Consider the following 138,083-nt stretch of genomic DNA (forward strand, 5'->3'; position numbering starts at 1 on the left):
ATATCGTACCATTCACAAATATATATTACCAACAGGACTTGTGATCCTGCATTTCAACTCAAGGCATTTGTTTCAATGGTAAACTTGCCCGAGAGCACTGCTCGGAGCGTAGATGAAGAGTTCCACTTTGAGAGAGTCGTATTAGCATTTCACTTGATTTCTATTTGGCTAAGACCATCTCTAATGGTGGGCTAAAACCTAAAATTTCCCTTCCCCCCCCCCCTAAAAATCCACTCCAAACCATGACCTAAAATTAACCAAAAACCTAAAACCCAAATGGAGGGCAAATACTGGGCCCCACCAACTGAGACTGAAACCGGGGCTGTGAGGCCCGCTGCCCAATCCCTACTCGTTTACCCGCTGTACGCGCTAGGTTCTTTCAGATTTTTGTACCAACCCACATGGGGTTGTTCACCCTGTGTCAGACCATCAAGTAGTCGTTGGGCTACTTTTCTTCATCCAACGACTCCATTTAAATGGGCCGTTGGCTAATCCAACGGTCCAGGTTCAAATTATATTTTTTTAGTTTTATATTTATATATTTATTAAATCCAACAGCTTAGATCAAATATAATCAAATCTAACGGCAAAAAAAAAAAGATCTAACGGTCCAAATTTAAATCCAACGGCTAAAATTATTTAAAAAATTATTTAACTTAAAATTCAACCAAAAACTCTATCAATGCCTATGTATTTGTTCAAACATCCACACAATACTCACTTTTCTCCTACAATGCTTCCAATTTTTCTTTCTACCATTTCTTCTCATTTCCAAATTTTTCAAGATGGCAAAAGAGCATGTTAGAGGTCGTAATTGGACCTTTGATGAAGATATTGCTTTATGTTTGGCATGGATTTCTGTTAGCAAAGATGGTGTCGTCGGCACAAATCAAAATAGAAAGGTTTTGTGGGGTAAAATCATTGATAAGTTCCATGAAAACTCCAACGCCGGTCGAAGGGAAGTTGGTGGTGTTTATGATCGGTGGAAGATTATCAACAAAGCATGCACTTTGTGGAATGAAAGCTTGGAAAGAGCCACAGTTGACATGCCTAGTGGAATGGACACCTAAAAAATTGTGAGTTTCTTTGTTGATATTTTAGTTGTCATGTACATAATAGTATTTTGCAACTAATTAGTTTTATGCATTTGTTGCATAGGGTGACAAAGCAATGGCAATTTACAAGACAAGAACTACACCAAAAAATCAAGCTTTTAAGTTGCATCATGCTTGGAACATCCTCAAGGATTGTCCGAGGTGGGGAACCGATGCGAACCAACAATGTGGAAGATTATTTCATCGTGATGCCCCACCCCCAAATGATGTCAATGAAGGTGTGAATTTTGCCGACAATGAAGGTGTCGAACAAATGACTCCAACATCTTCTTTTGCAAGGCCCCCAAGTAGAGATAAGCAAAAGGATGCAAAGAGAAAATGGAAGTCCCAAGATCCAATGCATGCACAATTTGCTAGCGAAATGGTAAGAATGAACGAAAACCATATCTCTCGGCAAGAAGAATCGGCCCAAATGCGTTTGGCCATGAATGAACAAGGGTATAGGGAGCAAGAAAGGTTCGAAATTAATTTGATGATGAAGGACCTCGACAAATACACTCCAGAGAGGAAGAAATACTTACGTGGTAAGCAAAAGGACATTTTACAAAGGAATGCCACAAGGAGTATATTTCAAGATGATGATTCATCTTAAGACCATCACCCAAGTCCATCACCAAGTCAAGATGGTGGATATCATTATTAAGTTTATGAGTTTTCGATTGTATTGAGTTTATGTGGTTTATTAATTGTCTTTTATTCTTTTTTTTTATTTTTTTATTTTTTTTTTATTTTTAAGTTTATGTGGTTTATTAATTGTCATTTGTATTAAGTTTATCTGGTTTTTTAAATGTCGTTTGTATTAAGTTTATGTGGTTTATCATGATTTTCATGTATTGATTTAGTGATTTTTCAAAATTTATCGGAATTTAAATATTTTTAGGTTAAAATGTTCATATAATTAATTTAGGATAGTCTGCATAATTTTTTTTTTCTAAAAGTTAATTTAAAAAAAAATTAGCCTTAATTCATTCTTTGATAATCTCGGGCTAAAATTTTAAGACAGAAAGGTTGGAGCAGAAAAGCTGTTTCTGAGCTAAAACCTAATTTTCTGGGCTAAATATTTTTAGGTTTTAGGTCACCATTGGAGATGGTCTAATATATACATTTTTTTAATTAGCTTTGATGGTTTTATTCATGCTCATCGTATTATGGTAATGCTGCTGCAGGGTTTGTAATCCAATAAAAAGAAACCTTACATTTTCAAGCCTATACCACCAATGGATATGTCGCCTTATGCTTCAAGCTTCAAACCAGCAGGTCTCTTGGATCACTCTGAGAGGTAGAACGACCACACTTTCTATTGACAGTATGGGGACAGTACAATATGGAAGGGAATGTTGCTATGGGGACAGTACAGTATGGAAGGGAATGTTGCACGTGAAAAAGGAATGTTGTATATTCCTTGACAGCTAGACACCACATGGTTTGCTGCTTATTTTTCTCTAGTTGCTGCATCATGGACAGCAAGCACAACAACCTGTATTGCAGTTGTTTATTGCATGCGTTTGTGTGCATGCGTGTATGTAAAATATGTATAAAACATGCTGCCATTGCAGCAGTTTATTTATGAAAAATAACAAGAAGTTGAAACCAAAACGTCAAGATGGTATCAGAGCATGAACCATAGGGTCCTGCCTCTGTTGTTTATCCTTCTAGCTTGTTCTTCTTCCTCTGTTCATCATTTGTTGTGATGGCAGAAGATATCTCATTTAGTTCTGAGGCTACAAGTTCCTCAACTCCACCAGCCAACATGATACACGGGGAGAGCAACCCACGACTGTGTTCCGTGTTGTTGAATGAGTTCAACTACTTGCCATGGTCACGAGCTATATCTCTTGCTCTAAGAGGAAGATCGAAACTAGGGTACGTAAATGGAACCATCAAGCCTCCAGGTTCTTCCTCAGCTACCTTTGATGCATGGCACTCAAATGACCAGCTTGTTATGTCCTGGATACTTAACTCGATGGAGCCCAAGTTGTCCGAGATCTTCAGCTACTCAGATTCTTCACACATCTTATGGGAATCGATCAAGGAAATGTACGGCAGTCAACACAATGCTGCCCGTGTGTTTGAACTGAAGAAAAGCCTCGCTGGACTTAAGCAAGGTAATCAAACGTTCATTCAGCATCTTGGAAGCATGAAATCTATGTGGAATGAACTTGATCTATACCGTCCACACACCACTGAATCCGCTGCACTCTTGAAAAGGGCTGATGAAGATAAAGTGTTCCAACTATTGGCAAGCTTGGGAGTTGAGTATGAAGACCTGCGTAGCCACTTACTAATGACTCCTGAGCTACCATCGTTCGTCAACGTGTGTCATGCAGTCCAAAGAGAGGAAACTCGAAGGAAAGTAATGCATGTTGAGCCCCGTTCTAGCCCAGAAGCTAGGGCTTTCACCAGTAACCACAACTTCACTAGTGAAAGGTTTTTTAATGGAAAGAAAGCTGACTGGAAATGCACATACTGCAACACCAAGGGGCACGTACGGGAAAAATGCTGGATTTTACACCCTGAGTTAAAACCTAAGTTTAACAAGGAAGGAAAAATGATCAAGGATGGGAAAGGGTTTGCGCCTAAAGCCTTCCAATCTTTGAGCTATCCATCTAAAGAGATGTCAAACTTCACCTTAAGCCCTATCTCCCTGATCAATGAGTTTGCCGCCTTTCTCCAAAAAAAGAGTGATATCGCTGAGGGTAACAATGTCACCACGGAAAATTCCACAGAAATGCTTGGAAAATTTGCTGGTTTTTTGGCAAATTCAAACACCATTACATCCGGCAATATCCCAGGTATCATTTGTGCACTTTCCACGGCTCTCAATCTCACACACGATTTTTGGATTGTAGACTCAGGTGCCACTGACCATATAACCAACAACCAAGCTTGTCTACATGAGTTTCAAAAATTACTTAATCCTACTCATGTGTCTGTAGCGAATGAGAAAGGGGAACCAGTCCTAGGAAAAGGAAAAATTAAATTGATGGGGAGTGATGTAGAGTCTACGGCACTATATGTACCCTCATTTCCATTTCAGCTTCTGTCCATAGGAAACATCACACATACTTTGAACTGTCTTGCTATTTTTTCTCCTCACACAGTTGTGTTTCAGGATCGAGTCACTCAGAAGAAGATTGGTGAGGGTTTTTTCTTAAATGGTCTGTACTACATCTCAAAGGAGTTCAATCAAATTAAGGAACCCATTGCCACCCTAAGCCATGTCCAGAAGCATCAACTTTGGCACCAACGCCTAGCTCATCCCTCCGAACCAGTAATGTCTAAATTATTTCCAAATTATTGTACCAACACACATGAGTGTGAGATTTGTCAAATGTCAAAAGCCACTAGGCTACCTTTTGTACCCTCTAAATCTAGAACCAGTAAACTCTTTGAAGTTGTACACTCAGATATTTGGGGACCTTCCCGTGTTGAGTCATTTGATGGGTACAAGTATTTTGTTACATTCATAGATGACTACTCTAGGGTTACCTGGTTATATCTCTTAAAGTCTAAAAGTGAATTTTTTACAGCTTTTCAAGACTTTCATAAGCTAATAACCAACCAATTCTCCTCAAAAATATATACCTTACGGTCAGATAATGGCACCGAGTATACCTCCAATAATCTGTCAAACTACTTGAGCAGTCATGGTATCTTGCATCAAACTAGTTGTGTGGGTACACCACAACAAAATGGTGTTGCCGAACGCAAGAATAGGGATTTATTGGAGAAAACTAGGTCTCTTATGTTTCAGATGCAAGTTCCCAAGAGATTCTGGTCCCAAGCACTCCTCATTGCAGCCTATATCATTAACAGACTTCCCACTCGTGTCCTGAATTCCAAATCACCTTTTGAAGTTATGAAGGGAAGAACTACTGATTTAACTCATTTCAGGATTTTTGGATGCACTTGTTATGTTCACATTCAAGCAAATCATCGTGATAAACTCGAACCTCGAGCTATCAAGTGTGTGTTTATGGGGTACTCGAGTTCTCAAAAAGGATACAAATGTTATAACCCACACACTGGGAAGCTGGTTGTCTCTAGGGATGTACGGTTTGATGAACTCGTTCCTTTCTTCAACAATCACTCCCCGAATAGTTCTCAGGGGGAGAGTCTAATGGATATTTTTCCACTACCAACTCTTGCTGAAATCCATACAGACACCCCCCCCATACCACCCTATAAGTGACTCCCCAGTTGATGAGATGGTCAGTGAAGATATACCTCGTGGCCCAGCACCAGTTGTTGTCACACAACCAATTGTAGCAGCACCAAAAAGGAACCCAACTCGCGATCGCAATCCTCCTCTACGACTACAAGAGTATATCACTTACAGTGCAAAGCATCCCATTTCTGAAGCTCTTACTTATCACAAACTGTCAGCATCTCATGCATCCTTCCTAAGTCAGGTGACAAATAATGTTGAGCCTAAAAACTTTCAAGAAGCAGTATGTATGCCCGTGTGGAGAGAAGCCATGCATAATGAGCTCAAAGCACTGAACGAAAATCAAACCTGGAGTGTGGTAGACCTTCCCAAAGGGAAGAAAGCCGTAGGGAGTAGATGGATTTACAAGATCAAATTCAATTCCAATGGTACCATTGAAAGACACAAGGCACGATTGGTTGCACGGGGGTTCACTCAAACCTACGGTATTGATTACAAGGAGACTTTTGCTCCCGTCGCCAAAATGAACACAGTAAGGGTGTTGTTATCAGTAGCAGTCAACCACGACTGGCCCTTGTTTCAAATGGATGTTAAAAACGCATTTCTTCACGGTGAGCTTCAAGAAGAGGTGTACATGAAGCTACCTCCAGGACACCCTCAAGAACAAGAAACTACCAAAGTCTGCAAGCTTCATAAAGCTATATATGGACTTAAACAGTCTCCTCGAGCTTGGTATGCCAAACTGAGCTCCGTTCTTGAAGTGGCAGGGTTCAAAAGGAGTCATGCTGACTCCTCTCTCTTTGTTCGAAGTAGTGTCCAAGGGAAGCTCATAGTTCTTATATATGTTGACGACCTTATCATCACGGGGGACAACATGGATGAACTCGAGGCTCTTAAAAGGTCGCTTCACCAACAGTTTGCCATTAAAGACTTGGGAACCTTGAAATATTTTCTGGGAATTGAAATGGCTACCTCTTCCAAGGGTTTATTTTTGAATCAAATGAGGTATGTTCTTGACCTTCTTAAAGAAGCACATATGGTTAACTGCAAACCTGCTCGCACCCCACTTGCTAGCAAACTTCAATTGGATGCTCCAGGTAAACCCCTATCAAATCCTAATGTGTATCAACGCATGGTTGGGAAACTCATTTACCTCACTATCACAAGGCCTGATATTGCTTACTCCGTTAGCCTTATCAGTCAGTTTATGCATTCTCCTACATTGGTTCATTGGGAAATTGTCAAGAGAATACTCCGATATCTCAAAGGTTCGATCGGCAGAGGCATACTCATGCAGAAAAATGAGTCTAATAACATTCTGGCCTATACCGATGCTGATTGGGCTGGTAATTCTCTTGATCGAAAATCCACCACAGGTTTTTGTACCTTTGTAGGTGGAAACCTTGTCACCTGGAAAAGTAAAAAACAAACAGTGGTTGCACGGTCCAGTGCTGAAGCTGAATATCGGGCCATGGCAGCAACAGCTTCTGAACTCATCTAGTTGAAGAGTCTCCTTCTTGATCTTGGCTTCACCAGCAAGGAACCCATGTCCTTATTCTGTGACAACCAGGCTGCAATGCATATTGCATCCAATCCTGTCTTCCATGAACGGACTAAACACATTGAAGTTGACTGCCATTTCATCCGCACTCAAGTTCAATCCAAAGTCATCGAAACTGTGTACACTAGAAGTCATGATCAACTTGCGGACCTTTTCACGAAAGCTCTCGATTTTACACAGTTTCAACGGTTATTGTTCAAGCTTGGATCAATCAACCCCCTTGATCCAGCTTGAGGGGGAGTATTGACAGTATGGGGACAGTACAATATGGAAGGGAATATTGCTATGGGGACAGTACAGTATGGAAGGGAATGTTGCACGTGAAAAAGGAATGTTGTATATTCCTTGACAGCTAGACACCACATGGTTTGCTGCTTATTTTTCTCTAGTTGCTGCATCATGGACAGCAAGCACAACAACCTGTATTGCAGTTGTTTATTGCATGCGTTTGTGTGCATGCGTGTATGTAAAATATGTATAAAACATGCTGCCATTGCAGCAGTTTATTTATGAAAAATAACAAGAAGTTGAAACCAAAACGTCAAGACTTTCTAGGGTTCACTAGAGTTAAAATGGTTGCTAACTCAAATCAGTCTTCATTCATGGTAGTAATCAGTAAAGATATCCAGATTCTTACAACATCTAATGCTGGTGCTCGTTTTCAGAAAGAAAGGCTTCCTGAGAAGTACATAGCCGTTGTATCAGGTGTCCCTTCGGCTTTTCACCCAGGAACTTGTAGTACTCGCAGTTGGAAGGAAAAGTCCGCCAATTTTTGCCTTGTATTGGGATATGAAATCGCAACTTTCTCTTCAGGTTGGTACTTACTAGCATATGCTCGCTTAATTAACCACCGTCAGTTGGGAGAAGGCATCACTGTAATGATTAACGCCACATTTATGCCAATTTGAGCTCTTCCAAATTGCTGGTCTTGTACTAGTCATCCAGTCTGTTTATCGTGTGAGCACTATTGAAATTTACTCAACACCTGCACCTGTTAATATGTCGACTTTGTTCGGGGCATGCATCTTAATTCTTCAGCCCTGAGCATCCTCCCTATTCTGGATTCAGAAACGGAAGACTGACGGAGCCAAACATTTACTAGCCATTTCCTACTTATTGCACATATATTACCAACAGGACTCGTGAACCTCCATATCAACAGCTCAAGGCGTTTGTTTCAATGGTGAACTTGCAGTCTTTTAGTGCAGATAGAAAAATGATTAAGAAAAGATGGTATTCATATATACTTTGTTTAATCACATCTGACATCGTTTGATCGGATACAGATTGTACCTTTCATGATGGAATTCGGATGCATCATTTGATCAGATGTGTACTGTAATTTTCATCTGGTGTTGGAGCAACTGCACAAGTTTAAGAAATGGATTGAGTCCTCCTGTAGCTATCATTTCCTCCATTGCTGCTTTCATCAGACCCATATCCTTTAAAATTCATTACACATAAGCTCCTCAAGATGATTATTACCAAAATATAAAAGAGAAGTTAAACCAAGCCATAAATATGTCTACGAATTTCGTATCAGTCCCATTACTCTGCTTTTTCAACAGATATCATACATCACTAGCCAATGCATGAACGAATGGCTACCTGAACTGCACTCAGCAGCAGAACAACTCCCTCCAATGTAGCATTCAAGACAAGGAAGCACCGAAACTTGTCAAAACTGAAAAGATGCAAAACAATTTCAACACGGTCTTTCTATAAATGCCAACAAAGCGGGATCTACTTTATCTTTAGACAATAAATTAACAACCAACTCCATAGTTGATGCATCTGCAGAAAAACCTCTCTCCACCATTTCTTGAATAAGCCTCACCGCTATTGATGTCTCATTGATATTGATAAACCCTCGGATAATTGTGTTGTACGTGCAACTATCTGGACAACAACCTTTCTCTTCCATTTCTCTAAGCAAGTTTTCTGCTTCACTTGCTAGTCCCCGGTTACAAAATCCACTAATCATTATGGCATATGTCCTGACATTAGGTTGAATTCCCTTTGATGATAAACTACGAAAGAGATCCCATGCATGTTCAACTTTTTCAGCTTTGCATAATCCTTCAATAAGAATATTGTAAGTTATAATAACAAAGTCCAACTTCTTTCCCTCCATCTCTTCCAACAATTCAACTGCCTTGGGAAATTGTTGGTTTGCACACATGCCATGCAATAAATAGAATAAGTTTGAATGTCTGGAAGTTGGCCACAAGCTTGCATTTGAGAGAACAAGTTCAGTGCATCTTGTGTTCTCCCCATCTTGCAAAACCCATCGATAAGAGTGCTATAAGTAACCGTATTTGGAACAACTCCCTTATGAGACATTTCCAGAAAAATCATCTGAGCATCATCTATCCTTTTACACTTACAATAGCCATTTATCAATATGCTATAAGTACGAGCATTAACCATGCCTTTGCTAAGCATTATTTCAAAGACCTTTTTCGCCTCGTCCATTTCACCTCGCAAACAGTAGCCATCTATAAGCGAATTGTACATAATTGTATCGGGTGCAATATCCCCTTGCGTCATCATTTCAACCATGCTCCTTGCTTCCTGGACCATCCCCTCTTTGCAGAATGTATCAACCAAGACATTGAAGGTGTGCACATTTGGAAAGATATGTTTCTCCACCATTTCATTCAACAATCTTGTAGCTTCTTTCCGCCTCCCTACTTTGCAAACTCCGTGAATCAAAGAGTTATAGGTAATGACGTTGGGAGCAATGCCCTTACTCATCATTTCTAAAAAGAGGTTCAGTGCATCAACAACTAGAGCATCTTTGCAAAGACTGTCGATGATCGTGTTGTAGACAATTACGTTAGGCATGCAAGCATTTTCTTCCATCTTCTTAAGCAATTGGATTGCTGCACTATTGTTACCTTTCATGCAAAGACCCTTAACTAATGTGCCGAAAGAAACCACATTCGGCTTGCAATTACCACTCTCCAACATTTTATTGAAAAGTGCTGCAGCCTAAGTAAGCCGTTGATTAGAGTGGTGTAGGTCATGACATCTGGCTCAAAACCTAATTTGAATAAGTTGCCCAAGAATGACAAACTAAACTCCACTTGTTGAGATGACAAAAGCAAATAATGATAATGACTAGAGTATAAACATCTGGACGAAATCCAGACACACCATTTGGTTATTCAAGGAGATGACTGCCGAATAATGTTTGAACTTGGCAAGTTGAGTCAAGATTTGGTTGACAGGGACAACGGAAGGCAGAGGACGCCAAGTAATTGAGAGCATCCTCAACATTACAGATTTTCACAAGCTGGTTTTTTGTTGAGTGTTCCTAGATTCGGTCAATTTAGAAGCTCGAGAGTGAAACAAAGCCAAGTAATTGTTGAAGAGAACAACAACAGGAGAAGATTGAAGAAGGCAAGGCAGCATACTTCTGGTGCTGCTGCTTCCATAACTAACCTTCAAAGAAGAAGCAGCAGCAATCGTTGCCCGCATCATCTTCAGCATCTCTAAGTCAGCGAGTTGAGAGTTGCTCACAAATCAAAGAGTTGTTTTAAGACTGTTTGTGAGAGTTGAAGAGCATGAATTTCATGTTTTTTTCTAGTTCTAGATTAACGCAAATTATAAATAAAAACACAAATCAACGAAAAAAAAAATGATTCTTTTTTGTTGGGACAATATAAGCATGAAGAAGAACACCCCGACAATTATATATACAAATAAGCCCCGTATTTTATATGACACGTCTTGATTTCAATTATTGACGTTGGTAAATCACATGATTATGGTCAGGAGAGGCTGAAATATTTCCGTAAATTTTTTTGGCCTCCGAAAGGATGGAATGTTGTGACAAAGCCACCAGTACTACATTAAAATTGAATAATAATTTTTTTTTTTTTTAAACAAACGATATTATCTACACCAAGAGAGAGGGAGGGAGTGGGCAAAACCTCACAATGGGTTAGCCATATTAATGTGGTTCAAATATAAGACATCTCACTTACAAGTGATGAGGAATATCACTAAGCTGTTGTATTAAGTGGAAATTGAAGTCGTTATTAGATGCAAAAGTGAGAAGTACTGAGCATGAAAGTTTTGCATGCTTAAAGCCGTGAAACGAGTCAGCAATGAAGAGCACAAGTATTTAACAATTGTCCATGTCCGAATTGTGTGAGTTACATACACTAGCATTTGTCTACACACTTTATGTGTATGAACACATTTTTTTAGAAAATGAGAAGGAGAGAGGGAGAGAGGGAGAGAGAGAGAACGTGGGGGAAGTGGAAGGTTTTTGTTTTTTATTTTTTTTTAAATAAAGATTGGAGGTATTTTAACATCATATGTAGATGAGGCTTTGAAAAAAAAAAAGTAAAATTTGGTTGTGTGAAATTACATTTATGCTCCATATTTCTTATTCATATTCTGTTTTAATTAGAGAGTTAAACTGATAATTTCATAGGGTTTTGGTTGACAATGAGTGTTTTATTAATTAGTAGAGATTTCTTATTCATGTTCTGTTTTAATTAGAAGGTTAAACTGGTAATTTCATAGGATTTTGGTTGAAAATGAGTGTTTTATTAATTAGTAAAGATATAGCCCTAAGTTAGGTGTCAAATTTACAAACTAATTAGGTAATTGTGCACCAAAAATCTGAAGGCAAACTGAAAGTTACAACAAAACGATAAAATAATAAGGCGTCAAGTTAAGCAAGATAGTACAACACATGAACAATTAAGATTACCATTGAGAAAACCGAACGTGTATGATTAAGATAATGGTTGACAAACTCAAATTGTTCCTTCAAACATGCATAGAATTGTCTTTAGCCTTTCAAAATACATCACAATAGCATACTATTGCTCAAATTTCTAACCCTAATGAAAAGTAAAATTAATAAACAAAGGAAATTACAGCTTCCAAGAAAAAAAATAAAAGCCAATGTGCAACGGTTGAGGAAAGAAATGCAAAACCTGAAGGGGCAAACAGAAATATTTGGTATTTCACACTCTCTCTCATTTTTTTCTCTTTCTTCTTCCTCTTCCAGCAGACTTTCTTATAATTGTATGTAACAATTTCTCAAAGTCTTACAATTGTAGGGTTTTGCACAAATGAATTGGATCCCATCCTAGGATCCCCGCATCTTAGTTGTTCATCGTATATCGTGCGGTCAGAAATTATTTGATTTTTTTATTTAAAATTAAACACAAATAATATCTAACGAAAACTAACCGTACGATGTACGATGAACGGTTAAGATGTGGAGTTCCCTCGGATCCTCACAAAGTGGATCTGAAGAGGATCCCTTTCCTTGCACAAAAAGAAAGAGGAGATGCTGACGTTTGGTGAGATATGTTAGAATCATGTGGGTGAAAGATATGTTAGAATCACCTGGGTGAAACTTCAAAAAACAAAATTGATATTCTTACCACATATTTGTATTATCTCTCTAACAGAGATATGATCCACATGTGATGATGGCCCCACCGCTATTAGAGAAATGATTCAAATGTGTAAATAGGTGATAAGTGTAGCATTACCTTTTAAAAAAAACAGCAAAATTTGATTTGTGTGAAATTACATTGCGGCCCATATCTTTTATTTCTATTCAGTTTTGATTAGTAGGTTAGACTGTTAATTTTATAAAATTTTAGTTGACAATCAAAGTTCTATTGATATGCAGTTTAACTAATTGGACATAAAAGCCCTTCAAAAAAAAATTAAATCTTGAAATTGAAAAATGTTGTATAACCACTTAGCACTACTATTTAACGACATTTCTCTTTCCTTATAGGTGAGAAATCTATGATTCGATTCTCATCAACAGTGTATTTGAACCGTATTATTACTAGCCCATTGTGAGGCTTAACTCACTCCCCACCCGTTAAGTCTACATAATTCATACTAGTCCAGATACTATGCTTCAGAAACAGATTTCATAATCTTAATTGATAAATTCAATTAATAACACATATACTTCACTAAGGCAATGCATGAACGAAAGACTACCTGAACTGGACTCCACAGTGGAACAAATCCCTCCTCCAATGTAGCATTCAAGGGAAGGATGCACTGAAACTTGTCAAAACTAAAAAAATGCAAATCAATTTCATCATGGTCTTTCTATAAATGCCAACAAAGTGGCATCTACTCTATCTTTAGACAATAAATTAACGATCAACTCCGTAATTGATGCATCTGCAGAAAAACCCCTCTCCACCATTTCTTGAATAAGCCTCACTCCCGTTGATGTCTCGTTGTTATTGATAAACCCTCAGATAATTGTGTTGTACGTCCAACCATCTTGAGAACAGCCTTTCTCTTCCATTTTTCTAAGCAAGTTTTCCGCTTCACATATTAGCCCTCTATTACAAAATCCACTAATCATTGTATTATACATCCTGGCATTAGGTTGAATTCCTTTTGATGATAAGCGACAAAAGAAATCCCACGCATATTCAACTTTTTCAGCTATGGACAAACCATCAATAAGAATATTGTAAGTTACAATATTAAAATCCGACTTCTTTCCCTCCATCTCTTCCAACAATTCAATTGCCTTGGGAAATTGTTGGTTTGCACACATGCCATGCAATAAAATAGAATAAGTTTGAATGTCTGCAAGTTGGCCACAAGCTTGCATTTGAGAGAACAAGTTCTGTGCGTCTTGTGTTCTCCCCATCTTGCAAAACCCATCCATAAGAGTGTTATAAGTAACCGTATCTGGAACAACTCCCTCATGAGACATTTCCACAAAAAGCATTCGGGCATCGTCTATCCTTTTACTTTTACAGTAGCCGTTTATCATTATGTTATAACAACAAGTATCAACCATGCAGCCTTTGCTAAGCATTACTTCAAAAACCTTTTTCGCCTCACCCATTTCTCCTCGCAAACAGTAACCATCCATAAGCAAATTGTATGTAACTGTATTCGGTTTGATATCTCTTTGAATCATCATTTCAACCAGGCTCCTTGCTTCCTGGACCATACCCTCTTTACAATATGTATCAACCAAAACACTGAAGGTGCACACGTTTGGAAAGATTTGTTTACTCACCATTTCATTAAACAATCTTTTAGCTTCTTTCCAATTCTCTACTTTGCAAAATCCATGAACCAAAGAGGTATAGGGAATGACGTTGGGAGCAATACCCTTACTCGTCATTTCTGAGAACTAGAGTATCCTTGCAAAGACTGTCGATGATCGTGCTATAGACAACTAGAGTATCCTTGCAAAGACTGTCGATGATCGTGCTATAGACAACTATGTCAGGCTTGCAAGCTCCTTCTTCCATCTTCTTAAGCAATTGGATAGCTGCAGTGTTGTTACCTTTCAAGCAAAGGCCCTTTACTAGTGTGCCGAAAGTAACCACATCAGGCTTGCAATTACCTCTCTCCATCATTTTGTTGAAAAGTGCTGCTGCCTCAGCCTCTCTATCCTCAAGAAGAAAGCCGTTGATTAGAGAGTTGAAGATTGCGGGATCTGGTTCAAAACCCAATTTGAAGTTTTCCCAAGACAGATAAACTGAAACTTATTTGGTGTAAATGACGAAAGCAATTAATGACAATAGCTAGAGTAAATGCATCAGGACGAATTCCGGTCGCAACCATCCGGTTAATAACGAGTGATTTCCCTATTTTTGGTGAAAACCGACTCATTCACTGTGCTCGAAGGCTTCATAAAAAATAATTGGACGTAAAAGCAGAAAAATATAACTCTTGAAACAGAAGAAGGTTGTGTAATGTAAGAGTAAAATATTAAAATTGAAAGGATTTTTTTAATTTCAAAAATTAAAAACAAACAAGCTGTTATTGCATTCAAACAAGATTAGTTTGTCGCAATAGTGTAAATAATATCGTTTGTTCAAAAAAAAAAAAAACACGACTAGTTGTTCACTTTGCGCAAGGTTGGAATTTGGAACTAGCCTTCGACTCTTCCGTATAATTTTTTATCTGAAACCGGTAGTCTTGAAAACAAAATTTGAGGATTCACACAAATAGGTGAATATTTCCCGTGTTTGTTAGACACAGGAAACATAAGTCTAATGAGATTAAATCAGACTCGCTCCGACTAACCCCTTAGCTAGAACTCCTTAGCGAGAACTCCCAAATTTGACAGGATTACTAAGGCCATCTCTACATAATAAGGGCCAGAGGGCTCGTTTTAGCCCTATAACCCTCCAAGAAATTAATATTTTAATGAATAGTGCCAAGCCATATTTTTTACCATCTCCAACCGAGGGACCAGAGGGCCATAGACAAAACATAGCCCTGTGGCAAAAAACCATCTCCAACCGAGGGGGCTAAAGGGTCATAGGGCAAAACATAATTTATTATTTTAATTTAAAAATTACAACAACTTAAATTTAAAGTCTAAAATCATCATCATCATCCGCCATTGTAGGATGATAGTCGGAGGTAAACAACTATTGTAGGGTCATAATTTCCCTCTTTTTCCTATTAAAATAGGCCTTACTCATTGGAATGCAATCCAAAGTGTTCCTTTGCATATTCATATCATCCATCTCTTATTGTATTTGTTTGGCCCATTCTTTATGCCTACAGTTCCTTTCTTCCACGACAATGGCATTTTGGTCCGCCATTAATCGCAAAAAGGCTTCCATTTCCCATTGAAAGGCGATATCATCATTTGCCTTACCCTTTTCCTTCAATTTTTGGGCCTTGTTTCGTCCCATAGCCCTAGGTATGGAACCTTCACCGGAGATGGATTTTCTACCCTTGTTTCTTAAATGGTAGAAGATCCATCTTCATCCCCATCTACAGCTGAGGATGCAGTTCCGAACACTAGCGTAGGACCTACACTATGTTGAGGTGGATCTTCAAATAACACCCATCCTTTACAAATTTCCCAACAACCGTGATGCTAAAAGGGTTTCGAGTTGTCCTCCATATACAATTCCTCCGCTTCGCGTACCTAGAAAATATAATTACAAAAATTAAAGGAAATTAATTTATGAAATTAAATGTAATATAATTAAATATTTAAAATAAATTGTGAAAACACTTACTTCGTTGCAGTAATTGGCGCCGCTTTCATGTCTACTTGCGACCATTAACAGTGCTTGATGCCATTTATTCAAACTTGGATGAATATGTTTCTTCCATCTTGAAGAACAACTCTAGTTGTTTCGGGTATTTGGTGGAGTGGTGCCTTCGTAGAACTCAATAGTTTTTTTTTTTTACACACGAGTCAAAACACCTTCACTTGTTTGAGAAGTCCCCCTCACACTATCTTCTGAGACCCATCTATAAGCCCTGCAAAGAGCTTCATCTTCTTTTCGGGTCCAAGCCCTACCTTTCATTGCAGATGTGGCCATTTGAAAATTATTGAAACAATTTGAAGGAAAGATTATTGGAAAAGGTAAGAAAATAGAATGTGAAGAATTGAAATAGAATGAAGTGACATCATATGGAATGATTAAAATTACGTGAGAAATTGTGTAGGAGTGGCTTAGGTACTTATAGGGAAAAAATGGGATGTTTTTTTTAAAAAAAAATTGGCCAAAAAAAAAAAAATCAAATCCAACAATAATTGACGTCAACTAGCCCTTGGTTTAAAAAATTTGGCCCGACCTGGGGTTGGCTAGTTGGCTAGGTTGGGCCAACCGGTTGGCCCTTTTCTCCTTTTTTGGGCTGGTGAGACCCACGAGCCCTTTGGCCTAACCCTAGGTTGGAAACGATTTTCGTGTCATTTCGGTCTATTTTCAACCTCTGGACCTCTGGCCGGCCCTTTTCTCCTTTTTTGGGTTGGTGGGACCCACAAGCCCTTTGGCCTAGCCCTCAGTTGGAAACGATTTTCGTGTCATTTCGGTTTATTTTCAACCCTCTAGACCTCTGGCCGGATCAGTTGGAGATGGCCTAAGACCATCTTCAAGAGAGAGGTGTGCCCTCCCCCGTAGAACCCAGGTTCCAATCATCGGCTATGTTGTTTAGATTAACATAGTGTTCATGAATTCTACTTTCCAATCATTTCCTCCATTGCTTCTCCTTAACAGAAATTATCACAAAAAAATAACTGAAAAGCTAAACCAAGCCATAAATATGTCTACGAATTTCATATCAGTCCATATACTCTGCTTCTCCAACAGATTTCATCATACCATAAAAGTTGCTCTATCATTCCATAAATTATTAACACTTATCATTCGTCAAAACTGAAAAAATGCAAAACAATTTCATCATGGTCTTTCTATAAATGCCAACAAAGCGAGATCTACTTTATCTTTACACAATAAATTAACAATCGATTCCACAGTTGATGCATCTGTAGAAAAACCCCTCTCCACCATTTCTTCAAAAGCTTCACTGCCGTTGATGTCTCGTTGTTATTGATAAACCCTCAGATAATTGTGTTGTACGTGCAACCATCTAGAGAACAACCTCTCTCTTCCATTTCTTTAAGCAAGTTTTCTGCTTCACTTGCTAGTCCCCCATTACAAAATCCACTGATCATTATAGTATATGTCCTGACATTAGGTTGAATTCCTTTTGATGATAAACTAAGAAAGAGATCCCATGCATATTCAACCTTTTCAGCTTTGCACAATCCTTCAATAAGAGTAGTGCAAGTTACAATATCAACATCCAACTTCTTTCCCTCCATCTCTTCCAACAATCCAACTGCCTTGGGAAATTGTTGGTTTGCACACATGCCATGCAATAAAATAGAATAAGTTTGAATGTCTGGAAGTTGGCCACAAGCTTGCATTTGAGAGAACAAGTTCTGTGCATCTTGTGTTCTCCCCATCTTGCAAAACCCATCAATAAGAGTGCTATAAGTAACCGTATCAGGAACTCCCTTATGAGACATTTCCACAAAAAGCATTCGGGCATCATCTATCCTTTTACGCTTACAATAGCCGTTTATCAATATGTTATAACCATGCAATCCTTGCTAAGCATTAGATCAAAGATCTTTTTCACCTCGTCCATTTCTCCTCGCAAACAGTAACCATCCATAAGCGAGTTGTAAGTAACTGTATTAGGTTTGATACCTCTTTGAATCATCATCTCAACCACGCTCCTTGCTTCTTGGACCATCCCCTCTTTGTATAATGTATCAGCCAAGACACTGAATGTGTGCACATTTGGAAAGATATGTTTACGCACCATTTCATTCAACAATCTCGTAGCTTCTTTCCACTTCCCTATTTTACAGACTCCATGAATCAATTTGTTATAGGTAACAATAGTTGGGGAAATACTCTTACTAATCATTTCTGAGAAGATGTGCAGTGCACGACAACTAGAGTATCTTTGCAAAGACTGTTGATAATCGTGTTATAGATAACAACGTTAGGCTTGCAAGCTCCTCCTTCCATCTTCTTAAGCAATTGGATAGCGGCAATGTTGTTACCTTTCATGCAAAGGGCCTTTACTAAGGTGCCGAAAGTAACAACACTTGGCTTGCAATTACCTCTTTCCATCATTTTGTTGAAAAGTGCTGCTGCCTCGGCCTCTCTATTCTTAAGAAGAAAGCCGTTGATTAGAGTGTTGTGGGTTGTGACATTTGTCTCAAAACCTAATTTGAAGAAGTTACCCAAGACTGACAAACTAAACTCCATTTGGTTGAGATGACAAAAGCAATTAATGATAATGGTTAGAGTATAAATATCTGGACGAATTCCGGACACAACCATTTGGTTATTCAAGGAGATGACTGTTGAGTAATGTTTCAACTTGGCAAGTTGACCCAACACTGGAGTGAAAGGGATAATGGAAGGCAGAGGACGCCTTTGAAGCATTTGGTCGAACACATTGAGAGCATCCTCAACATTAGTGATTTTCACACGCTGGTGTTGTTGGGTGTTTCTTGATTACGTCGATTTAGAAGCTCGAGAGTGAAACAAACCCAAGTAATTGTTGAAGAAAACAACGACAGAATAAGATTGAACAAGACAAGGCAGCATACCTCCGAATCTGAGTCCGAGTCTGCTGCTGCCATAACCAACTTTCAAAGAAGAAGAAGAAGCAGCAGCTGTTGTTTCCCGCATCATCTTCAGTGAGTCAGCGAGTCCGTGCGTAAATCCTCTTTCGAAAAACGTTTGCTGAGGATGATTTGTGGAGGAAAGAATCTGCTTCAACCTGTTAGCGCGATTTTGTTTTTCTTCTTAGTTTGAAAACAAGAAGGGTAAAGCTCTCAACCTTCAATATCCCTATTTGACGGACAAAATTAAAGACAACTCCCTAATAAAATACGGTCAAAATAGTAATATCCTACCATTCACAAATTTATATTACCAACAGGACTTGTGAAATTTCCGGAGAGCACTGTTTGGAGCGTACATGGAGAGTTTCACTTTGAAAGAGTCTCATTAGCGTTTCACTTGATTTCTATCTGGCTAATCTATACATTTTTAAAATTAGCTTTGATGGTTTTGTTCATGCTAATGGTATTATCGTAATGCTGCCGCAGGGTTTGTAATTCGAGGTCATAATAGTAATCCAATAAAAAGGGAGCCTTACATTTCCAAGCCTATACCACCAATGGATATGTCAACTTATGCATCGAGCTTCAAACCAGCAGGCCTCTTGGATCTCTAGAGCCTTACATTTACTTGCAATTGCCTTCTTATTGCACACACATTACCCACAGGACTCGTTAAACTCCATATCAACAACTCAAGGCATTTATTTCAATGGTGAACTTGCAATATTTTAGTGCAGATAGAAAAATGATTAAGAAAAGATGGAATTCGTATATTCTTTGTTTAGTCACATCTGACATTGTTTGATCGGATACAGATTGTACCTTTCATGATGGAATTCGGATGCATCATCATATGTGTATTGTATCTGGTGTTGGAGCAAAGTTTAAGAAATGGATTGAGTCCTCCTCCTGTAGCTATCATTTCCTCCATTGCTTCTTTCATCAGACCCATATCCTTTAAAATTAATTATACATAATCTCCTCAAGATAATTATTACCAAAAAATAAAAGAGAAGTTAAACCAAGCCATAAATATGTCTACGAATTTCATATCAGTCCCAGTACTCTGCTTTTCAACAGATTTCATAATCTTAAAAGAAAAGTATCATAAGAGTTGCTCGATCACTTGATAGATTCAATTAATAACACATATCATATATCACTAGCCAATGCACGAATGAATGGCTACCTGAACTGCACTCAGCAGCAGAACAACTCCCTCCAATGTAGCATTCAAGAGAAGGAAGCACCGAAACTTGTCAAAACTGAAAAGATGCCAAAACAATCTCATCCTGGTCTTTCTATAAATGCCAACAAAGCAGGATCTACTTTATCTTTACACAATAAAATAACGACCAACTCCGTAGTTGATGCATCTGTAGAAAAACCTCTGAAGTAATTCATAATCCTATAGTATATTTGAGAACAAGGCAGCGCTTGCAACCACTGAAATGTGATTTCCAATCTTACCTGGGTATCCCATATACTTTATAAATGTTTTAAGTTAAATAATATTTACATGCAAGAAAGAAAACGGCAAAGCCCATGTATGCACGTCAACAAATAACAATCGAAAAGTCTAAGCCCCATTACTCGGCTTTTTCAACAGATTTCATAATCTTAAAAGAAGAGTATCATAAAAGTTGCTCTATCACTTGATATATTCAATTAATAACACATATCATACATCACTAGCCAATGCACGAATGAATGGCTACCTGAACTGCACTCAGCAGCAGAACAACTCTCTCCAATGTAAGCATTCAAGAGAAGGAAAACTTGTCAAAACTGAAAAGATGCAAAACAATTTCATCACGGTCTTTCTATAAATGCCAACAAAGCGGGATCTACTTTATCTTTAGACAATAAGTTAACGACCAACTCCGTAGTTGATGCATCTGCAGAAAAACCCCTCTCCACCATTTCTTGAATAAGCCTCACCGCTGTTGATGTCTCGTTGTTATTGATAAACCCTCGGATAATTGTGTTGTACGTGAAACCATCTGGACAACAACCTTTCTCTTCCATTTCTCTAAGCAAGTTTTCTGCTTCACTTGCTAGTCCCCGGTTGCAAAATCCACTAATCATTATGGTATATGTCCTGACATTAGGTTGAATTCCCTTTGATGATAAACTACAAAAGAGATCCCATGCATATTCAAATTTTTCAGCTTTGCACAATCCTTCAATAAGAATATTGTAAGTTACAATATCAAAATCCAACTTCTTTCCCTCCATCTCTTCCAACAATTCAACTGCCTTGGGAAATTGTTGGTTTTTACAAAGGCCGTCCAGTAAAATATTATACGTTTGAACATTTGGAAGTTGGCCACAAGCTTGCATTTGAGAGAACAAGTTACGTGCATCTTGTGTTCTCCCCATCTTGCAAATCCCATCAATAAGAGTGTTATAAGTAACCGTATCCGGAACAACTCCCTTACGAGACATTTCCAGAAAAAGCATCTGGGCCTCATCTATCCTTTTATGCTTACAATAGCCGTTGATCAATATGTTATAACTACGAGCATTAACCATGCAACCTTTGCTAAGCATCACTTCAAAAACCATTTTTGCCTCGTCCATTTCTCCTCGCATACAGCAACCATCTAGAAGCGAATTGTACGTAATTGTATTGGGTGCTATATCCCTTTGCGTCATCATTTCGACCACGCTCCTTGCTTCCAGGACCATCCCCTCTTTACAAAATGTATCAACCAAAACACTGAAGGTGCACACATCTGGAAAGATATGTTTACTCACCATTTCATTCAACAATCTAGTAGCTTCTTTCCAGTTTCCTAATTTGCAAACTCCATGAACCAAAGAGGTATAGGAATGACATTTGGGGCAATACCCTTACTCATCATTTCTGAGAAGAGCTTCAGTCCATCTTGTGTTCTCCCCATCTTGCAAATCCCATCAATAAGAGTGCTATAAGTAACCGTATCTGGAACAACTCCCTTACGAGACATTTCCAGAAAAAGCATCTGGGCCTCATCTATCCTTTTATGCTTACAATAGCCGTTGATCAATATGTTATAACTACGAGCATTAACCATGCAACCTTTGCTAAGCATCACTTCAAAAACCATTTTTGCCTCGTCCATTTCTCCTCGCAAACAGCAACCATCTAGAAGCGAATTGTACGTAATTGTATTGGGTGCTATATCCCTTTGCGTCATCATTTCGACCACGCTCCTTGCTTCCTGGACCATCCCCTCTTTACAAAATGTATCAACCAAGACATTAAAGGTGTACACATTCGGAAAGATATGTTTACTCACCATTTCATTCAACAATCTTGTAGTTTCTTTCCAATCCTGTAATTTGCAAACTCCATGAATCAAAGAGTTATAGGTCAAGACATCTGGGGCAATACCCTTACTCATCATTTCATTCAACAATCTTGTAGCTTCTTTCCAGTTTCCTAATTTGCAAACTCCATGAACCAAAGAGGTATAGGTAATGACATCTGGGGCAATACCCTTACTCATCATTTCATTCAACAATCTTGTAGCTTCTTTCCAGTTTCCTAATTTGCAAACTCCATGAACCAAAGAGGTATAGGTAATGACATCTGGGGCAATACCCTTACTCATCATTTCTGAGAAGAGCTTCAATGCATCAACAACTTGAGTATCCTTGGAAAGACTGTCGATGATCGTGCTATAGACAACTAAGTCAGGCTTGCAACCTCTTTCTTCCATCTTCTTAAGAATCTGGATTGCTGCAGTGTTGTTACCTTTCGCGCAAAGGCCCTTTACTAGGGTACCGAAAGTAACCACATTCGGTTTACAGTTACTACTCTCCAACATTTTATTGAAAAGTGCTGCAGCCTCGGCCTCTCTATTCTTAAGAAGAAAGCCGTTGATTAGAGTGGTGTAGGTCGTGACATCTGGCTCAAAACCTAATTTGAAGAAGTTACCCAAGACTGACAAACTAAAGTCCACTTGGTTGAGATGACAAAAGCAATTAATGATAATGGCTAGAGTATAAACATCTGGACGAATTCTGGACACAACCATTTGGTTATTCATGGAGATGACTGCCGAATAATATTTCATCCTGGCAAGTTGAGTCAAGATTTGGTTGAAAGGGACAACGGGAGGCAGAGGACCCTTTGAAGCATTTCGTCGAACACATTGAAAGCATCCTCAACATTACTGATTTTCACAAGCTGGTGTTGTTGAGTGTTTCTTGATTCGGTCGATTTAGAAGCTCGAGAGTGAAACAAAGCCAAGTAATTGTTGAAGAAAACAACAACAGGAGAAGATTGAAGAGGGCAAGGCAGCATACCTCTGGTGTTGCTGCTTCCATAACCAACCTTCAAAGAAGAAGAAGCAGCAATCGTTGCCCGCATCATCTTCAGCATCTCTAATTGTTGTAAGACCTTGTGAGATTTTAAGGGCATGAATTTCACGTTTTTTTTCTAGTTCTTAGATTAACGCAAATTGAAAATAAATACACAAACCAACGAAAAGAATGATTCTTTTTTGTCATGATTTTAGGTTTGGTCAGAATTAAATTTCTTTGAGTCTATATATAAAACGAACCAGGTGAATAGGATATTTTAAAAAGTGAATAAACGGTTCGGTCTGGTTTTGAGGTTCTACCAAGATGAAAACTGAAATGGATATCAACTGTTCGGTCCGATTTTTGAACGTTAGTTGATTTTTTTTTTTGTCAACATTGTTTTTTCCGGTTTATTATGCCGTTGTTCGATTCAGTTCCATGATTTTTATGTCCTCCCCTACAATTATATATAGAAATAAGGGCATGTATTTCATATTACACTTCTTGTAGGTCAGGAGAGGCTGAAATACCTCTGTTAGTCTTTCTGACCTCCGAAATGATGGAATGTCATGACAAAGCCACCAATTGGTCAGTTTTTTTTTTTTTTTTTTTTTTGGTAACATACAATACTGCATTAAAATTAAATAATTTTTTTTTAACAAAGGATATTATCTACACCAAAAGAGGGAGACAAAGTGGGCAAAACCTCACAATGGGTTAGCCATGTTAATGTGGTTCAAATCTAAGACATTATTATTTACAAGTGAATAGGAATGTTACTAAAATGTAGTATTAAGTGGCAATTGAAAACATTATTTGATGCAAAAGTGAGAAGTACTGAGCATGAAAGTTTTGCATGCTTAAAGCCGTGAAACAAGTCAACAATGAAGAGCACCACCTTCGTTATTCATACGTCACTAGGCAATGCATGAACGAATGGCTACCTGAACTGGACTCGACAGTGAAACAACTCCCTCCTCCAATGTAGCATTCAAGGGAAGGATGCACTGAAACTTGTCAAAACTAAAAAGATGCAAATCAATTTCATCATGGTCTTTCTCTAAATGCCAACAAAGTGGTATCTACTCTATCTTTTGACAGTAAATTTCATCATGGTCTTTCCCTAATTGCCTCTCATGAACTTACTCATGCAAGCTCATGAGTAGCACCAGTAGTAGCACTAGAAGCAAACAATATAAATTGGCAGCGGCGGCAAATAATGGAGGAGGAGCAGACGGCACAGCTGCGCGAAATCTTCCGATCGTTTGACGGCAACAAAAACAGCAGCTTGACCGAATCGGAGTTGTAAAATAATTGACTAAGAGATCAATGAAGAGTGTAAAATAATTGCAATACGGTGATTTAGCAAGTTAATGGAGTTTTCTCTCCCGTTAGGGTGAGAGTTTCTCTCCGCACTAGAAGAAAAATGTTCATCTACCACGGTGATTGCCCGTGATAGATTGCAATCCACCACAAACATTGTGCCCGTTAGTAATTTGGAAGTGATAAAAAGTCTCAATTTCTACCACGAGCTATGCCCGCTGTCAAATGTAATGTAACCACAAACAATGCCTATTGTAGATTGGAATTTACCACAGGTACTACTGCTGTTGTGGATTAGTTATTTATCATGAGTAATGCCCGTTATAAAAAAAATAAAAAATAAAAAATTCCAAAAAAAAGAAAAAAAAAATATATATATATATAAACCCACAAAATTGGAAATTTACTATAAATACATTTTTTTTAAATAATCACATATTAAAAAAGAATTACAAACTGTACAAAGCTAACAACACCATCATCGATTTTCAATTTTTTTTAATCTCTTAAACATACCCATTCAAATATACCAATTGTTATATGTAAAATATACCAATTTCTTTTAATGTAAAACATACCCATTTTTTTTATGTAAAATCTATTCACTTTTCTTTTAATCTATTTTTTAAAACATATATGGGTACATTTTTCTCATTGATTTGAAAATGTATTCACGTCAAGTTATTCAAAGAAATTTATAGAATTCATTATTATTATTTTTCATGATTTTGAAGAATGTACCCATGTTTTCAATTTGAAGAATTTACCAAATGTTTTATGGTACAGTAACTTTTGGTTAATATTGATGAATGTACTATATATATGTACACAATGTGTTTTACAATATGTGTGTACATACTTTTTATGGCAAAACATGTTTTTCTACATCACCGGCATTGCCTCATCATCCTATCATGAGACGTTTCGTGCTTTTTACTTTTAGTTTCTTGTTACGTTTTTGGACAATGATAAAAAAAGCTTTGCATGGCCACGTTGTGAATGTAACATAATCCCTACAAATATTGACTGTTCCAATTAAACAAAAATTAAAAATAAATCGTCGCCTGAGAGGTTCGAACTCTCGCGGGGGATCCCCATGCACTTAGCAAGCACACGCCTTAACCACTCGGCCAAAGCGACTATTGATGACGTAGGAGGCTACTAATCTTTTTTAATTAATTATTTAATTAATCAAAGTCCTTGTTTCTAAATGAGAATCCTCAATATCTTGAGGATCCTTCAATCACATTCGTTCATCGTACATCGTGCATATATTTTTCTTCAGGTACGGTTTATATTCAACTTTAAATTAAAAAAAATACAATGATTTATGATCATACGATATACGATGAACATACGTAATTGGAGGGTCTCGGAGATCCTCACAAAGAGAATTCGGAGAGGATCCTCGTCCCTAATTTTCTCTCGTGAACTTAGTCATGCAAGCTCATGAGTAGCACCTAGCACTAGAAGCAAACAATATAAATCGATGGTGGCGACGAATAATGGAGGAGGAGCAGACGACACAGCTGCGCGAGATCTTCCGATCATTTGACGGCAACTTGACTGAGCCAGAGTTGTTAAATAATTGACCAAGAGATCAATGAAGAGTGTAAAATAGTTGCAATAAGGTGATTTAGCAAGTTAATGGAGTTTTCTCTCCCGTTAGCGCGAGAGTTTCTCTCCGCACTGGAAGAAAAATGCTCATCTACCACAATGAATGCTCATGATAGATTACAATCCACCACAAACATTGTCCCCATTAGTAATTTGGATGTGATAAAAAGTCTCAATTTCTACCACGAGCTATGCTCGTTGTCAAATATAATATAACGACAAACAGTGCCCGTTGTAGGTTGAAATTTACCACGGGTACAATTGCCGTTGTGAATTACTTATTTACCACAAGTAATGCCCGTTATTAAAAAAACATGGATAAGGCAAATACATTTTCTGAGAAGCCATGAACACGAGTCGCACCATTCGTAGCCACCATCTGCGTCTCCATTCATTAAGCACCCATAACCTGAACGTATAAGAAAACAACTTGAAATCAGGATTGCCATTTATTTACATCTAAGTAATTGGATGCAATTACATATAGACCGGGCGAGAGATAGCGAGACCTTCATACAAACTGTTCTTTATTACACTGGAGCTTTTCCCTTAACATCTCAATCAGAACAAGACATACTCATACACATACCTAAGAAGCAAAGTGGATCATCCCACTGATTTTTTTATCATAATGGACATATTTCAAATCTATGGGTTACCAAGATTTATTCAAGCTTAGGTTATTTAATGAAATTGAGGGAAACATCTTCAATTTACTAACCATATGATGGCCCCTGAACTACAACAGTATTAGAACAAATACAATACAAAATTAAAATACAAGAGCAAAGTTCCAAAATTTGAGTGAGAATATAGAGAATCAAATTCAAAACACTAACCCTAAAATCCGTCCAAATATTTGCATACCAATTTCTAAGCCATAAAGTGAGAAAGGCTAGCCGCCGCCGCCGCGGGGGGGGGGGGGTGTGGGTGCGGGGCGCTTGCTATGGATATTAATCATATTAACCACGAGTATCACGCGTGGTGGCTTAGTATATTTACAACATGCAACTGCAACTTTGCACGTGGTTATTAATTAATATTTTACCACGGACTAAAGTTTGCTTATGATAAAAAATTGTTAGTTACCACGTGCTCACCATGCCCATGGTAAATTTGTATTTTTTACAATGGACTCTTAATGCCCGTGATCAAATTGTCATGGTAGATGAGATGTTGTCTTGTAATGCCGGTGTGTGAGAGTTCAACCTTCTGATTTTAGTTCATTCAAGCTGGTTTCTTCAGCTTTTCCATACCCTAACAGTCGCCGATCCTAGTTATGGATGCCATCTTCCACCGCAACGAGAAATTTTTCCAAGTGCCGGGAACACCATGACACATGGTGTTCTCTCACTCATTAGGATTTGAGTTTCGATCTAGAAGCTCCTCGGGTTAATCGATATAGTTTATGAATTTATTGAGCTTAAGATGTCCCTCTATAATTGACTTAACTCATTTGTGCTTATCAGTCTATTTTAATGTTGGATCAAATGGGACAATTTATAATAAAAAAATGCCTGAGAAATCAATTTATAAATTATTTTTGTAAACCACATGCGGCTGATAATTAAGCACTTTTTTTTAATAGAAAAAATTATAGTAATCATCTTTTAATTTTAATTCAATTAGAACATTAGTTCATCAACTAAAAATTCATAACAATTGGTCTCTTAACTCATCAAAACGTGCAGCTATAGTTTTTTTCGTCAACTCAGTTAGAATTCCGTCAAAATGAGTTATGTTGGAAGGACCGTTGTTACAATTGGGTTATGTTGAGGGATCATTGCTCTAATTGAGTGAAAGTTGAAAGACCATTTCTCTAATTGGGTTAAAGTTGAAGGAGTATTGATCCAATTTTTCTTATTTTGTTTTCCATATTTGCCCCTCTATTCAGCCTCACTTGTGTGACACGTGACTCATTTTGGTGAAAGTTCTAACGGAATTAACGAAAATGATCATAGTTGCATGTTTTAAAGAGTTAAGGGACTAATAATCATAAATTTTTAGTTGAAGAACTATTACTCTAATTAGGTTAAAATTGAGAGACGATTACTACAATTCCTTTTTAAGGGTTCACATACCAGTTACAACACATTTTTATCTTTTTGATTAAATCTCAAAGTTAAAAATTTTCCTTTTGAAATACCGCCATTCACAATATTGTGTTTGCGGAACACCAAAACTCATTGCGCCTCTCCCCTGAACCCGGTCGCTGCTACCTAGAAGTTCTCTCTCGTCCACTTGGCGGGCTCATCAGCCTCATCCGCATTCGTTCTCTAGGAAACTCTCTATCTCTCTCATATATATATATATAGAACCGTATAGTGGTGGCACGTCCAGTGTAGCAATCATATGTGGGCGTCGCAGAGAATCATCTATGCTCTCGCTCTCACTCTCACTCCTCCCCTCTCGTCTTCGTCCGCCTTCGTTTCCGGAACCTTCCTCTTGCTCCGCTCCTCCTCTCCTTCCTCCGCCCATCCTCGCTTTCTCCCTCCCTCGCTTTCTCTCTCCTCTTCCATCTCTCTCCCCCATTCCACCATGCCTTACAACCAGGTACCAATTTTATCTTATTTTAATTTGACTTTTCTTTTTTACGCTGTTTTTGTATATTTCGGCGATCATTTTCTGTTTCTTTTTTTTTTTTTTTTTTTTGCAGCTCGTTTACTTTGAATATGATTATAAATTTGATTGGTGGCGGTTTCGGTTTGTTGATCGTCGTCTGAGTAATTTTCTTGGCCGAAACGTTTTGTTGCGAATCGGTTAATTGCGATTTGTGAATTTCGAACCGTGTTGTTATGCACTCCATTTGTAAATGTTTGGCGGAGATTGCTTATTATTGCTGTGGAAGTTGATCGTTCGCCAATTATGGTTAAATTGGATGAATTTAGCTTTGTAATTCGGGGTGGTATTTCGGGACTGTATGGTTGTTTCTGTAGTGTGATATTAGTTTCAGCGAAAACTTGGTTCGGCCCATATAAATATTTGGTATTCTTCTGTAGTAGTAGGAAAATTATAGCAGTATTATACATTGCGCGGGAGTGATTGTATATATCTTAATGCGGTTCTGGTCCCGGTTTAGGAGTTGTAATGACATTGCCTCCTGATAAAGTGAAGAGCCTCACGGCCTATATACATTGTGGTGAAGACTGGTTGTTTTTACTTTAGTTGAACATTGCCTTGCTTAAGTGTATGATTGAGATGTTTGGTTTACTTTGCAGCAAAGGGGTGGGTGTACAGAACAAAAGTGGACACAAAAGGAAAAGACTGACAGCCCGTCCACGTCCACTGGGGATTCTCCAGCAGCTGTCACTTACAGAGTTGGTGAGTTGAGTCTTACTGGAGGCAATGGACAGGCCAATCCTTCAGTTGAACCCACACAGTTTGGGAAGGTCCAATTGGCAAATCAGGGTCCAGTTCAAGGGCAGAAAGGAATTTGGATGCCAAAATCATATGGGACAGTGAGCGGAGCTAAGGCGGTAGAAGTTGAATCAAATGTTGATAAAAGTACAGTTGGAACCCAGGGAAATGGAGCTCAACGAGCAGCAGCTCCAAAAACCAGAGTTGGTTTAAGTAAGCTGTTCAATGGTAATCTGTTGGAAAATTTTACTGTGGACAACTCCACCTATGCTCAGGTGCAAATACGAGCTACTTTCTATCCCAAATTTGAAAATGAGAAGACAGATGGGGAGGTATATTTCTCTTCATGCGTTTCCAATTTCAAATATATTTATCCATTTGTGTCTCTTGTATGGGAATTACCAACATCAATAGCGCTATGCAGGTTTTTTCTCCAACAACTAGCATGTGCTTGCGTCACTGGATTACGTTATATAGCCAAGGAAAACAAATAGAAATGTGCTCATATTTTATAGAATAGTGATGTGATTAAATGGCTACTTGCCTTTAGATAATGATGAGATTGTTTATTTATTCTTGGATCTTATCTGAATACTTGTCTGATGACTATTTCTTTATTCAGATTAGGACAAGGATGATAGAGATGGTATCTAACGGCTTGGCTACCTTGGAGGTAAGGGTGTTTTATGAGCTATTGAATTGCTTTCTTGCTGCATGGACATTTTACCTGTTGGCCTTCATGTTAGCAATCATTCTTACTCTCTCGTAAGAGTTGGGAAGCCTCCAGTTGCTTATGCTTGCTTAGATTTACAGTTTTCTGGTTGATTCAATTTTGTTTTTATTTTACTAAATTAATCTTCAAATGAAGAATTTATTGACTATGAAACTTTTTGCAGGTTTCACTTAAACACTCGGGGTCTCTTTTTATGTACGCCGGTAATAATGGTGGGGCATATGCCAAAAACAGCTTTGGGAATATGTATGCACAAGACGACCATTTCTTCCCATCCTTTTTATATTATTTACTCAATGAACGAAAAGATCAATGGAGTCAGTTGTGTTAAATATCTTGTAGTTTCTTTTTTAACCTCATGTCTTGAAGGGCCTGATGTGTGCAGTGCACAAGCAAAAAGGACATTGTATTCCTTAGAATACTGTTTGTAATTTGTACAATACACGAATTTCTTAACTGTAAACTTTTATTAAGTAAATTTGTTCTATTGCTTATGTCATCATTAATTGGAATACTTAAATGAATCTGATTATAGAGCAAGCTCTGGAACCATTTTGGGAGAACAAATCTGATCGAGGGAAACATTTGATTGAAACTTTATGTGTTGCATGTTTCCACTATATCTGCATTTTTGGAACCAGTGCTTGAAACTTAATTTGTTGGATGTTTCCACTTTATCACTAATTGGAATACTCAAATGAATCTGATTACAGAGCAAGTTCTGGAACCATTTTGGAGAAAAAATCTGATCGAGGAAAACATTTGCTTGAAACTTAATGTGTTGAATGTTTCCACTATGTCTGCATTTCTTCCTTGTTCTGTACTTATTTATAGAGGTTAGTCGTGGTTTGCTGAATATTCTATTTCTACTACAGATATACGGCTGTAGGTGTATTTGTTCTTGGACGGATGTTTCGGGAGGCATGGGGACGTGAAGCACCAAAAATGCAAGAAGAGTTTAATGATTTCCTTGAGGTTTTCTATTCACATGAGAAACCTGAACATAAAGAAAACTGATCTTCATTAATAGCTATAAATTTCTTCCTTTCTGTGCTTGTTTAGTCAAATCTAAGGTTGACTGTGATAGTTCTTAAAAATAAAAAAATTTATTCTCAAGAGAGGCTAACTATTTTGATCAAAGTATTGGTTTTTGGCTGAATTTAGATTTCAGCCTTTTCTAAATTTGTTTATTTAATAACTTAGTCACCGGTGGTTATGCTTGAATAAATCTTCTTACTCCCTTCCCCTAATTTTTCTGTTGGTCACTATTTCAGAGGAATCGTATGTGCATATCAATGGAACTCGTAACTGCTGTTCTAGGAGACCATGGACAACGCCCGAAAGAAGATTTTGGTACTGAGTTACTATTTTATAATTCATTTTCCTGTGGATTGTGTTAAAGTACTCTGTAAAGTCAGATGCATGGTGTCTCTCCCCTGGCTTTTCCAGTGCGTCATATATTATTAATGCCCATTTTAATTATATTAAAATTTGACTCTAAACTTGTTTGTCTTTTAGGAGGATTTTGTCGTTTATTGTTTCTTGAATTTCCAGAATAAGGAACCATGATTGTAGTGATTGCACTTGTCATCACTTGTATTTGATTCAAGTGATGGGTAAGCCTTTTCTCAACATTCGCAAAAAGATTTTCAAGCTCATGTGATTTTTTATTTATTAAACAGCTGTGGTGACGGCAGTCACAGATTTGGGCAATGGAAAGCCAAAGTTCTACTCAACCCCTGAGATAATTGCTTTCTGTAGAAAATGGCGCCTACCAACAAATCATGTATGGCTGTTCTCAACAAGGTGACAACCAGTAATTTCCATGTCACACGAATGGTTATGGTCATGGCAGTTATGTTTTCTAGTCATACTAAGTTTGAAAGATAATAACTTCTTTGCTTTCAGTCTAGGCAGTTAACTTCATACTAAAGTTAGTACAATCTTCGGGTATTTCAAAGGAGCAGTTGCATTAGGACAGTTGATTTGTTATAGTTATTGCAATTTTATCATTAATGAAGTCCTGATGAATCTTTTTCTTTGTGTATTACAAAAGGAAATCAGTGACATCATTTTTTGCTGCCTTTGATGCTCTCTGCGAAGAAGGAACTGCAACACCTGTATGCATGGCTCTTAATGAAGTTGCAGATATATCTATACCAGGTAAACTCTTCAGCGAATTTGCTTTAATTTCGATTCCCACTTCTAGTGATGCCTGTTAGCTTACCTCTTCATAAGTATTGCCTGTTAAACAACCTTTGTAGGATAAAGGGAAAAATGAAGACCGAAGTTATAGAAGCATTGTGTTTATAGTATATTGCAACACTAAAGCTTTGTCAATCACTTGAAAAAGAGGCTTTTGAACAAAATTATTCGGAACATGAATACTGTTAATAAATTTAGAATAAAATGGGTATTGATGATTGTGTATCCGAAAGGTGAACATGTTAATGAGATTTTCCATTTCCCTTTGTTGTTTGTTTTGTGTTATCCCCAGTTGGACACTGGTTTCAAGAGGTATTTGTGATATTTGGAACTCGATTGTAATACTGTTTGCAGGTTCAAAAGATCATGTAAAGGAGCAGGGTGAAATCTTAGAGGGCATTGTTGCTCGTATTGTAAGCCAGGAAAGCTTAGAACATATGGAAAAAGTCTTGAAAGATTTCCCTCCTCCACCAATGGATGGAGGTATGATGTTTCCTTCTTCATCTTTTTTTTTTTTTTTTTTTTGGGGGGGGGGGGGGGGGTGGTGGGGGGGTGCGCATTATAGGTCACTTTAACCTGGAGTTTTTTTTGTGGGTGTGTTGTTCTTCCAATTCAGCCACAACATTCACTTGAAACTTATTAAACTCTTGTCTCTCTTTCCCTTTTTGGTACCTAAATGAATTTTTCTGCTAACAAAAAGTAAAATGATAGGTTGAAATTGTTGTTGCATGTTAATTTGTTTCCATTTATCTCCCAAATATATTCCATTACATTTAATGATGCAAACAATTTTTTGCCTTGCGCTATACTTGCCTGGTCTTAACAATCCATTCAAAAAGTTCTTCCTACTTCCCTCTTGAAGATAATTTTGTTGACCCATGGGAATGCTAGTCAGTTTTGAAGCTTTCTTTTCATTGTTTAGATCATCACTGGGTTTACTCTATGTTTCAGCGGGTCTTGATTTGGGACCGAGCGCAAGAGATATTTGTGCTGCAAATAGGTCGAGTGAAAAGCAGGTTATAGTTATTGTTTGGATATGAGATTTCTATTGCTTTGATGTTATCAACAATATTAGAATGTAGATGTACTATTTTTAAATAATTTTTCTGAAATCCTCATGCAGCAAATAAAAGCGCTTCTTGAGGGTGTTGGCTCCTCTTTTTGCCCTGACCATTCGGACTGGTTTGGAGTTGGAGCTGGTGACGACCATTCCAGAAACGCAGATAAATCTGTGCTATCAAAACTTTTGCAATCTCATCCTGCAGATTTTTCTACCACCAAATTGCAGGTCATTCTAGTCTTCATTTCAATCTTCTTGAAATAATAGCGTCCACAAAATTTTACAGACGAAATCCAGTCAATCGTCGACCATTAAAAAAATTATATATCCAGTCAATCTTAAATGCATGCATCTCTGTCCACATATTCTTTTAATGGTTTATTACATACAATCCACTGTGAACTGCTAGTTTTGATCTACAATTATCCCTTTGTAAATAATATTCTATTTATTGAATCAGGAAATGATTCGTTTAATGAAAGAAAAGCGTTTTCCTGCTGCCTTTAAATGTTACCATGACTACCACAAAATTGATTCCATATCAAATGACAACCTTTTCTATAAAATGGTCATCCATGTCCATAGTGACTCTGCGTTCAGGCGTTACCAGAAAGAGATGAGGTATTTTTCAAATTCACTCTCTAATCTCTATTATGTTATTTTGAGATTTCTTTTTGAATGCTAGACTTTTGTTTATATTTTTGTTCTTCTTACTTTAATTTTTTACACGTCTTGGGTTCATTGAGCATACGTTTTGGTGCATTTCAGGTCTAAGCCAGGACTGTGGCCTTTATATCGAGGTAAAAAAAAAAAACCCTTGCTGAGCGGAAAAATTCACGCTTATAACCAGTTAATATTTATTTCTGTACTGGACAATGGACATGTTTTATAGATTGCCTACTCAATAATGGTCGTTGAAAGTATGCACATTGGACATAGGGTTTTGGTTCTTATTTTGTTTAACCTTTCAATGATTTTATTTTATCTTTTTGGTGTTATCTTGGTACAAGTGAGGCATAAGTCTGGTTAGACTGAAGGTCGAGAATCAATCTTTCACTGCTTTTTTCTTAACTATAAGCCCCCATAACATTCGGTGAACCTTTCTATAATGCATGTGTCTTTTAATGAATGATGCAAGCATATATCACACCTTAGAAGAATAGGTTTGCCTTATATTTTGTTTTGCTTTCTTGAGTCGTTTATTCAGTACTGAATCTGATACGCTTAATATTTGTAGGTTTTTTTGTTGACATTAATTTATTCAAGGCAAGCAAGGAGAGAGCTGCTGAGATCGCAAAAGGCAAAAGCAGCATTGTGGAAGATGGTAACAGTGGTATGCCTGGAAAATATGGATTGGCTGACGAAGATGCAAACTTAATGATAAAACTGAAATTTCTTACATACAAGGTATGTAGTCCTATCCTAGTAGAATAGTATGTAATCATAAAATTCCCTCAAGGAAGCAAAAATAGTATGGTGATTGTTCTCTTTTTCCTGTCAAATTTATTAGAAGAATACTTTTCACCATATAAGGCTGATAAATAGACCTTTCTTTTGTTTGAAAATGGCTATGAAGGTGGTACATTATTATAATAATAGTATCTAATCAAGATTATATCCTCTGGATTAGCAAGGTTAAATCAAATGGATAGCAGCTAAAATATTTTACTGACAATAATGAATTCTTACATAAATTCTGTATGGCGACTGAAGCAAAATAGTGCAACTAGTGTGTTCCTTATTGAAGGGATTAAAGTGAATGAAAATACTAGTAGGCTAGCTATGTTTTAATATGGTATATGGTGGATGTAAAGTATTAAATAAGAAAATGGAAGTGGCAGAAACGAACTGTTGAATTGAAGTACCAATTGTCTACTGGATCTTGTAACTCGCTGTTTTGTTTTCCAATTGTTTCCTCTTTTCCTTTGTTGGGTAGAGTGTTTTGTAGTTTTTATTGGTGGAGAGAACTCATGCATGGCGGTGGTGTGTCAGAGTATGAATAATTTGTTCACTCATATCATATACTAACAACTTAAGCTTTCCGACAGTTATCATTTGGTACTACATCTCTTGATTTCTTCATTTTCTCTATGAGCATATTACTTATTCATTCGATTTACTTTTGATGTAATGTGTACCAATCAATGTTCGAATCATCATACAAGGGTTCAAAGAATTAAATATTGATTCTGCTTATCTTTCACTGCAGCTGCGAACCTTTTTGATTCGCAATGGTTTGTCAATTCTTTTTAAAGAAGGTACAGCTGCTTACAAGACCTATTACGAGAGGTGAGGTTCTCAGGTTATCTTACATTTTACATCTTAAAATGAGTATATTTTAGTCACTAGTCACCATTATTTATCACACATATATTAAGATGTTACATAAGTTTTTTTTTTGGTTGGAAAAGATGTTACTTAAGTGGAGACATGAACAATATGGTGTTATAAACTAGTGTGGTTGTTATTTATTGCAGTGAAAGAGACCCCATAGTGCTTTTCTTATTCTTTAGCATGCTAGTACCACAAAATCTTGTTTTTTTAACCATTTATACTTTGCGTCTGTCATTACAGGCAAATGAAAATATGGAATACTTCAGAACCAAAGAAGAGGGAACTCAGAAAGATGCTTGATGAATGGTGATTTGTGTAACATTACTCTGTTATTTTCTTTGCTTTTATGACTTTTGTGATCATCTCTTCTTACCTGGTAGAATTTTGTTCCTTCATGCTCAGGGCTGTGTACATACGAAGGAAATGTGGAAACAAACCGCTTTCATCATCAGTTTACCTCAGTGAGGCTGAGCCTTTTCTTGAACAGTATGCAAAACGCAGTCCACAGAATCAGTCTCTCATTGGATCTGCTGGAAACTTTGTAAGGGCTGAAGATTTCCTGGCCATTGTTGAGGGAGGAAGAGATGAAGAGGGTGATCTTGAGAGGGAGCAGGAGGTTGCACCATCAAGCCCCAGTGCCTCAGGCAGGGACACTATCCCAAAGGCTGAGGGTCTGATTGTATTCTTTCCTGGTAAGATTGTGTCAAATCGATGGAGTTTTGGAACGTTGGAAAGTTCTCATGAATACAATAAACAACGTTTGAAAGATATCTCTTTGTATATACTTATACATCGTGCAACTTTTTTGTTACTTGGGAAGCATCAACTTCCATGTTTACATTTCGATATTTCTCTTTTTATACTTCTTTGGCAGTGTGCCCTTGTTCATCTGAATATCTCTTGATGGGTATTTGCTTTTATATTTACATATGGGTGTTTATAATTGTTTTGACGGTGAATATGATTGGGTTCTTATATTTTTATTTATCCCCTCTTTGGTAATGGTTTATGGGAGTCAAAGCATATGTTCTATGCATTTCCTGATGTTTCTTTCTTGGCTTGGAATTTTCAGGACTACCTGGTTCTGCTAAGTCAGCACTATGCACGGAACTACTTCAAGACCCGGGAGGAATGGGAGACGATCGACCAATTCAAAGCCTGATGGGTGATCTTATCAAAGGTAATTTTGTTGTTGAAGCACCTAGAAAAACAACTCTTGTGAACACTTCAAATTACATTTTTTTTGACATTGAAGGTTTCTAGCAGTTTCTTCATCATGCGCTCATAATATAGTTATCCTTCATCATCCTTCAACTAGCAGTTTCTATGTAAGAATCTGATCAGGTGATCCCAGCAGATCATAGGTATCCTTGACCATGGTGCTGAATTTATGCAAGGGATTTACCTACGCAATATGATTGAGCTTCATGAGAAGTTCAAAATATCTAGAATTTGAGGACTTCTTCTCATTTATTGTTCATATCTTTTATTACCTCCAATGAGAGTACTGTCCCACTTTGGGAAAGTGAAGCCTTGCACGGTAGTTCAAAAGATATTAGTACTCTCCACCCATCGCCAATTGGTTGAAGTTGGACTCAAACTCTATAAACATTGGAAGTTAAAAATACGTAGAATTTAATAGGCTTCTTCTCATTATACTGTTCGTACCTTCATATCGAAACTTCTGTATCCTTCAGAATAGATCCACTGGTATCCTATTGTCAAGATGCTTAATGAATTAGTACGTCAAAAGATTATTGGAGGACTTATTAACATTAAGATTACTTGTTTATTGTCTTTTAACAGGAAAATATTGGCAGAAGGTTGCTGAAGAGCGCAAGAAAAAACCATATTCCATAATTCTTGCAGACAAGAATGCCCCAAATGAAGAAGTATGGAGACAGGTAATTTTCTTTTGGGGTTCACTTCAAGGATTGTTCTACAATCTATTCATGAGAATCCAGAAGTAGTGTTCCATGCAGACCGTGTGGAGGTTGATCTGTAGCCCAAGGTCCTAACCAAAACTTGTATTGCTTAGTGCTAGTCACTTTCTGTAGGACTAATAAGCAAAAGTGGATTGCTTTTAAACCCTAAATGGGGTGATGTTCCGGAAACAAACAATAAAACCCAAAAATGGTAACCCAAAGGAACTAAAAAGGACGTCTTGTCCAACAAGATTGGTGGCTACTCAATTGAAAGGAATCATGAAAAAGATCTCCAGATATGAATGATTTTTTTTTTTTTTTGATTAAACTGTTTATTAATTATCAAACCGAAACTGATTTGTGTTTATCATAATTACACTGCCATTTTTCTCGTCTCTCTTTTGCAGATTGAACACATGTGCAACAGCACTAGGGCCTCCGCGGTTCCAGTTGTGCCTGATTCTGAAGGTTCTGTTGCTCCTGAGGCTGTTATTTGTTGTGTTCCAGTTCACTTTGTAGTGTGGTTAAAGATGAATGGAATGTACTTCAGTAGTTTAGGAAATGATTTTGAGGCCATTGGATATGCTTTTACATTGTGATCTTTTAATTTGCAGGAACCGATTCAAATCCATTTTCTCTTGATGCATTAGCAATTTTCATGTCTCGGGTGCTTCAACGTGCTAATCATCCAGTATGCATTTTATTCTCTCATGTTCTTTTTCTTCATAGATCTGAGACACCTATATTTATTTGCATACTTACATGCTCTCAATTTCTGAAGGGAAACCTTGACAAGGAATCTCCAAATGCTGGCTATGTGCTGCTAATGTTCTATCACCTTTACGAGGGCAAGGCATGAATTATGTACTCTGGTCCATGCTCTATAGATGCACCTAACTTCATTACATTTTTCTGAATTTGGTTTTGTCTAAATTTTTCAGAGTCGCCAAGAGTTTGATGGGGAATTAGTTGAGCGTTTTGGCTCACTTGTCAAGATGCCATTGCTGAAGTCTGATAGGTAGTTTCTGTTTCCTGATACCTCTCGTATTGGTTGTTTTCTGTAATGCTCTCTATTATTTGATAATGATAAATATGAGGGGAAAACTGTTCATAGTAATTTAAATCACGCACCTGGTAAGGCAGGGGTTTTTGCTAGGAGCACTCTTTGCATGCCTTAATTTATGGGTGGGTGGATTGTAGTTACTATATGGATTAAGGGGAATTCTCAGTTCATATGAGTAATCTCCAACGAAAAGTATTTAGTGACACACACACACACACACACACACACACACACACACACACACACATACATACATACATACATATATATATATATATATATGTGTGTGTGTGTGTGTGTTTCCTTTTATTTTACTAATGAATTAAAAGATTGTGTTCACTGCCTTACTGCCTTATAAGACTGTCTAAAAAACTGTGTTATGGATAGAGGAAAAGATAATCCAATTGGTTTGTGTGGTTGATTCCATAACATATGAAAAGCATAGGATGAGGTATATTATTTGGTTGTATGAAGCTTGTATCTTTCCTCTCTAGCCATGCAGTTACATTAACTTTATGGGGATTTGCTTGTGTAAAATGTGAAGTCTTATATTTGTCCCCTCTTGCATTGCAATACACTAATGTCATGGGATTTATTTTGCATACCCAGGAATCCATTACCTGATCCCGTGAAGAATATTCTGGAGGAGGGAATAAATCTATACAAGCTTCACACCGCCAAACATGGAAGGTTAGCCGTTTGGACACTATAACATGAAATTAGATTTGAGCACCACGGAGATACTTATTTCATTTTCATTTTCGTTTCCTACTTAATTGGAATTTCAATGAAGTTAAGTTTTTAGCTGTTTGCGTACAGTGTACCATAGTAGCATGACATTTAGAATTTTCCTAGTCGTTTAACCTCTGTTGTGTCCGCTTTCATGTGGGAAAACCTTACCTCCTTGCATGTAAACCTGTACTCAGATTGGAGTCGACCAAGGGAACCTATGCAAAGGAGTGGGCTAAATGGGAGAAACAGTTGCGGGATATTTTATTTGGCAATGCTGAGTATCTTAATTCTGTTCAGGTCGGTATCATTTTTGCATATTCTTTTTTACCTTATGAGCCGTTGATTCCACATTTTCCAGTTCTATTATATTAAACGTCTCTGGAATTTACTTGATGAACCATTAACTTTTCAGATCACTAAATAAACTTCTTGTGCAATCTTAATGACCTCAGGTTCCTTTTGAGTCTGCTGTAAAGGAAGTGTCAGAACAGCTGAAAAAAGTCGCAAAAGGTGAGTACAAAACTCCAGATACTGGGAAGAGGAAGTTCGGCGCCATTGTCTTTGCTGCCGTTAGCCTGCCTGTTATGGAAGTCAGTGGTCTGCTTGATAGCGTAAGTTAATGTTCACTTTCAATTATTTTTCGTAGTCGCATCACTTATGCAGTGAGATTATGATGACATATCTGTCTCGTGTTTCTTTTCTTTTTTTCTTTTCGTGCAGTTGGCTGCAAAAGATAGTGAAGCCGAAGCTTTCCTCAAAGACAAGCATTTGGATAAACTTAACAAGGCTCATGTTACTCTTGCACACAAGAGAAGTCATGGTGTTACTGCCGTGGCTAGTTACGGAACCTTCCTTCACAAAACGGTCCCTGTGGATATAACTAAGCTTTTCTTCTCGGATAAAATGGCTGCATTTGAAGCCAGCCTTGGGTCTGTCGAAGGCGAAAGAGTAGTGTCTAAAAATGAGTGGCCGCATGTCACCTTATGGACTGCAGAAGGGGTTCCGGCCAAGGATGCCAACAACTTACCCCAATTGCATTCGGAGGGGAAAGCTACCTGCATTGCAATTGACCCATCTGCCACCATTGATGGCACGCTGGAATTTTACTGAGGTTTGATCGGTCAGGCCAGATTGAGCTCGGCATACGATTAGAATGAAATTTCATTTGACGATGCGGGTGTTCAATGAAGAGAGAACCTAACTGCTTAAGTGAAGGAGAATATTTTGTATGCCATGAGGAAAAGGAAATTTTGTTGAGTTGATTTCTCGTCAGAGGTTTTGTATACATAAGGCAATTAAAATTTTGAAGTCTCTCGGTGTGGCTTCATCAGCTTTTACCAATTGAGGGGTGTTTAGCCGCGGTTGCATCGCTCGTATCTGTTTACATGATTCGGGATGATTGCGCAGCTGCAACTCCAAGTTTTATGACACTAGAAATGTTGACACTGCATTTTTGACATTCTTCCCCTCAGTGGCGCGTCGGCTACTGTAGTAACTGTAATTACAATCAAACTCTTCGGAACATCCAAGCAAAGTAGAATGCAGACATTCTTCCCCTCGGTGGCTCTTCGGCTACTGTAGTAACTGCAATTACAATCAAACTCTGGAGAACCATCTAAGCAAAGTAAATGCAGGAAACAATTTTGATGTTTATTTACGCCCCTTGATTCTTCTTCGACTTGTTGAAAAACCAAAGGGTGTGCGAAAATTGCTTTCAAAAAATTTGATTTTTATTCAAAGAAAAGCAATTGGGATGGCTCATTAGCCTAAACCAAACAAACAAACAAATGGAAGGCTTCAATTGATTTACAGCATGCTAACTTCACATGCTGAGTGTCTAATTTCATAGCAAGTCAGTGTTGTAGGCCTGAACCGACTTTCCGTCATTCCAAAGTACTCGCTTGTTCTGCAGCCAGTGTAGGCACGATGGCCATAGCCTCACCGTCAATGGCGGTAGCACCATTCTTGAAGCATGCCGTCTTGAATTTCACTCTGAACCAAACAGTCAAAAACCAATTAAGTCGGTCTCTGTTTGAGTTATACAAACTGTAGAAGAAATGCTTTGGCAAGGAATGAGGTGGCTTACAGATATCTGTTCTTCTGTTCTCTTATGTTGGTTGCTTGTACCTCACCAACTATCTCTTCTCCAATATAGACAGGCAACCTGAAATGCAAGCTTTGGGAAACATATATAGCCCCGGGCTGGAAACACCACAACAAAATCAAGGAATTAGAACTTGGGTTCTCGACAAATGCAACCGAAAAAAGAAAATGTTCGGCGATAAATGTTAGAAATGTTCCAAGCCGATGAGCCAATGACAGGACTTAACCAAATCAACAAATCATGAGAAGGGAGGATAAAATTATGGAGCATCATACTTACAAAATGAGAAGATATGATCTTGGGGAACAGGGCAGCAACAAGCATCCCATGAACCAGTTGATCTTCAAATCCAGCATTTCGAGCAGCCTCGGAATCTAAATGCAGAGGGTTAGAGTCATGACTCACTTTTGAGTACTCCAAAACATCTTCTTTGGTGAATACCCTATTTTGCTTCAATGTATCTCCACTTCTAAGAAAACCAGCTGCTGCTGATGAAAAACCTCTCAAAGAAGGTAGGTTGACTGAGAGTAAGTTCCGGCCAAGCATAACTGTAACCGTTTCTAAACGCTCTCCAACAGAGTAGTAGCCCGTCAAAACTACGTTGATTCTACGCCTTACCAGAATAGCATTGTCCTCCTCTCCATAGAAAATACAGGTTTGAATGTCTTCTAATCTACTTGCAATATATGCTCACACCTGCACCATCAATCTGCAATTCACACAATGTTTCAGGATCATGGGCAATTTTGTTTTTTGCATAAATTGCTAGGGTGAAGTGGAAGCCTTCATTTTTTGCGCACATTATTCCGAAGTTGCTCGTACGAGGCATTGTAACAAACACTTGGTGGGCATAAATTCAACAAAACAAAGATATATCAAATTGTTTGTTAGGATCCACCCGCGAGATTCCAATTCGACACAGATATGATTTATGCTAGTCGAAAACTAAATTGTTGCAAAAATAAAATCTCCATGCAGAATATTACCTGATTGGCTGCAATAATAATAATGCATCGCTGCGGTCTTTTTTTTTTGGAGTACAGAGAGCGAGAGAATTAAAAGTACACGAAACCAGCAAATGGGCTGCTACTTGTATTTATTATTTTTTTGTTGTGAAAGGAAAAATTCATTACCAACAAAGCAAACGTGTACAAAGAGAGGCCTAATTACAATTAAACGTAGAACCGAAATATGGACCCCAAAACGAAAAAGCCCAACCCAAAGTTTGAGCGCGTACAAACAGAAGCCCAAAAACCCTTGGAAATCAGTCGACGCCGACCATGAACCAACACCTCTTGCAACCACTGGAGATCCAACCAAACAAAGCCTACAAATTGGAAACGAAGAAGATTCCATTCTCCTCTACCAAACCACAAAACTCGAATCTGCAGCCACCAAGGAAAGGAAACCCGTGGAATATACATTCCACAAGTAATGGTGCCTACTAAAGCTGGGCACGGGTTCGGCCGGGCTCAAATTTGGAGGAACCAGACCGTACCAGTTTAAAATGTAACGAGATGAGTCGGGTCGAGTAGAAGGATTTTGAATTTGGGAATCAAACCTAACCCGACCCGTTAGAAACGAGCCGATTCAGGATGGGTCAACAGGTCCAATTACCTTTGTTTTTTTTTTTCGGTTTTGGGCATAATGAGATAAAGCAGGAGATTGAAATTTTCAGAAGTTCCTCTATTTTCATCTTTCTTGCTGCTCCACACTGAGATTGAATCAGGAGACCGAATCGACGATCTGATAGTCAATAACTACAAATTGACAACAATCATGAGTCTTTTTTCGATTCGAATCGCTGGGAGGAGAGTCGGGGGTCGTAGCCCACGTAACCGTCGTCGTCGAACGGGCGAGTTGACCTGGTAGTCGGGACCGAGTCGTCTTCGGGCTGAGTGAACGAGGTAAAGATTAAGTCAAGTGCGTTGAATCAGAGGAGGAGTGAGCGGAGAAGATGGGGTAGTGGTAGCGCCGATGAAGACCGCCGTAGCTTCAACGAGAGGAGGAGTGAGCGGTGGGAGGTGAGAGTCCATCTTGAGAGAGGATGAATCCCTCTTCAGAGAGAAGGATCGATCCTGGAAAAGTCCAGAGAGGAGGCGAGTGTCAGAGTGGTAGAAATGAACGGTAGAGATTTAATCTCCAAACAATGGACGGTGAAAACGGTCCGGTCCGGTTCGTGTAACTGGTTTTTCAGAAATTTAAACTCGCCCCGCCCCGCCAATTACGTGTACCCGTCCCGGCCCGTTCCGTTTTGAGTTTACAAAACTTGAACCCGTCCCGTACCCGTCCCAAACTGGCAAGACCCGGCCCGCCCTCCAGTTCCTAGACCAGTTTGCCCACCCCTAGTGCCTACAACAGTGCACAAATGAAAGGTGGTGGTGTGATCACTCGAGCTAGAGCTCTACTATTGGTTATTTACTTTATTTTATTAAAGATTCAAAACTTTATTTATTATTATTTTAGACAAAAATATGAAGAGTCATATTCATTAGAGAAGACATTATAGAGTTTGATAAATAGCGAACTCCTCAAACAGAACAGAGGTTAACATATGTTCAAATGTTTTCCTTCTCTTCCTACTACAGTACTCATATATAATCCTTATTATCTTCCTACTCATGTTGATCATCAATGGGCAATTGATCACTACGTGGCACCCCGTCTACTTTAATCGTGCTTATGGATTAGACACTCTGTGAGATTCAAGTGTTGTATCTTGGAGTTGTAGATAGCCATTATAACCAGCACGTAGAAAGGCGTTTACGACTTTAAGACAGTGACAGCTTGCCTCTCTTGATATCATAGGCCAAATCATTCTTTACCTTTTTCCTTTTTACTGCTTTATTTATTGATATATGTGTTTGATGCATTTGAGTATTATCTAATTGATTGAATTTACATGTGTATTATGTGTTAAGAACTAGAACTTTGAAAGGTAACGAGTGCAAAAGTCTGAGAGAATGTTCTTCTTATTCAATGACTCAAAACACCGGCATAAATAGCCATTCAGGAAACAAGCAATCAGAAAAATAAGCAACAAAATATCCCACGTCTAACAACCCTAGACTTTTGGGATTCTCCTAAAGATTAGGTCAAACACTAACCATGTTCCCTGACAAATAGGGATTATTAGCAGAAGCAAATTAACTCAATAAATCAAATAACAATAACAGATAAATATCCAACATTCCCTCCCTTAAACTGAAAGCTATTCAAGCAATCAGTTTATAGAAGATCCTGACCAAACTCCAAGTAGACCACGCAGCTTCTCAAAGGCTTCTAGCTTCAGAGGCTTGGTCAATATGTCTGCAATCTGATCTTGACTTTGACAATGAACTAGATCAACAACACCTGCCTTTGTAAGATCACGAAGGAAATGAAACCTGACATCAATGTGCTTGCTTCTTCCATGCAGCACCGGATTCTTGGAAAGTTTGATTGTTGAACTGTTATCACAGTATATCAGTGTAGGCTTCTTCTGAATGCAATGTAATTCCTCAAGTATTCTTCTTAACCACACAGCCTGACAAGCACAAGAAGCAGCTGCTATGAACTCAGCTTCGGTTGTAGACAAAGTGACAACTTGTTGCTTCTTTGAAGACCATGAAACAGCTCCTAAACTTAACATGAACACATGACCAGATGTGCTCTTTCTATCTTCCAAATCCCCAGCATAATCACTGTCACTAAATCCCACTAACTCATTGCTTTCATCCTTCTTATAAAATAGTCCATAATCCACAGTACCTTTCAAATAGCGAAGTGCTCTTTTTGTAGCCTGATAATGAAGTTCAGTTGGTTCCTCCATAAACCTGCTAAGGAGACTAACAACATACATCATGTCTGGTCGAGTGGCTGACAAGTACATTAGACTTCCAATGATTTGCTTGTAATAGGTGCTATCAAATCTCTCTCCTTCAGCATCTCTAGTAATCTTAAAACCTGGTACAATTGGATTTTGGACTGGATTACAATTTGACATTTGAAATCTTTCCAGAACCTCCTGAGCATATTTCTTCTGGCTAATAAAGATTCCAGAAGATGATTGCACTACTTCAATACCAAGAAAGTATCGCATCTTTCCCAGATCAGTCATATCAAATTCACTCATCATAGATGATTTAAATTCAAGAAACATGGCTTCATCATTTCCAGTGAATATCAAATCATCTACATATAGACAAACAATCAAAAATTTACCTCATTCTCCAGATTTGACGAACAAAGTATGCTCATGAGGACACTTTTGGAATCCTGCCTTAGAGAAGTAAGCATCTATACGACTGTACCAAGCTCGGGGTGCTTGTTTCAGTCCGTATAATGCTTTTTTTAGTCTGAACACCTTTTTTTCATACCCTTTTTGCACATAACCTGGAGGCTGGTCAATGAAAACTTTCTCATTTAACTCACCATGCAAGAAGGCTGATTTCACGTCAAGTTGATAAACAGGCCAAGAGTTTTGTGCTGCCAATGATACCACCAAACGAATGGTGTCATGTCTTGCAACCGGTGCAAAGACCTCAGCATAATCAACTCCATATTCTTGAGTGTATCCCTTTGCCACCAGTCGCGCTTTGTATTTGTCAACCTCTCCTTTCTCGTTGAGCTTTGTTTTGAAGATCCATTTAACCCCAATGGTTTTTTCTTCTGCTGGAAGATCAGTCAATTCCCAAGTATCATTTTTCTTAATTGCCTCTATTTCTGCATCCATAGCTTTCCTCCACTTTATATTATTAACAGCATCCTCAAAGAGCACTGGATCACTGTCTGCAAACAAAGCATGATGAGTAACACTATCATCATCTGATAATTCATCTCCACTTACATAGTCTGTCATCCAAAAAGGCCTTTTCCTGATCCGTTGAGCATCTAAGTTTGAAGGTTGATCTTCAGAAGGTTCGATTGCTGGAACATTTGACATCAAATCTCTGGAAGATTGTGCTCCATGTTCTGTTATGTTTTCAGTTGCTGGAACATTTGGCAATATACCTTCTAAAATTTGTACATCAGTCATTCTTTCACTATTGATATCTAAATCAAATGGAATTGATTCAGATACAGTGTTGCCCCAATTCCAACCGTTGCCTTCATCAAACACAACATCACGGCTGATAATGATCTTCTGAGTGACTGGATTGTACAGCCTATATGCCTTTGATTCTTCACTTACACCAAGTAGCACACATTTCACACTTTTGTCATCAAGTTTGCCTCTTTTCTGATCAGGTACATGTGCATAGGCTAGACATCCAAATATTCTGAAGTGATCAACAACTGGTTTGTGTCCGGTCCATGCTTCTTCAGGTGTCATGTTTTTAACAGCAAGTGTAGGGCTTCTATTCAAAACATGAACACTCCAGTTGACAGCTTCTGGCCAAAACTTCTTTGGGATGTCTTTCTCTGTCAGCATGCTTCGTACCATATTCATAATAGTACGATTTTTCCTCTCTGCCACCCCGTTCTGCTGTGGTGAATAGGCTGCAGTAAGCTGTCTACGAATTCCATTCATTTCACATAAGTTAGCAAATTCATGTGATGTGAATTCACCGCCACGATCAGTACGAAAAGTCTTTATGCAATTTCCAGTTTCTTTTTCAACATGTGCACGAAATCTTTTAAATGCCACAATGGCCTCAGATTTTTCTCCCAAAAAATAAATCCATGTCTTACGACTAAAATCATCAGTAAATGTAATGAAGTACCTTTTGTTGCTGTTTGACGTTGGATTAATTGGTCCACATATATCTGAATGAACCAATTGCAATACTTCTGTAGCTCTCCATGTGCTCTCTTTTGGAAATGAGTCACGATGCTGCTTTCCAATAATGCAATCCTCACATTTCTTTGAAGGAGTCTGAATTTGAGGTAGTCCTCTTACCATCTTCTTTTGCTCCAAGGTCTTCAATCCATTAAAGTTTAGGTGCCCATAACGATAATGCCATAGCCATGTTGTGTCTTGTGTGGTTGAAGTGAAGCAAGTTTGATCATCATGTGGAATCTGTGTGTATAGAGGGAACATCCGATTTGTTGTCATTTTGGCTTGTGCAATAAGCCCCTTCTTCGGATGATGAATCTGACAGTTGTCTTTCTGAATAAGGATTGCAAAACCCTTTTCTTGTAGCTGACCAAGACTAATCAAATTACTCTTTAGTTCTGGGATATAAAATACGCTAGTGATTGTTTGCATGCTACCATTCAACCAAATTTTAATATTCCCTTTACCCATAACACAGATGCTAGAATTGTTTCCAAGCTTCACATTTTCTCTAAAATTTTCATCTAGATCAGAGAACAAGAGTTTATTACCACACATATGATTGCTGCAGCCGGAGTCTAAATACCAAGTATCACCTGATGGGTTTTCCTTTTTGTCGATGTAAGCCATTAAGAGCATTTCTTCTTCGGTCTCAGCAAGATTCACCTTAGCTTCCTTCTCTTTATCAGGGCATTCATATTGATAGTGGCCAAACTTGTGACAGTAAAAGCATTCGACACTTGCCTTGTCAAATTGTGCTCCTTGATTGTAGGAAAGTTGGCGTCCTCTGCCTCTGCCTCTTCCTCGAAAGCCCCCGCGTCCTCTACCTCTGCCTGGAGATGTTCCTTCATCAGTGGTGATCTTCAAGGCTTGCTCCTCCACAACATGACTAGTCATCCTCTGCTCATGAACCAACAATGAGCTTTGCAACACATCAATCGAAAGATTGTCAATGTCATTTGATTCTTCAATGGAACACACCACATAGTCAAATTTTCGGATCATTGAGCGAAGGATTTTCTCAATGACTGCAACATCTTCCATATTTTCGCCATGAATACGCATCTTATTTGCGATCACCAATGTCCTTGCAAAGTAATCATTGACTGACTCTCCTTCCTTCATGTGGAGAATCTCAAACTCTTTGCAAAGAGCTTGAAGTTGGGCACGTTTCACTCGTGCTGTACCTTGATATTTCTTCTTCATGGAATCCCAGATATCCTTAGCAGTATCCTTCTTAAGGATGGTTTCCAGGATGGCACGATCTATTGCTTGAAACAGGTAGTTCTTTGTCTTCAAATCCTTCAATCTTTGCTCCTCCAATGTCTTTCTCCGCGTCTCTGTCAAGACAGCCCCACTAGCGGGCTCTGCGATACCGGTTTCAACCAGAGTCCAATACTCCTTTGATCGCAAGAAATTTTCCATTAGCATGCTCCAATGGTCATAGTGACCATCAAAGCGTGGAATAGCAGGTTGCACAAAATTGTTTTCAGACGCCATTGAGTCTTGCTGCTGCAAGATGAAAGCTGCTGCTTTTTCAAACCAGGCCCCAGTGGGGGGCTCTGATGCCAATTGTTAAGAACTAGAACTTTGAAAGGTAACGAGTGCAAAAGTCTGAGAGAATGTTCTTCTTATTCAATGACTCAAAACACCGGCATAAATAGCCATTCAGGAAACAAGCAATCAGAAAAATAAGCAACAAAATATCCCACGTCTAACAACCCTAGACTTTTGGGATTCTCCTAAAGATTAGGTCAAACACTAACCATGTTCCCTGACAAATAGGGATTATTAGCAGAAGCAAATTAACTCAATAGATCAAATAACAATAACAGATAAATATCCAACATTATGATCATAATCATTTATATTATCCAACAACTAAAATCATAAATTGCATCTCTACTGTCGTGGAAAACCCTATGAATTTGTATGTGTTGTTATTTTGGTTGTGTGATCAATTATCGCAATTTATTAATTTCGTAATTTAACGAAAAGGTGTTTGCATGTATGCATTGATTATCCATAATACGTATCTCTATGGTGTTTCGTGATTGAGTTAGGCAGGTGATGATTAAAACATATTTTGCCTACATTGCTTGATTATCCCATATTATTGAGATAGTGATAAAACTCAAATGTATCTGAGTCTTCTGAGGCCGTCCTTCCTCTTACTGGGAAGAACAAGCCTTATTTTTTATGTTATTTGGGTAAAATGAAAGAAACTTGTATTACAATATAGACCATGTCTTTTCATACAGATTTTCTGTTCATTTTATAGGAATGCAGTCTACATAGAAATATTTTAAATTAGGGTTCTTAAAGGTTGAATCAAAATTCAACATCTACACCTTCCTAGAAAGTTGCAAAAAGCGGTGAAAAGAGACGGTTGCAAAAGTGGAAAATTGTGCGATTGAGAGATGTCGGAACCATTGGAGAGAGGACGAAAATGGGTTGAGGAGAATCATGGATGTGGAAAAATAGCAGAGGGTAGAGGAAAATGAAGGTCGGAATCGAGCGGCGCGCTGTTTGGCGCCGGTTTGGATAATTTCACGAATGGTTAAATAATTTCTTACAACCAATATCGCTTTCACAACGTTGGGTTGAAAGATGTAAAAACAATTTTTTTTAAAGGATATGTTGGTTCTTCAATGCATATTTTCAAGTACTCTTTATCGAATGAGGATCCTCTTCGAATCCTCTTCGTGAGGATTCTAAGGATTCTAAGGATTCTCAAATCGTGTCCATTCATCGTATATCATGCGGTCATAAATAATTTTAAATATTTTATTTTAAATTAAATATGAATAGTACCTGATGAAAAATGACTGCATGATATACGATGAACAGACACGATTTGAGGATCCTCATGATCCTTACAAAGAGAATTTGTCAACTAAAAACTAAGGAAAATACTATTATATTCTTCCATGAATAATTAAAAAAAAAATAAAATCATAATCTATCATCTAATTTCACAAAATTTATTGACAAAAAAATAGTATCAAAATAAAATTATGAGCATTAAAGTAATTTCGCACAAAAATATTTTTCTTCTTTTTTTTTTTTCTTTTCTAACCCCATGTCAACAAAACATAGCTATATTTTAAAATAATAAAAAATAAAAATAAAAACTCCCATATTCTCTCTTTTACATTTCTCTCCAACTTATCTTTCTTCCATGTACTTTTTTTCTTTCAAATTTTTTATGTGTGGGCTTCATCTAGTGCTAGTATATAAGTACTTTAGTATAAGTGCTTTCTGCAAAAAGAAATCTCAAATGGATCCTTAATGTTTGAGATGTTGAATACTGGAAAATAGCCTGCATTGGGAATCTTGGGATGATATTAGAGCCAAGCCAAGTTTCACTATGCATCTTGGTTGTTCTCCGATTGGCTAGAGCTCGTAATAGTTGGTATTAGAGTCAGGTAAATATATCGAGTCATTGAGTTGACATCAGCCTAGGAGTGGGTTCAAAAAATCGAAAAAAATCAAACCGAACACTATAGTAAGCTGAAAAAAAATTGAATCGAAATCCGTTAGTTCGGTTTTGATTTCAGTGGTTTGGAAATCAAACCAAACAATCCTTAAAATGACACCGTTTTACTTACACCCATCTAAACATTGTTGTTTTATTTTATCCTATGACATAAACGTTGGGGTTCAGAGTTTTTCTCCCCACGCCTCACTCTCCTCCACCTCCAGCCCTCTGCACTCTCTCACTCCATGCTCCTCCTCAGTCCTCACCGTGCCCCACGGCCCGGCCTCTCCTCTGTCTGCGTCTTCGAGTTTTACAGGGAAAAGCATATAGGCTTATCTCATTGAGTAGTTTGTGGTGGTGATAACTTGACACCCAAGTTTTCAAGTTCTTGACCCATCTGACTTCATCCGTTGAGCATAACTTTCAGTACAAAACAACTGAATTTTAGAATATCTGTTTGACGAAACAACAGAAACGATACATTCAATGTACATCCTAAAGCTCATATCTGAATCAGAGACGATCATATCAGTGTCTTTCCAAAAGGTATAGTTCCAAGTATTTCAACATGAACAAACATTTACTTGAACTATAATTGAAGTCAGGGAAGCACGCTGCTTATCTTTTCAAACATTGAATAATTCCACAAGTCTTTTTTTGTTGTTGTCAGCAATGATTCGTGAAATAATATTAAAAGGGGAACTTGCATTTCCACCACATGTTTTCACCGCTTGCAATAAACTATTAATTAAAAGAAGCAAGTTAGCCTCTTTCACCATGTATCCTTTGTCAGATTGTACGTGTCTTCCCATCCACCTGCATTAGGAAAACATGCAATTGTTGTTTAAACAAAGCTCTTGGCAAACCTCCACCGCCCATACAATAAGGAAAAACAATATAATAATGTCAAACTACCCCACTTGCAGCCAAATATCTTTCCAAGTTAGCCTTCTTGCACATTAATCCTCCAAATGACATATTTTACCCAAATGGCCCAAATAAGTGAAATGGTGCACATTTTAGGTGCAAACAGCTACGAAAAGTATGGAAAAGTGTTTTGTACTTTGGCAAGTAAGAAAAAGGTTCCATTCATCTAAAAAAAGGCTGAATTCTAGTTCAAGATGATATCAACTTTATGAAATCCCAAATTGTAACTTGACTATCAAACAGAACTATGATTTTAAAATGCCAAAAGTCGGCTAATTCATGCAGAACAAAACCCCAAATACTACCAAATCGTAACTCTATTTGAATGCTTACCTCTTCTTCAAGTTTTGCATGGCGAGCAATACACGCTTCCATAGCCTTACTCACTTCTTGTATGCCACAAAGGAAAACAAGCTCCATGTTTCTGTCATACCATTGCTATAATGGACATGTAATAAGAACAGATCTAGGTCAAATGTCTTTCGAAATCGTTAAGTTGGATGGACAGAAAACTTACATTAAACCCTCTTGCAAAGTAATAATAGCATTCAGATTACTAAAGTTAATTATTCATAGTTACTACTACACCGGCACATTGCAAATACTATCTCGAAAAAACAACCATATACCATGGTTTCAATGTCGATGATAGTAAAGTACGTGACACTCAACCCTTTCTTCCTACACAGGTGCAACGAGTCAGCCACCCGAGTCATCTTCTGGGCACTCTTCAAACCTCAAGCATCCTTGATATTGGGTTCAGACCAACCTGATAACCTGCTCTTCGGATCCCATTTATCTTCAATCAATTTGACACGAACTTTAGCTCTTTTTACAACCTGCCCAAAAATATAATCAGATTGTAAATGTTCGTAGGAAACGTGGAGGTAAGGAAAGGTATGGAAAAGTGCTTTGTACCTTGGGAAGAAAGAAAAAGGTTACATTTCGTCTAACGAAAGCTGAATTCTATTTCAACATGACTACCAAATTGTAACTTCACTACCATAGGAATCGGCTAATTCATGCAGAACAAAACCCCAAACCCCAAATAGTAATCGCCTTTTGAATGCTTACCTCTTCTTCAAGTTTTGCATGGCGAGCAACACCAGCTTTCATTGCCTTACTCTCTTTTCGCTTGCCAACAAGGAGAACAAACTCCATTTGTCTTTCACACCATTCCTGTCAGTGACATGTAAGGAGAACAAATCTAGTTCTAAGTATCTTCTGAAATCATTAAGTTGGACGGACAGAAAACTTAAACTAAAACTTCTCACAAAGTAATAATAGCATTCAGATTACAGAAGTTGTTTATTCATAGTTACAACTACACTGTGCCCATTACAAATACTATCTGGAATTAACGACCATATGTGGAACTTGGAAGCATTTGTGAACACACACCTGAGAAATGGGGATTCTCAATCTGATTCTGCCTCATTTTCACTTTTCCAACTGAAAATTATTCAAATTTCAAATTTCTAGATCAATTATTTTGCTTTACACTCATACACCGTTGATGTGTCGTAAAGAAAAGCAGCAAATTTAAATCAATCTATTGCATAGAAACCATTGCAATATCATCGCTATACAATTCAAAAATCGATCTCAAACGTTCAATGTAACCATTCAAATCCATTACCATATCATTAACAATCAAACAACAAAGTTTCAAAAACTACAAACATAAAGCGAAACCAATTTTGCAAAAACCTCAAAAAAAGAATCCGAAAGCCAATAAATTCCATGCACTGCCAGTAATGTCGGTGACAAGCAAGCCCTTCCTCCTATACCAGCGCAAAAATGATTCAGCCACCTGAGTCTTCTTCTGAGCACTCTTCAAACCACCCGAATGCTCAAAATCGGGTTCGGAGCAACCCGAAAGCCTCCTCTTTGCATAGCCCTTCTCCCAATAATGAGATAAAATGTTGTAATGTAAATTATCTAAAACACCAAGTCAAGAGAGGATAAAAATTATAAAGCATCAGACTTACAAAATGAGAAGATACGATATTTGGGACCGGGGAAGTAAAAAGGACCCTGTGTACCAGTCGATCTTCAAATCCAGCATTTCGAGCAGACTCAGAATTCAAATGCAGATGATTATAGTCACGTCTCACTTTTGAGTACCCTATGACATCTTCATTCGTGAATACTCTAGCTTGCTTTAATGCATCTCCAGTTCCAAGAAAACTAGCTGGTGCTGACAAAAGAAAAAACCTCTCAAATAAGGTAGGTTGACTGAGAGCAAGTTCCGGCTGAGCATAATTGTAAAGGGTTTATAAACGCTGTCCGAAAGAGTAGCACCCCAACAAAGTTATGTTCATTTTTGCCTTTACCAGATAAGTGCCGTCCACTCCAAAGAAAATGCAGGTCTTGCCTGCACCATCAAAGTACACCTTCAATTCACGTAATGTTTCAGGAATCAGGATCATGGGCAAATTAGTTTTCGCGTATATTGCTAGACTGAAGTGAAAGCCTTCATTTTTTCCTCATATCATTCCTAAGTTGCTTGTACTAGGCATTGTCACAAACGATTGGCAGGCATAAATTTCCACAAAACATTAGATATACCCAGTAAATGTTTGCTAGGATCGACCCGCGAGATTCCAAAAGCTACAGATGATTCGTTATTCATATATGAATGTCAAAAACATTTCCGGTCGAAAACTAAACAAATGAAAATATAAAATCTCCAAGCAGAACATTAGGCGTTTGGAAAAGCAATATGCATAAAGTTGGGAATGCGAAAACACGGATTGGGTTGATTTTTACCTGATATTGGTCGCCTTAAAACAAATGCATCACTTGGTCTTTGTTTTTTTGGAGAACCGAAGAGAGGGACTGAGAGATACAAGGCCGACGAAACTAGCAAATGGGTTGCTAACTAAAGGCCTGGTTGGTATTCGACTTAAATTTAACTTTTTAAACTCAAAAATAATTTTCAAGCTTTAGAGCTTAAAAACTTGTTTGATATGACTATTTTTAAAAAACTAAACTCTAAACTAACTAAAAAATATAGTCTATTATCTAAAAACATAAAAAGTAAGTTTTTAAAATTTTTAAACGTAAGCTCACTCCTTTCTTTTCTTTCCCTCCTCCCCTCTCACTCCAAATCTATCTCTCTTTTCTTCTCTATCTCTCCTTTTCTTTTTTTTTCTTTTTTTACCTTTTTCGTATTTTCTCCGATCCATTCTCTTGAGTCTTTCTCTCACTCTTCTTCCTCTCTTCTCGTCCAATCCTCTCTCTTCTTTCTCTTTCATTCAATCATCTTTTACTTTATGTCCTCCTCTCTACTCTTTCTCCCTTTCCTGCGACCCCCTCTGTTTAGATCTCTTTATCTAGTTTAAGTCATAAGATTTAAAATTTTTAAATCGCAAACCAATCAAGTTTTTTAGTCTTTAAGAAAATTGTTTTCAAGAAATGTTTTAAGAAATGATAAAAAAAATATTCAAATCATACGAAACATGCTCTAAGCGTTTTATACTTTTTCTTCATTGGAGACCTCTTCAGCGACGGAATGTAAAATATCCATACTATTCACCGGAAAGATGTAAATAAAAATATATATTCACATTCTTTTATATCTTTACGGTAATCTCCGCAAGTTAAAGAGAGAAAAATAAATGAAACCAAATATTTTTATCTCTTTAGAGATGCAAAGTGAGACGTAAATACATTCATATTTATATCTCATTCTCGAGATGCTTAGGGCCGGTTTCGAGTACCTTTTAAAATAGAAAAAAATAATTTTTTACAATCAAAAGCATTTTTAGCAACGTTTGGTTTAAAGACTTATAAATGCTTTTAACATGTTTCTTAAAAAACCAAATGATGGTTCTTCAAGACGCATTTCAAAGTGCTTTTTTATAAAATTACTTACATAAATTTTTAGTAAAAATTTTAGAATGTTAATAAAAGCTTTGTAGTTTAAGTGCTTCTCGCAAAAGAAATTCCAATCGAATTCTTAATGTTAAGACTCAAAAATTGCAAGTTTGAAAAATAGCCTGCATTGGGAATCTTGGGATGCTATATGAGGCTATGAGCATCGTATTAGAGCCACGTTCCACTTTGCAACATTGCAACTTGGTTGGTTTCCTGTGGGCCAGAGCTCGTATTAATTGTATTAGAGCCAGGTGATAGCATCGAGTCGTTGAATTAATACGAGCCCTTGCTCCCCGAAATCTTGCTAAAGGAGAGAAGGGCTACCGTCGAGACAATATCCCACTAGATACTCCTTATATACCCTTTTTAATTGGGCAACTTCTACATATGGGATTGAATCATTGGGTTATGATTTGTTTAAAAGTGCTTTTAAAATGTCTACATGCGCTTTTGATGAAAATGTTTTTGGAACCACTACTTAGTAAAACGCAAGTAAATCCTTAAAAATCACTTGAAGTGCTTTATGGGAGAAGCACATAATCAGTGTTTTTTCCAAGAGACACTTCAAGTGCTTTTGGAACCCAAAAACATTTTCTCTAAAAGCGTTTTCAGTCATTTTAAAGCACTTCCAAATAAGCACTTAGTGTTGGTGGTAACTTTACTCTCAAGTTCTCATCCCACATAAGTTTTACACACTCATTTTTACTTCTCGCACATCTTAATTTTCGACTGTCTAGTCAAATAAATTAAAAAGACCAATAACTAAAAATTAACTAGAACGCACGGAAAATAAAAATAAGTGTGCGAATGACACTATGCTTTTCAAAATTTTGAGTCAAAAGTTATATTTGCCTGCAAACTTGATCAATCTCTCTCATGCATCACTAATGTTAGAGTCATATATGACTTTGGAGTTATATAGGTCGAAAGTATTATAGAGTCGCAGGTGCATCCACCATAATTGATGATGCAAAAATTATATGTGACTCGATCCCTTTTTAAAACATAAATTAAAAGTTAAAAGTTAAATTTAACTTTGTATGCATTGTGAATGACATAAATTGCATCATATTTATAGATCTCCAATACACTATGTTGATGTACAAAATCAGGTCGATCACATAAATTCAATTGTAAATCACACATACACACAAGAACACAATGATATATCGTGGTTTACTTCAAATTAAGGTTATATCCACACTGATGTTAATTTGATTTCACTATGTAAATGACTAATGAGGGTTGCATCGTACACAGAGGCTAGAGAGGCCATTTTTGTCATCCATCTAAAGTGAGGGTGAAAGATCATTTTTATGAAACAAGGATTTTTTAAACCTTTTACATGCATCATGGGCTAATTAGTGAAGCCCAGATACGAAGGCTCAATATATGGTATAACATAGTGAAATGTTAAAAAGTAAAATATACTATTCTAAAGACAAATATAAAGTCATATCCAACTATATATTTGAATCTAACAGTTAAAAGTGGGTACTCCCCATTTCTTGAGGACAACAAAAATGAACTAAACGTCAAACCGTGATGACCCTCTAAATCAATGGAAATTGATATCTATACACAGATAATGAACAAATCACTGCGAGTTTAAAATTAGAATAAACTCTACTAAAAGATGATGCAAGAAATGCATTACTCATAACAAAAAATCTGAATTGTTTTTTGAGCTTTCGACAAAGAAAGAATTGTTCTTTCAAGAAAGAGTACGAGTATAACGTAGGTTGGAAGAGATTTTTCAATGTGATCACAATACGTGATCATGTGTTATCGTATAAATGATTGGATATATGTGTTAAAAAGTTAATAAATTAAAATATAAAAAATTTATGAAGTTTGGTTTTTCTTTTTTCAAAGGCGTGAAGTGATGTGTGTCTGTCAGACTCACACTCTCACAATGTGTTCGAATATTTCTCTTTCAAACACCAAGTGTGTCTAAGCCGTAAACCGCCAGCAAACCGCATAGACTCTGCATGGCCGACACGCGTCCCCATGCTCTTTCCCTCCCCTCTATATAAACCCCACATCTCAGCCTATCCTAATGGCTTCACAGAAAGGTCATCACGGAGAAAGCAAAACAGAAGAAAAAATGGGAAACAAAGTGATGACGTTTGTGGTTCTGATGCTGGTGATGTGCTATGGAGTTTCAGTGGCGCTGGGGTACACTGGTGATCAGGATGAAGGTTGGAGGAGAGGGACGGAGGAGAAAGAAGATTGGAGGGAGGAGCAGGAAAGCGGTGGGAGGAGGAGGCCGGAAGAGGAGGAGGGGCATTATCCGGAATCGGGAGGGGAAGAATCGGAAGAAGGTTGGTTTTTGCTGCCACAGGCAAAGCCGGTAGTGAAAACTGCAGCAGGAGAAATGAGAGTGGTGATGAGTGCGCGCAGCAGGGTAGTTGATAAGCCCATGCATATTGGGTTTATTACAATGGAGCCTAAGTCTCTCTTTATTCCTCAGTATCTCGACTCCAATCTCATCCTCTTCGTCTGCAGAGGTAATCTTATTAGTAATCACTAATTAAGAAGATTTTTTTTCTTAATCTGCGAATGCATGCAAGGATGCAAAAACTGGTTTACTTTGAAAGTAGTGAGTGAATGATACCATTTAGATCGACATCAACACCAACATGCGGTCTTACAAATTTATAGTTTTTTGTTAATCGAAACGATGGTAGATTTCATTGAGAGAGGCGAGGCCAAAACAGCCCCAACCCCATCAAGAAGGATCCATTACAAACAGTCCTCGAGGACAAGATCAATGATAAAACTAGGAGGGCAGACCAGCCAATCCTGGCGGCTACCGATACTTGGTGTTACGAATCCTTGTTTAATGATATCGACTCTTTGATGAGTTGCTTAATCTTCCTTGCTCTATTTGCTTCTTCTTTTTTTTTTTTTAATAAAAATTGGTTTTAATTTCTTAATTAACTGAAGCGGATGCATGCAAATTGTGCAATTGGTACTTCCAAATTGGCGAGTGATCACATCTTTGATGGATTGCATCTACTTAATTTTAACTGGTTTCTTCTTAGTTAGTTGATTTTACTTTTTGAATTTAAATAATTTTCTCAAATGTTTTTCAATTTAATTAGATGTATGCAATATTGCAATTGTATACAATGTGGGACTTCCAAAATGGTGAGTGAGTAGACAATGGAATCCTAATATTTATTTATTTTCTTAATTAATTACATTTATTTTGTTTTTGGTGGATATTTGCATTTAGTCTTGTGACTTGAATTTTATCCATGCAATTGTGGAAAGTAGGACTTCCAATTTTTTTAGTGAACAAAATTCCCTTTGATGGATTGCTTTTGAATCAGATTCTTATGAGTTGTGGAACATGAATTATAATTGTTTGCTTGCAGGAGAAGTAAAGGTGGGATTGATCTACAAAGATGAATTGGGAGAGAGGAGATTGAAGACAGGGGATGTGTATAGAATTCCAGCTGGGTCTCCATTTTACTTGGTGAACGCTGGAGAGGGCCAGAGGGTTCACATCATTTGCAGCATTGACACATCTGAGAGTTTGGGAATGGGTTTGCAGGTACATAACAGATTAGGGTTATGGTAATTAAAATTTCTTAATTAGGGTTATGGTAGTTCAACATTTCAGTATCTATAACTAATTTGGGTGTTTTTGAAAATAATGCAGTCCTTCTTCATTGGTGGAGGAAGCAACCCACAGTCTATTATTGCTGGATTTGACCGTGAAGTACTTGCAAATGCCTTCAATGTAAGCACATCACAGTTTTATGATGATTAATTCCTAAATTTAAAATTGCTACATATTATTGATATATCATCATATTTTCAGTAAGAATTTGTTCATATTGATATCTGAAATTCACAAAATATGTGACACCAACTCTGGAATACATTTTTTAATCAAATTTAAGCACGTGACATGTGAAATGGTGGTTGATTTTTCCAATTTGTCCCTTAAAGGAGACTCGTGCACACTTTCACATGTTTAATTTTGACTAAAAAAAGGAGACTCGTGCACACTTTCACATGTTTAATTTTGACTAAAAATCTAACGTAAGTTGGTGTGAGAACCAACGTGACACTTTTTGTCAAACTTGCAGATACTAATTTGAATGGATTTTTAATTTGGATACCAAAACTACAATTGGGTGTGCACAATTTTCTCTATGATTAACAATAATCCTAGAAACCAAATTTGTTTACCAAAAGTTAAAGACACAAATGTGTGTCCAATACTGCAGGTCACATCATCAGAACTAAGAGAGATGTTCACAAGTCAACAACAAGGTCCAATCGTCTTTGTGCCCGAATCTTATTCGCCAAGTGTCTGGTCAAAATTCCTCCAGCTGAAACAGCAAGACAGACTTCAAGAAATGAAGAGTATGTTTGACATCCAACAAGATGATCACCAAGACAAATCAGAAACATGGTCATGGAGGAAGCTCTTGAACTCAGTTTTTGGCGCTGATTCAAACGACAAAAAGAGGAGGCGAGATGACTACGATAAGGGCAAGGGAACAGGAAAATCACCAGACTCTTACAACCTCTACGACAGAAAGCCCGACTTCAGAAACGACTACGGATGGAGCATGCAGCTCGATGATTCTGATTACTCACCGTTGAAACACTCTGGCATCGGCGTTTACCTTGTCAACCTTACCGCTGGGTCAATGATGGCACCGCATGTGAATCCGAGAGCGACAGAATACGGCATTGTGTTGAGAGGCTCCGGAACACTACAGATTGTGTTCCCAAATGGGACACAAGCCATGAATGCTAACATAGAAGAAGGTGATGTATTTTGGGTGCCAAGGTACTTCCCATTCTGTCAAATCGCATCGAGAACCGGCCCGCTCGAGTTGTTTGGATTCACAACCTCGGCGCGGAAGAATAGGCCTCAGATTTTGGTTGGTGCGGCGTCTGTTCTTCAGGAGCTCAAAGGACCCGAGCTTGCAGCTGCTTTCGGCGTGACTGAAGACCGGTTGAGGAGGTTTGTTGATGCTCAGCGCGAGGCAGTGATCTTGCCTACGGCACAAGCAGCACCGCCGTACAAGGAGGAGAGGAAGCCGCCGAAGGAGGAGGAGGAAGAGAGGAGGCAGCAGCATCCGGAAGAGGGCGAGAGAAGGGGGGATGCGGGAAGGGGCGAGGAGAGAAGGGAGGATGACAGAAAGGATAAGGGAAGGTTTGAGAGGTTCGACAGGGTCCAAGAGGCGATCAAGAGTGTCACGGGTTTCGATTGAGAGACTCCGGGTGGTGAATAAAGAGTCTGGTTTTGTGGAGTTTCTATTTCTCAGGCTTATTTAGGAGCTTTTAATTTGTTCATGTTTTTATCTTTTGTACTTGGTCTGTTTTTTTTTTCTTTTTTGGGATAAAAGTCGTGGTGGTTTTCTGGGACCTTTGCGAAGGAGTTGCTTATTAATAAGAACTGTAGGACTTTCTGCTTCTGTTTGGTGCCTATCCTAATTGCTTGCTTTACGATTATTTTTTTTTTTTGTTGGGCGCTGAAAATCCTTGATGCAGTGTGAAATGGACGAGTGGGATTTGTAAACGGATAACGGATGAGCCTGGCAGACTTTGCGGTGACATAATTCCAACTCGTACAATCATAGTGAAAGGCACATTGGTGCAGATTTGACTTGTGTTATTTGCGGAGTGCAGGGAGAGTGTGATTCATTTGATGCGACATTGTCCTTATGCCATGTGTGCTTGGTTAGCGTCACCTTTGGGGCCTCCGCCGAGAGGTGAAGCTAGTACGTCCATGAAGGACCGGGTCCTGTCTCTAGCCTCTAGCCTTAACCAAGTTGATTTTGATATTGCTCGTATCAGAAGTCGGAAAACGTCTTCTCCCCTCTTCAGAATGAGGCGTTGGTGGTTAGAGAAGGGTTTATTTTGGCGACAGGAAGGGATTTACACAATGTTTTGATAGAAAGCGACTCTCTCCAGATCGTTGCCGCTTTGTAAGAGGCTTCTCCTGATTCGTCCCATGTTGGACCAATTGTAGAAGATGCTAAGGCTTTGGTGGCTGGGATATCTGGAGCTCTCCCTACCCATGTTCGTCGTCAAGCAAGTGAAGTGGCACTGGCACACCGCTCTTGGTTCGAAGAGCCTCCTGACCTTATTGTAGCCCTGCTCTATGAAGAGTACAATAGGTAGTCTGTTGGTGCAGCCGTATGATTGCTGCTGTCTAGCTGCTAGCTGTCTATACTAATGCTGTTCTCATGTATTGTTCCCTTGGTTCAATGAGAAGTCCATCTTTTCAATCAAAAAAGAAAAAGAAAAGGAAGCCCTCGGTGCATTCTCGACGTTCATGGTGTGTTTACCAAAGGGGATTGGAGTGGGAAGAAGCGGAATCGCACTCCTCCTGACATCATGAGCACCACCATCACACGGGTAATGCTTAGGTAATTACTTTTAAATTTGGAAAGTGTTATTGGCACTTCAAAAATCACATTCTACACTCCTCACAAGTGTATTTTTCTTTCTCCAAATATAGAAAATTTGGAGTGTAGAATGAGATTTTTGGAGTGCCAATAAGAATTCTCTTAAATTTTGGCCCAATAATATTTTAGCACATATTTTATTGTTTTAAAAAATAATAGATTTTTTCTGAACTTTAAAAACAAGAAACACGTGACATCTTTTGATTGAGCCAAATCAAAAAATGAGTATACGAAATTTGAGTACCTAAGTATTATTCCCACGATATCACCCTTGCACCTTCATGACAATATATTTTCTCACAAAAACTGGTGGAGGTACAGAAAGAATTTATATGAGAGAGTGTGGTGGTGGCGCTGAAGGAGAGGAGGTGGTGGATATGGGCATCGACATTTCTTTGCCTCTCTTTGTTCTTGCTGGGCCCTTTTCTGTGTCATTTAATTCAATCCATTTGTGATAAAATAAATAAAAATAAAAATAAAAACATATATAAATTATTTTGCACAAAAACATTTTACCAATCGCATTAATTTTCATTTTCATTTATGTGAATTAGTCAACGGTTAGCTTTCAAGAAAAAAAAAAAAAAAAAGAGTCAGGCTCGTGCTGTTAGAGGAATTGATCCTTAAAGAACCGCATATTTTGACGGGATTGTACACTTTTATGTCTCGCTATGTGAATTATATAGATGAGTTTTATTTCTACTATAATTTCAAAAAAATTTAGTAAACAATTTTATTAAGAATTTAATTTTGACTCCATCATATTTCAACTTTTTTTCAATTCAATTCGTCTCATTTTAATCATGAACTAGAAAACGAGCTGCATCAGAGGCGCGCTACATCTGAGTCACGTGCAAGGCATGCTTTTCCTTTTGGCCAAGTGCAACGCGAAAACGTTAGGTATATGAATCTGGTACGAAACTGAAGCTGGGAGAGAACTTGACATAGCTTCGTCCGTCAATCTTATTTTCACGGAAATTTTTTATAATTTTCTCAGCAGCGATGAAAGCCGGCTCTGCTTCTCTAGTTTTCATCCCAGTTCTTCTCTTTCTTCTTCCAATTCTAACAACATATACCGAAGCCGAGGTTATAACCCTAACCGCTGACACCTTCTCCGACAAGGTAACAACTACAAAACCCATTCAAATTCTTCATTGATTTGCATTCAGTTTCACAGATCCAATCTAAATAATTTCACAGATGCAATTTTTCAATTTCTACACGCAAGCATATATAGTTAGGGTTTTTAGCCCTAACCAGATCATATTTTTCCTTACTCATCAATCCCTGGTGGTCTTATCAATGCTAATCCCTAGTTAGTTTTTCCCTTTTTGTCAATTGCGTTTTGATATCGTATCGGTGACAGAATTAAATGGCGATTGAGTCTGCGAAATCGGACTGGAAGTTGAAGTGAAATTTTTTATGGGTTGAGTTTTATAAGAAATGTATGTGTTTTTTATTAAGTAGGTAGGAGTTTGGAAAGATATGTCATGCTCGCTGATTAGAAATGTATTTTCCCTTGATCACCTTGCTGATTGTTTGTTTGCGTATGCGTTTTTCGTAGGTGAAGGAGAAGGACACGGCATGGTTTGTGAAATTTTGTGTGCCATGGTGTAAACATTGGTAAGTTACTCACATCTTCCGAGTTTATGATTAAGTGAGATTTGTTGGATTGTAATGATAACATTTGGTTTCAGTAAGAACTTGGGTACATTGTGGGAGGACCTTGGGAAGACAATGGAAGGTGAAGACGAAATAGAGGTTGGGGAGGTTGATTGTAGTACGAGTAAACCAGTATGTTCAAAAGTTGACATTCATTCATATCCTACGTTTAAAGTATTCTATGATGGTGAAGAAGTTGCAAAATATCAAGGTGCGATTTGAATTTCTTTTCTGCTATATCAGTTGTGTTTTCATCCATAGTCATCTTTGTGCTGCATAAAATCTTTTCTATTTGATCTACTCAGGCTTACTAATATCACTTATACGATCACATTGTAATCTAAACAAATGCACTTCCGATTTCTATGAAATTCCTGTTTAAGGGCCTTGTCTAGGAAATGGATTTCAAGTGCAAGCTCCTCGCGGGCTTGGGCACGTATTTACATGATCCACCGTCCCCTAAAGTTCCTGTTAGTAATAACTTCTGAGAATAAGAAATTGTTCATATCTATCTATTTTCTATTCAGATCACTAGCGCTTGCATATTCATTTTCATTCGATACAGATTCATTCGGGAAATCATTATAATTTATTTTGGGAATATAAATTGGCCATTACGTCCGCTATTTTTGTAATATCATTCATCTTCCAACAACTTGTCATCTTAGATGTATAATAACAACACTGGAAATCCATCACAATTAAAAAGTCCTAACATTTGGCTACGTCCGACATTGAAAGAGGTAATATTGCAGCCTTTTTTCTTTTTTGGTGGAGGAGGAATGTGAGATATAAATTGCAAGAATGTTTTGAGTGGTGTTGTCTTTAGTGTGTACCTGTGAAAGATTTGCCTGCTTTGTTTAGTACAGTGGTGATAGAGATAATATTTGTGGTGACTGATCCTTGGCTTATGTAGTACTAGCCTCTCCACATGCGCGTGAGCGCGTGCGAGATGCATTTTTACATCATACATGCGTGCAAGATGCATTTTTTGCATCATAAGCGCTACGCGCCCCAAATATGTCTTTCTTTAGATATTTTTATATTTCTTAAGTGATTATTTTATAAATTGTGCTTGTGCGCACATCATAACAATAGTATCTACATACTTTTATAGACGCAATCGTAAAACAATATGAGATTGTTATTTATGCAATCGTCAAACAATATGAGATTTTGGGTGCAAGTTTATACTTGAAGTTGATGAACAATAGTATGTAGATGTAAATAAATAAATAAAATAGACGAAACGTCATTGGCTAATATTGAAACCCTAACATGTAGCACCCCTAAAGATGTCTTACATTAGTTGTTTTCATTTTGTTTAGTGAGGTAGTTGGACAATTACAACAAAATAAAAACAACTAACGCAAGACGTTTTTAGGTGATGAAGGAAATAAAACATAATTAAGTCGCGTGTAAAATGCGTGATAAAAGAGAAGGTCCTTGCACACACGTTCAAAGAGGTTTGTAAAAAATAAATCAAGAAATATAGCAAGGAACCAAATAATAGTGTTAAGGAAACGAAATAAACAATTAATCTATGACATTAAGTTTAAGACTAAGAATTCATATGTATCATCTTTTCCTTCCAGCACTACAAAATACAACTTACTCTAATACATTAATAAATGTGTTACTAAAAATTGCTAAAGATGAGTAAGTAGGGTTTGTGCTTCATAGTATAATCTACTATTTTTCTTGACAATGTCTTACAATTCCCATTCCACCTACATACATAATATTGGCTGGCCTTGTTTACTAAGAACAAGGTGACATTAGTTCTGTTTACCGTTAGATTGGTGGCCATGGTTAAGAAAAACAATTACTATTATTTCCGTGTGACGTACGGTATGATACCTCAGATTATAGTCAAATACCTAGGTTTCAAAATATACGTAAACTACTCAGGTCCCATAAGCAAAATATAGGTGATATCTAGATGATGGAAATTGCATCTGTAGGTGTCGGCAACAGGTAGGTACATCGCAACTGTGGCGTCCCATGCCGATGTACAATGTCATCTGCAATTTTATCTCCACACGGGGTTGCATTATTGGCATGGGATGACTCGGTGGCTGTGTACCCGTGCTATGGATTCATTTGAAGTAATGTATTAGACTTTCTATAGTATAGTATCTCACCTAATTATTGTTTCTTGTACAAATGATCAGGGCCGAGGGATGTTGACTCGCTAAAGAACTTTGTCTTGGAAGAAGCTGAAAAGGCAGCAACAAAGGCGCAGCTTGACAGTGATAAAGAGTTGTAGTAAACTATCAGGTAAGCAAATTGTGAAATCTACTACATTCGAGATAATTGTTTGCAAAGAATGATTTGGGAAATATTAATCCCACTGCTCCTCAGGAATTGATGTGTATGTACCAATATATGCTTTTATGGACATCGACTCAGCTTCAGTAGTTGGGTTCGGGCACAACAATTTTGACTCGGGATGACAACTCCAGTGGGGCAATTGCTAACTACAACTGATACGTACGTGGGGAAGAGCAGCTTGTATTCATAAATGAAATTCAGGTGGTAATTCTCACAGGATATTTTGTTTGGGTGTTGGATAGGTTGGTGGAAGTGTCCATGTTTAAGTTATTACTGATTTAAATTGATCACGGAATGTTCATGTTTGGATTTATAAGATGTTTTGGAAAACGGATATGATGCAATCGCGTTACAAGAGATGTTCTCATCGCGTGCAATGAGAACACCAACAGATTGCTATTATCTTCATCAAAAACAACATGTACGACTTCATCTTGGCATTGCAGAGTAAAGTATTACTGCACACAGTGGCATTCACCGCATAAATACTCGGCACACCCAAAATTCAAATCGAAAAGGCATGTCACAAACAATTTGACGCATAACAAGAAGTTATATATCTGTTCTGGTCGCAAAGGAGTAGGCAAAGAAAACATAAAAGCAAAAGCAAAGACAAGAATTTAACACAGAAGCAAGTTTAACAACGATTGCAAACATTTATACAAAGTTGTCCAATCACCAACTACACGACCGATTTCAATGTATAAACCAACAAAAAACCATAACGAATAGCATACAACACAGCTTGCCGAGCAACCAGAATCGCTTCTAGCCGCTCAGCTCCTCCACAATCCTTGCAAGCAAGGCAAGAGGGCTACGATGTAAAACTTGTAAAACCTGTCCAACTCCGAGAGTAGGCACAAAAATGGAAAATATACGACATTCGACAAAACTGATCTAGCTAAGGGCGGACAATAACATAAAACACTTCACTTCTTCTTGGCTGCGGCCTTGGTCACCTTGGCACCAGTTGGCTCCTTCTTCTCCACACTCTTGATCACACCCACAGCAACGGTCTGGCGCATGTCTCTCACAGCAAAACGTCCAAGAGGCGGGTACTCAGAGAAGGTCTCGACAACCATGGGCTTGGTGGGAATCATCTTAACCATACCAGCATCTCCGTTCTTCAAGAATTTGGGCTCCTTCTCAAGCTCCTTACCGGATCGCCTGTCAATCTTGGTCAAGATCTCAGCAAACTTGACAGCAATGTGGGAGGTGTGGCAATCCAGCACTGGAGCGTAACCATTTCCAATCTGCCCAGGGTGGTTCATGATGATGACCTGAGAGGTAAAGTTGGCAGCCTCCTTTGCAGGATCATCCTTGGAGTTCGAAGCAACATAACCACGCTTCAGATCCTTGACAGCAACGTTCTTAACATTGAACCCGACATTGTCACCAGGAAGAGCCTCCTGAAGAGCTTCATGGTGCATCTCAACAGACTTGAACTTCAGTGGTCAGTCCAGTGGGACCAAAGGTCACAACCATACCAGGCTTCACAACACCAGTTTCAACTCGTCCCACAGGCACAGTTCCAATGCCACCAATCTTGTACACGTCCTGAAGTGGGAGACGGAGGGGCTCGTCTGAGGGCCTCTTGGGCTCATTGATCAGGTCAAGGGCCTCAAGAAGGGTTGGTCCCTTGTACCAGTCTAGGTTGGTGGACCTCTCAATCATGTTGTCACCCTCAAATCCAGAAATGGGGACAAAGGCAATTTTGTCAGGGTTGTACCCAACCTTCTTGAGGTAGGATGAGACTTCCTTCATGATTTCATCGTACCTTGCCTTTGAGTACTTGGGAGTGGTGGCATCCATCTGCAAAATTCAGAAATAATGAAACATGAGTTAGAACCGTCCACAAATAAGTACAATCATAACGACTGAAATGTCCACAAATAATGTATAAGACCCACCTTGTTGCAGCAGCAAATCATCTGCTTGACACCAAGAGTGAAAGCAAGCAGAGCATGCTCACGGGTCTGACCATCCTTGGAAATACCGGCCTCAAAACCACCAGTGGTGGAGTCAATAATGAGGACAGCACAATCAGCCTGGGAGGTACCAGTGATCATGTTCTTGATGAAATCACGATGTCCAGGAGCATCAATAACAGTGCAGTAGTACCTGGTAGTCTCAAACTTCCACAAGGCAATATCAATGGTAATACCACGCTCGCGCTCAGCCTTGAGCTTGTCCAACACCCAAGCATACTTGAATGACCTCTTGTTCATCTCAGCAGCCTCCTTCTCGAACCTCTCAATGACATGCTTGTCAATACCTCCAAGCTTGTAGATCAAGTGACCAGTGGTGGTTGACTTCCCAGAGTCGACATGGCCAATGACCACAGTGTTGATGTGAACCTTTTCCTTACCCATGATGGGATCTCAGCAAGTTATCTGAAAGTACAGAAAACAGCAATCATCAAAACACAACAGGCAATTAGCCTGAATGAAATATACAATCGTCTCAGTGTGGCCAATTCATCATCAAACAATTAGGCAGACAGCATATATTATATGAAATTAAATCCAAATCAACAATGTACAAGTATTTATGGAAATATAAAATTGAACTCAGTCCCTTAGATGTTCTTAGATATGCGATCATTACCGCAAATCATTACAGGTCTGAAGGAATCATCACAGTTACCACAAAATAAGTACATATTTACTAGGATTTACAAATTAAAAGAAACAAAGATAAATTTTAATTTAATTTAAAAACATGCACAACCAAAAGTTAGTTGCTACAGTGTTCCTAAACAAACGAGAAAATTGAACTCAGTCCCTTAGATGTTCTTAAATCTGCGATCACATCCGCAAATCATTACAGGTCTGTAGGAATCATCAATGTTGCAATCAATTTACTGAACCCAAATGCATAATATTTCTAAATGTAACAAAATTAAACGTTTTAAACACAAATTTCGAAATTAATTTATGAAAAAGTTTAGTTGCACCAATAATCCTCAAATAAACAAGGGAAAATTCGAGGTAAAAATTTATGGAAAGCAACACGATTAATATTGCTTCAAGGGAACGAGTCACATGGAACTGATAAATCCACAAACCAGATAATGAAGCCTAATATAGTAAAAAAGATAAACCCGAATCTGATTAGATCTTCCCGCATCTGATACAAGAAGCTAAAGGATTTGCATGCACATTCAAGAACCCAGTTCATAAATCCTCAAACATTTTCGGAAAAAAAAACGAAAAACACAAGAAACCCACATGCAGCTTCTTCAAAACCCACGAACGCAAATGAAAACTTTCAACACAAACCCACAGATCCAATCACAAATATTCATCCATAACCAAAACCCAGATCATCGATTCACTTCAATAAATCGGATAACATGCAAACCGAGAAGATTTCAAGAATTTTGAAGCCATAAAAGTTGAAGCAGAAATGCTAACCTTAAGTAATCGAGGAGTGAAAGATGGTAGGGGGTTCTCTCTCGCCGCAGACTTTGTAATCAGGAGCGAGATGGAGGAGAGGAAGATGATAGTGAGGAGCTCGGGGATTTAAAGGGGGAGCGAGTGCTGCGTCAGTTTCGTTAGGGTTTCTTTCTGAGCCGTTGGATTTTGGGGATTTGATCTAACGGTTGTAACGTTTACTTAGCACTGCGGCTGGCTTGTGAGTCTGGTGATGCCCTAATTTTTACACATGATGTTGCCACTTCGCTCTTTCGCATTTTCTTTCTCAGTAAATGACCATCTTGTCCTTTCCTTTCATTATGTTTATTTACATCTCTCGTATCGTATTTCGTATTTCCTGCTTATTAAGTTCTTGCATAATGGTATAGGGTTTGAATTCTGTTAGTGACTAATCAAATATTTAATCTAACAAAATATATAGTTTGACAAAAAAAAATTAAAGATCAAATAAAAAGAAAAGCAAAAGTTTTAACTCGAAAACCCACTCACTAGAAGTCAACAAAGATGTGCCAATAACCATGAAATATGAAATACAAGAGAATTTTTAGTGTGCTCAAAACACAATGGTACATCATGTGTCACTATACAAATAGTGAGATGCTTTTGTTAAAAAATTAACAACTTAAAAAATAAAAAATTTCACCACTTATATAATGACACGTGATGTCTATCTCTGTTCCTAACACACTGAAGAATTTCTGCATAAAATACCAAATGCCATAACGAGATCAAGTCGGTAGAAAAGAAACCTTGCCTAGCTTGACCATAAAACGCCATCCAAGAAGTGTCATCCGCTTAACATCCTTCTTGCACCAAATCTCTCTCAAATCACTTGGTTGGAATATGAAGACTTACAGAATTCTTTTTTGTGACAGCAGCTATAAAAATGAAATTTGTCATTTCCATTAAAGATGGTCTAAAATATCAAACTCATACGTAATGAAAAAACCAGACTAATTATGGGTAGAATTGGCACTAAGATGTCAACATTTGGGATTTGGTGTGGAGATCAATTTTCTGGGTAGTTATTTCAATTCAAAACATATTTGGACCAAAAGTTGGGTTTAGGCCAATCTAGTGGATCCCGTAACAAACCGCACGTGCCACTTTTTATTTTTTCTTTTGCACACATGCCTCCTTTGTGATATATAACGTTTTGTATTGTCGTAAAACAAGGAAAGGATCCTCTCAGATCATTTCTACCAAATTCACCAAATTCATCAATTCGGGCTCTTGAAATTTGATCAACCGATTAAAAATAGGAGCTCCTTTAAAAGTTGTAATAACTTTAACCATTGGATCAAATTTCAAAGGTTCGAATTGGTGGAAGAGATTCGGAAAAATCCTTTCCGTAAAACGGCACCACTTGAGCAACAACAGCAAACGTTCAGCAATATTTAGCAAACAAAGGTTAGCAGCTAATAGGGGTGGGCAAACGGGTATAAGAACCATGTGTCGGGACGGGTAATCAAGGTTCGGGACGGGTACGGGTACTGGCCCGTTCTTAATTTTTGAAAAGAGAAACGTGGCTGGGCAGGGCGGGATGGGGCTTTGAAATTTTAGGAGCAGGGCGGTTCCAGAAGTATAGAAACGGGTACCCGGACCGGCCCGTTTGTAATTGCAATGGACGGACAAGATTGAAAAGGAACCTACCAGCAAATCTGAACCGTTAGTTTTACCCTAGGACCTAGGTCTCCCGAGCTCGACTCTGTCACTGGAGTCCTCGAACTCGACTCGATTCTCTCTGGCCGTCTCGCCTCGTCGTCTCCTCCACCACCCCGGGCTCGACTCTGTTGATTATGACCTCGTCGTCACCAATGCCCAGACCAATGAAGGTTGGTTCTGATTTAGTTATTACCTTCTGAACATGTTGAAATTAATCACAGATATGGGTACTAACAGGTTGTATGAGAGTGAGTGTGTCTGATTGAGTGGTAAAATCGTCGACCACCACATTATCTCTGGTGAATTGAGTCAATCTGAGTGGGGACAGCTTGTGTGAGGTTGAAATCTGGGTTCTTTAGGAATGGTTAATCTGACTAGAACTTCCTGGGAATTGTGGGTTGTGATGTGGAGATTCAAATTTTGGTAGCTTTTATCCTTGCTCTCATGGATTATATCATTACAATATTTTATGGTCTTTACGAGCTATGTTTTGTAATTTCAGAGTATCTTGATGAAGCGATGTTGATTCCCAAAAATACGTCAGTTGTATTGTTACTGATTCAGAGTACTATCTCAGATCCTTTAACTTGTCGTCTTTAGTTTAGTTGCAAAATCCATAATCAATTTAGAGTTGGCATTATTACTCTGATCTTGTGTTTAATGAATCTGTGACATGGGTAGTCCCTGTTTTGCATCTTCGTTGGAGTTATTGCCATGTGCTTGGATAGGATGATTGTGTTTCTTGTGACCCCTAGGGCAGATTTCAAGGGTTGGTTAAGTTAGGCTATTTTTATTTCTTTTGTTGTAGGCGAAAGGTGGAAGATAAGGTGGAGTACACTGAACCAGAAAGGACTAGTCTTCCCACTGTATTCATTTAACCATTCATAGCCACTATTGATTTTGGTCTGATAAATGTAGATGGTCAAGAGTAACTCATAAATTTTTATCGTTTCTCTCTCGCAGCTGTCTGGAAAAGAGTGGCGCCAGATTCTTGAGGTTGGTTTCTATAAATTTCATCATTTTATAGCCTTAAGAACTTATATTCTGGACTGATTTGTCTTGAAACCACACTTGCTGCTTAAATTCATTATCCTCATCTTGTGCATGACATCATTTATACATTGCACGAGATCAAATAATCACCGACTGGTTGGTTGGCAACCGGAATGTTAATGCTTAGAACTTATTTGGTGGATTTCCTGTTCTGTGTCTAATTTGAGTCTATTGTTAGCTGCTGTTCCTTTTCCTCAGGGTTGAGCCTATTTTTAAGCTGCTCTTCCTTTTTCCCTCTGCTTCTCGCATTCCTGTTTAGGCATTATTTATTTTCTATAGGAACTGGAAGATCCTGTGACCCTATAGTTCTGTTGACCAATGTCAGAACGCATTCATAATGTAATAAAACATATGCAGCCCTATATTTTAGTAGTCTTGTGTTATGATTCTGTGGTCTGTTCTGTTTGTAGTTAGGTTAACTTAGTTAATTGAAGATCAGCTGCTATGTAGTTAGATTAACTTAGTCTGGCATCGTAATGCTTCTTCTAGGGTGCTGTAAAACTGTAAAATCTGTAAAAATTAAGTGTTTATTATTTCCCAAAAAAAAAAAAAAAGGGGACCCGTGTACCCGGGCCAAGTTAGGTCTGGTTCCTGTTTTAAAATCTGTTGTACCCGCCCCGGACTGACCCATTTTTTTTAAACTCCTGTCCGGTCCGTTCCTTCAAAATTAGGCCTCCCCGGCCCGTGCCCAGCCCTGGCAGCAACCAAGTACGCCTCCCTTTTTACTCTAGTTCTGTTCAGATTCTTGAGGTATGAATACATGTTACTAAAATGGATTCCGTTCCTAGTTTTTTTCCTTTTTCACATTCACCCATTATTGCTGGTTTTGAATTTACTAAAAAAGCTCTGCAAATTCATGGGTTGTGAAGAATTCATTGGTACCCGATAAAAAATCATGGGTTTTGGAAGAAAAAATTGATTAATGCTGTTGCTTTGGATTTGGAGTAATTAAGTGGTGTAAAGTTTGGAGCTTTGAAGTAATATATGCCTGGGTTTTAAATTTGCAGTAGAAACTTGATGGGAATTTTGTAAAAATGTGTTCAAATATGCTTATAAATTTTAGGGAGGTAGCTACTGATGTTGTTGTGAGCACATTTTGCAAGAAGGTTTGAACTTTTGGAGTAGATTTGAACCGGTTTAATCGAAACCCCCTTCATAGGACTATAGGAGGTTTGGTTCTGCATTGTTATGGAACAAAAGAACTTACATTGATGTGCTGAATATTCTTATTGGGTGATTATGGAATATACATAGCTAGAGTGGGATCCATATCTATACGTTATCGATCATTGATTTGTCGTTCATATTATTGGTTCCCGAAAGATTGATTATGTGGCTGTTGATATGGATCCCACTCCAACTACAGTCGATATGGGTGATTAGAATATGAAATCATATAATTTTCTATCTTTGCATCACCCCAACATGAATCCTTTGTGGAACTGTATTCGTTTCATGTGAATCAAGATCTGACAAGATGAATACTAAGTTAAACCAATGCTCGATTTCCCCTTTTTTTTAATGTACAACACAGAATTAAGTTAGCTTCTGAGGAGAGGACCCTATAAAGAATTATTATAAACTTCTCTTTTTTATTTAGGGAATCATAAGAATCAGAAAGGGACTGGTTGGAGAAGTTCTCTGCTATGGTATTCTCTCTCTCTCTCTCTCTCTCTCTCTCTCACACACACACACACATATTTCTATCATAACTCTCATGATTTATCTATTGTATTATTGCAGATACAATTTCCGTTGTCTTAATTCCTCTCAAGATTTTAATTTTCGCGGACTCATGCATATTTCTTCAATCCTAGGTATCATTGTGGATGCGTTTGTAATTGATATTATTTTCTTATTTCCATTGTTCCTTTTTGGTGACAAATGGCTTCATCTTGTATTTATGTCTCAGGAAAGTTGATGTGAATGGCGATTCCACATTTGCATTTTCTGCAATCTGTGAGAGTTTCTTCCCCTTGCCGCGTTTCCGTTTCTAACCGGTATCACTATGGTAGAAGCAATTTCAGTAGAAAGAGCAGTTCTCTTGTTTATGCTTCCTCCACCAGCAACTTTGACAGGGACCTCCATCTGCAATCAAAGGTACCTATTTCACTAACTTAATGTTGATTGTCATTCTTTACTAGAAATATTTCTAATCGAGATGTTGAATAGAGAAATTACAGAAGGATTCTTCATTGTTTGAATATGTTTTGATAAACCCATCAGCATTTACAGAAATCAGTACTGAATAGAACTGCAACACCCCTTCTTTAGCTGCTTCTGATGATAAAGATAGCCTTGTTATATCTTCTTTTTGAATTACACTGCTTCATTTTGTTCTTGTGACTTAGCATGAATCATCCTTCAGAATGAGTGGTAATACTGCTTAACCAAGCCCTAAATTTTTACTTAACCCATGTTCTTCGGAAATGCAACTCTACCATACAGGGCACTACATGATTCAGTAAAAAGAAAAATTGTGTTTCGTCTTCTTAATTTTTCTATATTTATGGAGTTCCTATCATTCACTATTCATAATAGGTGTTTACTAAGAATTATACAGAAGGAAATTTGACGTAGTTTGTCATTTCCTGATATTTGATTTGAGCCCCATCTGGACTCTAGAGAGCAACCCCCTTTCCTTGAATGTACAAAACATATACCTACAAGTAGTGCCAATAGATGACATGTATTCATCTTCACTTAGTTTCGTAAATGTGCTAAACTTGTTACGAATCACTCTCATATTGTGACAAAGACTGTAGTGCCAATAGATGTAATGTATGCATCTTCACTTAGTTTATTTTGGATGTCGTCTTTTTCCTCTTCCCATTTTCAGGATAGAAAATGTAAATGGAGGAGATTATAACATCCACCAATAATATTTCAGGTTGAAACAGTGTTAGACAGTGTAAAATGGGATGAGAAAGGTTTGGCGGTTGCCATAGCTCAAAATGTTGACACAGGAGCCATCTTGATGCAAGGCTTTGCTAACAGGGAAGCAGTGGCCACGACAGTTTCCTCACGGAAGGCTACATTCTACAGTCGGTCACGATCAACATTGTGGACAAAGGGAGAGACCTCCAATAATTTCATTAATGTTCAAGAAATCTTCCTTGATTGTGACCGAGACTCCGTATGTCATTGGCTAGTTTAGTTGGAACCCATTTTCTAATCCTCAACTACTTTAACTCAGACCTTTTTCTCAGATAATATACCTTGGGAAGCCTGATGGACCTACTTGCCACACAGGCTCAGAGACGTGCTATTACACCCCAGTGCTTGATTTGTTGGAACGCCGACAGGTTTTCAACATTTAATCAATTATAGTAACCTACATATTTTTATCAAGCATCAAATTACTTGTTTTGTAAGTGATTCAGATGATTTGTGACAGGAGGAAGAACATAAATTGGCATTGACCACCTTGTACTCATTAGAATCGACAATTGCCAAGCGAAAAGAAGAATTAGAAGTTCCACAGGGTGGAAAGCCCTCGTGGACTCGGCGTCTACTATCTGATGAGAAGTTGTTGTGCTCAAAAATCAGGTAAGATGTTCAAAATGTCGTAGGGTTTCAGACTTTAGTCAGAATGATATAAATTTGCTTTGTATCTTAACTTCTCATGAAGTAATATGCTTGTTAATATCGGATGCAGGCTTTTGGGTGGTTCTAGTTATGATTTTATCCTCATTGTCGAAGACTATATTACAAAATGAGCTATCTTCTGTATTTTCACTTGTAAGCCTCTGTTCATGGTTTTTCTTTCTCATCCCAGGGAAGAGGCGGATGAGCTATGCCGAACACTAGAGGAGAACGAAGACAGGCTGCGTGCTGCCTCAGAGATGGCAGATGTACTTTATCATGGCATGGCTTTGCTGGCCTGTAAAGGCGTGAAAATGGAAGAGGTTTTGGAAATTCTTCGGCGTAGATTTTCTCAGTCGGGTATCGAGGAAAAGAGAAATCGCAAGTCACAAGCGTAGACATAGGCAGCTTAGCTTGTCAGGTTTAATGATATGCTTTGATCAAATTTTCCTGTTCTTCTTAATCGTTTTATTCACCAGGTACTGTGGTCTCAATTGCTAAAAGGCGTATTTATGAACGTTTATTTGCAGCTAATTTGATTAGTGTGTGTTTTAAACTGATTTCGTTGTCAGTGTCAATTGTTTGGATTCGAAATTATCAACGTATATCCGGTTGATCAGTAGTCTTGTTACTTAGGTACTCCTTAATTATGTTTATGGAGAAAATCCTAATTAATTGAGAGGGAAAAGAGTACAAGGAACGTACAATTATGGCTAGTTTGGGCTTGCTGTATTTTTTTTTTTTTTTCCAAACTTGCTTTTGCTATGTTGTAAGAATAAGCCGTTGTGAAAAGATTTTAAAAAAAAAAAAAAAACAAATGTTGGATATACTATATGGTAAAAGTGCTTTTAGCAAGAAAAAATGGGGTTAGGATTGTCAGTATAAAAGTTTCATTAATTGATGCTATTCAACTGCCTCTAATGAAAAAAAAAACGTTTTTTTTATTAGAAGAATGTGTAGAGGTGTTTATGCTTTCTATTAGTTCGGACCCATCATTTTGATTTTTATATGAATATAGATCTATTTTTCTTTCTAAATAGATCTATATATTCTTTCGCCCAGCTAACCAGCAAGCTCTAACCCGCCCATCTATCTTTTGATTAACCATTGCCCAGGAGGTTCTCCGCACTTTCAGAAGAACCAAAGGTTGAAGAGGATTCATGGCTTGGAAGCCTCTACGCTTTCTTCCTTTGCTAAAGCTACCGGAAAGCAGGAACCTGCAGGCATTCACAAGCCCATTACTTTCCAAGCCTTCTTGTTTTTGACCCTAGTGGAACTCAGCCTTTCTTCAAAAGTCTCATTCTACACTTTTCAAGTGTAATTTTCTTACTAATTATATAAGGTTTAGAGTGTAAAATGATATTTTTAGAGTGCTAATAACAATTCCCTTTAAATAAATAAAAAATTTAATGATAGAAATAAATAGCAAAAACGATTTACGCTGCCGGGATTCGAACCCGGTTGTTTTGAAACAATGCTCAAACCAATTTTTTGTGCTACAGCGGAATTTTAGATGCTAGTAGAGCAATTAAAAAAATATTTAAACGTAAGAGACTCGTTGCAATTCGTGGCCAAATTTCAAGGAAGAGGATCCTCTCCTGAGCTCAGGATGGGGATGCTCTTTATCAGCCTATCTGGGCCGTTCAAACTTAATTCAACGGTTGCAATTATTATAACTTTTAGAGGGTCCTCTGTTTGGAGCCGTTGGATTAAATTTGAACGGTCCAGATGGACTGGTTAGAAGGTTCCACATCCTGAGCTCAAGAGAGGATCCTCTTCCAAATTTGAATCCCTTCATCTTTATATATAAACCCAAGGGCCCGATGAACAATATTTTTTGGTGGCACAAGCTTCACCAAAAATAATTGGACAAAAATACCCCTCAAACAAAAAACTTTAAAAGCAACTTAAAATAATGCATCAAATGTGGCAGGGGTATTTTCATTAATTAAACAGTGTTTTTTTAATAATTAATTTTTATGTAGATTTTTATTTTTTTTTAATAATTAGTACCTCACAATAGGCTAGTAATAATATGATTCAATCAGTTTTTCATCAAATATTATTATTTTTCTATATTTAAACACGTCTAAAACATCTTAAGAGGCTTGTAATGCCGGTTATAAAAAAAATCTTTCGCACGCTGATAATAATGTCATTAAATTAGTTGTTAAATGATTTTTTTTTTTTTTTTTGTAACAAAAGATATTATCTACACTAAGGAAAGGGGATGGGCTTAGCCTCACAATGGGCTAGCAATAATGTGATTCAATGAGTTGTTTAATAAATATTATTTTCTATATTCTTAATATAAATTCAATAGGAACCGATTTTATTATGTGGATTCAGCTGCTTTAATTGGTTTATGAGAGGTTTCTTCTAGCATAATCTAAGATTATTCATTTACTTCAAATATTTGACCTTCTTTTTGTCAATTTACGCATATAAATACATTTTAAACGTGTAAGTCGCGTGCATGAAAGCTAATAGCATATTAAGTGAGTCGCCAACTAAGATTGACCGATGGGTGGCCATAATTTTAATTACGTGGGTTTAGGAGAACATAGCCATATATCTACGTGTCAAAATATCACAATCATCTCCGAATTCTTATTTTTAATATATGCTTTTTTATACTATAGTTCAACTGGCTGTAATTATAATTTAGATTCCAACCGCTTAAGGTTATGTAATATTCTATATATTGTAAACATTATACACAAACAATCAAAGAATAATATTTCTATATGGTATCGGCCTAACTAGGTCCTAGGGTTTGTCCCAATCCTTTTCGGTCTAGGTTTTTCTCTCTTCCTTTTGTCTCCTCTTTCATCACGTCTTCCTCTTCTTATACTTCTCTACCCGACCCCAATACCATCCAATTTGTCAAACCTACCGAATCCAATTACCTTCACTTTTCAATTGGAATGAATTTATAAAGTAATGATCTTTCAGTAATGATCTAAAACATACGTTCATTGAGATATATTGTGGAGCGGATCCAAATAAATGGTTAACGTCACAAACTGATCAGTGCTTGAGTGTGTAATAGTAGTAAAGACCAGCAAAAGAAAAAAATTAAAAATATATATATATATATATATAAATCTAAACTTGGAAATTAATAGCTATTAGAACCCTTTGTTCAATGTTGACTATAGCATATTCAAAAGAAAACCAAAACCATGAAAAGAAAAAGGAAACAAAAGCAAAACAAATGATCTTTCTTTACACTTCAATCTTCAAATTACTTCTCTGACGTTGTTTGAGTGAAACAAGGCTCTCCAAGCACGTAAAAACACGACCAACTTTGCCGATTCCACGAATGTTGATTAACTGTTCTCCGCACACCATCAAATCATGAGACTCTGTCCAGAAACCAAAATGTTTTAACATCGAATACGGGATGGAAACCCTCATTTTAGTCCAAGACTCCCTCACTCCATATTCCGTCATGACCCAAAACTCGTTATATGTTCCACCACGAGGATAAGAATGCTGCGTTATGCATAACCAATGTCTGAAGACTCCCAATTTCATCTTCCTCTTAATACTTTCAACAGAATCGCATTCAAGTGGGAGTGGAATTTCTCGAACCCTCTCCTCCCCCGTTAGAGTGAGGGAAACAATCACTTGCGACTGATCTTCGAGTCTTTCCCCAAACCAATGGAGATCTCCATTCAGCATAATCCCTTGTTGACTAGTAATGTACGGAAACAGTCCCTCAATCTTTCTCCAAGAATCGGTTTCCAGCGTATAAACACTAAACACAACACCTTCATCGAAATCATCGATGAAGGGGTTGGTTAAGCGATCGTGTTTATTGTAGATTCCCACAACCACCTTGTGTTCATAAGTGGAACGATCAAATCCAACCCCATATACCTTGACTGAATTCCGATAATTCTGGCAATTTCTTGGTTTCCTTGGTGGAGGGGTCAACCAAATATAACCTTGAGTCACACAACATGCATAACAAGTCGTTGCAGGAACACAACAAGGAAACGAAAATACCCGACACTTCGCTACAAACATACTCGTGCTCGATGGCTGATACTAAATTCTGATCATCGGTATCATTATGATCGAGAAACTCGTCGAGGTGCATGGAGTGAGTCCATTATGTGCCACATCAGTAACTATGACGCTTCGTCTTTGGCAGAGGAAACGGTCTGTCTTTGATTGCCTTGTTGAAGTGCATTGTGCTGAATTTGGGGTCTGCGATTGGAGAACGCCATGGCTTTGAGACGCACTCAAAGCGGCATAAGGACTTAACCGGCAACCATGAAAGAATCTCGCGTACGATCTCGGACGGAAGGTTGTTAGGGTTTTCCCTCAGCTGGTGTTTCATTCTCCTGTAGAGAGAGAACTAAATTATTACGGTTTTCACTGCAAAAGATAATTAACTGACTTTTCCAGCAACTTAAATATTAGGGGTAGTTTGCTATGTTGGTATTGAACAAGGAATCCAGCAGGGTTAAGGGTCCCTAATCCCTATCAAAGGTCCTATCAAAGGTAACTTAGGAGTCTGTTTAAATAATTCACTAGAAGGATTCTAGAACTAATTTCCGAAAAACAAAATAACAACAAATCCTTATCCACTAAGTGGGGTCGACTGTAATTTCCGAAATACTAAATATAAATTTTCAAAAAAATTAATCAAGGTCAAGAGATGGGAAAAGAATTAATGAAAAAATCCGCAATTATTTACCCAACTTCTGCCCCCTCCCCTCAGAACAAAATTCTTTCCGCATGTGGGCTCTTCAAATCTCTTTCCCTCAATTAGAATGCATCTAGTTCGAAGTACAACTTTTTCGGTATGCTAATCCAGTCACTACATAATTAAACAAGTAAAATCACATGAGATACGTGTATTTACCGGGCCTCCGATTAACAGCTAGAGGAATCACGAACATGTGAGATTCAACAAGACGACAGCCGACAAAATAGTCATAAGCGCTCATCCACAATGTCTGTAAAGCAAATCTGGACAACTTTCTGTGACCTGTGACCTGCGAGATCAAGCTTGGTGAATATTGTGGATGGCTGCATTGATGCTTTGTGAATCAAATTCCACTATCTTCATCCATTTCTCAAAGTCTCCGATTTCCTACGACACAAACCCACAAAAGAGTAGGAACTATTAGCACATTCAACTCTCAAGAACTTCAGAATTTTTGGCACAGCTATTGCCAAAAAGAAAATGTTAAAAAGCTATGTCATGGACAGGAGCATGACGCATGCCCGTGTGGCTTTGGTTGCGACTATAGTTCACATTTCTCAAAAGCTAATTATTATTTTGTTCCTTAGAAGTTATATGAACCTTAATGGCAGTGTTGATAGAGCACATGACTGAGAGCCATTGATCAGTCCGTTTGCCGAATTGGGAAATGGTGGCAGTCCATGCTCGAATTTCAAGATCGATCCGTTTCTCATTTACAAACAACTCTTTCACCCCACGTTCACTGCTTCCACCAGAAGCTCTGCCACACTCACAGCCCTTCTTAGTGGCATCATTCTTCGCCTTCTCTGCCACAATCACTCGCATTATTCTTAACTATTTATTTAGTAATTAATTCATTCAAACAGTTGAGAATTCTGGCAACATAAAGAAATAAATCATAGATCGAATGTCGGGGGGACTGACCAGTGAGTCTCTGGATTCTGAGGGAGGCATGGTGGTGCTCTTGTATCAATTGAGCAAAGAATCTTCTAGTTCTCTGGGCTTTGTCTTGGACGAGCACGATGCCATGGGAGCATGTTCAAAGGGAAGAGATGCTGGTGAATACATGCTCAGCAGAAAGTTCTCGGAGAGTGAGCTGTGCTGATTTCTTAACAGCACTGTTTGAGGTGGGCTAAAATGTTATTGTTTCCTGAAACGATTTTCGACCAAATGGCAACATTTTGTGTGATCATCAAACACAATGTATTGATACACCGGCTTAACTTCAACAATAAGATGGGTAACTTGTAAAACGTGTTTATCTGCAACAACAAAAGGAAACACTGGATCAGATTCTATTCACATCGAAAGATGCTAACTAATAGCTTTCCTTCAAGATAAGAAATTAAGAATACTTCTCAGTTAAAAAGGTAGAGACTCAACCAGTTCCAACAGGTACACTTAATTGATATAAAAAAAGCTTCATCCAAAAATTTGTTACAAAGATTGTGTATTATATATTCAACTTGGCTACAAGTGACTGATACTGACAGTTATAACTTCTAATCACAATGAAATGAATATGCGGAAAACAGATATATACAAAAGATTTAAAAATTAGTCGAATTGTGTCTTCATATCCACTTTGGCCGATGCACGCATCAACAACCAACGCAGAAGAATTTAACCACACCAACTGCCATCACTTATAGGCTGGCTCTAATTTAGACAGCCCAGACTAAAATACTGGAAGTCCGGTAAATTTGTTCTAGATAATATCAAAGTAAACGGGAAATGTGCTTGCAGGTGATCAATGACACTACCTGAATTGAGCATCAGCATTTGGATCTCCATAGTCATCTTCAAGCACATATAGAAGCTTCCTGTAGGCATGCCCATTCAGAAGGTCTTTCTCTTCGAATTCCTTCAACAACTTCATAGCCTCGCCAACCCTTCCTTGTCTGCAGATTTCATCAAGTATTGTCTTATAAGTAATGAATTCAGCTGATCTTCGATTCTCAATCATCTCCCACAGATACTTCAGTGCTTCCTCAACCTCTCCATGAAGAGCCAAAGCATTCACAAGTGAGTTGTACGATTTACTACTCGGCATAAACCCTTTGCTCTTCATTTCATTGCACAGCTGCTTAGCATTATTTGTTCGGCCTTGACAACATAACCCATGGATGAGATAATCGTAGGAAAATGAGTTTGGTGTGCATTTATAGACCACACCCATCTGATGGAATATTCTAAGTGCATCATTGAGATGAAGGGATAGTACGTACCCCTTAATCATAGAATTCAAAGAGTAAATATCAGGCTCAATCCCATCATCCACCATTTGCCGAAACAGACACCTGCTTGTCTCCATATACATGTGATTTATGTAAGAATTAGATCCCCTACTCAAAAAGGCTGTAAAAAGAATATTGTACGTCCTGATTGAAGGCCTACACTCCATGTTTCTGCTATTCCTCATGTGTTTAAATATATTGACAGCTCTAGTCAACTTCCGAGCTTCCGTGAAAAAATAGATAATGGAATTGTAAAGCGCCTCAGAACCAATGTAAGAAATAGCAAGCACTTGGTTGACAACATCATCCATTTCTTGATACATTTTAGCTATGCCAAGTTTCTTTATCGTAATGTGATAAGTAGAAACATCATGTCTGAACCGTGGCTGTTGTGATGCCCAATTGAACAACTCTAAACACACAAAAGGATTGTCTTGCTGAGTTATAACATTGCAAAGTTCTTCAGGTGTAAATCTAGGCAACAACTGGGATAAGGCCCTTTGAAACTGGACTTCATCAAGAGTTGATCTATTGGATTCCGATCTTTTACGTTCTCTCCTTCTAAACGATCGTGATGGGGGCTTGGTCGAGTAAAAATTATACAGCAAAAACCGCTCATATATACCAAAATATCCATTTGAAGCGATTTTGGGAACTGGGTCAATTTGGGTTTGAATCAAATAGTGTATAGGCCTCAATGTGCTAGTGATGGAATTCAAACTATATGAAAGAACATCCTTTCTAAAGCAATATCTACGAACAGAAATCATATTACTGAATGATTTACCGTAAGATCGAAGCACCAAGCTTCGTAATACTGCACTTCTTAATTTGGTTGTGCCCCCTTACGCATTATGAACTTCTAGCCTGAAAACTGAAATCACAAGAAAACAAATCATCAAAGCTCAATCAGACAATTACTTTTAAAGATAGAAAACATATAAAACGAAAAAAAAAAATCATGGCCCTTCATCATCAAACATAAATTTTTTGAAAAAAAAAAAAAAAAAAAACATGAAATGATTACAAAACCTGATTTAAATTAGACCTTTCTATATGATTATACAAAATAAAGCTAACCCAGAATCCAAAATCCACATATTACAAAATTCTCCAGCATTACTCTGAAAACTGACAGAAACACCACACGGGGGTACCGAAACCGATACGAAATAACAAACGCTTAGCTTTAAAAAATTAAAATAAAAAATAATGAAAAATGCTTGAATACCTAGCCAACACAGAAGCATTGAACGCAACAGTTTGCAGAAGAAAGAGAAACAAAATACAGATTACTCGGCAACCAAACAGGTCTTAAGGAAATGAAAAGAAGTTGGGAAGAAGATTACCTGGATGGGAAAAAGCTCGAACTGTGACCTTCTGCACTGGTTAGAATAAAACTCACCGTTCTAAGGACTCAGATCCTCTGGATTCCCTTCTATCCGGAGCCTCCGAACACATTAATCCTAGCCGTTGAAGTAGATCGCACGGCTAGGATAACTGTAGTTCTTTTACATCTGTCAAAGTTGTCTCTTCTCCAAAAGCCAATTGAACTTTAATACTTGTTTTTTCTTTTTCAATGTGACCAGTACACGGGATGGTACATTACGTGTCATTGTACAAATGGTGGGATATATGTGCTAAACAGTTAATGACTTAAAAAATGAAATTTCCCACCACTTCTATTAAAACACGTAGTATACCACTTATGTTCCCGTCACAATTAAAATTTTCTCTTTTAATTAGCAGCCAAAGCCAAAGCCAAACCCTATTTTAGTACTTGTTGTAAGTCGGAATCGATAGGGGAACCAGTACAGAAGGAAAGGAGGGAGAATAGATGAGAATTTGCAACTCAAAATTGAAGGAAATTGAACCACATACACAAACTCAGGTAGTTGACTGAACGGTGTTGTGAGATTTGGGAGAAAAAACTCATCGGAATAAAGATGTATGTACTAGAACCTTTTTGTCCGAGAAATAAGTAAATCAATTAAATTAATTCTTGACTGCATGATTTGAATCCAACGGCCAAAATGACCGCAAGATCCGAAGACACAAATCTGTAAAGGATCTGAATCTCCGTTGCTGGACATTTTAATTTGCACAATCGGGAGATTGACCTTGAAAGTTTTGTGTCACTAACAATTTGCCCCCATGATCTTTTTGGTGGGTGGGGGTGGGGATTTTAGCCCATTTTTGTGTCACTAACAAAAAATTAATAAGCGTGTAAAAAATAAAAATTGGCGTGTAAATGTCACTTTCTTTTTTGTATCTCAAACTCCTTATAAGGTGAGCTATACATGCATCTATCTAATTCCACATTCGCGATGGATCTAAATTTTTGTTGCAAGCCCAATAACATTTTGGGAAGTAAGGACCCAATACTTCTGGCCCAGTCCATAAACTCGCTACAACGTCATACAATTGTATTTGGGTGTACTATCCACACAACTCTTTTTACTTTGTGCACACCCTCTTAATTTGTGATCATCGGATTGACTGAATTAAAAATATCAAATGACATAAATTAAGAAGAGCGTGTGAGAAGTAAAAAGATGAGTCCTTTTTTTATTTGTTTTCTTCTTTATCAAATCATTTCTTATGTAATACAATAATGACAGTCCTATATAAAAAGAAATTTATTTTAACTAAAAATATATAATGGTATTACAATCACACTAAAATGTTATCCCAAAAGTGTATCACTTAAACCTCAAATCGTTACGATTATCTATTTCTTTTGAGGGTCAGAAAGACTCACAAAAACATTTCAACTTTCCTTGTACATAAGTCTAGTTTCTCACGAGAAGTAAAAAGATAAGTACTTCTTTTTATTTGTTTTCTTCTTTATTAAATCATTTCTTATGTAATACAATAATGACAGTCCTATATAAACAGAAAATTATTATAACTAAAAATATATAACGGTATTACAATCGCACTAAAATGTTATCCCAAAAGTATATAGCATAAACCTCAAATACTTACAATTATTCATTCTTTTTGCAGACCTAATTCAAAAAAGCATTTCAGCTTCTTCTTGTACACAAATTTAACTTCCATGCCAATAACGCATTTCGAACTTGAGACCCCACACGATTTTTTTAAGTGATTGAAGGAAGCCTCGCAGTCCTTACTATTGGATCGCTGACTCGTGGATAATCATAATTGTATTCAGGGAGGTTATGATCATCTGTAATTATTTATTAAAATACTTATATTGCAGGATGCCGTCAGCGGAAAAAGGCAATTTATTTATTAAAATATTAATATTGAAGGATGTCGTTTGCGGAAAAGGCGTGAATTACCGAAATTTTTTTGAACATGCCAGGGCAGCACATTATGTAAGTTCAAGCAAACACTCACAACCGTCAGATCAAATCCTCACTCATCCAAAGGCGGAGAGTAAAACCCTAGCCCTACAGAAGCCCCATTTCCCCCTATTTAAAATTCACGAGGCTCTCACATTTTCTATCCTCTGCTGTTCTCGCTCTTCACACTCTGAAAGTCGTCGGGAGAAAGCTCCTGAATCTTCCTGTCGCTCTTGTCTGTTTCTTCCAGGTTTGCTCAGATCTTTGTCTCTTTGTCGCAGATTTTAATATATTTAATTAAATTCTGTGCGATTCTATTTGTTCGATTTAATTTTGATTCCTTTTAGATGTTAATTTCCTGCAAGTTTTTGAAAAATTTTGAAATTTTTATGGGTTTTTTTTTTTTTTGTTCGTTCACTGATGAATTGATGAACTGGGTTGTAGTTTTTGTTTGATATTTGTGATCAGATCTTGATTTCTGTGTGAATTGCATGTGGGTTTTATATCTGACACTGTTAGAGGAATTTATTTATTTATTTTCATTTGATTTGGGTTTTGGATTCTGGGTCTGTTTCGTCTGTTCGGATAGTTACAGGAAAGTATTATTTATTTTTATTTTTTTACGTTAATAAAAAAGAAAATATATGGTTTAATGTTTGTTTATTTGCTGATTGGATACAATCACGCATGTGTTACTTTAAGATTTTAATAATCTTGATTTTGTTTTAATATTGTTTTTTTGTTTATTAATTTATTTGTTAATAATCTTGGTTAATTTGTGGAATTTCTGAAACTTTATTTTTCCTCTTCGTATTTTGTTAAATTGCAGAAGAAATTGTTTATCTGTTGTCAGCAGTGTTGATTTTTCAGACCTGTAAAGATATGCAGATATGATCGCTAGGAACATCTGAAGGACTCTGTATTTTGATAATCTTTGCATCGATTTAGTTGTATCTTTCATGCAATATGTTGTTGTTTGGCGACGAGAGTGATCATAATCTGATGATGTTGTAATTCATCAAAGCTAAGTGACTGATTGACTTTCGGTTATCTGTTTGAATTTTCAGTTCTCTTGCTGATTATCCATCATGGGTAAAGAGAAGTTCCACATCAACATTGTGGTCATTGGCCATGTCGACTCTGGGAAGTCGACCACCACTGGTCACTTGATCTACAAGCTTGGTGGTATTGACAAGCGTGTTATTGAGAGGTTCGAGAAGGAGGCTGCTGAGATGAACAAGAGGTCATTCAAGTATGCCTGGGTGTTGGACAAGCTTAAGGCTGAGCGTGAACGTGGTATTACCATTGACATTGCCCTGTGGAAGTTCGAGACCACCAAGTACTACTGCACTGTCATTGATGCTCCTGGACATCGTGACTTTATCAAGAACATGATTACTGGAACCTCACAGGCTGACTGTGCCATTCTCATCATTGACTCTACCACTGGAGGTTTTGAAGCCGGTATTTCCAAGGATGGTCAGACCCGTGAGCATGCTTTGCTTGCTTTCACTCTTGGTGTCAGGCAAATGATTTGCTGCTGCAACAAGGTGAGCCTTATATATCTTGTGTCAAATGTGTTTCAAATCTTAAATGGTATTGGTTTTCGATGTTTTTTTTTATTGCAGTTATGTATTGAATTTTGTATGGCGATGATATTTTAATGCGTATTGGGTGTCGGCTATTAATGCTGTGATTTCACAGGCAGTTTTAACTCATGACTCACAATGGCGATTATTGTGTACAGATGGATGCCACCACTCCCAAGTACTCAAGGGCAAGGTATGATGAAATTGTGAAGGAAGTTTCGTCCTATCTCAAGAAGGTTGGCTACAACCCAGACAAGATTCCCTTTGTCCCCATTTCTGGGTTCGAGGGTGACAACATGATTGAGAGGTCCACCAACCTTGACTGGTACAAGGGTCCCACCCTTCTCGAGGCTCTTGACCAGATCCACGAGCCCAAGAGGCCCTCAGACAAGCCCCTCCGGCTTCCACTTCAGGATGTGTACAAGATTGGTGGTATCGGTACCGTCCCCGTTGGACGTGTTGAGACTGGTGTCATTAAGCCTGGTATGGTGGTGACTTTTGGCCCAACTGGTCTGACTACTGAGGTCAAGTCTGTTGAGATGCACCATGAAGCTATGCAGGAGGCCCTTCCAGGTGATAATGTTGGATTCAACGTTAAGAATGTTGCTGTCAAGGATCTCAAGCGTGGGTATGTTGCTTCCAACTCCAAGGATGATCCCGCAAAGGAGGCTGCCAACTTTACCGCTCAGGTCATCATTATGAACCACCCCGGCCAGATTGGACAGGGATATGCTCCAGTTCTCGACTGTCACACCTCCCACATTGCTGTCAAGTTTGCTGAGCTCGTTACAAAGATCGACAGGCGATCTGGCAAGGAGCTTGAGAAGGAGCCCAAGTTTTTGAAGAATGGTGATGCTGGATTTGTGAAGATGATTCCCACCAAACCCATGGTTGTTGAGACCTTCTCTGAGTATCCACCGCTCGGACGTTTTGCTGTGAGGGACATGCGCCAGACTGTTGCAGTTGGTGTCATCAAGAGCGTTGAGAAGAAGGATCCAACTGGAGCTAAGATCACCAAGGCCGCAGCTAAGAAGAAGTGAACCGCACTGGTTCAACAGATTTCCGTAGGCGAAATCTTCTATCATCTTAATAATAATATTAGCCGTAAAAACTTCTCTATTAGTATTTCTATGGATTGCTGGTTGCGTAATTTGGTGTCGGTGTCGTCGTTAGGTATTCATTCGCAGGACTGGGTGCTTGACCGGCGGTGGCGCTGCTGTGTTTTCCTTTTATGTCCTCTGTTGAGAGTCAAGGTGCTCTGGGTTCTACCCGGAGCGGCTAAAAGCTTTTGCGACTTGGTTCTTGCTACTCTCGCTATAAAAACATAGTTTCTATTAAATATCTTTTAATTACTTCGCATGTTCGCTTCTTCCAGTTGTTTTTTTGTTTTTTTTTTTGTGCCTTTTTTTATATGAATTTGAATCAGCTTGTGTAATTATATGATCTCTGACTCCCGAACTTCAAAATCTCCGGCAAGCTCTGGCTGCGGTGGATGTGGTCGGTCTACGATGTTTTTATGTGGAAATGTTATAGAATGTTTTTGTTCATTTTTTAAGAGCAATTTACATAGAATGGGTTTATCGCTGTAGTGATGGCTTGGTCAAAACACAACTATATATTATTGGATCGAACTTATTCATGCAACTCATTCTCTTATAGGGGGATTCGATTTGAATTTAATCCTCTCACATCAACAAAATCAATTAGCAATTAAGCCACAAACCCAGATATTCGAACTGTCACCGTAGATGTCAACGAAGGTAACGATACCCAGAAGCAGAGGTCGCGATGCCCACTTGGTTCCTATCAACTATCTTTGGTTCTCTATTCGTATATGCTTGGTGTGGATTGACCGATCTGCTACCTTTGGATCTCTGTTTGTATCTACTTCGGGGTGATCGGAGGTCGTGATGCACCGACGCCCATGGCAGGATAGGTTGGAGAAAAGGAGAGCGTGATTTTTCTTTGGCATGAGTCCGACTAATAATACCAAAGGAGAGCGTGATTTTTCTTTGGCATGAGTTCGACTAATAATACCAAGGTTTTAGAAGGGATAGTTAAGCGGGTGGGAGGGGTATTAAATTGGCGGGATCAGATTAAATAATTTAGTGTTTATTTAATACGGGACTTATCAAACATGTGTTTCATATTATTAGTATTATACGATAGTCTTATACGACGTGTCAAACGAGACCTCAGGGATCAAGGAACATTTCTATTAGGTTTCAGGTCTAGAAAATATAAAAAAAAATTTGACAGGACTAATTGGCATTTGGGTATCCCTACCGCATATTAAATTGTAATGGATAAATCCGTTGTTGAAGGAAGAAATGAAAAGTCGTGTCAAACAATTTCGAAAGGATAGAAGTACCTATTTTCTTACTAATAGTCACCATCAGATGATTGCGATCTAAGAACCACCGTTTTAAATTAGGATTGGGATCACCTCCGGATCCCCTCTTGAGCAAACTGAGTAAAACATCACAACCTTCCATTTTCATCCTTTTGCATGATAATTTTTCACTATTTAAATTTATTTCTGGCCACAAGATAAAAAATGGAAGGATAGGATGTTTTGCTCAGTTTGCTCAGTAAAGGGGATCCGGAGGTGATCCCGGTTTTTTAAATTAATACTATGGTAAGGAAAAACCATCCCAAACTATATCCGTCATCCTCACACTTAATTGGCGGCAATTTTGGTCCACAATCATGCATGCGAGTACAGAAAACACTTCCTTATCCTCCATGGTATATGTGTCTCTGTTCACATTTAATTATGTGAGAAGAGGAGAGAAACAGACACTGCAACAACGCGGATAGGATTAAGGAAGGTTTTTTTTTTTTTCTAAATTTTTTTGTTTACGCATTAATCCTTACAAAAGGAGACAAATCTCACAAAGTAATGGCTCGTCTATGAACATGAACTTGAATAGTATATATCTGCAAGCCAATCTCTTCATACTGTCAGTTTTCGACATTCTTTTCTTTTAGTTTCAACTGCTATATCAAGTTTGTAATTGTTATAACACTTATGTTGTCGTTATATCAAATCTATATTATGATATTTTTTAGGATTTCAATCAAACGTAAATTAACATGATATGGATTTGAGATTTCAATCTGATATTTTTCTTATGAACCCAATACACTCGTTAGCTCAACTTAAAAACTGGATATGGAGTTGGTTACCAATAATGCATGAAAAATGCAACATCGAATCCTGTCACCTTACTTCAAATGGAATCTTAGGCTGCCTCACTTGCTTTCTGTACTGCATAAGGCCCATAAGGGCATAAGTGAAGTCAAGGGATTTCCTTCTTCTAACTAGTGGCTGAGAGTAAGCAAGCTACATGCATTCAATAGATTTGTGGTTGAGTCAATAACATACTCTGGGTCGGGAATCTTTGCTCTTCTCTTTTGCATTTCCGTTGTTTGGGCCAAAATGATCATTGAGATTTGCATAGTTCCTCACTTCGGTCCCTGAGATTTGAAATCGATAGAAGTGGTCCTTGAGTTTATCCATCATCAATCATTTTGATCTTTTTGTAAAAATTTTCTATTAACTAAGGACAAAAATAACAAAAATAACCTCAATTTGATAAATAATCTCATAATACTATTTTATCTAAAAAACTTTTTAAAATAGACGAAGGAAGTGAAAAAGTTGACGGTAGGACTAATGGTGGGGGCGGAAGTGGTCCAGCTGGAGGACCACACAAACTAAAATACGAGTTAAAAGATTAAACCGTAACTCGTACAGGTATAAATTCAAGTACCATTACTTCATGTCTTCCACATGTTGATTGTCCCAAGTCCCAACACCCCCAAGAAACTAATCATCAAGTTGCTCAACCCCACCCCACCCCCAAAAACAAAAACAAAAAAAAAAAAGGAAAAGAAAAAACTCTTGGTCCTTCAATTTTATTCTGTCCAAAGTTGTTTCTTAAATTTTGGAAAGTCGCTATAAAATTTGATAGAATAGCACGCAAGTATTTTAGAACGACCTTTCAGTAAATCACCTGTTTTTCCAGTCTAACGTAAATACGCTGCCACCCAACTCATTGACCCTTTTTGTCGTGGAGTAAGCATTTATGTTGCAAAACAGACATATCCACCAAATTCAAATAGGTCGATTTAGTTTGGAACTATTTCTTTATTCAACACTAAACTATCTAAACCCGTCAACGAGAGTTGATTGAATTGATAAGGATCATTCTTTTCGCTAGACCAATATCTAAGTTCGAGTTCAACCGAAAATCTATCCTATTGAGCGATTTGTAAAAATCAAAAAATTGCTAAGACCCAGTGTCCCCTCACCCTAAACTTTTAGTAACAAAAAAACTAACTGAACAAATTAAACTAATTTTTCACTTTAAAAAACAATTGGTTGCAAGGGACAAGACTGAATTATATGATTTACATATTGTTTTTTACACATGTCTCCATTTGACGAGTCATTTCACTGATATACTAGTTTACGAAACGCGGTATTAACTTGATTTTTATCCGTGTAGAAAATGTTCTTGCTAACACATCTGACACTGTGATCTGTTCGAACAAAAAATCAACTAAATTGAATTGTGTTCATGATTAAATCTATCAACTTTTATAGCTAACACCACAATTATCCTCTCTTTTAACATATTTTTTGAAAGTTAAAAGCCTAACTTCAATAAAAGGACCAAAATAGGCAACCACTAAAAATAATGCAACTATTTTGTAATCAATTTATTATTTGGACCAACCCTTTGCTTTTCTTCTAGGACACATGAAATTAATGCTTTAGGAGCTTGAATTCAGGCCTGGTTTGGTACTGAGGTGATTCTGAAAAAAACTGGTATCAAAAAAAGCTGGGAGCTGTTTTTGTGTTTGGTAAACATTCAGCTTCAGCTTTTTTTCACAATTTTTGGTGAAAAAAAGCCAAAAACAAGAAGTTGCAAAACCCAGCTTTGAAAAACTGGTTTTTTTTTCACATCTGTTTTACATAAAAGTATACCAAACACTATAATACTGCTTTTTTTTCTTTTCAAAAGCACTTTTACAAAAAAGTTTACCAAACACTCTGCTGCTTTATTTCACAGCTGCTTATTCTCACAGCACAACAGAAGCAGTTTTTTTTCAAAGCACATCAATACCAAACCAGCCCTCAAGCGTACTCCAACTCCACCCCTAAGCTATCATATAACAAGAAATTTGATTTTATGCAATCCATTCTCAATCCATAATCATATGAGCTTGAATCTTTTAACCGTGAAACTTGTTCGTATCGGCTTCATAACTAATTTCAAAAGGACCTTTGATCGGTTCTATATATATATATATATCAATATAATTCTTGGATATAGCACTTGGATTACTAGATTTCGTATATTTTAATCCATTGATTCTCGTCTTAAAAAATAATCGAATCCATGCTAATAATTGTAACTAGTACCAGAGCATTTGTGGTTTCTATGCTCACGTCAAGAGTTGGACTCCCGTCATCCTCCTTTTGCTTAGCCAAGCTTTAAACCTCACATGAATGAAAATCGAAAACAAAAGGAAAAGAGGAAATATAGTTCTACCCATAGAAAAGGATAAGAGAACTAAAATTTACAATTGGTTGAAAATCTGATGCCTTGAGAGAAACGGACTCTAAGGAAGTATGTGGGACATCCATTGTCCTATAATCTCCTGTCTGAGTTTTTCAATGATTTGCAGACAAACTAACAAATGGTTGAAAAGCTGATGCCTTGAGAGAAGGGGACTCTAAGGAAGTATGAGGGACATCCATTGTCATATAATCTTCCTCTCTAAGTTTTCAATGATTTGCAGACAAATGATCGAGATTTTACTTTTAGTTCTTGCATAAAGAAGGAGTAATTAAATCAAATACATGATTTCGGATGCAGATTAGATTCACTTTTACTAGCTTGAGAAATGATAAACAAACACTGTTTTTAGTTTTTTACTCACCCTTGCTCAATCTTGTATGTTGTTCTATTTGATTTATTCAATCCGACGACAAAAATAAAAGGTTTTATAGCCAAAATGATTTCTTAAATTGGCATAACTCTTCGCTTTGGTCCATGTGATTTAAAATTGATATAACTGAAGCCTGTGTCTTTCCACCGTTGATTACTTTGGACATTTTATGACAAATTTTCGTTAAATAAGGAGAAAATAACAAAAATACCCTTAATTTTGTCATATCATTCGGCCCATTGTTCGTTAAATTTTTGGGTATTTTTGTCATCTTAGTTCTTAATTATTAGAGATTTTTCACGAAATAATCAAAATAATTGATAATAAACAAACTCAGAGATCACTTCTATTAATTTTAAATCTCATAGAATATTTGAATAAAAACCAGAATAGAAAGAAGCATACGAAAAGTCCAAAAAAGGTGTAAAAATCACCTCGTTATAAACTTTTCTTTTTATGGTCAACGTAAGAATTTGAAGTTGGATCAAATTCAAAACATGGATGGATGAATGAATGGATGGATACATTGCTCATGCTCATGTGATGAGTGTTCTTTGCTTTGTTTAATGGTCAAGATGATCGTTCTTTGTTTGAACAATGGTACAACAACAGTGTTCCAAAAGCAACCAGCAAACAAGAAGAACGACAAATCAAAGGCAAATAACCCAAAACTTCATAAAGCAAAAAACGCCAAAAAAACCCTGATCAAGCATAAACTCCAAAATCTGACCCGAAATAAAAATAATATAAAAAATCCAAATATATGTTAAAAAATAAAAATAAAAAATCATCAAATCCTTCATATATCATTTAACATTAATTCATAATCCAAATTAAGTAGTTTCATAAAACACATAATATTAATTAAGATTAAATTTAATAAGCTAACTTAAGCTAAGCTAAAAAGCTTATGCAGCTTTTGCAGTACAAGCCAAATAACTGCAACACAGATCATGTAGTGCAGTAGCTAGATCTCCACCATCATCAAACTTGATCTCTTCTTCTGCAACTCTTTCACTTCTAATTTCAAAACCCACTTCTTGATTTGCATGCAGAGCTGCCCTGGCTTGCGATCTCTTCCTTCTCATGGCTTCCCTCCTGCGATCATGATCTACCATCCTAAAACAAAAACCACCCACAAAAAAGAATCAAAACCCAATAATATATTCTGAAAAATGGATAGAGAGAGCTTTAGAGAGAGAAAAGAAGTTCATACTCCTTAGAAAAGGTGAGATGGTGATGGGTTATCCCTGAAACACAGAGAGGAAGGCCAAAGCTGCCATGGAGGTTAAACATGGACTGCATTTTCTTTCTTTTTTTCTTTTTTTTTGGGTTTTTTTTTTTGGATGGCTGTGAGGAGAAAATTATTGGGAGAAATTATTGTATGTGTTTTTGGTGAATTTTGGGATGGGGATTTATAATATAGCGAGGGATGGAGAGGCGTTGAGTTGGTGAGGCTCCAAAGATGAAATAAATGCAAAAGTCGGCTGGATCTATGACCTATCTAATTGCAGAAAGGGGACTGACAGTGAAGAAGAAGAGAATAGCAAATACAAGAAGCATTCTTGGGTCCTTTGCTATTTACTGTGCAGGTTAAGATGGAGATTGTGCCACATGGTAAGAGACATGGACTCTCATTTCCTTTGCCATTTGAGTACTAGGCAACATTTGGCTTGATGTAATTTGGACCTAAAAAATAAGCCCAATGTATATGTTAAGAGCAGTCCAATGTTGTGAAAAGAGGAGGTCCAAACAACTCGGTTGGAAGAGTCGAACTTGAAATCTTAATAAAAATGAACATTCTTAAACTATATTCCCAATATAGTTAAAGAATGTTCATATATATTGATATCACACTCATGAGTTCAATATATTGGTATTACATTCAAATTTTTCGACCTATTGTAGAAGTGTAATTCCCATTTGGGTTAAATATGTTGGTATAATATCAAACTAGCAATATTCTGAATTCCAATAAGAGGGTATCATGTGTAGTGAAATCGTTAATTTGTATTAAATACGATATTAAGTTCCATTCGGTTTACATATGTGTCAACGTTATTTAACCCAATCTTATATTGAGACTTTCGGTTTAGATAGGTTTCGTTTGGTATAAAATATAAAAAAGCATAAATAATTTTCAAACTCGGTTAGCAGAAAGTTTAATTTGCAACTAGTAAACTCTCAATACTTATATTGAGACTTTCGGTTCGGATCGGTTTAGTTTGGTATAAAACATAAAAAAAGCACAAATTACTTTCAAACTCGGTTAGCAGAAAGTTTAATTTGCAACCACTAAACCCTTATTACTTATATTGAAACTTTCGATTCAGATCAGTTTAGTTTTGGTACAAAATATAAAAGAGCATAACTAATTTCCATACTTGGTTAGCAAAAAGTTTAATTTGCAACTACTAAACCCTGAATACTTATATTAGAAATGCTACCTACTCGTTCTTATTTAACAATGTGAATTTATAATCAAAATCGTCTATTGACCAAATTTAAAAATTGTTTAGTCATCTAACAATTTTAAAATAATTTCATAATTAACCTTGAGCAATTAGTACGGCCGGATCCATCCGAAAGTTGGAAATAAAATTATAAAATTTGATATCAGAAGGTAAAGATATTATAAAGAATGAAGCAAACTAAAGGTGGAAATTTTGTGTGCACTTTTTTTTTTAACGAGTGAACAATTGATATTTAACTAGTTAAGATCATTCACAAGTGAAAACAAATGTGTGAGCAAAGCCCAAACTTGAGTTGCACAAAACTAGAACACATGGTACAATGTAATATTACAAACTAACAGGAATAGCAGGAATAGCAGGAATAGCAGATCCATATATGACATTCTTCAAAATCAAGAAGGCTGGCAATCAGTAACGAAAGAAAAGAGGAAGGATTAGTAATAAAACTACACTTGCTCTTTGACCCGATCGTAGTTCCAACGGCTATATGCCCGTTTCAAAGATCGGGTCAAAGAGCTTCAAGGCCTCATCCATTAAGCCATCCTCTACCAATCCATTGAACATATTCATTTCCAGTTCCATGACTCAACTTCTATCAGCGCGCCGGCTGAGGAAGATTTGTTTCGTCTCCTCCTCGGTGGTTTTGGTGGCATCGTCATACAATCATAGCATATCGACTGCTTCTTCGAGGCGGTTGTGGAACCCAAAATAATCACCATTGTTAAGCACAATCCCCTTATCCTGAAGGCTGAATCTGTTTCAGAAACTCTCGGGCCTCCTCCACTGTCTTCGCCTTAACTGTCCGCCTGGCAAGAAATGGCCTCCATCAGAAAGGTTTATGTAGCGGAATCTGGCTGCATTCCGTTGTCAATCATTTGCAGAAACTACTTCGCGTACATCTCGGCCAGGGCGTTGTCTCTCTGGAAAGAGGGGAACTTGATGGCATTATTGTATGTTTCGGCCGAAACGGTCATCCCAAATTGTAACATGAGCATTATTTCTCAAAAGTCTTCGGGTCATCTTCTTCCCCTGATAATGTAATGCAATGGCATTGTTAAACATACGACAGCAACGTCTAATTATAATAACATTGCATTCTGAAAGTAAATTTAAACAAGACAAGGATGGAAGTTGATAAAATATGAACCTTACATATTTGCTTGATGAAACAATTACAAGATGAATTGCTTGATGAAACAATTACACGATGAAACATATATATAGGGAAGAAAAAGAACATAAGTCTAATTTTGCCTAACTTACCTAACTTGCTTGACTAACCTAACTTGCCTAACTTTGAACAAGAAAATTGACTAGCCTACAATTATTCCAACATGTTTATTTCATGCATTTTAACACTCCCCCTCAAGTTGGAGTGTGAATGTCGATGACACCCAACTTGCTAATTAAGACCTCAAATTGTGCCGAGCTTAGTGGTTTGGTGAACAATTCTGCAGGTTGATTCGAGGTCCGTATGTAACCTGTTTGCACCATTACCATTAAAATACTTTCTCGGCGTAGAGGTGGCTAAATGAGGATTTTGTGTTGACGACAAGTAATAGAGCCCATTATATCGCTTGCCCAGGCCAATCGTTGTCCTGTGGCGTTTGCAAAATGGTGAGGATTACCATCCAAGTTGTTTTTCCTTGAGCATGGCCATGATTTGGTTGTACTCTTCAGGAGTGAACTTGGGGCTGTCACCGTTGGTTTCATGACGGTGCTGATCCGTGACTGTGGCGACTTCACTGCCAGTCTTTGTTTGATTAGCCGCAGGAAGAATCGTCTTTTAGCCATGGTATTTGTGCCCCGGTGGAAAACCATTGAGATAGAAATACCGATCTCCGGTATGATACTTTTTTATCACAATATGAGCATTTAATAGAGGAGATACCTCGTTGTGCAGTAGATTCCCTTGCTGCAGCTCCTCAAAATTATCCTCACTTGGTTTGTTGATCGTCCCGTCAACAAAACCAAGTTTGTTCTTGACCGTTAAGGTCATACTCATGGATTAAACCCATGTGTTGTAGTTGTCTTCCACCAATGGTTGTGGTACGAGGATTGCACCAGGTTGATCCGAGTGGTGGAGATAGATAGAGGAGATACCTCGTTGTGCAGTAGATTCCCTTGCTGCAGCTCCTCAAAATTATCCTCACTTGGTTTGTTGATCGTCCCGTCAACAAAACCAAGTTTGTTCTTGACCGTTAAGGCCATACTCATGGATTAAACCCATGTGTTGTAGTTGTCTCCTTGAAGGGTTTTGGAGACCAAGATGTTCCCAGGTTTATCTGAGGGGTGTAATAAAAACGGGTTCGAGAGATCAGTAGCCATCTCTAGTGGTTTTGTGTTGGTTCCTGAATCACTCATGATGACGATGTTGTTGGTTGTGGTGCGGAAGCATTGAAGATAGGTGGGGTATTCAGAGTCACCAGAAACGGTGCTCTGATACCATGATAAAATATGAACCTTACATATTTGCTTGATGAAACAATTACAAGATGAATTGCTTGATGAAACAATTACACGATGAAACATATATATAGGGAAGAAAAAGAACATAAGTCTAATTTTGCCTAACTTACCTAACTTGCTTGACTAACCTAACTTGCCTAACTTTGAACAAGAAAATTGACTAGCCTACAATTATTCCAACATGTTTATTTCATGCATTTTAACAGAAGTCTTGATTTAATTTCACATAAAGCATCCTAACTTTCAGTCTCAGATGTGAGTCCAATATTCGTGATTTTAAGTGCACCGAGATATTAATGGGACGGAAGAAATTGATGAAAGTATAAGATCTATTTCTTTAAATCTCACCTATTTATTTTACAATGTTGTACTTGTACATGTTCTGCCAAATCTCACCCGTTCATTTTGGATGTGAATCCATATATTATAATGCCTAAGTTGCTCCATTGCCGGAAATAACATTCAGCATTCTCCATGCCCATACTCTGCAGTAACAATATAGAAAGCGCCAATTCACAAATTTCACATGTAGGGGTATGTAGGACTTTTTGTATCCAAAACGTTTAACAAAACAAAAATTTTAACTTCTTTATTCTTAAAAATGGGTTTTACTTCCATGTTACGTAGCATTAAATGAGATTCAAGGGATCACAACAAAAAATAAGATTCAAATTTAAAACGTCTTGCTCAACAAAAAATAGATGGAGTTAACGACAAAGACTAAACCGCCACACCAAAAAGAGTTTAAGAACTGTAAAACGACAAGAGAAAACTTCAAAGACAGCTATAAAACTCGGGGACAAGTTAAGGACCATCACTGTAACTAATCCTATGTCTCCTCCTCGCTATGCAAAACAAAATGATATGCTGATAAAACCTCATGAGCCATAACCAACTGATCGACACCAACTACACATCATCGAGGGCAACATTCATGGCAATCATCAGTAGTTTCTCTGGCTTTGTTCTTGGCGCTGTTTAATAGATTTCGAGTGCCGCTTATCCCCGAGCGTACTTATTTCTCTATTTTACTAAGATCGGAGGTGGAAGTGAAGCTGCTAATCGATGGAGCCGGCGTGGTTAACCACCACGTTGCTCAATATATAGTCCGTTGAGGAAAAGGTCAAACTACCAGCTAAAGGTTTTGCTCAGGATAACATATAAGGAAGTCTTTGACCTGACCGACAAGATGAAGTATCTTCATCTCCTGAAGTGAATGGACTAGGATTCTTTTTAGATCCCATCTGGAACTTCAATCTAGAACGTTCATGCAAATTGAGTGGCCATGAATCATTTATTTAAAGAACGTTCATGCAAATTGAGTGGCCATGAATCATTTATTTAAAGACCCTTTGATAATCATTTCGTTTTCATTTTTATTTCACTTTATTGAAATATGAAAACTAATATCTTCTTTCTACTTTAATTTTTTTTTTAAATAATGAAAACTACTTTTTTGAGTTTTCAATTTTTTTTTTTAAGGATCATTTTGGTTCCGATCCCTAATCAATACAATTGTTAGACTGAAACCTTGTTTGTTTAAATATTTTGATTGAGGTCCTTAGCCTCATTTAAGAGATTTAACTCATGCATTGTGCATTTGATGTGTCATATCCCGGCCCGGGGCGGACCACTTCCCGGACCCACTCCACCACCGTAGCACGATATTGTCCGCTTTGGGCTTACCATTCCCTCACGATTTTGTTTTTGGGAACTCACGAGCAACTTCCCAGTGGGTCACCCATCATGGGATTGCTCAAGCCCCCTTCTCGCTTAACTTCGGAGTTCCTACGGAACCCGAAGCCAGTGAGCTCCCAAAAGGCCTTGTGCTAGGTAGGGATTGGAATATACATTTAAGGATCACTCCCTTGGGCGATGTGGGATGTCACAATCCACCCCCTTAGGGGCCCGACGTCCTCGTCGGCACATTTCCGGCCAGGGATTGGCTCTGATACCAAATTGTCACATCCCGGCCCGGGGCGGATCACTTCCCGGGCCCACTCCACCACCGTAGCACGATATTGTCCGCTTTAATGTACCCAGAATTATTAACATATTATAAAATAAAAAAATAATGATATATTTTAAAACATAAAATAAATACATATAATTAGCATGGGTACATTTAGCAAAATCAAAAATGGGTACAAATAAATTAAAAAATATGGGTACAAATACAAATAAAATTAAAAAAATATGGGCACAAAAATGAATTAATATATGGGTACAAATTAAAACTGAAAAGAAGAATGGTACAAATTAAAATAAGGGTTGCAACTTAAAAATGGGTACAAACTAAAAATAAAAATATATGATAAAAAATTTAGCCATAAATATAAATATACATAATGTAACGTTTCTAATACTAAATGAATATATTTAGAAATAAAAAATATTTTATTATTGAAATAATTAATGACGTTTATTGAAATCTAAGAACCTTGATAAAAAATTGAAAAGGAATAAGGCTTTTATCAATGGAGTAGGAAAAATAAAGATGAGAACCTAATTTTTCCTTCTTTTTTTTTAAACTGAAAAATGAAAGTAGTTACTAAATAAGATTTCAGTTTTCAGTTTTTATTTTCACTTTTCTAAAAACTAAAATATTGTTTGGTAACTAATTTCGGTTTTCAAAAGGCGAAAACTACTCTCTCTAGTTTTCAAATTTTGGCATTGAGTTTTTACTTTTTGGTTTTTAATTTTCACTTTTTTGAAAACTAAAAATAGTTTCTAAACAAAATTTCAATTTTAAAAAAACTGAAAACTAAATGGTTATCAATCATTGTCACATCCTGACCTGAGCCCCCATCACATCCAAGACTCGACTCCACCGTAGCACAATATTATCCACTTTGGGCCCCGACCACATCCTCATGGTTTTGTTTCTAGGAATTCACACGAGAACTTCCCAATGTCGATCAAAATCAAGGTGTGCCGGCTGTCACGCCTTGATTTTAGTCAGGGTGTGTCAATCATCCCTTATGTTTTCACCAGAAATGATGGACTAGCCCCCTCAATTGTTCGCTTTCTTCCCTCTTCTCTCTATTCGACTCTATTCTCCATCTTCTCAGTTTGCTCTTTTCTTCTATTCTCTCTCCGTGTGTGCAAAGTTTGTGAGTTTTTTCTCTTTCTCATGCAAGTTTCCTTACCCGTTAATTTTATTAGAGTAGCAAGTAGATTGAACAAACTAATAAAGGTTTTGTCATAAATGATTTTGAAATTGATCTAATTCATCATTTTTCCCCTTAATTTGAAAATCAATTTATGTGATCTCTGAATTTGACTACCTCACATAAATCTAGTTCGTGCTGTCTAAATTTATTAATTTTTTTGTTTGCTACTAATGTGGCAAAAAAAAAAAAAAAATTATCTTTTGGATATTTAAAAGAAAAAAAAGGCTAGCCCCATCTCTCCCGCCCCATCCGCCGTCTGCCAAACCCAACCACCAAAAGCCAAGCTCCACTTCGGTGGCGGCAATTGTGTTGTTGAAGGTACATGTGAGGCTTGCAGTCTCTCTCTTTACGTATATATACATGCAAGGTTCTGAAAAACGCTAGGTGCTAGTCGGACGGCGGGCAAAGACATAGTCGCGGTCCAAACGGATTTATGTTAATTTATTGTATATCTTGTAAATAAGTACTTATTTATACTTAAAAAATAAAAAAAATAAAAAATAAAAAATAAAAAAACCTATACTTGTATGGACAATAAAAGAATGACCAAATGCAAAAATAGAAGTAGAAGAATACACAAAGTATATCCATCCAACAAGTTCAATATTTAAAAAAAAAGTAAGCATATAATCATAATGAGGAGTATTATTGGATGATTGACTAAAATCTTCTTGTTCATGATCCTTGCATTGGATATGATTGACTAAATTCTTCTTGTTCATGGTCCTTGAATTGGATTGGGCATAGACCGAATTATTTAATCTTATTGTATCTAGTTCATTTCTTTTCTTTGTATATATCCCTCAAAAGTGCTCCAGTTCATTTCACAATTGGATGAACTTGTAGTCAATCTATCATTTGCAAATTAGGTAGGCCATTTCCATAAGTATACCACCATGAAATTAAAAAAGAAAAAAAACACACAATTAATTATTAAAAAATAAAAAAACCAAACCGCTGCCACCTAGGACCACCTAGCTCCAGACCGATTTTTCGAAACGATTTGCACTAAATCAAAGCAGACCACCTAGTGCCTAGACGGCTGCCTAGGACGATTTTTAGAACGATGTATACATGTTATTATCGTTCACTTTCTGCTTCAGCACCTTTGCTTCCTCATTACCCCAATCTAGCATATGGGTTCTTTCATTTTCTCACTGGATTTCTTTCATTTGGACATTGTGCCATTAAAGGTCGACGATTGAAGGTTTTATGGGAGCTGAGCTCAATTTGCATTTAATGTGTGCCTACTCTTATGTGCAACGTCAACAAATTAACAGAGACTATATTAATGTGAGGTAGTTAAATTACATTTATTGATTTTTAAATTGTGAGGTCAAAATAATGAGTTTGGTCATTTTTATGAATCATTTGTGATAAAGCCTAATTAGAATTTAAGATGGAGAGTGCAGAATGGAAAATAACAAACTAAACTGCTACTATGGTTCGGATTGGCCGATTTGGTTGCTTTGGTTGACCTGATGCCCACACCAACATGTAACAGTGGCTAGATCGTAATTATTGGATGAGTAATGCTTGAGAGACCAACATTTTAAAGCAAATGTTGTAAACCATATGACGTGATTATTGATTATTAGATTACTGTTTAAGTGTCGATTAACATATTATTAGTCACACATTATTAAGACCAACAAATAACGTGGTTGTTGACGATTGAGTGTTGATTGATCAATTACCAGTGCATCATTGATTTGGATTGAATAGTGAATTATCTATCACACTAAATAGCTAAATGGCTAAAAACTTTCAACTTGGTCGATTTTGGGAGCAACAGAAAGGTAACCCCTACAGTGGGCAGTTTGTCTTTTGCCTCTATATGCATACGCATGACTTGCCAGTCGAATCTCATCATTTATCCTTTCCTGATCCTTTTTAGAATATTGAGAATCCATGAATTATGTTTGTTCATCGTATATCGTGCGGTCAGTTTTTATCAAGTACGGTTTGTATTTAATTTTAAATAAAAATATTTAAAATGATTTCTGATCGCACGATGCACGATAAACGGATACGATTCACGTATTCCATTTTCACAGTTAACCTTTAACAGTAGTGTAATGTCCCACATTTCCCAATCACCCACCAGTGCAGCCACCCAGCACCACAAAAATGCCCAAAGAGTGGTCACACTTGTTAATGCTCGATCTGCTATTATTGTTTGCTGCTGAAACAAACCTGTGAGGTCCAAACCTTCTTGGAGGTCTGCATCATCATAAATGAAAACAACAATTATATATGATTGATTTGCAATGAAATTAAGGACCATGAGTAATTTCAATTCAGTTTCTTTTTTACACAAGTGATATTGTGCTGGGGGTCGGAATTGAACTCTATACATTGAATGCATTTGTAAATACTTTTAACTAACTGAGTTACAAAAATATATCAGTAATTCATCTCGGTTGAACTTGATAATATCAAAATTGCAAAACGCAAATTAAGAGCAAGAGCAAAGCACTTGAACTATCCTTTGTAAGGCATAACAAAGAGGCCAGGATCCGGGAGGCAATAGGGCAATAGTTAGCATGAGGTATAATTTGACGTGCCATGCCAACAAGTCCTCCCTTCCAATGAGGATTCTCCCTCCTCTTATTTTTGGGTGGCATAACTCAAAGACATCATATTTCTTTTGAATGGTCTAAATTAGAAGGCAGGGATGGGAGGAGACAAAAATAGAAAGGGAGATAATCCAAGTCTCTAGTTTTTTAACAGTTTGAGTTGCTACTTGGACTTCATTGTGCAGATAAGAAGCGTTCCTCCACGCAAGCACAACTTGATACGTTTGTAGAAATGTGTTATTTTGTATTTTTATGAAGCTAATTATGTACACATGTTAGACTGTGATTCGTCATTTAGTGTTTGGAATTCGAAACTCTCCCACACTAGCTAGGACTTCAATTATTGAAGCGATCTTAACTCATAACTGTGATTCGCCATTTAGTGTTTGGAATTTGAAACTCTCCCGCACTAGCTAGCACTTCAATTATTGAAGCGATCATAACTCATGCACCAAGTTGCTTGTTAGTGCAACGTTCATGCCGCTGCAACCTCTGGTATTTTAGCAATATGAAATTTCGCTAATTGACAAGAGAAGGCAGACATAAAAATAGCTCTTACTATATAGTCTATATAGCACTGCCGAGTGCTGACGTACCACAGGTGACCTCATAAATTGTTTATTTGACAATTTAAGCACTTAATTCCACCAGCCACACAAAAAAGTATGCTTGAATCATATTTCAACGAGCCAAACTGTTTATTTTTTAAATTGCACCTCATAAATCATATTTTGCAAAATATTTAGCCCATTCGGAAATATTTGATACATCTAATAGAATTAAAAAAAATTGACGAACACTATGTTTTGAAAAACATTAAAATTTCATCGAGACAATTAAATGAGGAAATGGTTCTGAATTGAGTTGAATTTTTGTAAGAATGATTTATGAATCAAGACTTACAAAATAATCTGGTCAGATTGTTGAAATTTAATGTGAAGTGAGTCCCACAACTAATCTTTTTTTTTTTTTTTTTTTTTGAAAAAATGAGGATCCCTTGTATATATATAGGATTTAGGATAGATTGTATATATTTGTATATTATCTATGTTTAATAGATATATGGCTGGAGGCAGTCTGGATAAATATGTTTGTATATATAAAACCATGTTCTATACTGAAGCAGAGTAGAAGCTCATACGCCATTGACCACGCCGCCATGGATATGGGGAGAGTAAAGAATATTCGAGAGGTTCGCTACGCAGGAGAGATGACGCCGACGGCCATGTTCCTAGTATTAGGATTGGAACGACGGCGTCATCTCTCCTGCATAGGAAACCTTGCATTGTATGTGCACCAAAACCACTGCCATGGCAAATTGGCAACCAGAGATTCAGATGAAAATAAGGTTCTACTCATTATTTCAATTCGTGCTTAACCATAATGTTTGTTGTTTACTGTGAAATATGTAGTTTTAGTTTTGCAGGTACACAACCTAATTCGATATGGTTCATTGCACTTCCAAAGCTTGGAAGAAGAGCTGCATAAAACTTGGTTACCAAATGTTTCTATTAGAACTAATATTTTGGTTTTCTCTTTTTGTGACTAGCGGGGATAGGTGATTCGAATTTAGAATATCTTCCAACATTCGATTAAGAAGAATCAGTTGGTTTTCATTTTCATTTTTTTTAACAAATTCTCCCCTCCTCTGTGCACTCTCGAGAAACTCCGAAGTTGATGTACACTAAAGACGAATGACGGCAAACCTTGGCCGCACAAATTGGCCCACAATTTGTGCAACAGCTAGACAGGAGTCTACCATCCTATGTCTTGTTTACACTTCATCCCAAAGTCGTCTTATCAATCAAACTCCACTAGCGTCCCGAGCTGCCCCTTTGGAGTTGGGCGGGAGTCAAACTTGGGTGGCAACAATTTCAACACTCCAAGTTGCCAACCAACTCCTGGGGTTTCTAGTTGGTAATTTTGATGGTTGATTTGTACTCTGTTTTACCTTTATTATATTACCCGTGTTATCCACAAGATTTGGAAGCAAGCATCCATTTTACTGATCTGCTTTGTAAATCCATTGCAACGATAATCTGGAATGTGTGCGAAAATCACTTCTCTACACAATATCCAACTACGATCTGCAATCTCTCAATTATCACGGGTTTACGATAATCTCTACTTATTTACATGTATTGTCGGGGCTTTTGGACCATGCATTATTTACGAATAAACTTGATCAGCGCTTCAGATTCACAATTAACAAAATATATGAATTTCAAACCACATTTTTCCCAAATAATTCAAAATAAGCACACAATGCTTTAAATATCACTACAATACGTTCATGCTTGTTGGATGCTGCAACACCAACATAAAGAAAACCCAACGATGTATTATCGCTAACATGTTTCTCAACACCAACCAGCCACCAAGAAATACATTCCCGGGTGTCAACAATGTTACAAGTTAACAGTTCCAACCGTAGAAACACAACAAATTTCAACTTGGCTCCATGCTGGTTGTTTCAAGTTCCGAAGATATGTAGCTATCCAGCTACCATGATCCTTCAGCTCCCAGTGTTGGATTTTCGAAAGCGGAGAAACCCCAGAAAGTCTTCAAAGAGTAGGGCTGCGAGATAGTCACGCCTTCTTCAGTGATCTTAGATATCTGCAATTTCAAATTTTAAGAAGTGTCATCTTACAAGGAAGACAATAAACTCCACCCTTACAGCGGACAATATTATCAAGAACCGTCCAGAGACAAATTGCTGCATTTCTTTTTTGGCGTTGCAACTACTGTGTTAATTTCAAACTATTAGTTCACAGTGTTATCCAATGTGTGCAATCATCACTTTATTCACAGACCTATAATAAAGATCAAAGTTTTCTGCGCTAACAACTTCCCCCACTCAGTAAGGAAGTCTTAAAAAGGTTGAACTGTTGCTTTCCAATGGTTCAGCTCATAAGAGTATGACTAATTTTAAAAACTGAATTCTTTACGCCAACTAATGTAAGAGAATATATGCAAACTCAACTAACATAAAAGTGAAATTTGGAGGAAATCTTCGATTTATTAATGACACCGAGTTCCGAAGGCAAATAATTTTCCACTAGGCCTCTACAAATAAAATCAACTTGAAAGAGTAAGGAAACATAGACATGCAGAAATAAAGCTATTACATATTTTGTCAACCTTAAATAGAACACTTCCTACACTTGGTGAAGAGTTAGGACATACAAGGTAGCTAGCATCCAGGACTCAAAAATTGAAAAAGGAATCCATAGGAAGTTGGTAGTACTATTGTCTGGCATCTAACTAAATCCACAAACATATGCCACCAACCTTCAACGCCTCTTCGGAGATGAAGGTGACAATGAAAATAATGTGATGTTCATAAGCATATTGCACACATCTGACAAATGGGGTTTTCAAGAAGAATATTTTCCTCTAAAAAGGACCACCATCACCTAAATACTTTCTTCAATAAGTATATAGAAACTATGATTAAATTTTACCAAGAACCTCATTCTACAATGTATTTTACAGAAAGTACATATATTAGAAAACTTGTTGGGTAGAAATAGGAAAACGAAATCAAACCAAAATTGAAATCAAAACCATGCAGTCCTGTTCATCAGAATAACAAGTAATAGTTCCCTCTTTGCCCACTTTAAACAATTTCCGGGGCTAAAGCCCAATCTATTATCAGTAAAATAACTAGTACTTACACGGATGACAATAGCAACAAAAAGAACAATCTATTGAAAATGGTTTATCAGGTTTCATAAGTGTTGAAGATAAAAGATGACACACAGGCGGCTTATATGCCAGTTAAAGAAAATATACAGATAGATGCATAAGAAAGCTCTCAGGAATCGTTAGCCAAAAATTACGGAATATATAACTTTAAAATTGTTAGTATCAAAGGATACTAAATGATAAGAGCAAATAACAATAATTAATTACTCTACCTGAAGCTTGTTCACAGCAGACCGATCACGATAGAGAAGGACACGCATGCATTTCTCCAGCAGCTTTACACCTTCTTCGAAAGTCAAGTTCTCATGCCACTCATCACGAAGAATAGGCCGTGCAAGGTGATTTCCAAACCCAGTTGCTACATGATTGTCCTCGAAATTCACGCCTATCATGCTAACCTGGATAAGAATAAAAATATAACAAGTAACTAAGTCAACTCATTCAGTTAAAAAAAAAAAAAAAAACATATGTTCTAAAACCATACAACATGCTACAGAGTGTTAAGGGAAGGAAACAAAGAGCCCTACCATGCCAAGATACTTCTGTCCCTTTTTTACTCCACCAAGGACAAGAGAGTTCCACAGTGGATTGAACTTGTTACGCCTATTGTACATCACACGAGTCAGATAGTTGTGTACCTCTTTCGGTCCCAAAGAGTTCCCATCATCCCACATGTTGTCGTATAGGCTACAACCAGAAAACTCAAAATGAATAATCCTTTAACCAACTGTTGCAAATGATACAAAGAAACAGCAAAAAAAAAAAAAAACAAAAAAAACGCAATGAAAACATTAAGAAAGGTAGCTAAATGGTCATCTTCATATTTTTCCTTAATCAGGAATGCTTACATGAGTTCATCAAGATAACGTAATAGCTCCTGAAAGTCACTTATTTCTCCACTTGCACCAAGAAGAGAATGCTTTCCAACGGCCTTCATTCGCTCCACACTCTTATATCGCAGGGTAGACCCATAAGAACCTATCAACAAATCCATCATTTTGATACTGTTAAGAAAGATGAACAGACACCAAAAGGAGCATGCATGGGTGTCTAAATTTTGCATCATGAAGTACTAGACCTCCAACCATAAAACAGAAGAAGAAAGAGATGATGAATATTAATGATAAAAAGATGGGCCACAACATAAAAACAATGAGACAGAGAATACATGACATGGTACAAAGACTGTGAACAGTTACAATAAGTGCAAAAAACTGGCACTCAGCAAGAAGAGAGGAAGAAGAAAACAAAAACAAAATAAAGAATACCCTTTTGTTTATGTACCCCCCCAAAAAGGAATTTTACAGTCTGCAAAATTCTTGATAACTTTAAACAGTATTGATGCAAACTACAAACAACCATTTATCCTTTGATTTAATAAATAAATAGCTTGTTAGGACCTAAGTTGCCTAACTTTGCTTCCTGAAACATGCGGGGGAAATTGAAGATATCCCATTGTCCAGCACATACTCTGTGCTTGTTTTAATTCTCCCCGATACTTGCAGCATTGTAGGGATCTAACTGCTAACAATGGGCATTATGTATAATAACACAGAAACTAATGTACCGTACTTTGGAAAGACTCTAATTTGAACTATTTCTGCTCAAGATAAATTGGCACAAAGATAATAAGCGTACAAGAACAACTCCGAAAATTCCATAACAAACTCGATAAGAAGCTAAGAGAAAGGGGGAAAGAGTCCCACCTTCCAACAATCACCAGAAAAAAGTTATACACAGCACTAACATCATCAATTTTCAATCTAGAAACTGACCAACAAGTTCAATCAAATAAAAAATTAAAGCTTTATTTTGTGATGCAATGTGAATGGAATTAGAAGCTAACCTCCCATATCAGCAGCCATCAAGATTCCATCTTTGTACTTCAGAGCCACAACAGATGTACCAGTCACATATGGGTACCTTCAAGAAGTTCAAAAATAAATAAAAAATTAAAAATTAAAAACACACAAAAATTAAAAGTAAATAATTGAAACAACATCATACAGAAAGCTAAATCCCCAACAACCAAAAATACCCTAATCTCTGTTACATTAAAAAAAATACAGAGAATTTGTTGAAATTAAACATAGAGAAAACGAAGAGAGAGAGAGAGAGAGAGAGAGAGATATTAGAACACATACAGGGTTCTCTGAGAGCCTTCAGGATTGCACAGCAGGCCGGGTTTGGATTGATTCGACTCCATTAACTGGTCGAAAAAAACCCTTCAAATGTTAAATCCAAGCAATTAAACGACAATCTGGGTGGTGAAATCAAATGGGCACTTGAAACTTACACTCGTTCTTTGCTTTCCGAAGCTTTTTTTTGTGAGATCGCAGAGAGAAGAAAGCGTTAGACGTTCTGAAGCTCAGTGAGGTACATAAAGACTTTTTTCCCCTTTTCCTTCTGCTCAAGAAATCGCGACCCGAAACATTACTCGGATTGGATTAAGGAACAGTTGGTGGAATTGGACTACAATTCTAAGCCCAACTATAAGATATGGCCCGGCCCAATTCAAATAATTTGGGCGTTTTTTGTTAAATTAACTTGTCTTCGACGTTAAAAGAAATTGTGAGTTTTAATGACAATGTTGGAAAATTTGAGTCGTTTGTAGTAGTTCCATCCTTCCATGAGCTGCTAGGTAACTGGTGGGTCAACTTCAGCTGGACTAACAGCCCATGTAGATATTGCCTAGGCCTTTACCTAGGGGAGGTGACGTCAAGTTGACGTTAGTCACGCAGTGAGAGGAGGTGAGACGCCAATTTTTGTTGTTGGGGGCTTACATCTGTTAAAAAATTAGAGAGCATGATTCTCTTCCTTCGAAATCTCGTCCCCTTTTGTTTCCTCCTCTTCTCTCACTTTCTTCTTTATCTTTCTCTCTCTATAAAAAAGTGAACACAAAAAGTTGTACTGGCTCAATAGTAACCGTTCATTTGTAAGTAAAAGGTTTTATGCTCAATTCTCGTCAAAAGACGAATTTGAGCCACATTATTATGGCTAGCCAATTATGAGGCTTAGTCTATTCTCCTTTAGTAAGGATAATATCGTTTGTATATTAAAAAAAAAAAAAAAAAAAAAAAAAAGGGAAGATGAATTTATAGGGGAGAGAATCAATACTCTAAAAAATAGGGCACCTCCAATGATTAGTACAAGTGGATCGCTGAGTTGTGTTAATTTCCATTGATCATAGGATCCAACGAACAAGTTTAATCTTGCTTTAACAAATTTTAAAAAAAAAAAAAAACTTGGAAAAAAAGTTTTGAACATAGCAACATAAAATTAAAAATACAAAATGGAAAAAAAAATTTTGCCTATAAATTCTCAACCATCTTCTTCATTTCTTGCACCGAAACACAGTACAATCTTCTCACTTTCTCATATCGTTTTGAACCTTCGTAGTACTGCTTTTTATTTTACTTTCATGTGAATAGTGTTTACTAAGACTAATATATTGTTACTCAATTTAATCATTTTGAAAAAAAAAAAAAAAAAAAAAAGCGATTAGTAATTGTCATGCAAATTGTAAATGGTGAAGTTGTACTGACAGCCCAGGGCTCCTCCACCCTCGCGTTGCTAACCTTCTCATCCTCTTCTTGGAATAATAAGATTTCTTCTTTATATTTCATCTTTCAACACCTTGAAAAGTAATGTTTTGTATTCCAATCTAATCCTTTACATCAAATGAAACCTACATTAGCGATTTCGGTTTCATGTGGGCGAGATGCAACTTACAATTCAAACTGAGAACGAGTTTTTTGAGTTAGCTCACCCTTCTGGGATCGCGACCCTTTGTCCCGACCATTGTACTCTTCTTCTATAGTGGTGGCCACCACTATATATAAACAAGGGCTTCTAATTGCAAATTAGTTCTCTCTGGTACCTTTATGTGATAAATGTATGCATAAGTGAGACATAAGCGTTTTGACTACGCTTGGTATGTGAGAAAGAGAGTTTCGGAATAGGAAAATGCTGTTTTTTTCATGGTTGGTAAGTTCATGTTTTTTATTATTTTTTTAAAAAAAAACAACTGGTGACAAGTCACGGTTATTCACTATTTTCGGAGGTTGGAAAGATTCATAAAGGCATTTTAGCCTTCTTTAACTATAAGTCTGACTTCCCCACCAAGTAAGTCCATACTTTGAGAAACGATTTACTAGGTCACGGGTACATAGCGGCAGGAAAGTGAATATCTTCACCGAACATGAAAAGCATTGATTGCTATATATTTTTATAATAAATTTGTCCTCATCAAGGACTAAATATGCCATTATATATATAAAAAATGATATTTCTTACCAACTTTTCCATTGTTGCCAAACATGAGAAACTTTTTATTTGTTGAATTCCTTTTTGCGTACCAAACATAGCGTTTTTGTAAACGTTTTCCTTCTTACTTTGCACTACACAGTAATCTCATCGAAAACAGTACAATCTTATCGAAGTTATCTAGTCAAAAGTCAAAGAAGTTAGATATTTAACAAAACAATTTTGTACAGAATCTCAAATTCATTAGCCCTCCAAGTTGTTGCTTTACCAAAACAAATTGTGGGGTGATTTTACATTTTGGACTGATGTATTTTCTTTTTGATTTTGGAAACATTTTCTAAGTTTTTTGCTTTAGAAAAGGGAACTCGCTCCTTAAATGACGAAGAGTACTTCATTTTCAAAATACTTCGTGGTTGGTTATTGAAACCTCATACTTATGGTTCGAATTGTTAATATTACAACATATTTTTCTGAAAATTGTCCATACACGAAATAATAAATTACTCTGTAAAATTTGTTTCAAGCTTATCAAACTGTACAAAAGCAGATGAAGGAATTTGATAAAAAAATTTGACAAAACGACCTTAATTTTTTTAGAAACGATATATAAAAAATAATTTATAATATTAATCAGTTGAGCAACTCATTATTTTGCTCATGAATCACTATTTATCATCGTACAACAGAAAAAAAATGATATTTTGAAATATCATTCTAATTATATAATAACATATAATGTTACACATTTAGTCTGAAAACACGAAAATCTCACCTTTGATTGAGCCAAGATAAAGTCGATCTCTCCCCAACACGACGGATTTTCCCATTCCATGGTGCGGGCCCCAGCTTGCCTCTCGGAGTTTCCCATCTGCCTTTCAAATTTTCAGTACTCTTTTTAACTCTTTGATTAAAATAAACAAAGTTATCCAGAAAAAAAAAAAAAAGAATTCATACATGTGCTTGCAGAAGAAAAATTGGTACTCTGCGGGACCCACAGGCGATGGTTTCGTGCTCCTTCCTCCTTCTTTCCTGATTCTCTCGTGCATGCTTTTTCCCGGTCCACTTTGATGGACACCTAATCGTACGGTTTACTAATTTTAAAATCAAATTACTTAAAAAACACAGGATTAGTTATTTCAATTTTGAACGATGACGTGGCAAGATCAGAGCGGGCTGGGCCCCCCGGACCAGACCGATAAGTCCACACCGTACGAATTTGCCCGAGGCTAAAATGCGGGCGCGGCACACAAAGTACACGTGAGCGCACCGGAACCGAACCCGGACGCGTCCCCGTAAAAAAACCGGATTGGATAATGCCACAGGTCCGAACATTGTAATTGTGGGGATTGGTTCTGGTTGGGGGTCTTCGGTCAAAAAAGAAAAAAAAACGCAAAAACGATTACAGGGACGAAGAACAAGTAGCAGCATCGCAAAGTCGGCGTTTGGGAAAAACCCTAGACTCCCTCCCCCAATTCGATCAAGAAAGTAATATTTCAATTTTTAGGGTTTTTTTTTTTTGTTTTTTTCCTGCGATTGTTCAATTCAGGACTATCAGTTGAGAACTTGAGATGGTTTAATTTTTAATTATTTTGGGGTTTTTTAGGTGGTTAGATCGGTCCCTGTGGAGGCTATGTGCTCGTTTTTCTGGTTTGGTGGTTGATTAAATTATTGGTCCGGAGGTGATTCTGTACTTTCTGGGCCTTCATTTTTGGCGGTGAAAATGGATTTGGTAGCTAGTTGCAAGGTATTTTAGTTGTTTTTTTCGATTTGATTACGTTTTTTTTCTTGATGCTTGGTGTATTAGTTGCTGAATTTGCTGGAAAAAGTAGAGTTTGCGGCGATTGTTTATGTAATTTGATGGATGATGCAATTTTGTAATGGGTGGAGTTTTGGCATGTGGTAGAACATTAGCCTCAGAATGTTTGCTTTACTTGCGAATTTACCTTGGTGAATGCAGTCAACTAGTACGCAAGCGGTGTTATTGAATGCATCAATGGAAATAAGCTCATATAAGTAGCTTGAGGTGTTTGTCACTTAGATTTTCTGTCATTCAATTAGTAGATGATATAATGTAGTCGGGTATGTCTCAAATGACAACTTTTTTGTTTTTGGTTAATTTTATCGTTAGTGTTGTTCGTGTGACGTGCATAAGGTGTTAATGGACGAGATAAGAAGAATGAGTTTGGGTAGTTTGAAGCAGAGAATGCGAAGAATCAAAGACATTTGAATACAGTTGATCACGAAAAGTTAGCAAGTAATTGTTGGATGGCGGAGATTTACCTTCTAAGAAAGAGTAGTAAATCTAGTTACATATTCGGTTATAAGTTTTACTTTGTTTTTTCATGTCCCATTTCTGCCCCCTTGAGGTTAAAATATCCTTCACCGCTTTTAATTCATTGAGACTGTTTGAAATGCATGTTGCAGACACAATTTTGCTTGTGCTGGATACATTGAGACTTTCATAATATTCAACTTGTGAAATTCATATCATTTTCAACTTAGAATTTTTGTTTATCATTGCAGGAAAAATTGGCATATTTTCGAATAAAAGAGCTCAAAGATGTTCTCACTGAATTAGGTCTTTCAAAGCAGGGGAAGAAGCAGGTAAGATGCTAGAAATACCGCCCTGTGATGTGATGTCGGGTTCCTGTAAGTTGTGGATATCATCTACATGCTCACCTCTTCATTCCTTTATATAAGGGATATTACTTATGTACTCAACTTTGCACTGCATTTTGTGCTCTGTGGCATAATTTTTCTGAGTTCACAGGGGTTTATGTTGATGTAGGGTTCCATTGTTCTTGTCAATACTCCTATAAAGGAAAAGAGGTCCTGTTATATTCTACATACTAATTTAGGTGTATTTATCAAGGTTGGATTGAATCTTCCTTGGTATGTATTGTGCAGTATTGATGTGTTATGGAGAGTTATCATTGCCTATTGGGATGCATTATAGTCTCAATGACTACCAAAAGTTGCTTAGTTATTTTCCCTCTCTTATTTTCCCCATTATTTGATCACTTACGAGTGCAACTGTCAATTCTATAAAAATATTTGCAACTTTCAAGATGGATGATTTCACCTACGAGTATTTTGTATGTACTTTTGTTATTCCTTTCTGTGCTGTCATTTGACTGCATGGATCTGTCAAATTATTTTGGATACCTTTTTGGCTGGAATTTTTGTGTAATAGGACCCGTTCATTGCATAATAATTGGCTTAACTTCTATGATGGTATCTTGTAAAGCATTTTACAAGGATTTTGCGATGAATGGCATAAGAGAAAGCCGTCGTTGTCTGATTTACCAATATCTATTATGCAGGATCTTGTTGACCGGATATTGGCCATTCTTTCTGATGAACAAGGTAAATGGTTCTATAGCAATTGTTTTTTTTTTCCTGGTTCAGATGATATAATGCTACAAGCCTACAGTAACAGTCCTGTATGCTATAAATGTAGCTTATATGTTGGGAACCCAGTGTACATATTGCATAGTTCCTTTTCTTCGTCCAGCCAGATAAGATATTAGAAGTATTTGTTTCTTAATTGGCTTCTATAATAAATGCATAGGAGATGAGAATTGATTGGGTCACAAGTTATTGATGTACTTCGTATGACATTTTATGTTAATGATCATGCTACATCTTTTTAGCATTCATAATGCTTTCTTTTTGCAGCATTAGAAGTGGCTTTCATCTGCAGTTTGTCTTCTATTTGGCTGACCTAGAAACGTTCGGGGATCATGTATCTGGTTTCTTAAGAGTCTTAGAGTTAGGAATGCAACTGCTTTTTTCCCTCAAAGCGCATTTTCTGGTTCAAAAACCATTGAAGACATTTTATTTATAAATCTTGTAAAACTAATGATGTTATATGTTATCCACAGTTCTTTTTAACCATCAGCTTTTGGTTAAAGGTTGTCATCCAATAATTCAATTTTTGAGACGTATTCCTGATAGAGATTCAAGTCATTCTAAATCTGGATAGTTTTTTTGATATCCATATTTTTGAACCTAGGCATCATTTCCTTTTTCCTGTGCACTGAAATTGACTTCTCGACCTTTTTGGTTTTAGGGCCTGTATGGGAATGCTTGTCGGAAGCTCTCTGCTCTTTAGCGCATATGTTAGAAACACCAATTTTTACTAAAAAGTCTAGTGCTTCTTGGAAATGCTTCCTCAAGAAGAAGCACAAAGGAAAAGCACTAAAAATGTTTTTATCGCACATAAGTACTTCTAGTTATTTCTGCCAAATTCTGCTAAAAGCGTTTTTATCTATTCCAAAAGCAGTGCCAAACAGGCCTTTAGCTTCTATGCTCCAAACCATTTTCTAATGATGGTGTTTTCATTTAATCTTTCTCTGGTCTGGTTCTTTTGGGACTACTTTTAGTTTGTGACACCATGATATGTCTGCATTATTTTGATTCTTTGGTTATGTTTCCAATTCTTTGTTTTGATCATTAAAAACTTTCACTTTATCTCCAGTCTCTAAAATGTGGGCAAAAAAGAATGCAGTTGGAAAGGAACAGGTGGCGGAACTTGTAGATCACACCTATAGGTTTGTCCTCATATATGCCATACATTTGTTGCATTTATTTTATTGAAGGGATGGATTTATCTTTGCCCTTTTTTTTTTCCTTTGTTGTCTAGTATATTGAATGTAGAGCAGAAGTCCTCAGATGTGCTTTATATATACTCTATTTATTCCGACTATGTATTTTACTTTGCTTTTGTCCCCTGACTGGTTTTTTTTTTTTCTGTTTTCTCCAGAAAAATGCAGATTTCTGGTGCCCCTGATTTAGCATCAAAGGGACAATGCATCTCTGATAGTAGTAATGTGAAAACAAGAGGCGAAATTGAGGATCCCTACCAGTCAGCTATCAAGGTTCACTGTCTCTGTGGGAATTCATTAGAAACAGAGTCAATGATTAAGGTATCCAACAAATTTTCATACTCTCTTCCTAAGTCCCTTAGGTTGTAGCATGTTTGATTAATCACGAATCTTTTCCTTGTCCCATCCTTTTATCATTTGACTACTATTGTGTACATGAAACATTTTCTTATTTGAACACATTTACTGCACCCTTTTTATGGTTTTTGCACTTTCTTATTTGAATGACTTTACTGCACCTTTAATGGCAGTGTGAAGATCCAAGATGCCAAGTGTGGCAACACATGGGTTGCGTTATAGTTCCAGAGAAACCTATGGAAGGCAATCCACCAGTTCCTGAATTATTTTATTGTGAACTCTGTCGACTAAGTCGGGCTGATCCGTATGTAGCACCAGTATTTTCTTGTTATAAAAAAGTGATTATAGCTTGGTTATTTTTCGTATGTTTTATTTTTAATTATTCATGTAATCATTAGCCAAGCCATCTTCTTTTTCTTCGTCATTGTTTTGCTTTATGGGGACCTTGGGGAGTTTGTTTAATTTATACATGCAAATCCTTTTTGCTAACTTCTTTCCCATTTTAAACTGGGCTATATCTTTCATATGATGATCTTAACATAGTATAACTTCTTTCCCATTTTAAACTGGGCTATATCTTTCATATGATGATCTTAACATAGTGAAAGTGATTTCCATTTTTTTGGGTTATGACCTTTATAACCTGCTCTACACAGTTTATGTACCATTTGAAAAATTCAATATTTATAAAAGGTGCTGAAGTTTTGCTCAAACAAAAAATTAGGTCTCACTTTGGGTCCATAACATATTTCTTTATGATTGTTTGCATAAAATTTTGAGTGTCACTTGAATAATAAAGTAGTTACAATGATTAATTGGTGGTAAGGTGCCGTTTTGGAAAGGCAAAGTGTACATTGAATTGAATTGAGGGGGTGGTAAGATCATTATGTGGTATGATTTAAAAGACGATATGACTTCAGTTCCAGATAAGTAGCCGAAGAGATTCATCTTGGTCCCAAGTCCCATCACAATGATTATGGTGATGGCATGGCTTTTGGCATGCTAATGTGTGTTTTATATTTGGTGTATCTTGCCATTTTTGAAACTGGACCTATCTTAACTAGTAACTTCAGTATGGTGGGTCAAACTCAGTGACTAGGATTTATGGCTATGTGATGATTTCTACTTATATCAGGTTATGGTATTTTGGTTTGAATGAGTTCTTTCACTTTGTTTGTTTTATGTAATAACTATTGCCTCACTTAGCTTATGTTTTATTTCAACATTGCAAATACTTTGCCCCCTTTTATGTTATGACATTTGTTTTCTTCTGTTTTTTTGGCTTAATTGTTTTTTATTTTTATTCAGGTTTTGGGTAACAATTCAACATCCTTTACAGCCTGTTAAGTTGCATGCTACAAATATTCCGGCTGATGGGTGAGTGGACCATGTTTAATTTTTTATAGTTATTTCTCATGAATGTACTATGCGCACATGGTCTGAGCAATAACATTCTAATTCCAGCAACAATTAAGTTCGTTCTGAAGATGACATTGCGTTGTGTATGATACCTAGCCATCATAAATATGATCCATAACTGTGCGTGCACTGTTATTTCACTCGAATTTCATAATACCATTATGAATCAGCATATTCAAAAGAGTAAACTTCCTGTAACCTGAGAGTAGTTTTCTTTTGATTTAATATGAAGACTTCGAAGGTTTCTTTAACAGGTAGAATGAACCTTATGAGTGTCAAGTATCTATGTACACTCTCACATATAGACAAGCAAACCCCTTTTGATAATATTTGCACATTTATCCATGTTTTGATGCTTTACTTTGCATCTGATATTTGTTCCCCATCCCCTTGCCAATTGTCCAGTTCGAATCCAGTGCAAAGTGTGGAGAAAACGTTTCAACTCACAAGAGTAGACAAGGACTTGCTGTCTAAACAAGAATATGATGTTCAGGTTGGTTAGTGTATTGTTTGAAGATTGGCGAATCATTGGCTTTATAATGGTACTAAATCATTGATTGGTCATTTGACATCATAATGCAGGTTTGGTGTATGCTTTTAAATGACAAAGTAGCATTCAGGATGCAATGGCCGCAATATGCAGATCTACAGGTCAATGGTATGGTTATTTTGAAATTTTGACATAGATTGCTGAATTTTATCTTAATTTAAAATCTTGACTCTCGTCTTTAAAGATGCTGCTTTGGAATATATTTTTTTCAGTGTATATCCACTTGAATGTGCTGTGTATTATTGGAGATTGTTCTGTATAATTTGCAGGTATGCCTGTTCGTGCAATCAATAGACCTGGCTCTCAACTTCTTGGAGCTAATGGTCGTGATGATGGTCCAATTGTGAGTTTTTTCCTATGCAATTATTAGCTTTTAGTTGTCAGTTTTTGTTCTGTGTGCTGGACCCTTTCTTTCTATTTTAGATGAGATTACTTGCCTTGTGACTGCAGGGCCTTTTCTGATTGCTCTGTAATTCAAAACACTTAAATAAATTGTTTGTGTTAGTATCTTAGTGTACTTCATGTTGTTTTGTCAGATCACACCATATACGAAAGACGGATTTAATAAGATTTCCTTAACAGGATGCGATGCCCGCATTTTCTGCTTAGGGGTTCGTATTGTGAAGAGACGCACAGTGCAACAGGTAGTACTTTTGTCTTATATATTGATTTTGTTTCTTTGGGTGGTTGAGCTTGCATTATGCTCTTGTAATTTACTTAGCATATGCTTGCAAAACTTGTAACCGGAAAAAGAAACTTCTGGAAGAAGATTGTAGGTGAGGGAGAAGTCAAATCCATAATGTCAAATTATGCTGTTGTCGAATTGCCAACAACCTTCTCAATATATAAAAACACAACAAATATCTTCTTGATTGAATGTACTGAAGCAGGAATTTATACATGATTAACTTTTTGAGCTCAATCTCGTAATTTACTGGACTATTATTGTTGTCGTAGAGTTGATCATTTTATATTATTCCAGTACTTGTTGATATTTAAGTATAGTTTTCGTACGCTTTCTGTTATTGGTTTTCCATGGCATTTATTATATTAGCGGGTCTTTTAAATTTTACTTTTTCTAGATTCTCAACCTGATTCCCAAGGAGTCTGATGGTGAGAGTTTTGAAGATGCGCTTGCTCGTGTGTGTCGTTGTGTTGGTGGTGGGACTGCAATGGATAATGATGATAGTGACAGTGATTTGGAAGTTGTTGCAGATTCTTTTACTGTCAATCTACGTTGTCCGGTAAGTTGTCTACCCAACTTACCTTTTGTGCGATGAAATGCTCACTTCTATGTTTGGAGTTTAAGTACAGTTGGGAAATATGACTCACTTATCTGATGCATTATGGAATACTTCGATGAATTTTATTTTTTGTGTATGAGCTTAAGATGCTGTGTGCAATTAATATCTCATGGGTTCAAGAATGCGTAGTTTCCAAGCATATGAATAACTAAGGGACTGCTAACTTCTTCAGATTCTTGTAATTTCGATATCAGGAGTGCATCTTCATGTTGCATGTTAGGATAATTGTTTAAAGTGCTTTCCAAATTCCCATCTGGTGCAACGGAGAATAGCACCCCTACTAGTGATGGGACGATCTTTTATTTGTTGGAACGTGCTGACACTAATTGTTCTAACTCAAACACATATCTTCTATATGTTGCAATTTTATTTCTTTGATATTGTAGGAATTCATGTTGAATTATTTTTTTGTAGTACATGAAATGAAAAGTCCGGAGATGAATTATTTTTGTACAGGAAATGAATAGTCCGGAGACAAGTTTTCTTATGTCAACTAACATATTTCATGCCTTGTTTTTAACGGCTAATTGTTTCTGGAACTGAATTGGTATTTTTCTGCATGTATTTTATAGATGAGTGGTTCAAGAATGAAGGTTGCTGGGAGATTCAAGCCCTGCCCTCACATGGGCTGTTTTGATCTTGACGTTTTTGTGGAAATGAATCAACGTTCAAGGAAGGTAAGCCTCTATGCAAAATGAAAGACGTAGTTTGTTTGTCCTTGTTTTTATTTCTGTTTGTTTAGCAAGCTTTGGTTTGTGATTGCAGTGGCAATGCCCCATTTGTCTCAAGAACTATGCGCTGGAGAATATCATTATTGACCCTTATTTCAACCGTATCACTTCAAAGGTAATGCCTTTTTATGCACTACATAATACTGTGGTTCTAAAATATCACTTAACTGATTTATCCTTTTTTTTTTTTTTCTTTTTTTTTCTGTTCTCTCTTTTTATTTCGTGGGGTTGTTACAGATGAGGTATTGTGGAGAGGATGTAGCAGAGATTGAGGTGAGGCCTGATGGGTCTTGGCGAGTTAAGACTAAAAGTGAAAGTGATCGCAGGGAGCTTGGGGAACTTGGGCAGTGGCACCTTCCTGATGGTACACTTAGTGTCCCGACAGAAGGAGAAAGTATCCCAAAAACGGAAGTGTTGAAGCAGGTCAAACAGGAAGGTGTTTCAGAAGCTCATCCTGGATTGAAACTTGGAATCAGGAAGAATCGCAATGGCTTTTGGGAAGTCAGCAAACCTGAAGATATGAACACTTCTTCTGGTAATAGATTACAAGAGCAGTTTGCAGACCATGAGCTAAAAGTTATCCCAATGAGTAGCAGTGCCACTGGAAGTGGTAGGGATGGTGAAGATGCGAGTGTAAATCAGGATGGTGGTGGAAACTTTGATTTCTCTACCAACAATGGAATTGAGATGGATTCTTTTTCTCTGAATGTTGATTCAGCATATGGATTTTCAGGACAAAATCCTTCTGCACCGGTAGGAGACGCAGAAGTTATTGTACTAAGTGATTCTGATGATGATATAATGCCCTCTGGAGCCATCTATAGGAATGACAGAACTGAAGCTGCTGGGCTTGGTTTTCCTGTGACGCCTTCTGGAATTGCTGATTCATATGGTGAAGATCACACGCTTGGAACTGGTGGGAACTCATGCTTGGGTCTTTTTGGCAACGATGATGAATTTCTTCCGCTCTGGCCACCGTTAGCTCCTGGAACTCAATCTGGCGCCGGGTTCCAGTTATTTACTTCTGAGGCAGATGTACCAGATACCCTAGCTGGTCTGCAGCATAGTTCCATCAATTGTTCCACATCCATGAATGGATACACTTTGGCTCCAGAAACTACCATGAGATCTGCTACACTAGGACTTGATTCTTCTGTTGCACGTTCAGATGTTGACATGAACGGTGGCTTAGTTGATAATCCAATGGCATTTCCTGGTGATGACCCTTCTCTTCAAATATTTCTTCCCACAAGACCATCAGATGCATCAGTTCATTCTGATTTGAGAGATCAAGCTGATATGTCAAATGGTGTCCACACTGATGATTGGATATCTCTTAGGCTTGGGGGTGACGCCAGTGGCATCAATGGGGCACCTGCAACTCCAACCGGTTTGAATTCTAGAATGCAAATGCCATCCAGAGAAGGTGCCATGGATTCCTTGGCTGACACAGGTTTGTTCTCTTTTGATAGATTTGTTGCAAATGACTTTTAGATTGTTCATGATTAGCATCAGAGTTGCAACACATTCACTATATATAGTTCAGGCAGGTGCTATTTCCGCATCCTTGTATTGCTTCTTGAATGAGGTTATTGACTTTTAACTATATCTCAAGTCTTAAAAGAAAAGCTAAAATATTTAGTCAGTATAATTCTACTCTTAGCAAAAGTTGAATGTAAGCTTTTGACTCTGCATATGGAATTTGCTTCCACCTATTTCCTTACCTCAACGTGGCTAAGCTTTCGGGCAGTTTAATTAGTACCAATAATGCTCTTTTAGATATAGTTTTATTACGTAGCCTTGTATTGAACTTTCAAATACCTTTTTATCAGCAAAAGTTAGTTTCTTACTTTTTTATTCTTTTGCAACTATTGATGCTCAGAGTCTCTAAGAAGCAGAAAACTAGATTACAAAGAAAACTAATTTTTATTGTTAAACAAATGATATAGGATTACAAGTATCTGAAAATATATCCAAGCCATTTGTTATATATATTTTGATTTGGTTAACTTGGGTGGCCTTGCTAAAATTGTTTTATATTTTTGGGTCCTGTTAATGAAGTTTTAATCCTCTAAATTCCTATGCTAATAGTTGAAGGTTTTAAGTCAATCTGAGTCTTAGAGGTCTCACCTTATTCTAGTGGTTGAAAGTTCGACTGACTTCTTTCTTTGTTTGGTACATTTGTGTAATTTGATCTGAAGCAGCTCATCTCAATCCAGTGAAACAGTATCAAACACCTTAGTCTTGTCGTTAAGCATGTGCAGAGTTCATTTTCTGTCTCTACTCAAGTCTTTAGATTTTGGTGGTTCTTTCAAATTGATCTTGGTTTTGCTTACGACTGTAAAAAACCAGAAAGAACTGAATATACATATTATAAACATGCTTAGAATGTGGGATACAGTCGCATCTAGTTTCATTGAGCATTTGTGTGTTTTAAATAAATAATGTGCTATCACAGGTTCTAAAAATCTCCTTTTTTGTCTTTTAAGTTTCACTGATATATGCTGAGTGCTATCTCAGAAGATATATGCACGAGTTTGAGTAATAAAATGGGTCTATTGAGCTTCTTCAAGCTAAACCATGTGTGGAATCACACGTTCAAGTTCATGAACACCATGGAACTAAAATCTGCAATTCAGATAGGAACTAACTTTTCCAAGCTTGTTGCTTACTCTGTCTGCATCCTTCACTCTTAAGCTTTGAAAAGCATGAAGTTCATAATGTTCACCAAGGCAAGTTGAATTGATAGAGACTGATATAATCGCATCACAGACTAATCACATTTAATTTTCTTTGCACATCTCTGTTAACATTTTCCGAGTCCATAACTAGTGGTTATCAGAGACCATAGGGATCCTTGCGTGTACAATCAACTTTATTTTGTCTTCATTTGTAATATTGCTATCTTTCTCTTAGGAAACCCGCAGAGAGAGTTGTAAAGTCGATAACCTTATTAAAGAGACTGGGTATAGCACTATAGGTGTGTGGAAATTGTCCCGCCCTTTGTCTTGTCGTCATTCCTTTATTTGGCATTCTTTGCAGTTCAATCAAAAGGATTAATAGGCTCACTGTTGTACCCTTTGCAGCTTCTTTGCTTCTCGGCATGAATGACGGTAGCAGATCTGACAGGACAAGTAGGCGAAGATCAAATAGTCCTTTCTCATTTCCTCGCCAAAAACGTTCTGTGAGGCCGCGATTATATCTTTCTATTGACTCGGACTCTGAATAGAGGAACTGGAGCTTGTTTTGAGAACAAGGTTATTGGATTTTTTTTTTATTTCTAGTTTTATCTCCCTGGGATTGAAAGCTGATCCTGGAGTAATCTCTTATGATTGAGCCAGAGAATAATCTAGTTTTGGGTTTAATTGGAAGAATGCTGACAGACATTTGGTTCCTGACGAGATGAAGCGTTAGATGCTGCACTGGGCATCCGAGGTAGAAGAAAGCGATACAAATATACAAGGCATCCAAATCGACTGCATTGTTCCAAAACTTGTGATGGCACCAGGATTCTTCGTGTTCCTCTCGTTAACAATCTGCAGGTCCGATGCTGGTATTGTACAGGAGATTGTGATTTGAATCCGAAAAATTGGGACGTGGCGGAGGAAACCCTGTCAAAGAAATAAAACGTAGCTGCCTCGGCTCGGTTTTATAGTGAGAAGCAATAACCTGTAAATATTCACTCCAGTTTCAGATTTTTTATATAGATAGTCATTTTTTGAAAATTGATATTATTGACTTTTTATTGGTGTGTCCATTACTGTTGGGGCATGATATTTGTATTAACTTATAGAGATCCATTTAAAGTACAGGGGATCGGCACTTGTGCGTCGCTCCGATGGCCGACGTTTTAAGTCATGGTTGCTGAGATCATAGTAGAACACTGACTTCTGGTGAGGCAACATAGAAATTATACCCAAAAGAACTTATATGTTTTATTGTATTTGGAATGCAATTGAGTTTCATGTTCGGTTATTCCAACTTTATGCAATATGTCATCGGATGTCATTTTGTTGTGTAAAAATCCGAAGGCTTTATGATATCCCCACAATTGGGTGGAAATTCAACGGTTTCAAGCTTGTGATGCAAGCGATTCAGTCTAGCTGTATTGTTTTTCATTTGTAAGTAATAATTATAAGTTTGACGACTTAGACGGCTGGTTTGATGCCTAATTTATCTCCTTGGGATAATTTTTAGGCCCCCAAGGTCCAGCTAATTTTGACTCCGGTTTTGGACGCAATGATATTTGCGGGATGAATGGGCCATCAGTAATTTGGTATCGAACTTGCCATTTATAGGAGTTGAACTTATGAGTGCATGATAATCTTTATTGTGCGAATTTGACAATTTGACTTGATGAGAAAAATTTGCTTCTAAATAAATTTCTTGAAATTATATGTGAGTTTTGTCAAATATTATAAATAAAATTTTCTTCTAAATGAACTCTAATATAGCAACCAACTAAGGGCTCAATCATATTTCCCTTCAATTTGTTGGATGGCTCTAAATTTGGCTTTCTCCTCTTAACTGTAATTGTTTTTAATTCATCGGCATTTTGGAGTGAGCCTCGTAATTAGAAATATTTTTACAATGTTTCATTTTACTGTATTGTTGTTATCGTGGAACTAAAAGGATGTCGACAAAACCAAATAATGGTCTAACGATATTCCTAGGTTCGATTATCACAAAAAACGAATTTGAATTATATTATTGATAGTTCATTTTGAAGTTTACCACACTCCTTAAAGTAGATAATGACGTTTGTTAAAAAAAATAACAAAAGATAGATGAAACTTATAACAGAGATAATCGGAGTTTAGAGACCAACACACAATTCTTTTGAAGGAAGCAAACTAAAAGGAAAAACAAAATCTTAGTAACAGGTTGAAGCAAATTCATTCCTCCATAAATCATCCTCAGCACTCGCTACCTCACTGAAGATGATGCTGGCAACAACAGCTGCTTCTTCCTCTTCTTTGAAGGTTGGTTGTGGCAGCAGCAGCAGCAGCAGCAGCAGACTCAGACTTAGAGGTATGCTGCCTTGTCTTGTTCAATCTTCTTCTTCTGTTGTTGTTTTCGTCAGTAATTACTTGGCTTTGTTTCACTCTCGAGCTTCTAAATCGACCGAATCTAGAAACACCCAACAACACCGGTTTGTTAAAATCACTAATCTCGAGGATGCTCTCAATGTGTTCGACGAAATGCTTCAAAGGCGTCCTCTGCCTTCTGTTGTCCTATTCACTCAATTGTTGGGTCAACTTGCCAAGTTGAAACAGTATTCGGCAGTCATCTCCTTGAATAACCAGATGGTTGTGTCCGGAATTCGTCCTAATGTTTATACTCTAAACATTCTCATGAATTGCTTCTGCCATTTACACCAAATCGGGTTCAGTTTATCTGTCTTGGGAAACTTCTTCAAATTGGGTTTTGCACCAGATGTCACGACCTACAGCACTCTAATCAACGGCTTTCTTCTTGAGGATAGAGAGGCTGAGGCAGCGGCACTTTTCAACAAAATGATGGATGGAGGTAATTGCAAGCCGAATGTGGTTACTTTCAACACACTAGTAAAGGGCCATTGCTTGAAAGGTAACAACATTGCAGCTATCCAATTGCTTAAGAAGATGGAAGAAGGAGATTGCAAGCCTGACGTAGTTGCCTATAGCACGGTCATTGACAGTCTTTGCAAGGATGCTCTAGTTGTTGATGCACTGAACCTCTTCTCAGAAATGACAAGTAAGGGTATTGCCCCAAATGTCATTACCTATACATCTTTGATTCACGGAGTCTGCAAATTAGGAAATTGGAAAGAAGCTACAAGATTGTTGAATGAAATGGTGGAGAAACATATCTTTCCAAATGTGCACACGTTCAATGTCTTGGTTGATACATTCTGCAAAGAGGGGATGGTCCATGAAGCAAGGAATGTGGTTGAAATGATGATCCAAAGAGATATTGAACCTAATATGGTTACTTACAACTCGCTTATGGATGGTTATTGTTTGCGAGGCGAAATGGACGAGGCGAAAAGAGTCTTTGATCTAATGCTTAGCCTAGGCTGCATGGTTGATGCTCGTAGTTATGGCATATTGATAAACGGCTATTGTAAGCTTAAAAGGATAGATGAGGCCCGAATGCTTTTCTTGGAAATGTCTCATAAGGGAGTTGTTCAAGATCCAGTTACTTATGGCACTCTTATGGATGGGTTTTGCAAGATGGGGAGAACACAAGATGCACAGAACTTGTTCTCTCAAATGCAAGCTAGGGGCCAACTTCCAAATGTTCAGATTTATAACATTTTGCTGGATGGCCTCTGTAAAAACCAACAATTTTCCAAGGCAGTTGAATTGTTGGAAGAGATGGAGGAAAAGAAGTTGAATTTTAACATTGTAACTTATAATATTCTTATTGCAGGTTTGTGTAGAGCTGAAAAAGTTGAATACGCAGGGGATCTCTTTCTTAGTTTATCATCAAAGGGAATTCAACCTAATTCCACAACGTATAATACAATGATTAGTGGATTTTGTAGTAGGGGGCTAACAAGTGAAGCAGAAAACTTGCTTAGAGAAATGGAAGGGAAAGGCTGTTCTCCAGATGGTTGCACGTACAACACAATTATCCGAGGGTTTATCAACGACAACGAGACATCAAAGGCGGTGAGGCTTATTCAAGAAATGGTGGAGAGGGGTTTTTCTGCAGATGCATCAACTACGGAGTTGATCATTAATTCACCCGCATTGTTGGCATTGATACAAAGATTGTGATGAAATTGATTTGCATGTTTTGCAGTTTTTGGCAAGTTTCCGTGCATCCTTCCCTTGAGTGCTGCATTGGAGGGAGTTGTTCCACTGCTGGGTCCAGTTCAGGTAGCCCATTCATTCATGCATCGCTTAGTGACGAATGATATGTGTTATTAATTTAATCTATCAAGTGATAGAGCAACTTTTATGTTACTCTTCAATGATGATGAAATTGATATCTGTTGGGGAAGCAGAGTATCTGGACTGATGAAATTCGTAGACATATTTATGGCTCCGTTTAACTTAATAGGACAGGTCTATCCAAGTACATAACTCTCAGATTCATGGTTGTACTGCAAACGCTATTGTTTTTTCTTTTGCAACGTTTGATGAAGGCATCCCAGACTCCCAAAAGCCACCACGGTAGCTGTAGTGTAGATGATTGTTCGAAAAACAAGTACCTGTGACAGTAGCCAGGTCATACATTTGGGTGAGAGTCGTGAGAGACCACCGCATATTTGGAGGCAGCATCGTATTAAAATCAGCCGCACTTCATCCTTGGTTTATATTCGGGATCTTGGAGTGCCTAGTGCTCTCACAACCGGGGCACTTCATCCTTCGTTTATATTCGGAATCTTGGAATAAAAATAGTGAAGTGTTCCGTGCACTATCGGACTAAGCTATAGACTAAAATAATTTTTTAAGCCCTAACTTATTATCTCTTACCGTCCGCAAAACAAAACAAAAAATAAGCACTCACAAATTGCTCTGCTTCAATACCCTCACCCTTTCAACCAAAAACCCATAACAGAAGACGCATAGTGCTCCTACTTCAAACACAGACCCCTTACTCCTCTTTTGATTTTTTCAATTTTTGCTCTGTTTGGTAATTGAAATTTGAAAAAAAACTTATTATTTCTTCTCACACAATCTGCAGAACCGGATTTGGGAAGGGGAGGGGAGCGTCAATTGGGATGGAGGGGTACTCGGTGGTAACCGGATTCTAAGATTTTAGGCCGTGGTGCGGCTGTGGTCACTGTAGATGGACTGCTTGAGACGGTTTTGGGGAAGACAAGATGTGGTGACATAATCCTAGCTAATACCGAGCTTTCGGCTGGGATTAGATAATGACACGGCGAGGCCGGCGAGTCCAAGCTAGCCTCATTTGACTGAATCCTTTACTACACCAAACATGGGATTATAGCCCCACTTAGTCTTGTCCCTCTGAAGGAGGTGTAACAAACGTTCCCCTATGGTTTTTTTGGTAAGAGGTCGGAATTTGTTTTGTAATGCTGCGCTCCGCCTCCTTCCGCTTACCGCATAATGCTTTCTTCTTCTGATCATATTTGCGCTTCCTAAATATACATTCAAGTACAGGAGAAATAACGTGTTCTCGTAGCTCTTATGAAGCTTAACTTTGATGGCTCAGTTGTTTCGGTCAAGCTACAATACAATGGCTGTTGCCATGGTCATTAGGGTTTTCTAGAAAACCTCTAGTGACTCAAATGAAATGCAACATATTGAGTAACTAATCACAACTTCTACTGCACCATGGTCATTAGGGTTTTCTAGAAAACCTCTACTGCACCATTCGTGCTCGAGAAGTTCTGCAGAAAACCTCACTCCCAGCCAATTTCTAAAAGAAAAAACACGATTGCACGATATAAATCTATTGATGTTGGCAAACTGAGAGTGCTGATTATCCGCAATGTTGAAGGTGATTAAAAATTCAGTAAACTGTTAACATGGTGGATTGAGAAGTAAGATGTCATTAAAAATGGCACAAAAGCGAGGAAAGTGCAGCTTGCTCATAGATGCAAGGCAAGAGAAAGAACTAAAATCTATGGTTCAGAACCTCCCCAGATAGTTGATCATTTTATTTCGCTTTCCCAGCTACAGGATTCCGGCCAGATTGGATGATCATTGGTTTGCCCTTGAACACATACCCATTTACTAGATTCTGCAACAAAGGTACAGTGGCATAACACGAGTAATTTTAACCAACATCAAGATAACAAAGGGACTGCATCTATCTGCTTGAATCGTAAGCAAAACTGAATACATGGATGCAATTAAAAATCCGCCATAAAACTAGCAGATGAGCACCAAGACCATCTTGGATTCTTGATGCTAAGCATAATGGGCTAGTTCAACCGATGGAAATGTCACGAAAGCTTGACCTCTCATTCTTCCTTCCTGCAATCCAAAATATTACTTTTAGCTTTTGCAAGTAGGAATGCACTTGATGCAGATGCAAAGATCCGCAAAAGATCCTAACTGGATTTCAATATTATATAACATGCCACAGATATTTTATAAGGAATGAAATCTTCATGACAACAAGTCTTCATCAAGGCATTCAAATTTATATATGGACTCCTCCTTTAAGTTTATTAGATTCTTTCTTCACACGTCAAGGTAAACGTCTCATTCCAACCTCATAGCCCCCCACATTTTTCTCAAACCGAGCCCATAACTCTTCCTAGTTTTCAATCTGTCCACTTTTTTTCTTGTTCCATCAAATACTTCAGCTATCGTTGATGTACAAAGAGAGTAACTTAAGCCAGCACAGTTAATCGAATTTTTAAAGGAACAAAGGTTGACTTGGAAGCATAAGGGTTATCAAGAGATCTCACCTGCATGAGCTTCACGCTGAGAACAGATTTGGCTGCATCAATGCTTCCAAAAAATGACCCTAAGGCATAGCAATAGTATTACAGTACGTTAAGAATTTAATCAGTTTTACAATTTTTGGACCAGGAGAATTGGAATGATTTCTACCATTTGTGGACACCAAAAAAATGTCAAAGAGAACTAAGGGTATGTTTGGTATCTTATTTGAAATTTTTTATAATTTCTCAAAACATTTCTTGAAAACAATTTTCTTTAAGACTCAAAAACTTGGTTGATTTGCGATTTAAAAATTTTAAATCTTTCGACTTAAACTAGACAAAGAGATCTAAAAAGAGGGGTCGCAGGAGAGGTAGAAAGAGGAGAGAGGAGGAAAGAAAGTAAGAAGAGAAAGAAGCGAAAGGATCGGACAAGATAGAGAGGAAGAGGAGTGAGAGAAAGAACCGAGAGAATGAAAATAGTGGATTGGAAGAAGGTAATAAAAAAAAAAAAGGAGAGAGAGAGATTTGGAGAGAGAGGGGAGGAGGGAGAGAAAAGAAAGAAGTGAGTTTAAGTTTAAAATATCTAAAAACTCACATTTTACATTTTTAGAGAATAAATTATATATTTGAGTTAGTCTTGAGTGACTATTCACTCGATAAATCAGTTGAGCGAGGCTTTTCAGCTAGAAGTGGGGGAGGAGGTGGAAGTGGCACAGGTACTGAGGGTGGCAGTGGTGGAGAGGGAAGTGCCATACGAAATGGAGCTGGTATATTCATTTTGTTCATCAAGTCTTAGATAATACGGTCCAAAATATGTTTCACTGACTAGATCAAAACAAAGCACATATTAAAATATGTTTTGGATGCATCTTGATTTCCTTAGTATGATTAGACGGTTCGGATGCGCCTAATAAACAAACCTAATTTGCCTCGCGCGTTCAGTCATCACATTCCTTCGTCTAAAACCTCACGCAGAGACAGAGCTCCCCCAAAACCCTAAACGCCCAAATGTAATTTTGTTTAATTTTTCAATTATTTTTAATTATCTGACGAATCCCTAGCATAAATTCACTCTGTCTCTACTCTAAATGCGTATAATTTTTTGCAGAATTAATCACAAAGCTACGGAGCTGAAATTGCAAACGCTGTCCATGGCTCGCTTCAAAAATGTAAGCTTGAAATTTTTAGGTTCTGTTTGGTTGTTGTAAAACTGAATCAAAGAGGTTTTTTTTTTTTTTTTTTTTTTTTGTTGTTGATTTTCTCAGAAACGTAGTTGATTGTTGTGTTTCTGAAAATTTGAAAACAAAAGAAGAAGGTGTTTGTGAAGTCGGTTTCGATGAAGAAGCAGGCTAATATGGACCATATCACAGGGGATAAAATCCCAAGGAGCTTAGCGAAATGTATGTCTTCTGTTGGTGGATTCTGTATCGAATTTGTTGTTGGTTTGTTTTCTTAAAGGTTGATCCGGATGAAGTGAATGCCCTGGCTCAACTCATGACCTGTAAGACTACTGTGGCCGACATTCCATATGGTGGAGCCAAGGGCGGAATCGGATGCACCCCCAGGGACTTAAGTTTGAGCGAGTTGGAGCGTCTGACTCGCATCTTCGCTCAGAAAATCCATGACCTCATTGGAACTCATACTGATGTTCCCGCACCCGATGTGGGCACTTATGTTCAGACCATGGCATGGATGTTGGATGAGTACTCCAAATTTCATGGTCACTCACCAGCTGTTGTCACTGGAAAGCCCATCATAAGTATTCGACACTGAGAAAATTAAGCCAAAAATCGGTTTCCTGGAGTTGAAAAGTAAGTAATTTGTAAATTTTATGTTTATGTCATTTGTTGTCAATGTTGTGATTTATAATGTAATTGATCTGGTATGTATATAGAACTGGTATTCTATGTTTCTGTTGTCATTTGTTGTGAATGTGGTATAAAAATTTATGTTTATGTCATTAGTTAATCAAATGGCTCAAGTTCGCTGCAAAGAGTGTAAGAAGACACCATTATGTATTCCTTGCATACATAACTGCTATGCATTAATCTGCTCTGTATCCTTTAATATTTCTGATTAATAACTTACTAAGATGTTGGGTTAATTGAGTTCGTTTTGTTAGAATGGCCACCACTTTTTAAAGTGATTCTCTCTGAGTGGAATCCAGCAAATGATGTTTGATATGGTTAAACATATATATTCAAGATTTTGATAACTGTGTGATTTGGCAATACTTTTCACCTAATATTCCTCTCTCTCTCTCTCTCTCTCTCTCTCTCTCTCTCTCTCATGAAGGCACTGATTGCTTTAAAAAAAGGTTCCTAGTTAATCAATTATAGCCGGAAAGGGAAGCCAAAATTTCGTCCATTCAGAATTTCTACTGTGAGTAATTTCCTTTACATTAGGATATTGGATTCATTTCATACTAATAAGTTTTTTATCTTACATCTTCCTGCTGCGCATCTTCACGATCATTACTAGATATCTTAACCGCTTCTTCATTTTTCGTATCTTTAACAGGATGAAACCACACTAATCTGGTATTCACATGGAGAAGAACGAACTCTGAAATTAGCTTCTGCCTCTCGAATTATCCCCGGACAGAGAACAGTGAGTTTAATACTCCACTACGAATAACTAATCAATATTGTTGTGTTTCAACTCAGTAATTGTGCGTTTCAGTCTATAATTATGAACCACTATTGTGTCCTACTCGACACACGTGGTTCAAAAATTTGGTTAAAACCGAGGATTGCTAACTTTTTTATTTTTTTTATTTTAAACATTATTGTTATCGTTCAAGCTAAAAATGTCTATATACATAGTTTAGGAAGGGGGTGCTTGCAATATAGAATGGTTATAAATGTTATTGTAATAGGTTACTATTACATTTTGTGGTTAAATCAGATTGGTTGTCTAAACCGTGCTATGTGTTTTGTAACTCTCTGTATTTCTTATTTGTATCAGTGGAGTTTATATTTTTGTTTTTCAAATTTGATTACCTCTCATTATGTTTTGATGGATATTTCAGAATTTGAAAAGGTGGTTGTGGTTTCGTGCGATTGCCGTTATACAGCTTAGACCATCACAATTCACCATTGTCACCCCATCACTGCCGTCGCGACCACCGTCGCGACCTAACCGCTGTCGAAAACACTAGGTAATTTATGAATTAGGGGTTTTTTTTTATTATGTGAATTTCTGGTATAGGGATTTAGGGTTTTAGGGTTTTTGAGTTAGTTTTTGTGAAGGTCATTGTTTGATTTTAGGCACACTATAATCGATTACAAGTTTTCGGATCCTAAACACTTTGAAAAGGTTTCCAGAAAAGACATCTTTCCAAAGGCGAGTAGTGGCACTGGCAATTTCCTCAACCAATCTTCAATGGAAATTTCTCCGTCATCCTATATATTGCAGCATTAACACATTTGATAAGAAATTTTCAGTTTTTGGTCACTGAAGATGGCAGGAAAATGGACACAATAAATTATCCATGGTCTTTATCATGCTAGCTGAGAATTGGAAAGTGCCTGAAATTATTAGTTATTAAACTCTTCCTTTTTGTTTGAAATGCGGGTGGTGTTGATTGGGCTAGAGGTTTTGCATGTGGCTAAGGGTTGTTGATTGGGCTAGAGGTTTTGCATGGCTCAAAGGATTGTTCGATTGGGCTAGGCCCTTTGTTTTATGTCCAAAGTGCATACAAGACTTTCAAATTCGTCCAACACTTTGGCTCCAAGCATATACTATCCATTCCAAGCCCAATTTTGCTCCAAAATGCTCCAAAATGCATCTTTTTGCTTCCTTAGCCATATGAACCTAAAAACACACGAAAATGGCTTAAACTACTAAAACAATTATGAATTAACAACATAGATGCACGAAAACAAGCTAAGTAAGTCGCCTAAATATGCTCCTATCAAATTCCTCCACACTTAGTTTTTGCTAGTCCTCGAGCAAAACAAAATAATAACAAATAAACAAAACGACACTAAACAAGTAAAACACAACCTAAACCTTCCAACAACCGTCTTAGGGATTTCCAATGCACATGACAAGTTAAAAATCATTATTCTCACAGATTTTAGCCATCTTTACACTTAAGTACATTCTTAATCATAGTCACCACATACTAGTTCACAATTAAGCAATTAAAACACATTTCAAATGTAGTAACATGCTTTAGAGAATTTACTCAATTCCTTACTAGAATGCACTCTATTTTCACACAGATTTTCTGACTACACACCCTACACTAGTTATATGTGAGAGATTGATGTAAACATGAAAGACTAGTATCTCACATATGTTATAACAAAGAAAGCATTTTCTGGATTTACGATAATGACATGAATATGATCTCATGAATGGAATGCTACTACTTAGAATGAGAACCAGTGATTCCATAAGCTCATATCAAATCCAAACTCCACATTATTGAACACATAATGATCAAGATAGAAGTCAAAGGGGTGTAACGGGGCTAGGGTACTGGTTAATAATGAAAGGTAAAGGATAAACAAACATTCTTAAAGCAATAGTGAGCAAAATATTGAATTAGGCACTTAGAATTCCCTTTAGAGCGCGGAAAACAACTTTTAGACTAATAGGGGAAATTCAAACAACTCTTATTTTTCTTTTCTTTTTCATTTTTTTTTTCAACTTTTTTTTTTTTTATTTTTTTTTTAGCCGTGCCTATGGCACAACAACTCTCATCAATAATTCTTCCCCCACACTTATTTTCTGCAACATATTAATAAAAAAGGAATTCATTTTCCGTCATGCTTACTATGCTTTAAGAACAAAGGCATGGATGGTCCTATTCTAGGCTAGGTAAGGATAACATGGGTTAACAAAGAACATAGGTTAAACAAGGTTCAAAGGGGTTAAAACTTACAACAAATACGAAATATGGGAAGTAAGGCTATTTGGCTATGGTGGCAACTACACAACTTTATCTTGATATATGTTATGCAATTCAATGTCATGCTTTGAATGAAATGGATATAAGTTGTAGCATTTAGTTCTATCATGATACAATTGCATTCTAAGTAGCAACCAAGCAAGGAATAATGAGATCATGCAACAACTTTAGAAAACAAAGAATCACAGAAAATAACTCTCCAAAGAAGGTAATGGCTCGAGTCTCACAGGGTTGTAGCGTTTGTTTGAGTTCCTTCCTTCAAGCATGTCACAAATTTTTTTTTTTATTTTATGATTGCATGTGAAGTCATACATTATAACCATAACCAAGCATATACCAAGAGTAAATCAAACTTTCATCCATGTTTATAACTCTCTTTAACAGTCATGCAATTACAAACCAAATCCTTATCATTGTGTTGGAAGGTACCCTAAGACACAAACACACAAAAACGACTTAAAACACTCTTTTTAGGCTTTTCAAAACATGTTTTTTTTTTTTTTTTTTTAAATTTTTATGTGATTTTCGGAGTTATAAAAACAAAACATTATAAAACACAACTTAAAAACATTTAAAACAGCAAGGAACAACACTTGAAGTTATGGGTGATAAAATTCAACGAATTTGCATCAACAAACTTAGTTACCCCCCCCACACTTAAATCAAACATTGTCCTCAATGTTTTAAGCATAGATTCACACAAAACATAAGTAAACACACAAACAGCACTAAACATACTAAACATGGCAGAATGTAACTAACAAAGAGAAGAGTTTAGGGACGCAAATCTGGTTATAGAGTGTAAATTCCATCTTCTCCTTGGTAATTGCATTGAGGCATTGATCTTTGTGATTCCACAGGCTTACTCTTGAACTGGTTTCCGCCCATCGTTGATTTTCCTTTGTGCTACTCTTGAACTGGGCAGCAGGATTCTTTTGGTCTTCCCCGAAGGTCTGAGCTTCCTCCTTTTATCTGTTTCTTTGTTCAATCTTCGCAGAAGTGGTCCCTTCTCTGGAAGTGTATCAACCGTTGAAGATGACTACTCGAGAGCAACGCTAGGTAAGCAATCAGTAATAGATTCCAGGCAGTTGGCTCCAGAACAGAAGACTGACTCCAAGTGCCGGCTGATTGCTTCTTTCACTTTGCCATGCGAGTAAGAACAAGGACAAAGAAAAAGACAGGGAAATAGCATGATATGAGATACTTTTGCTTTTGACCTTGATGATATGAGATACCTTTGCTTTTGAAGAAGCGGTGAATGAATCAGCACACTTCAATCCGCCGTTTCCTCCTGGGTCATCTGTACTCCAGGCATCTGGTATCATCTTTGGGGAAGAAGAAAGAATTGAGTATTTCGAAAGGCTTTGCTGGGAGTGCGCCCTCAGAGGTGAGGGAGAGTTGGGCATTTTCTTCAGGTTTTCCTTGCCATAAAAGATGAAGGTCGACATATATAGAGATAATATCAAGTGGTGGTACTGTTCTTTTACCATTGTCGACAAACGTTTTGATCCCGCAAATCCGGCTTTTTGAAATAGCAGGCGCCTCTTCGATTTCTGAACGACGCCCCTTCGATTTCTGAGCAGGCGCCCCTTTGCTTTCTGAACGACACGTAGTAGTGCGGATGCGGCTCCTTTTGACAAAGCTGCACGCGTTTTCTGAAAAGCAGAGAAAGCGTCGCCGGACTTTGCGCTTGTCGGCTAACGATGTGTAGTTGCGATGATGGCCTCCACGTGTTTTCTGAAAAGAAGAAATCTTTTGACAAAGTTGAACACGTCTTCTGAAAAGCCGAGAAAACGTCGCCAAAATTACGCCGGAAATTCCGGCTTTTTGAATCGGTTGACGCGTCGCCTTGGCTTTTTATAGAGGTATCGATCACCGCCAACAAACACACTCTGAAGATTTCCCATTCTTGAAAATCGACTCCGGCCCTTTGAAATTTAACTCCATCCCTTCTCTTTGAACACTTTTGAAAAATGGCAAACCCATCGAACCTTAGCTTGGAATTGAGCCTTAGCAGTGATACGGGCGCGCCGCTTCAAGGTAACGTATGGCGCCCTTCTTTCTTATCTTCTAACGGTCTTCTTACAGGTGAAGACTCCGTGATGCAGGACGCCACAACAGCTACAATAGTAGCTAGGAACCTCCTCACTCCAAAAGATAGTAGGCTGCTGTCAGGACGGTCCGATGAGTTGGTCGTTCAAGAGTCCCTCGCACTTAGTGTTCAGTGTGCGAGCTCTGTGTCCAACATGGGCCAACGCCTGCTTGCCCGCTCCTGTCAGGTGGAATCATTGATGGCAGAGGTGGAAAGTCTTAAGCAAGAGATACAACAGCTTAAGTACGAGAATAGAAGTTTGCATGTGCTTGCAAATAACTATTCGTCGGGCATGAAGAGGAAGCTTGATGAGCTGCAAGAATCTGAGGGTCGAATTCACAGTGACTGTCAAAGGCTTGCGGCTTATCTCCAGAGGCACCTTTTTCCTGGGTCATCCAGCGTTTGGCCAAGTATTGAGGCCTGGAATGCTCTAGCTCCGATGCCTCCCGCTTCGACGCCTCCCGCTTCGATGCCTTCCGCTCCGACGCCTTCTGCTTCGACG

The 138,083-nt window shown here is 37.5% G+C and overlaps 16 protein-coding genes, 3 long non-coding RNA genes, 3 other non-coding genes and 4 pseudogenes across 51 annotated transcripts; 8 read left to right on the forward strand and 18 right to left on the reverse strand.

The window, feature by feature from the left end:
• Positions 1–8,471: 8,471 nt before the first annotated feature.
• On the reverse strand, positions 8,472–10,426 carry LOC137743075 (uncharacterized; annotated as a pseudogene).
• Positions 10,427–12,931: 2,505 nt separating this feature from the next.
• On the reverse strand, positions 12,932–14,291 carry LOC137743074 (uncharacterized). Its single transcript, XM_068482990.2, has 2 exons — positions 14,050–14,291; positions 12,932–14,006 (listed from the first exon to the last, which is right to left on the reverse strand). The coding sequence occupies exons 1-2, from the start codon at positions 14,233–14,235 to the stop codon at positions 13,104–13,106; spliced, it is 1,089 nt and encodes a 362-aa protein (XP_068339091.2). The 5' UTR covers positions 14,236–14,291; the 3' UTR covers positions 12,932–13,103.
• Positions 14,292–16,884: 2,593 nt separating this feature from the next.
• On the reverse strand, positions 16,885–20,275 carry LOC137743813 (uncharacterized; annotated as a pseudogene).
• A 139-nt stretch (positions 20,276–20,414) lies between these two features.
• On the reverse strand, positions 20,415–21,545 carry LOC148692859 (uncharacterized). Its single transcript, XM_088680200.1, has one exon. The coding sequence runs from the start codon at positions 21,543–21,545 to the stop codon at positions 20,595–20,597; it is 951 nt and encodes a 316-aa protein (XP_088536326.1). The 3' UTR covers positions 20,415–20,594.
• LOC148692860 (uncharacterized) lies at positions 20,415–23,193 on the reverse strand (annotated as a pseudogene). The gene has a single exon (XR_015953558.1). The product of XR_015953558.1 is annotated as an uncharacterized LOC148692860 (transcript).
• A 2,263-nt stretch (positions 23,194–25,456) lies between these two features.
• On the reverse strand, positions 25,457–25,538 carry TRNAS-GCU (transfer RNA serine (anticodon GCU)). Its single transcript has one exon. It is a non-coding gene; the product is annotated as a tRNA-Ser (tRNA).
• Positions 25,539–28,154: 2,616 nt separating this feature from the next.
• Positions 28,155–40,979, forward strand: LOC137741726 (tRNA ligase 1). The gene is made up of 27 exons (XM_068481439.2): positions 28,155–28,568; positions 29,234–29,704; positions 29,995–30,045; positions 30,269–30,351; positions 30,981–31,080; positions 31,380–31,458; positions 31,788–31,911; positions 32,162–32,268; positions 32,665–32,793; positions 33,262–33,326; positions 33,434–33,598; positions 33,831–33,991; positions 34,139–34,170; positions 34,608–34,777; positions 35,580–35,659; positions 35,945–36,010; positions 36,107–36,396; positions 36,777–36,884; positions 37,511–37,608; positions 38,037–38,097; positions 38,244–38,320; positions 38,411–38,482; positions 38,571–38,647; positions 39,302–39,382; positions 39,619–39,721; positions 39,877–40,035; positions 40,145–40,979. The coding sequence occupies exons 1-27, from the start codon at positions 28,368–28,370 to the stop codon at positions 40,532–40,534; spliced, it is 3,600 nt and encodes a 1,199-aa protein (XP_068337540.2). The 5' UTR covers positions 28,155–28,367; the 3' UTR covers positions 40,535–40,979.
• A 157-nt stretch (positions 40,980–41,136) lies between these two features.
• Positions 41,137–42,213, reverse strand: LOC137741727 (hydroxyacyl-thioester dehydratase type-like protein). The gene is made up of 3 exons (XM_068481440.2): positions 41,808–42,213; positions 41,511–41,626; positions 41,137–41,416 (listed from the first exon to the last, which is right to left on the reverse strand). Exons 1-3 carry the CDS (start codon positions 42,072–42,074, stop codon positions 41,308–41,310), a joined length of 492 nt encoding a protein of 163 aa, XP_068337541.2. The 5' UTR covers positions 42,075–42,213; the 3' UTR covers positions 41,137–41,307.
• A 9,010-nt stretch (positions 42,214–51,223) lies between these two features.
• Positions 51,224–53,303, reverse strand: LOC148692861 (uncharacterized). 2 transcript variants are annotated; one of them, XR_015953119.1, is made up of 5 exons: positions 53,096–53,303; positions 52,769–52,873; positions 52,324–52,533; positions 52,028–52,132; positions 51,224–51,583 (listed from the first exon to the last, which is right to left on the reverse strand). It is a non-coding gene; the product is annotated as an uncharacterized LOC148692861 (long non-coding RNA). The 2 variants fall into 2 exon arrangements; XR_015953118.1 differs by lacking the exon at positions 53,096–53,303 and having other exon boundaries at positions 52,769–53,087.
• Positions 53,304–53,306: 3 nt separating this feature from the next.
• LOC148692862 (uncharacterized) lies at positions 53,307–54,584 on the reverse strand. 2 transcript variants are annotated; one of them, XR_015953120.1, is made up of 3 exons: positions 54,467–54,584; positions 53,686–54,071; positions 53,307–53,594 (listed from the first exon to the last, which is right to left on the reverse strand). It is a non-coding gene; the product is annotated as an uncharacterized LOC148692862 (long non-coding RNA). The 2 variants fall into 2 exon arrangements; XR_015953121.1 differs by having other exon boundaries at positions 53,686–54,090; positions 54,467–54,565.
• A 2,903-nt stretch (positions 54,585–57,487) lies between these two features.
• Positions 57,488–61,023, forward strand: LOC137741459 (vicilin-like seed storage protein At2g28490). Its single transcript, XM_068481164.2, has 4 exons — positions 57,488–58,086; positions 58,960–59,138; positions 59,247–59,327; positions 59,821–61,023. Exons 1-4 carry the CDS (start codon positions 57,636–57,638, stop codon positions 60,817–60,819), a joined length of 1,710 nt encoding a protein of 569 aa, XP_068337265.2. The 5' UTR covers positions 57,488–57,635; the 3' UTR covers positions 60,820–61,023.
• Positions 61,024–62,922: 1,899 nt separating this feature from the next.
• Positions 62,923–66,345, forward strand: LOC137741937 (protein disulfide-isomerase 5-1). Its single transcript, XM_088679244.1, has 5 exons — positions 62,923–63,141; positions 63,584–63,642; positions 63,717–63,892; positions 65,856–65,961; positions 66,046–66,345. Exons 1-4 carry the CDS (start codon positions 63,022–63,024, stop codon positions 65,948–65,950), a joined length of 450 nt encoding a protein of 149 aa, XP_088535370.1. The 5' UTR covers positions 62,923–63,021; the 3' UTR covers positions 65,951–65,961; positions 66,046–66,345.
• A 289-nt stretch (positions 66,346–66,634) lies between these two features.
• Positions 66,635–67,445, reverse strand: LOC148692863 (elongation factor Tu C-terminal domain-containing protein). Its single transcript, XM_088679242.1, has one exon. The coding sequence runs from the start codon at positions 67,443–67,445 to the stop codon at positions 66,945–66,947; it is 501 nt and encodes a 166-aa protein (XP_088535368.1). The 3' UTR covers positions 66,635–66,944.
• Positions 66,635–68,387, reverse strand: LOC137741933 (elongation factor 1-alpha). Its single transcript, XM_088679243.1, has 2 exons — positions 67,926–68,387; positions 66,635–67,827 (listed from the first exon to the last, which is right to left on the reverse strand). Exons 1-2 carry the CDS (start codon positions 68,385–68,387, stop codon positions 67,447–67,449), a joined length of 843 nt encoding a protein of 280 aa, XP_088535369.1. The 3' UTR covers positions 66,635–67,446.
• A 192-nt stretch (positions 68,388–68,579) lies between these two features.
• Positions 68,580–68,660, reverse strand: LOC137743949 (small nucleolar RNA SNORD25). Its single transcript, XR_011069555.1, has one exon. It is a non-coding gene; the product is annotated as a small nucleolar RNA SNORD25 (small nucleolar RNA).
• Positions 68,661–68,786: 126 nt separating this feature from the next.
• On the reverse strand, positions 68,787–68,867 carry LOC137743950 (small nucleolar RNA SNORD25). Its single transcript, XR_011069556.1, has one exon. It is a non-coding gene; the product is annotated as a small nucleolar RNA SNORD25 (small nucleolar RNA).
• A 2,279-nt stretch (positions 68,868–71,146) lies between these two features.
• Positions 71,147–77,227, forward strand: LOC137741935 (histidine biosynthesis bifunctional protein hisIE, chloroplastic). Of its 14 annotated transcripts, none has more exons than XM_088679250.1 (12): positions 71,148–71,287; positions 71,620–71,682; positions 71,926–71,983; positions 72,081–72,113; positions 72,842–72,920; positions 73,771–73,819; positions 73,914–73,987; positions 74,083–74,270; positions 75,061–75,306; positions 75,380–75,475; positions 75,568–75,719; positions 75,949–76,374. In XM_088679250.1, the coding sequence occupies exons 8-12, from the start codon at positions 74,097–74,099 to the stop codon at positions 76,151–76,153; spliced, it is 873 nt and encodes a 290-aa protein (XP_088535376.1). In that variant the 5' UTR covers positions 71,148–71,287; positions 71,620–71,682; positions 71,926–71,983; positions 72,081–72,113; positions 72,842–72,920; positions 73,771–73,819; positions 73,914–73,987; positions 74,083–74,096; the 3' UTR covers positions 76,154–76,374. The 14 variants fall into 14 exon arrangements, with proteins under 14 accessions (XP_088535371.1, XP_088535373.1, XP_068337736.2 ...); XM_088679251.1 differs by having other exon boundaries at positions 71,926–71,944; XM_088679245.1 differs by lacking the exons at positions 71,620–71,682; positions 72,842–72,920 and adding an exon at positions 76,871–77,227 and having other exon boundaries at positions 71,147–71,287; positions 75,949–76,176.
• Positions 77,228–78,829: 1,602 nt separating this feature from the next.
• Positions 78,830–80,757, reverse strand: LOC148692864 (F-box/kelch-repeat protein At3g06240-like). The gene is made up of 3 exons (XM_088680245.1): positions 80,625–80,757; positions 79,891–80,110; positions 78,830–79,811 (listed from the first exon to the last, which is right to left on the reverse strand). Exons 1-3 carry the CDS (start codon positions 80,717–80,719, stop codon positions 78,984–78,986), a joined length of 1,143 nt encoding a protein of 380 aa, XP_088536371.1. The 5' UTR covers positions 80,720–80,757; the 3' UTR covers positions 78,830–78,983.
• On the reverse strand, positions 80,727–81,546 carry LOC137741938 (biogenesis of lysosome-related organelles complex 1 subunit 1-like; annotated as a pseudogene). The gene is made up of 3 exons (XR_015953646.1): positions 81,403–81,546; positions 81,079–81,296; positions 80,727–80,865 (listed from the first exon to the last, which is right to left on the reverse strand). The product of XR_015953646.1 is annotated as a biogenesis of lysosome-related organelles complex 1 subunit 1-like (transcript).
• A 56-nt stretch (positions 81,547–81,602) lies between these two features.
• Positions 81,603–84,059, reverse strand: LOC137741934 (pentatricopeptide repeat-containing protein At2g27800, mitochondrial-like). 3 transcript variants are annotated; one of them, XM_088680407.1, is made up of 5 exons: positions 83,947–84,059; positions 83,503–83,589; positions 82,707–82,778; positions 82,242–82,584; positions 81,603–81,740 (listed from the first exon to the last, which is right to left on the reverse strand). In XM_088680407.1, exons 4-5 carry the CDS (start codon positions 82,547–82,549, stop codon positions 81,737–81,739), a joined length of 312 nt encoding a protein of 103 aa, XP_088536533.1. In that variant the 5' UTR covers positions 82,550–82,584; positions 82,707–82,778; positions 83,503–83,589; positions 83,947–84,059; the 3' UTR covers positions 81,603–81,736. The 3 variants fall into 3 exon arrangements, with proteins under 3 accessions (XP_088536533.1, XP_088536532.1, XP_068337733.2); XM_088680406.1 differs by having other exon boundaries at positions 82,242–83,589; XM_068481632.2 differs by lacking the exon at positions 81,603–81,740 and having other exon boundaries at positions 82,238–83,589.
• A 1,985-nt stretch (positions 84,060–86,044) lies between these two features.
• Positions 86,045–88,967, forward strand: LOC137742332 (elongation factor 1-alpha). Its single transcript, XM_068482173.2, has 3 exons — positions 86,045–86,276; positions 87,094–87,576; positions 87,774–88,967. The coding sequence occupies exons 2-3, from the start codon at positions 87,115–87,117 to the stop codon at positions 88,653–88,655; spliced, it is 1,344 nt and encodes a 447-aa protein (XP_068338274.1). The 5' UTR covers positions 86,045–86,276; positions 87,094–87,114; the 3' UTR covers positions 88,656–88,967.
• A 5,374-nt stretch (positions 88,968–94,341) lies between these two features.
• LOC137743769 (uncharacterized) lies at positions 94,342–97,134 on the reverse strand. The gene is made up of 2 exons (XM_088679091.1): positions 94,796–97,134; positions 94,342–94,698 (listed from the first exon to the last, which is right to left on the reverse strand). Exons 1-2 carry the CDS (start codon positions 94,882–94,884, stop codon positions 94,488–94,490), a joined length of 300 nt encoding a protein of 99 aa, XP_088535217.1. The 5' UTR covers positions 94,885–97,134; the 3' UTR covers positions 94,342–94,487.
• A 9,358-nt stretch (positions 97,135–106,492) lies between these two features.
• On the reverse strand, positions 106,493–110,421 carry LOC137742244 (proteasome subunit beta type-4). Its single transcript, XM_068482061.2, has 7 exons — positions 110,279–110,421; positions 110,127–110,191; positions 109,829–109,905; positions 108,831–108,960; positions 108,510–108,669; positions 108,195–108,380; positions 106,493–106,890 (listed from the first exon to the last, which is right to left on the reverse strand). Exons 2-7 carry the CDS (start codon positions 110,186–110,188, stop codon positions 106,777–106,779), a joined length of 729 nt encoding a protein of 242 aa, XP_068338162.2. The 5' UTR covers positions 110,189–110,191; positions 110,279–110,421; the 3' UTR covers positions 106,493–106,776.
• A 3,060-nt stretch (positions 110,422–113,481) lies between these two features.
• On the forward strand, positions 113,482–125,191 carry LOC137742105 (E3 SUMO-protein ligase SIZ1). 9 transcript variants are annotated; one of them, XR_015953124.1, is made up of 19 exons: positions 113,508–113,733; positions 113,852–113,992; positions 114,772–114,852; positions 115,572–115,614; positions 116,729–116,801; positions 117,014–117,176; positions 117,386–117,516; positions 118,521–118,589; positions 119,037–119,124; positions 119,214–119,289; positions 119,451–119,524; positions 119,718–119,825; positions 120,264–120,425; positions 121,058–121,162; positions 121,251–121,331; positions 121,454–122,669; positions 124,133–124,196; positions 124,303–124,473; positions 124,558–125,191. XR_015953124.1 is itself a non-coding variant. In XM_068481851.2 (18 exons), exons 2-17 carry the CDS (start codon positions 113,969–113,971, stop codon positions 124,443–124,445), a joined length of 2,637 nt encoding a protein of 878 aa, XP_068337952.2. In that variant the 5' UTR covers positions 113,482–113,733; positions 113,852–113,968; the 3' UTR covers positions 124,446–124,473; positions 124,589–125,191. The 9 variants fall into 9 exon arrangements, 6 of the variants coding, with proteins under 6 accessions (XP_068337952.2, XP_068337953.2, XP_068337954.2 ...); XR_015953123.1 differs by having other exon boundaries at positions 124,589–125,191; XR_015953125.1 differs by having other exon boundaries at positions 124,600–125,191.
• Positions 125,192–126,030: 839 nt separating this feature from the next.
• LOC137742106 (uncharacterized) lies at positions 126,031–129,486 on the forward strand. 2 transcript variants are annotated; one of them, XM_068481857.2, is made up of 3 exons: positions 126,031–127,872; positions 128,006–128,082; positions 128,894–129,486. In XM_068481857.2, the coding sequence occupies exons 1-2, from the start codon at positions 126,157–126,159 to the stop codon at positions 128,036–128,038; spliced, it is 1,749 nt and encodes a 582-aa protein (XP_068337958.2). In that variant the 5' UTR covers positions 126,031–126,156; the 3' UTR covers positions 128,039–128,082; positions 128,894–129,486. The 2 variants fall into 2 exon arrangements, with proteins under 2 accessions (XP_068337958.2, XP_088535384.1); XM_088679258.1 differs by lacking the exon at positions 128,894–129,486 and having other exon boundaries at positions 126,031–128,206.
• Positions 129,487–131,437: 1,951 nt separating this feature from the next.
• LOC148692865 (uncharacterized) lies at positions 131,438–132,438 on the forward strand. 2 transcript variants are annotated; one of them, XR_015953127.1, is made up of 3 exons: positions 131,438–131,578; positions 131,677–131,737; positions 131,878–132,438. It is a non-coding gene; the product is annotated as an uncharacterized LOC148692865 (long non-coding RNA). The 2 variants fall into 2 exon arrangements; XR_015953126.1 differs by having other exon boundaries at positions 132,027–132,435.
• Positions 132,439–138,083: the final 5,645 nt, after the last annotated feature.

The sequence above is a fragment of the Pyrus communis genome, chromosome 11 (genome assembly GCF_041283825.1).
Source record: "Pyrus communis isolate YQ-2024b chromosome 11, ASM4128382v1, whole genome shotgun sequence".
NCBI classification, from domain to species: Eukaryota; Viridiplantae; Streptophyta; class Magnoliopsida; order Rosales; family Rosaceae; genus Pyrus; species Pyrus communis.

Excerpts from the sequence above, each read along its gene's own strand:
- LOC148692863 (XM_088679242.1), bottom strand. The coding sequence starts at position 67,445 with ATGCACCATGAAGCTCTTCAGGAGGCTCTTCCTGGTGACAATGTCGGG.
- LOC137743769 (XM_088679091.1), bottom strand. The coding sequence starts at position 94,884 with ATGCAGTCCATGTTTAACCTCCATGGCAGCTTTGGCCTTCCTCTCTGT. Across the intron at positions 94,699-94,795 it reads CATCTCACCTTTTCTAAGGA|GATGGTAGATCATGATCGCA; the intron begins GTATGAACTTCT and ends TTTTTGTTTTAG.
- LOC137741727 (XM_068481440.2), bottom strand. The coding sequence starts at position 42,074 with ATGCTTGGCCGGAACTTACTCTCAGTCAACCTACCTTCTTTGAGAGGT. Across the intron at positions 41,627-41,807 it reads AGATCATATCTTCTCATTTT|CCCGGGGCTATATATGTTTC; the intron begins GTAAGTATGATG and ends TGGTGTTTCCAG. Across the intron at positions 41,417-41,510 it reads GAACAGAAGAACAGATATCT|AGTGAAATTCAAGACGGCAT; the intron begins GTAAGCCACCTC and ends TGTTTGGTTCAG.
- LOC148692859 (XM_088680200.1), bottom strand. The coding sequence starts at position 21,545 with ATGGTGAGTAAACATATCTTTCCAGATGTGTGCACCTTCAGTGTTTTG.
- LOC137741935 (XM_088679245.1), top strand. The coding sequence starts at position 74,097 with ATGGCGATTCCACATTTGCATTTTCTGCAATCTGTGAGAGTTTCTTCC. Across the intron at positions 74,271-75,060 it reads ACCTCCATCTGCAATCAAAG|GTTGAAACAGTGTTAGACAG; the intron begins GTACCTATTTCA and ends ATAATATTTCAG. Across the intron at positions 75,720-75,948 it reads TTGTTGTGCTCAAAAATCAG|GGAAGAGGCGGATGAGCTAT; the intron begins GTAAGATGTTCA and ends TTCTCATCCCAG.
- LOC137743074 (XM_068482990.2), bottom strand. The coding sequence starts at position 14,235 with ATGATGGAGAGAGGTAATTGCAAGCCTGATGTGGTTACTTTCGGCACA. Across the intron at positions 14,007-14,049 it reads TTTGCAAGGATACTCTAGTT|TTCTCAGAAATGACGAGTAA; the intron begins GTCTATAGCACG and ends AGGATACTCTAG.
- LOC137742106 (XM_088679258.1), top strand. The coding sequence starts at position 126,157 with ATGATGCTGGCAACAACAGCTGCTTCTTCCTCTTCTTTGAAGGTTGGT.
- LOC137741933 (XM_088679243.1), bottom strand. The coding sequence starts at position 68,387 with ATGGGTAAGGAAAAGGTTCACATCAACACTGTGGTCATTGGCCATGTC. Across the intron at positions 67,828-67,925 it reads TGATTTGCTGCTGCAACAAG|ATGGATGCCACCACTCCCAA; the intron begins GTGGGTCTTATA and ends TGAATTTTGCAG.
- LOC137741459 (XM_068481164.2), top strand. The coding sequence starts at position 57,636 with ATGGCTTCACAGAAAGGTCATCACGGAGAAAGCAAAACAGAAGAAAAA. Across the intron at positions 58,087-58,959 it reads CATCCTCTTCGTCTGCAGAG|GAGAAGTAAAGGTGGGATTG; the intron begins GTAATCTTATTA and ends GTTTGCTTGCAG. Across the intron at positions 59,328-59,820 it reads TACTTGCAAATGCCTTCAAT|GTCACATCATCAGAACTAAG; the intron begins GTAAGCACATCA and ends CCAATACTGCAG.
- LOC137742332 (XM_068482173.2), top strand. The coding sequence starts at position 87,115 with ATGGGTAAAGAGAAGTTCCACATCAACATTGTGGTCATTGGCCATGTC. Across the intron at positions 87,577-87,773 it reads TGATTTGCTGCTGCAACAAG|ATGGATGCCACCACTCCCAA; the intron begins GTGAGCCTTATA and ends TATTGTGTACAG.
- LOC137741726 (XM_068481439.2), top strand. The coding sequence starts at position 28,368 with ATGTGGGCGTCGCAGAGAATCATCTATGCTCTCGCTCTCACTCTCACT. Across the intron at positions 33,599-33,830 it reads TTTCTACCACCAAATTGCAG|GAAATGATTCGTTTAATGAA; the intron begins GTCATTCTAGTC and ends TTATTGAATCAG. Across the intron at positions 33,992-34,138 it reads CGTTACCAGAAAGAGATGAG|GTCTAAGCCAGGACTGTGGC; the intron begins GTATTTTTCAAA and ends GGTGCATTTCAG.
- LOC137742105 (XM_068481851.2), top strand. The coding sequence starts at position 113,969 with ATGGATTTGGTAGCTAGTTGCAAG. Across the intron at positions 114,853-115,571 it reads CAAAGCAGGGGAAGAAGCAG|GATCTTGTTGACCGGATATT; the intron begins GTAAGATGCTAG and ends TCTATTATGCAG. Across the intron at positions 119,826-120,263 it reads AGAGACGCACAGTGCAACAG|ATTCTCAACCTGATTCCCAA; the intron begins GTAGTACTTTTG and ends TACTTTTTCTAG.
- LOC137741937 (XM_088679244.1), top strand. The coding sequence starts at position 63,022 with ATGAAAGCCGGCTCTGCTTCTCTAGTTTTCATCCCAGTTCTTCTCTTT. Across the intron at positions 63,142-63,583 it reads CTGACACCTTCTCCGACAAG|GTGAAGGAGAAGGACACGGC; the intron begins GTAACAACTACA and ends CGTTTTTCGTAG. Across the intron at positions 63,643-63,716 it reads GTGCCATGGTGTAAACATTG|TAAGAACTTGGGTACATTGT; the intron begins GTAAGTTACTCA and ends ATTTGGTTTCAG.
- LOC137741934 (XM_088680406.1), bottom strand. The coding sequence starts at position 83,485 with ATGATTTCTGTTCGTAGATATTGCTTTAGAAAGGATGTTCTTTCATAT.
- LOC137742244 (XM_068482061.2), bottom strand. The coding sequence starts at position 110,188 with ATGGAGTCGAATCAATCCAAACCCGGCCTGCTGTGCAATCCTGAAGGC. Across the intron at positions 109,906-110,126 it reads GAAGGCTCTCAGAGAACCCT|GTACCCATATGTGACTGGTA; the intron begins GTATGTGTTCTA and ends AACTTCTTGAAG. Across the intron at positions 106,891-108,194 it reads CTGCTGTGAACAAGCTTCAG|ATATCTAAGATCACTGAAGA; the intron begins GTAGAGTAATTA and ends TTGAAATTGCAG.
- LOC148692864 (XM_088680245.1), bottom strand. The coding sequence starts at position 80,719 with ATGAGCGCTTATGACTATTTTGTCGGCTGTCGTCTTGTTGAATCTCAC. Across the intron at positions 80,111-80,624 it reads CGGAGGCCCGGTAAATACAC|GAGAATGAAACACCAGCTGA; the intron begins GTATCTCATGTG and ends CTCTCTCTACAG. Across the intron at positions 79,812-79,890 it reads AGACGAAGCGTCATAGTTAC|TATCAGCCATCGAGCACGAG; the intron begins TGATGTGGCACA and ends ATCAGAATTTAG.